Source organism: Pomacea canaliculata, linkage group LG5 (genome assembly GCF_003073045.1).
Source record: "Pomacea canaliculata isolate SZHN2017 linkage group LG5, ASM307304v1, whole genome shotgun sequence".
Taxonomy (NCBI): domain Eukaryota; kingdom Metazoa; phylum Mollusca; class Gastropoda; order Architaenioglossa; family Ampullariidae; genus Pomacea; species Pomacea canaliculata.
In genome coordinates, this window is record NC_037594.1 from 28051702 (window position 1) to 28170182 (window position 118481).

The 118481-nt window shown below is 40.6% G+C and overlaps 6 protein-coding genes across 13 annotated transcripts; 5 read left to right on the plus strand and 1 right to left on the minus strand.

Moving 5' to 3' along the window:
* Positions 1–6191: 6191 nt before the first annotated feature.
* On the plus strand, positions 6192–14675 carry LOC112563638 (heat shock 70 kDa protein 13-like). Its single transcript, XM_025237830.1, has 7 exons — positions 6192–6321; positions 7056–7145; positions 7857–7962; positions 8248–8392; positions 8762–8981; positions 9300–9470; positions 13128–14675. Exons 1-7 carry the CDS (start codon positions 6297–6299, stop codon positions 13664–13666), a joined length of 1296 nt encoding a protein of 431 aa, XP_025093615.1. The 5' UTR covers positions 6192–6296; the 3' UTR covers positions 13667–14675.
* A 1315-nt stretch (positions 14676–15990) lies between these two features.
* Positions 15991–33783, plus strand: LOC112563636 (60 kDa SS-A/Ro ribonucleoprotein-like). 3 transcript variants are annotated; one of them, XM_025237825.1, is made up of 12 exons: positions 15991–16307; positions 20250–20526; positions 23750–24078; positions 24343–24510; positions 24731–24878; positions 25418–25748; positions 26724–26855; positions 27425–27766; positions 28048–28250; positions 29281–29434; positions 29852–30034; positions 30637–33783. In XM_025237825.1, exons 3-12 carry the CDS (start codon positions 23889–23891, stop codon positions 31048–31050), a joined length of 2265 nt encoding a protein of 754 aa, XP_025093610.1. In that variant the 5' UTR covers positions 15991–16307; positions 20250–20526; positions 23750–23888; the 3' UTR covers positions 31051–33783. The 3 variants fall into 3 exon arrangements, with proteins under 3 accessions (XP_025093610.1, XP_025093609.1, XP_025093611.1); XM_025237824.1 differs by lacking the exon at positions 20250–20526; XM_025237826.1 differs by lacking the exons at positions 15991–16307; positions 20250–20526 and adding an exon at positions 22042–22163.
* A 433-nt stretch (positions 33784–34216) lies between these two features.
* LOC112563637 (60 kDa SS-A/Ro ribonucleoprotein-like) lies at positions 34217–44912 on the plus strand. Of its 2 annotated transcripts, none has more exons than XM_025237827.1 (10): positions 34217–37719; positions 38008–38166; positions 38835–38973; positions 39204–39540; positions 40190–40321; positions 41375–41710; positions 41849–42051; positions 43150–43303; positions 43590–43772; positions 43968–44912. In XM_025237827.1, the coding sequence occupies exons 2-10, from the start codon at positions 38097–38099 to the stop codon at positions 44379–44381; spliced, it is 1968 nt and encodes a 655-aa protein (XP_025093612.1). In that variant the 5' UTR covers positions 34217–37719; positions 38008–38096; the 3' UTR covers positions 44382–44912. The 2 variants fall into 2 exon arrangements, with proteins under 2 accessions (XP_025093612.1, XP_025093614.1); XM_025237829.1 differs by having other exon boundaries at positions 34217–36602.
* Positions 44913–45960: 1048 nt separating this feature from the next.
* LOC112563639 (60 kDa SS-A/Ro ribonucleoprotein-like) lies at positions 45961–52350 on the plus strand. Of its 2 annotated transcripts, none has more exons than XM_025237831.1 (8): positions 45961–46110; positions 48033–48298; positions 48968–49099; positions 49325–49666; positions 50086–50288; positions 50543–50696; positions 50890–51072; positions 51291–52350. In XM_025237831.1, the coding sequence occupies exons 2-8, from the start codon at positions 48059–48061 to the stop codon at positions 51702–51704; spliced, it is 1668 nt and encodes a 555-aa protein (XP_025093616.1). In that variant the 5' UTR covers positions 45961–46110; positions 48033–48058; the 3' UTR covers positions 51705–52350. The 2 variants fall into 2 exon arrangements, with proteins under 2 accessions (XP_025093616.1, XP_025093617.1); XM_025237832.1 differs by lacking the exon at positions 45961–46110 and adding an exon at positions 46142–46244 and having other exon boundaries at positions 48031–48298.
* Positions 52351–53107: 757 nt separating this feature from the next.
* Positions 53108–73763, plus strand: LOC112564464 (equilibrative nucleoside transporter 1-like). Of its 4 annotated transcripts, XM_025239306.1 has the most exons (15): positions 53108–53254; positions 54123–54326; positions 54983–55244; positions 60355–60578; positions 61357–61502; positions 61855–61949; positions 62270–62320; positions 62654–62739; positions 64414–64462; positions 65112–65209; positions 65978–66094; positions 66374–66476; positions 68136–68221; positions 68533–68729; positions 68949–73763. In XM_025239306.1, exons 3-15 carry the CDS (start codon positions 55121–55123, stop codon positions 69070–69072), a joined length of 1500 nt encoding a protein of 499 aa, XP_025095091.1. In that variant the 5' UTR covers positions 53108–53254; positions 54123–54326; positions 54983–55120; the 3' UTR covers positions 69073–73763. The 4 variants fall into 4 exon arrangements, with proteins under 4 accessions (XP_025095091.1, XP_025095093.1, XP_025095092.1 ...); XM_025239308.1 differs by lacking the exon at positions 54123–54326 and having other exon boundaries at positions 53144–53254; XM_025239307.1 differs by lacking the exon at positions 53108–53254 and having other exon boundaries at positions 53994–54326.
* Positions 73764–90853: 17090 nt separating this feature from the next.
* Positions 90854–105310, minus strand: LOC112565246 (hexokinase type 2-like). The gene is made up of 10 exons (XM_025240609.1): positions 105125–105310; positions 100395–100557; positions 100001–100140; positions 97732–97947; positions 97346–97525; positions 97043–97155; positions 96360–96518; positions 96026–96165; positions 95599–95735; positions 90854–95377 (listed from the first exon to the last, which is right to left on the minus strand). Exons 1-10 carry the CDS (start codon positions 105161–105163, stop codon positions 95231–95233), a joined length of 1434 nt encoding a protein of 477 aa, XP_025096394.1. The 5' UTR covers positions 105164–105310; the 3' UTR covers positions 90854–95230.
* Between the last annotated feature and the right edge of the window lie 13171 nt (positions 105311–118481).

The window sequence follows — 118481 nt, forward strand, 5'->3', positions numbered from 1 at the left end:
CTGCCAAGACCAACGCTTAGCCTCTTGAAAAGTTCTCCGCTGTTAGTCTCGGCGAGCCTAAACCATGAATGTGACTAAACCGGAAGCTGTGTAGTCTCATGCCTCGTCTTAGTAGTTAATCTGAAATGTGACTAAACCGGAAGCTTTGTAGTCTCATGCCTCGTTTTAGTAGTTAATCTGAAATGTGACTAAATCGGAAGCTTTGTACACACCAGCCTCGGTTTAGTAGTTAAGTGGTAAAAAAATCGCCTGCCAGCAGTCCAGTGATACAAGTCCGTGGCACAGCTTTGAGGGTGGCCTTGTCATCCTCTACACGTGCCGTAAGTGAAATAGATAACGGGAACCACTGAGGCTGACACAAGGCAGAAATCGATGGCAGTGTTGATGATGGCCTCGTCATGTCTGGCGCACTTCCAGCTGTCGACCGCATGAAGCTCCTTGTGAAAACAATAAAACCGCTCACACCGCTAAACAGAAAAGGGTTATACAGAGAGAGAATTTTCAGTTACTAGACTTGCTCAACTTTTTCGAAACAAAAAAAAAAAAAAAAAAAAAACAACAAACCTACGTACTGCAAAGTACATAATTAATTTAGTTACTAATTTTTTAAATTACTATTTTGTTTTCTATGACTTAAATTTGAAAAAGGTACATGAAAAATGTGATTAAAAAAAATTGCATTGATTACAGGTCAGTTTATGTTTTGTTTCACGGCACATCAATTAAAAACTATTCTCTTGAAACTAGTGTCGGCTTTGCTGTTGGCATATATTCAAACGCGCGTATGTGAGCGTGTGTGCATGTTCGTGTCTCCCTCAAGTTTTTTCGTATTCCTTTTCCTCCTCTTTATCTGCGCCTGTCACGTTCCGACTCCAAGATTTAAATTATCAATCGATGACTTAAGGAAGATAGTGACCTCCACGGTGTCTGTCGCCAGACAAAGAGATAGTTTTCAAAGACTCATCCTTCACCTGACCGACATGTGATGTTGATGTGGATTTGTTCGCCAGCTTTTGCTGCCACTTCATTATGCATGAACGAGACTTTAGACAAAAAAAATGGGGATCACGATTTCGGAAGAAAGCATGCTTAACGGTTGTAACAGGATTCAGCTTAATTGCGAATTCCCATGCACGGGGTGAAATCCTGCATTTGTTGCGAATGTGGCTAGAAAGAAAAAATCATATCTTGGGGAGCGTCTGACGGTGGAGTCGTAAACATGGCGGTGGACTTGGGAGGGTCTGGTTTATGTTATGTTTGTTCACATCGGGGCAAGCACACGATTGTGCACGGCTTGCGCTCGTTGAGACTAAACAGTGCTCCTTTGGTTAAATTCATAATCAAGAAATGGTCTGATGGATATGGGCAGCTTGATGAATGTTTAGAAAATACACACACACACCACGTACACGCACACAAACACACGTGTCACGCGCGCGCTAAACCATAGTTATACACGGATATGCCTCGAGGTGTACGCCTGGATCTGCGAGGGGAAAAGAAAATAGTTTTCATTGAAGGGAAGAGCAAAGAAGAAAAGAAAGAGGGTCGGATGCTGGAAGGAAGCACGCACAAACAAGCTCACAAATATCTGTCATCCATCGATGGGTACATAGGAAACTTTTTCTGTATTCGTTGTAACATTCTATCTCCTCTATATCTCTGTTTTTAAGTTTTTGTGATTGTTTTGCTGTTCTTGTTGTTGTTTACGCCACATAACGCCTTAAGCGCAAAATCAACTCAATAATGTCAACAAATGAAGAGAAAGATTCTAAGAGAAAATACTTCAAGAAACAAAACAGAAACAGAAAGTGATGATGAGGATGGAGATATGAGAGAGAAGGGGAGGGACATGAATAGCGATGCCAGGAAAGCAACATATAAGAGATATTTCGAGAGTTGTTATGCAACCAAAAATGTTCCTGTGACACTTGAAACCTTAGGTATTGATCAGGCTTCGTTTATTGTTAATATTATTTTTTAATTAAAGAATGTTGTCCTTTTAGTGTGAAGATCAATGCTTCCTCCATGCTCGCGATGACAACGGCTTCTGATGGTCGCCTGACTCTTCTTGAAACCGCCTGCGGGAGACAGCACCATGGTGTATCAATATTAATATTAATAAACACGTGTGAATGCACTCTCTCTGTCTCTTTCTTTCTTTCTTCGTCCTCCTTCCCCTCTCTCTCTCTCTGGTTACCTGAGAATTTGCATGAAAGAGGCGTTAATATCGCTTAGACCAGAAAAACAACAACCAAAAATCGCACAAGGGATCAACGCTCATGATTTGCAATTATCAACATTAAAAACCGAATAAATCACATCGTCTCCAGGACATGAGGCGCAACCAAAAAACAATTATTACTCACATTGCCTCTCATTTTCTGGTTCCTCTGGCTCAGCCATCGTCATTAATTTACATTAATTTGCATCCCACTCTTATGGCTCCCCATCCAGCCGATGCCGAGAATTCGAAGCCCTTTTGCCGCGGACTCAGGAGGCCAGTGTTTTTATTCTACATGCCGCTGAATGTTCGCACGGATTTCTGCTTTGCTGAGCAGTCGAGCAAAGGTCCGGAAACAGAAATTCCATTAAACGTGAACATGGGAAGAGCTTGCTGTTGTGTTTCTTTGGAACTTCCCAGTGTCCCTAGACCAGTGGCTCGAGAAGTAATCACAGGAACGAGAGCTATAATCACACCATGCAGGTCCCCAGCCGAGAACAAACTCTCGGCATTCATCGACCAACGGAAACTCTTTAGTGAAATGGATAGGAATAGGAATAGGAATACTCTCTCGCCATCTCCTGCCCACTCATCCCATCTACCAAACTCCCTCTGTTGTTTATGTTGGGACTTATTTCATTTTAGTAGCACATGTTCAATTTTGGGGGATACTTTTTTGAAGACTAAGGTGATAGGTAATTTTTATCACTTGGATACCTCTGTCAGGGGAGTAGAAAACAGGAGAGCTAGGAGAACGCACGGTTCCTCAAAAAGATACTGAGTAGGTAAGAATATGAATTTCGTTCACCGTCAACATGGAGTTTACCCTTCTCCCTCCCAAAGCCGAGAATCTTCCTAACCCACTGTTCTTTTTGTGACCACGTCTGCAATATCCTTGGGGAGGATGAGAAAATAATGGCTGTCAAACCTTCCTCGTCCATTTCCATTTTAGACTACACAGAGCGGTGCTGATGACCACCGACATGACTCCGCCACTCTTTTCAAACGTGACGGTTACAGTGTTGTTTTTTGTTTTGTTTGTTTGTTGTTTTGTTTTGTTTGTTTGTTTGTTTGTTGTTGGTTTTTGTTTTTGTTTTTGTTTTGTTTTGTTTTTGGTTTTTGTTTTTGGTTTTTTTTTTTGTTTTTTTTTTTTGCTTTTTGTTTTTGTTTTGTTTTGGGTTTTTTTTTGGTTTTTTGGGGGTTTTTTTTGCACCAGTTCTTGACTCTTACTTCACCACGCTCAGTCTTTCATTAAAAAACACTTTGTGATGTGACCTGACCTCACTGTTATAGCACCACAAAGAGTTCTACCACCAATACCTTGGACACTGTGGTCTGAGACTGGTCTGACATGGTGTGTGTGTACTGGTACCCGATATTAGGCCTATCCTAGGCTATCAAACAATCTGGGACCGTGACTTTGCAGCTTTGATCATGAAGATCGCAGATAGAACTACACCCAGGTGCACTTCTAGGTCTGGCTGCCTTAAAAAGTCTCTCTTTTCATGCAAGGTGCACTTCAAGGGCAGCAACAGCGGTCTGAACATCCTGAAAGCCCCGATGGTTATTCTAACCTCTACTTCAGCTGTAAGTGTCATTACTGATAACGAGTTTGCTTCAATAATTTTTGCCAACCACGTCTTTCTATGCGTTTATCTGCTTAGTTTTTAAAGTAAAGAAAAATTAAAGATAAAATAAATAGTGCAGTGAGATAAGAAAGTGCAAAAGAAGTCTTAAAATCTGACCTTTCTCACACACACAAAAATCATCAACAAGCTGTGCTGTAAAAGAACATCAAGACCCGACGAAGGAAGGAAGAGAACAGTCAGACTGGCGCTACCCGAACGATAGCAGACCGGAGCGGAGACCCAAACATTGGAACGGATTGATTGATACCATCACAGGCAGTGCAGCAACAATCGACAGTCAAAGAAGAAAAAAAAGAAGAGCTCAGACATTCATGATGATAAACGGTTGGCCATTGTCAGTGAGGCTGAGCTGGTCGTTCCACGGACATCTAAAGCCAGCGATACCCTCAAAGCCAGTGACACACCCGGTCCTGCCGTCTCCCTGTCTCATCACGAGAGTCGGAAAGTGCAGAGCAGACCCTGCTAAAAGCAGATATCGCCTATCAAACATCTCACAGGGAGGAAGTTTATGCGCATTTGTATCAATGGACACAGAGTTTCAGTAAAAGAAAAAGAAAAATCAAGAAACGGTAAAAGCCTATGCAGTAGTTTGGGTTTTTTGTTATCTCCTCTCTCTCTCCCCTCACTCCCATTCGGCGCCATGCTCCTCATTTCAGGAATAAGGCCTGAAAGAAGGAAGGGGAAAGTGTATACTCGATCCAATTCTGTCGAGTTTATTTGTCCAACAGCGGCGGAGATCGGAGGAGGGTCAGATCGATCTCAGTCCCGATGTCCAACTCTCTGGCCACCAGTCGAGTATGAATATTGTTAAAATCGTCTACAAAATAATGAAACCCGCGTCTTGTTTCTCGGGTGATCCATCTTGTGTTCATAAAGGCATTACATTATATGAATTCAAAGAATTAATGGAAGAAATGGCAGGGGTGGGGAAGATCGTAAGGGAGGGGAGAAAAATAGGGAAGAAGTAGACTTAAAAAAAATTATTTTATTCGATATGACAAGCCCCCTTTAAAAAGAAGAGGGTATAGACATATAATAAGGAGAACATATCATCAAGGGATATGTCTACTTTCTCTCTACTATACTGTACAGTTCAGAGTTTACGTCGATATAATTGTCTTCATAGTATCGTCGCTATAGAGTTCAGTGCGAAAGATAAAGATGGAAACGAGAAGAATGCAAAATTCTTAATTGGCGGAATTGGATAAGCAAATTTCAGTCAATCAATCAGTCGTATCTGTGCCGTCTGGCACTTGAGGGGACAAGAAGGGACCGCCATCTAGTTCTGTCGACTGCTGTTCTGGGGGCTGTTTCGAGCGATAGACATCATGTTTCTTTGGACCTCCCTCTGTTCCTCTTTCCTGTCGTCCAATGTGTCTGTCGCAGGGCTATTTGGGGATGGAGTCTGGAGGCATGCGGCACACGTGACCTAGCTATCGCCTGCGTCGCAGTTACATTCCTTCTGCCAAGGTGCACGTCCCTGAACTGTCCCCCAGCTCTGCTTTCCAGATGGTGTTGGGTCAGAAGATTTTTTTTTTTTTGCGCTGCAAACAGTCTGGAACACTTCTAGCTTTTTCTCGATAAGGCTGTGGTCTTCCAGCACTCTGACCCATACAGGAGAATACAATAAAGACGTTGCTTTTGAAAATCATGATCTTTGTGTGGATGCTGAGGCCAGTGGAGGCATTGCAAAATCATTGCAAATGATGGGCATTGCAAAATCTGGTTGTTTGTGCTGATCCTGGTGTTGATTTCTTGTACAGTCACTATTAGCTGTCACCTAGCTGCCCAAATACACAAATTCGTTTGCGTCCAATATTGAATAATAAATGTTCAGCTGTACGTACTCAATTGACTTAATTAAGTCTCTGTCTCGTTTCATATATGTATCTATGGTACAAGGAGAAAGCGTGGAGAACAAGGGCAGTGTGGGTCTCTCAGACACAGTTCGCCATCAGAAGGACGGAAAGTGTTCGCAAGTACATCATAATTCAAGGTCTTTGGTGTCAGATCGCTGGAATAGGTTTCCGGGCTGTTAGAAACAGAAATTATTAAAGGGACATAGCACTTGTAACAGGCAATGGTTTAGAAGAGTTTTTTCCCCTTGAAACGTCTCGTTCCTCTTAAACACATCAAAAATGATATATATATATTGCCCAGCTATTCTTTCTCGTTATTTATTCATATCAAAATAATCTGTATTTTATATTTTAAGTCAGAATTTCACGTTAGAAAAATATTAACCACAGGTATGCACAATAATATATTGTTTTTATGACAGTCACTGAGAGTTTTAAGTGTAAGTGCTCTCCCTTCTCTAGAAACCGGAACTCGCTAACAACACGTTGACTAAATAACTTAGGAGCATATGCTAGAGGGAATTCGCTCCGGCTGGATGAAAAAGAGAACTACCAGCCTCAGAAATGAGTTCAACATTTGTTTTTATAGGTTTGTATGTTATTTTTCCAGATCTTTTTTTAATTGTCTCAGAAGAAAAGCTTGAATGTATATCATTCTTAACAGCAACAGCAGACGACGAAACTGATAAGACAGACGTGAATTTTCTCAATTTGGTAGGAAACATAAAATTAAGCTGTTATGTATATCATCCATTATGTGAAACACCGAGATACTTACTGTTGTGATGCACCTTGTTTACCACCAGCTTTCAATGAAAGGATCATATGTTGAAAGATCACACCTTGTACGGACGGTTAGAAGATGCATGTAAACATTTGAACATGTGTGTTTGTGGAGGAAGTCGGCGGGGGAAAGTTATAGATCTAACATGTACGAATTTGGCTTATCGAATATTGATAACTGACAAATTGCCATACTACTTGAATGTGCCCTTTTGCAGTCTTTGAGGGTCATATACAGTCTCCGTGGGCAACCAAGCATCCCTCATATGTGTTTTGGCTGACTATGCAACGTATGGGTCATGTCTATGTCACTGTGGGCAATATCTGTGTCTGTGATAGAAAGGAAGTGTGGAAAAAGAAACAAGCGAGAAAAAGGGGCAGTGTTTATGTATGCGCATATGTATAGGATAGGCTTGATTATTCTTTGTGTTGTTCTGTCATTTCCATCATCAAATCATAATCCAAGTGCAATGTCACTTGGCCAGTAAACAAATTCGTCTTCTTCTTGTATAATAAATTATTTTCCATTGCCTCTTTCAGGTGGTGCCCTCTTAGTCCTTCTACTAGCAGGATATCTTGGGCAGATGTATATGCCTCCTCCTAAGCCAAAGATTGTTGGAATTGATTTAGGTATGATGTTTAAACATCAACAATAAGAAAAGTATTAAATAATTAGCAACTGCATAAAAAAAAACTTGTGACATTTTTAAATATATTTAACTGCATTTACTTTTTTTTAGTGAATTGCAATGCCTGTGGTATGTAATCCAGAATGACATTAGTACACTCAAGCCAACAAACCACTGATTCTGCAGAATGTTTCTATAGGCATAATAAACTAGTTTGAGTATTCTTTACTTCAAATCATCTCTCTATAACTCAGCCTTTTAAATTAATAGGCCCTGCAGCAGCTCTTTGATAAGTACAGATGTCCATGGCTTGGAGACTGCCAGCATACATAATAAGTACAGATGTCCATAACGTGGAGACTGTCAGCATGCTTCAGTACTTACCACCCCATCAATTCATATACTTATTCTCTTGCATGTGCATATATATATATGCAATGTATGCATAGATTGCTTGTACCTTTTAAATATACTTGTTGCTAGTAAGTGCTGAATTGAAGCTTTCTTTCTTCTGTATTTATTTGTTTGTGTGTTGCTGGCTTTCTTTTTTAATTTCTTATTACACATATACATTGATTTATGAGTTTCTTGTCTGAATTAATAAAGTTGAAAAAGATACTAAGTTTTTTGTTAATTGTATAGCTTATAAACTCAGAACATAGAGATACTTTGTTTTAAAATGTAATTTTCACTCTTTTCATGTATATTGCAGGTACCACCTACTCATGTATTGGGATGTTTCATGCTGTAACAGGTGTTATCGATATTCTTGAAGTACAGGATGGTCATCGATGTATACCTAGTGTAGTAGCATTCAGGTGAGATATTGGAAAGTTCTAACACTGATTTTACTGTGCAGGTAGTCAAAACAATTATAGATACTGTAAAACATCTTCAAAAATTGGTCATACATGCCCTTATATAAATTTACATTTTTAAGAGTTTTCTGGTTAGCGCATGATGCAGAGAGGCTTGATTGATACCTACTTACAAAAATGTATAGTCATGATATTTACTGAGAACATTATACAAATGAATAATTGTATTACCCTTTCATTTGAAATCTTGTGTAATATATAGCACCTTATTTTTACCTTTTGTAGTGATGATGGTGTCCTTGTGGGTTACAAAGCAGTGGCCCAGTCTGAGCATAATCCAAAAAACACATTGTATGATGCCAAGAGATTTATCGGCAAGCGGTTTGATAGAGAAGAACTTGAAACTTTACAGAAGCAGTATGCCTTTAAGGTGATCCTCACACTCTAATAAACAGCAATCAACAGTGCATGCATACACATACACAAATGTATATGGTGTGTTGTACATACTTTGTACATAATACTTTTTAAGTCCTTTTAGGGAGTGCTTTTTCTCAGAGAATAAGTTTGATGTGAATCTTTGTTCTCATGACATTTGACCTCTTGTTCATATGATTCTTGTTATGTACTCTGATCATTGTCTCAACATATAGCCTAGAAGAATTAGATCAAGAAGCTAGAGTTGGTTGAACTTACCAAAAAAAAAATACATATTTTGATTAAAAAACAAAGTCCCAACACCAAAATACAAAAATTAATAAAACTTGAATGATCTTTTTCACATTCATGGTTTTTGCAGCTAGAAGCTGACGAATATGGAATGATTCGATATGTGGTGAATGTGAACAAAACCGAAAAACGCATAACTCCTGAGCAAGTGGGGTCAGTGATCATCAGCACTCTGCGAAAAGCAGCGGAGGCTAACTTGTCTGTACCTGTCAATAAAGTTGTTATGTCAGTGCCTGCTGAATTTGATCCAATTCAACGCAACTTTACAATGAAGGCTGCATCTTTGGCTGGTAAGATTTGAGGTTCATTTAAAATGAAGCCAGTAGATCAGGCATTGTAAATTTGGTGAAGTTCAGTCTGAATTTTGCATTGGTCTTGAAAATTTCTAAACCACATTTTACTTATTAAAAGAAGAATTTGTAAGTTTTATTCAGAGTTGTTGCCATCTCTGTGTTGAAATCCTGACAGAATTTTTTTCTTCAGAACACAATAAGATATACCATCAATAACAAAATAACTGCAACTTGTGTACAATGGAAACTATTTTCACTCAGATTTGCTGAACAGGAAGCAGCCTTAACATTTTTCACATACTGTGTATGCTCCAGGCATGGAGGTATTAAGAGTTATCAATGAGCCAACAGCAGCTGCGCTGGCCTATGGTCTACACAAGAAAGCAGGACTACACAACGTGCTCGTCATAGACCTTGGTGGGGGCACTCTGGATGTCTCGCTGCTGAATATACAAGGTGGAATGTTCCTTACACAGGCTATGGCTGGTGAGTGCTAATATGCCTGATAATAAAACTTTAGTAGGATGATGGTACAACACAAGAGAAATCTGCAAACCTCTGAGCTGTACACTTATGCATTGTTGAAGGCATTCATATATTTCTAGATTTGTCATTGTCACTTGGGCTGGGATGGGGCGAAGTTTAAAAGGCCAATTTCTTTTTTTATGTTCTTTATTAATAAAGGTATTCTTTTAGATGTCCATTGACAACATCCAAACAGTTTTTACAGTGCTGTTCACAAACCATAAGCACAAGGCATGGGTATGTACATGGTTTAGATGACAGTGACCATCCACAATAAACTACATGACTTCAACTTTATTGAAATGAGTAAGGAGCAATTAGAATAAAAGATTATTCTCAATGGATGTCACTTTCACAGTTGTCAGCTGTTGCCAAAGTAACAGTTACATTGTGGGTAGTAGAAACAAAGCAAGTCCATGAAAGCGAAGCCTGAAGCCTGTTTAGCTGCTGAAAGAACTCAGCACAGAAAGCTTCTGTCTGGCTCTTCCACCTTTTTGCTTTGGCATAGAGAACATCTGTCATCTGCTTCCTTTATTCATGGGTGCAGGGTGTTGGACAGGAGTGGTGAAGGGGACTAAAACTGTTTCCACTGATTTAAACTGGCAGTGCATAAGAACAATCTACTAATCAGCTGATCCATGAGACTCATTTAAGTGTAAAGGCGTAATGTATGCCATTTATTTAGTTTCCTTTTTATTTTACCTCATTGACCCCTCCGTCCCAACATATATTTAAAAGCATTAGAAATTATGCTGAAGAAGTTATTGCTCGTTATTTATAGTTATATGCACGGAAAGTGTAAGCTTATATCAACAAAGTCTGTAGGGTTTATGCCAGTAATTCTCAACTGTAATATGTAATGCTTTAGCATCTTGTATTTCACAATTGTCATGAGTTCTAATATCTAATTTATCCTTCCATGGCCATCATGAATCCTAATATTTAATTTGATCTTCTGCTCTAACAAACGGAAAATATACAGTAAAAAAAAGATGTAGCTTCTCTCTATTTGCAAAATCATGGCTAACATCAATAGTTTTGTATGACTTAGTAGCTGCAGCAACATCCTAACTGCTTTGTGCTCACAATGTGTGACCAAGGATGGTCCAGTATTTTTCTGCTCTTGGATCTCAAAACAGAGTTGCCTGTCATCCCCATCAGGACACAAGTTTGAAACATAATTTTTTTAATAATATTAATAATACTGTGCTGTTATATTATTTCTTGCATATGGCTGTCAAAATCAACATGCACAACGGAAGGACAAACAACAGTACCAATGATGAATAAAGACAAATACAGAAAAAGCAAAAAGAATTCAATTAACAAGGACTCATAGTATCGTGATTTTGCAAAAGGAAGACGAGCAGGGAAGTAGCAATAAGGGGAAAAGGTTTGACAAAGGATTAGCATTTTATGGGAACTAGTGTTAGGAATAATGTTTGAGGAAAAGGTGCGTTTTCAGTGCATATTTAAAGGATTTAATAGTGGGTAAGTGGCAGATATGGAAAATGAAAAAGTTTCATTGTTTCGCTGCACAATGACTAAAAATCTTGTGACCATATGTTGTTGTTCTGGTGACAGTAATAGTTCGGAGACGGTCGTCAGACGAGGAGTGGAGTCGTCTAGACGGGACGTAAGGGAAGAAAAGTTCAGAGAAATAGAGCACGAGAAATTAAAACCAGCACAGTCTATACTGAATGCGAGAACGGATGGGTAGCCAGGGCAGAAAAGGAAGGAGAGTAGTGATGTTCTCCGTTTCCTATCTCTAAGCACCAGACGTGCAAGCAAAGTTAAATTCTGTACTTTCTGGAATTTGTTAGTCTTTCTTTTTATCTTCATAACTTCGGAGGACTTAAGGAAAACCGGGTGTCGCACTCAGAGAGAAATACCTATAGCCTGAGATCTGCACCCCTAACATCACATTTATATAGCAGTATGACAAGCAAACGTTTAGCCACTCTACTGCATCGCTCTACCCCTGGTGACAATATGCTTGCTGAATGACTGCATGACAATTTTTCTCACGCCCATCCGGTATTATCAATGTGTACAATCCTGGCGTCTGTGTTGTTGATCTCTTTCTGTGCATGATGTTTGTATGCGAATATCGCCATGATGAAAAAGGAGTGTTCACTCAGATATGGTGAAAAAGCAACATGCACTCAGCATTCCCAACCATTAGATAAACAAATGCGACTTCATTAGGTAACTTCAAAGGCCAAGCATAGAGCAATATCATTTATAATGGATTAGGTTGAGCTAATCGCGAAGTAAACCTTCCCCCAAACCGACTGAATAATAATAAAACTAATAATAACCCACTGTGATGTCGCCGCCATGCTGGATGAATACTCGTCATCAACATATATGCTCTCAACTGCAGTGGGGTGGGGGAGGGAGGATCGCAATTTTTCTTCCATTTGTGCTCGCCGAAGCTTGTACTGTGCTACTCAGTTCTTCGACCTGACTGCAGGAATAGCAATGCGAATGCAGCAGCAGCAGCTGATGTTTGCCAACACAAGCTTGTTCGGCTTGTTCACACGGATTTTGATTAGTATATATTTAACATTTTCCTTGCAAGGGGCTACATATGTTTGGTGTGCTACATTTTAAAAGCTTTATCATACCATGTTAATTCATGTTAGGTGTAATTTTTTTTAGGTCGATTTGTGTCATATAACAGGCACATGAGTTTTATATTGCTCATTTGAATCGTGCCCATAACAACTATGACTAAAGGCGGGAACAAAATAGGGCTTAAGCCCTCTGTGAAGCTTAAGCCATTTTGCCTCATAGTAATTCCGGGAATTTCCAGACACTCATTTGACTCACACGCACATATTTCTATAAAAAAAAATGGTGTTCTCTTAATACAAAGATTATAAAGGAAATAAAAAATCCAATAATGAGTTATTCAGATTTCACCTTGTATTCACACATTTAAAGGTTGTAAGAAGTGGTCTGCAATCATTTATATTGTGTAAGATAATTTTTGCTATATCTTGGTCTCTATAAACTATTATGTTACCTGTCAGCCTGGCATACTTAGATCTTGCCCACTGTTTTTACAGTTGGTGACTGTGATAATTTAGTTGTAATTTTGTGCTGCTCATTAAATAGTTTCAAAATGTATTACCAATATTAACTAAAAAGCTTAAATATATTTCAGCTGTTTCAGTTAAAGGAAACAATTGTCTTTTTTTTCTAAAGTACTAAAATAAATGTTTAATTTGTAAAATTCATTTTTTAACCATACACAGTGAACATGGGAGTCATTCTTTTATGTAAATAGAATACTTTTAGACATCAATTAATATATGTAAAACAATTTTGTAAATTCATGCATTCTTCCAGTATACAAAGTAATGTGTTTGTTTGTCCAGAGTGCAACAAAACAGTTGTAATTTGAAAAATGAAATAAATGGTGCTGATTTAAATAAGTTAATGTGTAACTGTGCATTACTAACAAATTTATTTGTTTTTAACACAGATGCTTGTGTTTATCTTATACGTTTATGATGTTTGTACTTCAGCCTAGTTACATTAAAGCCAGCATTTAAATGTGCAAGCAATTAGATGGGGTTTTTTTTTCACCCATTATCTCGTTTCTGACAGGCAATAACCGCCTTGGAGGCCAAGACTTCAATCAGCGGCTTCTGGATCATATGATGGGTGTTGTCCAAGAGCGTTTTGGTCAGGTTTTAGAAGACAAGGCGGATATTCAAGCACTGAGGTTACATGTAGAAGAAGCCAAGCTGAGCCTCACAAGCCATGAACAGACAACAATCAAGATGACACTTCATTCCCTGGGAAATAAGAAACTTCAGGAACCTGTCTCCAGGACATTATTTGAAGACCTAAATTATGATCTTTTTAAGAAAACCCTTCAACCCATTGACAAAGTTCTAGAAGCTGCCAACTTGCAAAGTTCAGAAGTAGATGAGATAGTACTAGTTGGCGGCTCCACTAGGATACCTAAAGTGAGAGAGCTTGTACAAGACTATTTTGGCAAGAAGCCTAACACAGCTGTAGACCCAGAGCTGGCTGTTGCCAGTGGTGTGGCTATTCAGGCAGGAATCATTGGCGGCATGTGGCCATTGACAGTCAGTGCTGTAGAGTTACCCACAAAAGTGCGCAAAATACATGTGCCATAGTCTTAGTGTGAAAACACTGTATAAAAGGGTATCTGATGTTTAGAATTCTCCATCTTTTGAACAGATTTGTTTTTCTACTGGTATAAATAACTACTTTTCAGAGTTGCTAAGCTATCAAAACTATCAAATTCTCCTTGTCCTTACACATTTCAATTGTAATTCAATTGCAAATTTGTTTTCAAATGCCTAGGTTAAGTTCATTATAAAATATTGATTTACAGGAAAAAAAAGTCAACAAATAACTATTCCCTGAAAAGATACATCATTTGGATCACCGAAATTCTCACTTGCAGCTTCTTGAAGTCAATACCACATTTCCTGAAATATTTGTTAAGTGGGTTTTCTATTATAGTAATACCACATTAGTTTTGGGTCGAAGATCTTGAATTAGTTGTACCCTTATGTCAGAATTCATGTGATTCTCTAAAAGAAAAATTATTCATAAATACACATCGGTTCTTTCAATGTTTCCTTGATGTGACAGTACCCTTGAGCTTCTTTTCAAACTGGATATTGTGAATGAGAGAGAATGTGTGTTTGTATGTGTGGTTGGATGCATGGGTGTTTGGGGGTGTATGGTGTATGTTTCACCACATCTCTTTTTAAGAATGTTCTCTTTACAGGAAAAGCACCTTCGCAGTAAGCCACATTCATTTATGACAGTGTAAGTTTTTCAAAGCACAAACAGACTCGAGTGGTGTATATTTAATTAGCATGACATGCTCCCTTTTATATAATGTGTACATTCCTGGTAAATTATTGTTGAAATCTTAACTGCCTTGATGTTACACTGTGATGGATTGGTCTCATGTTCTCACTTTACTGTGATGGAAACTATGGTAAAAGAAAATAAAAAGACACTTCAAATTTAGCATTGTTGGGATTTGGAAAAATAATACATTTATGATTTTCAAATGCAGATGATAGTATTTTTTCAAGAAAAGGCCCATAATGTATTGTACCCATATTTATCATACATAAAAATGAAGCAGTAAAGCATTATTCTGTGCTTTCGTTAATTACTGTCATAGCATATAGGGACTGTTGAAGCATGAATGCTTAAAAAAATATCACAGAAAAATTACTTTCTTGTATTTTGAGATTGTAATAAGAGTGAATTGTTTCCTAGTACCAATGTTCAAGACGCTATTTTTAGGAACAATGTTATTCATGTTACTCAATTCCAAACAGTTGTAGTAAAATTTATAAATGTAAGTCTGAAGCATGCATCATGGACATAAGCCAACCAACTTAATTTTCATCAATGCCACTTGCCTTTGTCTTTGTGCCATATTTATCATCACATGACCTAAATAACTGAATTAAGTGTTAAAAAAAAAGGATTTATGATGGTTTTATACAAAAGTGAAAACACAGGTGTGCTCCACACTTGTACTTACATTCATAAATGCTCACATAAATATAAAATCAAGCACGTTATTCCCACAGAAATAAGTGGTCAGTTTTTTTTGTTTTTTGTTTGGTTTTTTTTTTATCTGCTGATTGGTTATGGGAATTTTATAAATGGTAAAGCTAGTTCATGACAATTATTAAATATTTAACTTTAAAGGTATGAACGCAAAGTGAGTCTTCTTTCAGCATTGTTGTAAATGAATAAAGTGAGAACTTTAAACTTACGTTATAATTATATCTTACAAAAGGAGACACATGCTTCCAAGACTTTGACATCAATATAAAGCATAAAATTAAAGAGATGGAAATACTATTAAAATACTAGCAGTAATAGTAAGAACTGATTATTCTTTGCCGAGGGATCGCGGTCTACTTAACGCCCCCTCTTAATTAAATTCATTTGATAGTCTAGGTCTGAGTTTTAAGCACATAACAATATAAATACAATATTTACTGTCTGCAAGGTTGAGCGTTGAGCAAGACTCGATGTTGAAGCGAGGCATACTAACAGAATGTACTGAACCTTACAAGAAAAAAATTACAAAGTTAAATTTAACAGTTGAGAAACAAATGAAACTTTTAGGTTCAAATTATTATATCTTGCAACTTGCAAGTGATGTGGATAGTGGACTATTTTCGTTTGATATCCCTGCGCGAGTAGGGATGATCGTCTGCTAAAGAGTAAATACACGTCAAAATAACATGAAAAATCTAAACACATACAACTCGCGCTTTATTATTAGTTTTGATTTAGAAAAATACCACGAAAATGTCTGCTAATCCATTCAGCTACACTAGAAGATCCATAGTTTATACGCTTGAGCATACCTCGCTTCGACGTCGAATCTCGCTCAGCGCTTTATCGCGCTACACCGGAGCATAATCCCATGTGAGGTCACGTGACAGTCTACGCATTCGCCAGCACAGAATGTTTCGTTGTTGCGACTGATCAACCATCTTGTGTCGGTTCTCATCGCGGATTAGAAACAAACGTGACGTCTGTGAAAATCGTGGCAAATAATTCTTTGCATCGTGTGGTTTCACACGGAGACGAATCTTGATAGACCACGTCTGCCTGTAGAAAATAATGCTGTTTGGCTTGCTGTTGTAGAGGAGATCGACGTTTGGGGAAAACCCGATATGACGAACTGTGCGTAATGGTGACAAGCTCTGCACTGATCGTCAGTATGGTAAAGTTTTGAAGAACATAGTAATATTGACGACATAGGTAAGATTCTTTTGGCTTTCGATTTTTTTTTTAATGATTGTTACAACATCATTCCACGAGGAAGTAGAATTTAAGTGAATGTTAAAATGTCGCCATAGCCATCAGTGAGAAGAAATATAAGAAGAAACTCAAGAAAGTATAAATTTACTTACAGGAAAATAGACAAGAGGCTGAACTACGATGGTCACTAAGTTTTGGCTTTGAAATTTTGTTGGTTTTTTTTAATGACATTATGCCCCATGAAAGTTTGTGTATTATAGTGAAGCATGCCTTTTTGTGTTACGCGCTGTTCGAACAAAATGCTGATATTTAGGTCCGTTTATAGTGGGTGTCGTCTAGAAAATAATTATCTGCATTATATATGTGTGTATATATAATTATAATGGGGGCTGTAGATACTTTCTATAAACCAGATGTTAACTATTGTGAGAGCGAATCAATGACTCAGCAAAATAGCAGCAAGACATATAAGGGGGGGTTGTGGGATGAGCTCGCGTTAGAGAGCTATATAATCCTTTCTAGCATCTTTTTAGGTGGCTGGATTCGACGAAGCTGCTATCAGGACGGAAATCAGTTTGCTGTTGAGGAATTTACAAGCTGTTGATAACTGCTTGTTATGCGTCAATGACCTTTCTCTTTTGCCCAACTCACGGCGAAATTAATTTTCTCAAACGTGATAGACAAGTGATATGTGTTCTACAGAGACGATTTGTCCTGCTAGACACACCCGGTTATACTTTGTGACTCCTGGATTTCGTTATTTCTTAGCAGGACCTTCACCTGAGGATATAAGTTATATGTATATAAACGTCAGGGTATATGGATATAAATTAACTTTCTTTCATTTCCCGTGCCTTTCGTTCCTTTAAAAAAAAAAAATGGAGGAGGAACGCAGTCCTTGAGGCAGTGGAGGAAAGCTCTGAACGACGTCGATAACAACGTTAAATACGTAGTAACTATATGTCGTGTCGCTAAGAATGCAGGGCGGTGCTGCGCAAATATGACAGAAGAAATGTGCCCTACCCACAGCTACGTGTATCGTGAAATCTTTTCTGTCGGAGAACAGATTTGTTATGGATGTGACTTGCCAAAACTGACCGGCACGTTGTGGCTAGGCGCTTATCAAAATCCGCTCTGAATAAAAGTAATTTGAGCAGACAATCAAGAAAGAAAAATAATCGACGAAGAAAAGATTCGCGGTCGAAAGAAAAGGTCGTTTGGGGACACCAAACTTAGAGACGGGCTAGCTGCGTTTTCTCAGAAATGTAAGTTCGGCGCTGGTATATCATCTGCTTATGTGCTTACATATGTTGGAATGTTCTCGAACATCGTTATAATCTTTATAATTATTTTACCGGAATTATTATCTATTAAAACAGATTGTTTTATAATCTGAACAGCTCATATCCCTTTAATTCTACGAAAACAGGAAAACGTGGAGTGCGTGTTCTAGCGAGGTTATGCATGCATGCTTTAGACTGCGTTTTGTTAGTCCCGTATGTTTTTCAAGTCTACATTCAAATATAATTATATATCTTTTAGAGATAGTCATCACTGACGATACCGAAAGATTCGTTAGTAACTCTTTCCGTGCCTTTAATAATTTAATTTGTATTTCACGAACTTCTTCATTTTCTCACAACCCCGCCCCCTTCTTTACTCTCTCACTCACACTCTTGGCCGTGTGTGTGTGTGTTTGTTGGTTGGTTCGTATTTGTATAGGTTCTAACGAAAACACTCGGCCTAAGAGCTACCTAAAGTAAATGTTGCGGACGAAGAATTTTTTCACTTTAAGAGCATTCTCTTCGTGACGGTGTATTTCAAAAGAAAAATAACAGCTTTTCAGTTGTCTAATAGCAGCTTTATCAGCAATATTTCGTCCTGGTCGAATTTATGAATATTTTTAATAATAGTAATTAGAAGAAAAAAAGTCGATATTTATAAAGCGCAATATTTCAACTAAGGGCTCAAGATCACAAAATAGTAAAAAAGATGCAGAGCAAGATAAAAAATAGGAACAAATTGTAGAACAAGCAAAAAAAGTAACAAAGTTGCAGAACAAAATCACAGAATAGTAACAAAGATGTAGAAGAAAGAACAATGCGAGGATTTGCTTCATTCCGGCAATAAAAGATGATCACTGTAGATTTAACAGTAACGACTCTAAAGAATAAGGTTAGTGACATCAGCAGAATACTGGAAAGATAGTGAGTATTTTTAACAGCTTTCTTTTATAGGCGAAATGTCGATGTTAAATAGAAAACATAACATGTATTCGTTAAAATGGCTATTTGTTCATTCTTATTTCTGATTATTGCAAACAGTAAATAGGTTTCTGACTGTCAATTACAACTTGATCGATGTTATACTTTGTATCTGTTCTCGCCCCCACACCTTCCTCTACACACATACACACTTCATCACTACTTTGTAAGTTGGTTGAATTTATCTTGCCCCTACATCCACGAACTATATCCCCCGTCCATGCTCCATCTACATCTACCCCTAGTCGTGTGGGCTCGCACGCTTTTGCAAATACCAAGGCGATTGGTCGATTGTCCTGACGTGGAGACGTTGCTAGGCAAACATTGCCGGCCATTGTTTGTCGGTGGATGATTGGCTCGGCCATGTTTGCATTTTGTCAGATAGCGGGCAAGTCTCCCGTCTGCGTATAGTTGCCGCAAGCCGCTACCGCTGTTCAGTCTACACGAAGCTTGGTGTGGTGTGAACTGTAAGAGATGTGACTGGCTGAAAGTCTTTGTGGCATTTCATGAACCACTGAGCTGGAACGGAGTGTTGTGACCTAAAGACAGTACTAACCCTTACAGAGACATTATTAGATATCAGTCTTCGAGGTATATCTGTACGAAAACACAGAACTGGAACAAAGTCAATTACGTACTTTTTTCACGTATGTGAAATAGGATCTAAAGCATATAATTAATATGTGATGTGGGGAGAACTTTAAGTTTTTTTTTAAAGTTTTTCTGTTTTAAATCCGTACTTTAATGAATAATGATTATAATATAAACAGCACAATAGGGTAATAGCTGATTACCTCAATTATACGGTAATTAGCTGTATTTTATATGAAGTTTTTCCTTTCTCCAACCTTATTTCTAAAATATTTTACACCAGCTGTTCGGTATGTTCTAGCTTTTACATAGCCTCGCTTTGGTTTGACTTCACATCGGCCTTGTCACGTGTTCGTATTTTACGTCATCTTTGCTCTATTTGATCAAAAAGGTATCCTCTTTGGTTTGATGTTGTTCTCGTCTTCTTGTTTGTTCTCATTCTACTTCTTTCTTGCCGTTTATGGATTACTTTGGAGTTTCGTGAACTGTGGTATTGGTAGGTGCTGATGTAAGACTTCCTGCAGTCAGGTCATAGACAACTGCGTTGGCTGAAATTTGGTATCGTGCAATCTACGGATGAAAATACACGAAGCACACGTATGGAGAACGTACAAGTATGGATCATATTGCTACAGTTTTCTTAAGTTTTGTGAGGAACAGCATCGTGTTTGTTGGTGATGTTGTTTGGTATATCTGCACAATACGGAAAGAACTTTGTAGATGGAAGCATTCCTTTTGGATAAAAGGGGGAGAGGTTGCAGCGGAGGTGTGATAAGATTTATCCCAGATGGCAATGAGAGACATTTCTGTATGGAGGCATAACAACAATGCCACAACATATTCATATCCGCTGCTCCAAATCGACTTTCATGTCTTCGGTGATGCGTGCAAATAGACTTTTAAGTTGTTTTTCCCCTTGTCTCTTATACATGATTGACATTTGATTACCAAAATGTTTTTGTTTATCATGTACAACCTATTTCTGTCTTTCTTGACAGTTTTTGTAAAAGACAGTAATACTATTCGCCTGTTCAAGCTCTCGCAGCTTAATGCTAACTGAACATTTTGACGTTTTTCTTTCGTTCAGCTGATTAAGCAGACGTGTCCGAGAGAGAAGGAGAAAAAGGGAGAAGAGCTGGAAGCGAGCACAGGCGTGTTCCTGATAGTTGACTCGTCTGTTTTCTTGCTGGAAAAATGCGAGTGAGGGCTGTACGACCAGAAGGGACTCCTGTCTACTGTTGGATTAACAAAGAACTGATGAAGCTACTGTACACCGTCACCACGTAGAACGATAAAAGTGCTTGTTGTGCCGATGACATTGATCGCCCTCACCTGGAGATAGCGCGTGATTCTTCATGATCTCAGTAAGGAACGTGATCAAAGAAGTGATCATCACAGGATTATGCTTCCTGTAATGGCTGATGGTGTTAACAATTTTTGAAGCAGCCCGAAGAGAGTGATTGCTGCTTTTCCGGCTAGTGGATTTGTCCTCGGTTTCCAGTGGAGTCAATAATTGGTTTCCTATGGATGTTGTTTCTCATTTTTCTAACAGAGATCCTTCATTTCTTATGATTTTGTTTCAGTCCTGGTTAAAACAGACAAAAAGCCTTTCATGTTTTATTTCAGTTGCTGGGCATTTGAGGAAATTAATACACGCATTTGCTCTGCTATTTTTCGGAAAGTAACAATATTTTTTCTTAATGCATGGAGCTGTTACGAACAGATATATTGCTTTCTGTTGTCGATTCGTATCATGTTATTTTTAATCGTTCATCTGGAATGTCATCTTCAGACACCGCCAGTTTAGTGTCATGCCAGTCCCGCTGCCTGTACAAGAGGTCTCAGTGGAAGTTTGTATATTGACGTTTCCGTGGAAACGTGACTTGAAATGTTAAAAAAAAAAAAAAAAAAAAAAGAAAACAGTCTTAAAAACCAAACTGTATGGATAAGCGAATCGGCCTACTAGCCGGTCTGGAAATTTAGTCTAATTTCCTGTGTTTAAGCGATGACGCTCTTTCAGAACTTACCAGCGGGGCTGAAGAAATAAGACGGTTGAACTATCTGAACATGACGTAAATCATATCTTGTATGAAAAAGTGTTACAAAGTGCACGTTAAAGATGTGTATATAAATCTTGTCCCGTAAACGATTTCACACACTATTGTTCCAAAGGCATGTTGTGCGGTACTTCTTCCAGCTTCTTGGAAAATTTATTAAGGGAGGCGTCAATTTGTTTCGGCTACTGATAGCATTATAAATGTTTTAATATTCTAATTGTATTAACAAATTTCTTCTACTTGTCTTAACGTTTGGAAATGGAGGCGCATGTGTCTTCTAGTTAGTGCGAATGTCAGAATTGAAGAACTTCTTTTTAGTCGCCATCATATCATGTAAATAAATAGATGTAGATTTCTAATAGCATGACGACGCGATTCGTCAGTGCAAATCACAGAGCAGTTAGTTACATAATTTGCATGCAAAAAAAGGTATAAACTCTTGATGGCCTTTCATAGAAACCGGGTTTTTCCAGTTTTAATCAGAGTTGAGTAGTTTAAGTGTTTCCATTAGATTATCAGTGTTCCCATATTTGGAAGCTTGTTCTTTTTTTCCTTATGTCTTTCTTGTTTCCAATCTCTTTATAACTACAGACATTGTCAGTAACTTTGAAATCTCTTGGTTAGAGACAATCGCTAGGCAGATAATCGGTTCACTGTTCTTCGTGTTTTGGCATGACTTTACAGGCGCAACGTGACACAAATGCTCACTGTCATCGTCCAAACCCTCGCATTCTAGTTCTGTGAATTGTGCCTCGCAATTTCGGATCCAAGTGCAGTTGAGCGAATGTAAGAATATCGGCAATACTGAGGATAACGTTGTGAGCAGACACTTAAGTTGCCAATGTGGCAACTTATTGTTCAGTGTGGCAGTCTTTGCTGAAAAAACTTACTGTCTGTTTATATGTGAAAAATCCACCTCGCAGCTGTTTTATACGCCATTATAAGTAAACGATCATTTTATACAACGCGAATTTATGAGCTAATTTAATTCAGAACGTCAATATTTATGTTTTAAACCCATCTTGCTAGTTGTCTTGATTTCCGTGTTATATCTGTACAGTTATACAGTGATTTGTGGTGGCGTTTGTTTTTGTTTTGTTTTGTTTGTTTGGTTGGTTTTTTGGTTTTCATTTTTGTTTTGTTTTTTGTTTTTTTTTTTCCCTGTAATGAAAACCTCTGGAATTTTAGTATGGATCTTAAAACCTTCGGCGACCGTGCCTTAGGTCTGGAAATCTTGATTTTTATGGATGGGAGACACCGAATAAATGTTAAAGAAGCGTATGCTGATATACTCCGTTCAGCATGTCATTACATAACCACTTCCTGATGCTTCAATAACTGTTGCTTTCTTTTACAAGCACTATGCCAGTTATTCTGAAAGCAGTCATTTTTCAAATAAGGGGACCACTTTAGACCAGTCCTTGGAAGGAAACTAATAATTTCTTCAGTGAACTTCCTAGCTTTTTGTGTGTTTTTGTTCATTGTATTTTTTTTATACGTACGCCATGACTCAAAATAGAAGAACGAGCTCTGATAGTTATAAAATGACGAATATCCAGTTGTAAAATCTTTCGGTGCGAGAACGTTATAAAAATTTTACTTGAAGATATATTAACGATATTAACGCCCTTGGACTCAGAATTGGTAGTATTACCTCCCGCTCAGCTTCATAATATAAAGAACTTGGTCATTCCGCTTCCTTGGTCTGAACTTTCATTTTGACATGGTAGCATTAAAAGTAAGTTACCATATTGATGGACTGAAACTCATGTTTTCTTATAAAGTAATCAAAACCTTAATAAGATTTACTTATGACTTTCTCATTTTAAAAGCGTCCAACAATGAGAAAAGTGAAAATTGACGTTAAACCTCTGAGGGGTGGGAGGCTAACTTTCGGCTCATAGTAAGCCATCAGCAAGTTTATTTGCGTGTCCTCATTAAAATGCGTGTTTGTGGTTGCATTTTATCCATTAGTTAGACAATGGTGAAAAAAGGTGCATCTGTATATTTGCATGAGACCGTGAACGCTATCTTGAAATAACGTGTAGTGGTGTGTTCTCCTGTCGTGGTGTTTAGCCCTTCAAGTTTAGATATGCTTTAGGCATCTTGATAAAAATGGCCGTACTACACCCGAGTTTTGTCATTTCTATCTAAATATGACTTTCAAAGTCAAAGTGATTACTATTTTTTTAAGTTCTTTCAGATTTTATTTAATATTACCGATGTTTTTACTGCTGTTCCCGTTACATGGCAGACTTGGGATGAAACAGCATAGGGAGTATTATCTCACTGACATAGTTGAAGTACTGGCAGACAGAAAAGAGTTTGTTAGATGTGTATTTGCACGTGTTTGTTTGTGTGTGTGAAGAGAGAGAGAGCACTGTGCAGTCGTCGAGCAGTTGAGTGAAAGAGAGCATATGAACACCATAAAGTCGTCGAGTTGTTACTTCACTTAGCGCTACTGCTTTTTTTTTTTCGGCAATTCATGCATTCTTAGTGATATACTTAATTCTGACATACTGCCTTTCAGGGCTTGCGGGGATTGCAAAGTTGGCTTCCGGAAAGATGCACAGTGAACCGGTGTCAACTATTGAGACTTAAATTTTCAGAACTACTTTTGTGTGCGGCAACGCTTCCCACGGAAGTCTTTTTGAGAGAAGGTTGTAGAGATGCAGCCAGAAGAGGAAGAAGACGATGTGGCTGAGCTTGCCGCCATCAACGACAGGGAGCGAGATATGGTAGAGGGCGAAAAGGAAAGGACGGGGGAGGCCATGATTCGGACTATACAGAGGCATCTGTACCCCCACCTGGAAAGACCCCGGCCTTACCCACCCTATGGCATCGAACGAAGGCCTGGCGGTAAGGCTCAGTGGATTTCGTGGAGCTCTTCTTTGTGAGAGTATTATCATTTGGATTGCATACTTTATTGGTGTGACCTGGCCCCACACGTGTGTAGTGAGAGAATGGTAGAGATGTATGGTAGCCACACTCGCACCTATGATTTAGTTCGCGTGCACACAAGCAAAGGAGAGAGAGAGATGGAGTATAAATGTGTAAATGTATGTGTGTGCCCGAGGCTGCGTGCTGTAGCTACCACAAATGATTTATTCGTTTTCATACCAGAGAGGTACGATATGGAACCTGAAGATTGGGAGGAATTACATTACTACTACAATCGGCGTCCTCCCATGCCGCCTGCCCCGATCCCAAGAGCGGTTCCTGACCCCGTCGCCATGGAGGAACAGGTGCCTGCAGTCAGTCCCAAGCGGAAGGTCGACGACGACGCAGACAGTGAGTACACTTATTGTCTACCATCTCCACCAAGACCCCTGACGACAAAATCACTCCATCGCTTGGCTGTTTCTAATGATTATCCACAATAAATATGTTGCTGAAACAGTGGATGTTTGTGGAATGTGTAATTCAAACTTTGGGTTTTGTACAAGTTGTGTAGCTTTATGTGTAGCGACCAGAGCTGTTGTGTGACATTAAGTTTGTGCTCTCTATTTAGTTGCTATGGACACCGGAGAACAGCCGTCGAGTAAGGAGCCAAAGCGAGAGGATGACGGCATCCTTCAGGAAATCCTCCTGTTGTTGAAAAAGTACTTCTTCAAGGATCTCCCTGGCACTATGAGTGAAGACCTGGTCAAGATATCAAGGTTAATGGGATATTTCTTCACTGGGCAAAAGTTGCATGTGATAAGTGTTCACAATCAGAATTGGAGACATCTAGTGATGAAAAATCAAGAAATATTCATTGTAAAATTAGAGGTTAACACTGGAGAAGAAATGGTGTGATGAGACATAAGGGAAGTACGAGGAAGATGAAAACCTAGGAAGAGAAGAGACTTTCATATTCGATTGTGGTGATATTCTGGGAGTAGTTTGTGCTTCACTCTACATCGTTTCTGTGACAAGACTAACATCATGGGTGGCGCAGCCTTATCGAATGCACACCCATTTCTATACAAAAGTGTTTGCAGGAACAAGTCATGCTCGTGACGTATTTACGCGTTACGCATGTCGGCAGATGTATTCGTTTTGTAGATAAACTTGAAAAGCTAGATGTAAAGAAACACAAATCCCTAAAAACAAATTTGAATCTTGGATTGTGGATTTCTTTCTTAATACTGTAAGCAATTGTTGCGTCTTCTACGTTTCTGACAGCTGACGCTGAGATTGAACCTTTCTTTAACAGGGAAAAGAAGCAAGACATCCTGCAGGAAATGCTACAACGAGAGGACGAGCTGAAAAAGTTTAGCCGCAGCCGACGCCGCTTGTATTACAATAACACTTACAGACCGCGGGACATGAAGGACAGCGACGAGGACTCCGAGACAGACAGTGGTGTGCCCTTTGGCCGCCTGCATGAGCAGCAGGCCAAGTTTGCGGTGTCAGACGAAGTCAGGTTGCGGCGAGTGTTAATCCTGGGTAGTGCCACCTGCGCCAAGTTGGGAAATACGGAGGCGGTCGACGAGTCGGAATTGTCTGTGGTGCAGGAAATGGTCCAGGCGGACAGGGGACAACAGGTGGGCATCGAAGGGATGTGTTCGTGTTCTCGCGCTTTTTGATTTTTAGATTTATAGAGGGGCTTGCTAGACTATATGAGAATGATGTTGTAGCACATATTCATAGTTTTGATGTTTCAGTTTTAGTCGAAACCTTTTCCTCAGATTTTCCTCGGCACTTATTTCCGTCACATGATATTTATATTGGTTCTGAGGTCAAAGTATCACACTGTTATGCGTTGTCAAATAGTAAAATGAATTTTTGAAAATAATATTTCATGCTTACGCTCTTGTCCGTTCAAAGAAGGCGCAAAATTTTGTTGAAAGTTACAAAAAAGCAAAGACTTGCGAGATATTGTAAATATATATGATTGTATGATTCTCTGTGTGTGTGCTTGTGTGAGAGAAAGAGACTTTGACATTGTTTATTGGATCAGTTTTCGACATCAGGACAAGTTGGGTGGGGATTGATTACCAAACTATTTGTGATAAAGAGCGCTTGTATATTCATCACTTAACGGACTGGTACAAGTTGATAATAATGAATTAAAAACACATCTTAACACTTAGGATATGCTACTCCTTGATGTAGGCATACAACTCTAAACCATTTTTCATTAAAAAGATTATTACTAAATTTACATTAGACGCCCAGTTGTGTTGGCCGTTCTCAGTATGTAGACAGCATCTCGTATACCTGCCTGGTTAGTCTGTTCCCAGGTAATCGGACTAGTCTCAGCCAGTATAGGTATTTTATAGCTATTATAATATGTAAGGGTGAGGGTGGGGTGGTCTGCCCGTCTTGCCGTAGACTATCTTCTTCGAAGTATCCTGGGGGACGTTTACGTGTGAAAACGTGAACTTTACTATTTATTTTGCTTCTATCGCTAGATATATCACAAAGTAATGATTGACGAGTTGGTCAGTTCGTAATTATTATAATACTTAGGTCTACACGTCAGGGTGTTCAAAAACTCATTCGTTGCTTGCTGGCAGGTGATCAACATATTGAAGGATTTGTGTGACCGTGGCGCTACCAACAGGCAGAATGGCCTTTTACACGCGCTGGCGCAATGCATACGGTGTGATAAACCAGAAACAAAGAAACTGGCCTATGATGCTGTGCAAGTGAGTTAGAATACACCCTATGAATCTTCTTTTATATAAGGCTTATATGTTAATATCGACACTGAGTTTGAATCATATCGAGGCATCACTGTTCTAGTTTAGAAGAACTCAGTGGAGCATAATATTATCCCAAATCAGGATGAATACTCTCATTCTATTCTCGAGATGCATGCTTACAAACCTCACCATGCACAGATGGCCATAACAAACGCTAGAATTGTTTGTGGATACGTTTAGATTGTGAGGGCATTTGGAGAGCTAGAACAATCTGTTAATTAGGCGCATATATATATGTGTGTGTCTCTCTCTCTTTTCGCACGGTGATGCTTGTAGGCGAGTATCTCGAAAACGAAAGATTTGGAGAAGCAATACCTTGCATTAAAACTTTACAGTCGTTAGAAAAGAATCTGCGCCCCACTAGTTTTTTAACCCATCATGAAAGCTTCCACATCATTTCAACCAATACATTCACAAAGCTTGCTATTGTCTCGTCAGTGCCAGTGCCATTATCTGTGCAATTCTTTTTTCAATTATACCTATTGATGAGACCGTTTTTGGATTCCCAACAGAATATTTGCCGCATACCCACTCATCTTTTCAAGCTGGTTGACACCATCGAAGCCCTGGGAAAGAAAAGGGACCCCCCGAGCACGGGGTGGGGGCGAGGCTTGCGGCGAGTCGTGAGCGACTGGTATAACAAGCGCGCCGACAACCCCATGCAACTAGCCATGCAGGTGACCAAGTACGGCAGTCGTCATGAGTGGACTCACCGCGACCTCTTCCGTTTGTCGCACATCAAGCCAAGGAACGACGAGGTGGGATTCATCATCCGCTACCTGTTGAAGGGTCTGAAGGAGGCGGAGACCTCATACCTGGAGGACGGCTACTTGAGTCGCCATCAACTGGAGAAGGTACGTTGTTGTAGCTTTTGTGTGGCGCGTGGAACAAGTTTCGTTACCCTGGCATATAAACTGGCCTCCATTCTTTGCTGGCTGGATGTCTGGTTATGAATAGGCTGAACAGACGATCTGTGTGAATGTAAATCCGTAATTTATGAGTAGTGCTGTTATAAATTAAAATGGCATTCTTTCTTAAACGCTTTCTCTATATTTCTCTATCACATGTTCTCAAAGACAATGTCGAATCCAGTAGTGCTGAGAAGATTTCTAGTAAACACGCCTGTCCTCTTCAGGTGCACAAGTATCTTGTGGCGGTGGAGGAGGCCAAAAAGTGCGAAGACGAAAAGACGACAATAAAACTCATCCAAGAACACCGCCTGGTGCGTGAACACCTACGCACTGAAATGTTGAACAGTCCTGAGGTGTGGCGGGTCATGCTTCCCGACATGCCCCTCACGGCGATGCTGCGTAACCTGGCCAAGATGACCACCTTGGGGTAAGTGATTACAGGCCAGAATGACCACCTTGAAGTAAGTGCCTACCAGGTCAAAATGATCACTTCGCAGTTCGTATTTTTCCTAGTCAACATGACCACTGTGAAGAAATTTTTGTTACTAACCCTACAATTTCTTGACTTCTTCCCTTTATCTCCCTCTGTTCCTTAACACACGTCTACCCTTTCCCCGATTCCTCTGGCTTTTACTTCATCTTTTTCACTGTCTACACTTTTGTGAACCAGCAACCCTCCCCAACTCTCCTTCTCCCTCTACCCTCCCTATTCTCCCTTGCTTTCTTCGTTCACTGCCTTTCTAGCTTTACTAATTGACGTGTGTCGTGAGCGAATGTATGAGAATTCAAACAATCGCACATTGCTTCTACTCGTTCGTTCATTATATGAAAGAGTGTCTTCTACTATAAGAAGAATATAAATATTGTATAATAATTTTAAATTTATGTATTACAGTACTTAAAAATGATGAACTGAACAAAACTCACCGGGCTCCAGTCAGGCGGACAGTGCCACATCACTGTTTGGGTTTATTGATTGATTGATTTTAGCTGGATGGTTATCGGTGGAATCAATACCGGTGCAATGAGCCGTCCCTGTATATCTATATATGTTCCTTAGATAGCCATGTCCATTTGTCTCGTTGTCGTCGCTTATGAAAGCTGGCAGCGATGCCAATTGCTTTCTTGCGGACATACAGACATTTTGCATCTTCGTCGATCACATTTCGGTCATGTTTGCTTTTCTCCGTGTATTTTCTTTTCGTTTACGATTTATTTGTAGACAAACTGATATCACAAAAGGATCATTGTAGTTTAGGTAAATGCTGTCATTTAAGTATTTACTTGTGTTTCGTTTAGTTTTGCTATTGTGGCTTTGTGGTGAAACAGAATGAGTTCCGTTCAACGTGTATCATAAAATTCTCTTTGTTCTGTGCTTCGTACTCATTCCATCTTCTAAGGTTATAATGTGCTCCATTCTTGAAATAGGCTTTAACAACTTGTTTTGCTCGCATCAGGTTATTTGATGACAACAGCCTTGTGAATATAGTGAGGGAGAAACTTCTGAACGCCGAGGCCTTGAAAAAGGCGAAGGTCCACCCTCTCAGAATTCTCATTGCCCAGCGAACATACGCAAAAGGCGAAGGATTCAAGGGGCATCTCAGGTGGCAGGTTAGATTTCCTCTGGTCTTTTTCTTTATCTATCATCAACCTTCTCTGTCAGTTTCTATCCCCTTCTTCATCTGCTTTGTGATTGTCATGCGCAAATGTATGAACAACAATCAAGGCAAGAAGTTCTACGTAACAATAATATGTTGTATCAGCTTTGCATGTGTTTTCACAAATTTCAAAATAAAATATTAAAAAAAGCAAAGTTCGTAAACTTGTGTGCATGTGGAGTTTTTTACCAGTGAGACTGGTTTAGTGCACTTCAAACGCACAGCTCCACTTAGATCATTCAGATGGGTGGCGAGACTGAGGGATAATATATATGTTTTTTGACGACTTGGAGCTGGGAAGAAAAATAGATAAAAAGTTGCTGATGTCAGCACTAAATATACTAACCTGTACTCCCCTGTTTGCTTACAGCCCAATACCGAGATCGTGACGATACTCGACCAAGCCTTCTATAAAAGTTTTACAGCAGTGGAGCCTACTGGCAAGAGGTTCTTCATCGCGCTCGACATCTCCGGCTCCATGGGTTTTACTGTGATGGAGTCGCAAATCACCTGCAAGGAAGCTGCCACGTGCCTTGCGATGGTGATGGTCAAGGTCAGTGCCTCACTTTTATCGCTAATGAACCAAACATTTACGACTCCTTCCGTGAGATAACACTTTTGTTGTTGCCACAAGATTGTTTGGCTGAAATTAGTGTATTTTAACGCTTATATTCCTTGTCAATCTTCAATATGAGGTTCTTCGTAATCCCTTTGATAAATGCGCATCAGTATTCATTTAGCTCAACTCTATGCTTTTTACGAACCACCACTTAACTAAACTAGCAGATTGAATGAAGCATGTGGCCGTTATTGTATCGCTGCATAAGATAACTAGAAATAGGCTGCTATTGAAAATTTCTAAAAGTCTCTACAGCCGTAATGACTATTTCACCTTTGCTGTCAATTGGAGACATACATTTACACCAATGTAAACACATAAGCTGTGAGTATAAAATACACTATCTGTTGCTGTTGGGTTTATATATATATTTTTTTAAAGATTTGAAGTAAGGTTGTCCACATAAGTTACTTAAGTAGACAGGCGCTGTTTCTACAAGCGAATAGTCAGACACACGCATTCTAGGATCAAATACAAAACCACACTTGTAATCTTTACAGACATGTAACGTGCGTTTCTCCGTTTCTCTGCTGCAGACGGAAGAGCACTGCGAGCTGGTGGGGTTTCACAGCAAGCTCATCCCGCTGCCACAGTTCATGGAAGAAGGCAAGACGCTGAACAAGCTGATGGAAGAGACTTACAACCTGGGCTTCGGCAGCACGGACTGCTCCAAGCCCATGTCGCACGCACGCAAGAAGAAAAAGGACGTGGATGTGTTTGTGGTGCTGACGGACAGCGAGACCAACTACCATCGGATACCACCGTGGCGCGCGCTGCAAAAATACCGTGAGGCCATGAACAAGCCCACAGCCAAGCTCATCGTGGTGGGCATGACGGCCAACAACATCAGCATCGCGCGTCCCGACGACGTGCACATGCTGGACATTGTAGGCTTCGATCCCGACATGATGGAGGTCATCAGGGAGTTCGTGACAGGGGGTCTTGAGTAGAAGCGCGTTCCTTGCTATGTTTACAGTTGTCAGGAGAGCGAAAGTGCCAGTACTTTGCTTATATCCTGTCTTGCTGCTTATCCTATCCTACACTATCAAACTCCGAATTGTAAGAAATATTTAACTTTCGTTTGTCATTTACGTGTTTCTGACAATTGATTAGTTCTTCCTTTAGTAATAACACCCTTTTTCTATACTGTGCTCGAGGCGCGCTCTGTGTTCTGTGGCTTCTTTCTTCTTCACCACGCGCGCGCTGAAGGAGTTCTGGTCGATCTCTCCAGTTGACTTACTGTCATAGAGGAAATTCACCCCATACTTGGCTGAGCTGTCAACAGTAGCAATCAATGAAATGACACTGTTTACTACCTGTGTATGTGTGCACACGTATTTATGTGTGTGCGTATTGTTATGCATAATGAGACTTATGAGTTGCTTTCATTTTATTGCCATTCAGCCTGGTTGCTCTAACGTGCTTTGCAGGAATGCATACTAAATGGAAAAAAGTAGATATTTAGATGTGAAGTGATACCCTAGTACCTATTTGTCAATGTCTTAAATATTAATACACTTAAAATTAACTTTGTGTGAAGAGTGTGAAACGTCCACTTTCAGCGGATAGATGAGTGGGGTTGATTGAGAGTGGGATGAATGAATGAGCGAAGGAGGGAGAAGCAAGAGAGGAAGGAAGAGACACGCGACAAAATTCCAAACGCCTACTAGATTTCGTCTGTTTGAATATTGTTTGAAATAAAACTAAAATCTGTTGGGTTTTTTTTTTTTTTTTTTTGTGGATTTCTATTTTAAAGAGGCTATTCGAAAGAGAAAAAGCAGTTAAAACATGGAGCTAGTTTCGTTTCCATCAAAGAGTGCGGCTCTGTCTGGCCCCCTATACAAAGCTCGAGGTAAAGCCATGATGTAGCAATCACTCAATCAGTACGGACCTGCTTCAGGAGCATCTGTGGTCAACTGCTAGTTTCGTTTTTTAAACTAAAAAGAATGTCTGTCTGATCGTGAGCATGAATTAAGTACGATGGGGAAAAGGATCCGACAACATGCCATGAGGATAGTCGACTATGCTTATCATTAGATAGGAGATTCCTGCAGCTCATCGGCTGAACTGTTATGTCAAATGAAACATAAAAACAAGTCTCTTTCTGTATCGGACACAGTTAAAATAGCAAACGAGAGAGGAATAAATAATGACGATCTGGTGCTTTATTATTAGTCATTTGTGAATCAGATTGATTCTTTTGATTCTCACGTATTGACTACAAAATGAAATCAGCCATTTTCAATGTGTCTGTGATTAGTGTTTACCGTCGTTAGTGTGAGGCTCAAAGGTTTCACACCATTATTCATAGGAAGTGACCCACCTACAAGGATGACCCCCATCTTATCATCTTATCATTTGCCTGTCCCAACTGTATGACGTTGCTCGTGTTTTTAAATGTGTTTATATTGAGAGACTTCCCTTATTTTCGGTTTTTTAAATAGTACATGATTCAGACATCATTAAATTCCTAGTGCTGCTGTTCAAATGTTATCTTATTGAGCTTTATGCAAAGTATAGTAATTAGTCACAGTGCTGACAGCTGAAAAATTGAGCAAACAGGTCACGGGCAGTAAAATTAGCATCACATTCTTTCACTAAAACCAGCTTTGTATCTTTTAGCAGCAGTCCACAGGAAAGAACGAAGAATTTTCTAGAGGTCTACTCATCCATCACGTGTCATTTCCGATCCCACATTCTGGCAGACGAGGTTGTACAGAAATCACAAAAGGATTTTCTTTTTAAATAAATCCTTTTCAATCGATAAAAAGCTTAATTAAGTGCTGTTCAATGATTGGTATCTTCAGTCGCAGAGTACAGGGAAGTATTATTTAATCCTGTTTGATGGTGGTCATGTAGTTTCATAGCAATTTTAATCTGTCATTTCGATCTTAGAATTGAGGTAGAGTGGTTGTGGTACCCGTTTTGCCGCCGGACGTTTCGGAGTCGGACGTTTTGCCGACCGGACGTTTAGCCAACGTATGTTTCGTCGACGGAGGTTTCGTTAACCGGATGTTTCGCAGACAGACTTTTCGACGCATTATGTCAGAGAGAGAGAGATGCTTGCTTACTTCTCAGAATCTTGCACATGAATGAATGTTTGTTTGTTTTTTGGCGCGACTTCTTTCGACTGTGATTTTATTGTCAATTTTATTTCTGCCACTTAAATTACTTAGTCATATAACGAAATAGCATCCTTGTGCATTGCAAATAGCATTTTAAAAAGTTATTACCCAGAGTAATTCATTCAGATCAGAAAGGCAGATACACTGGGGACTATATGTTTAATATATATTCTTTTGTACACTAATTATGAAAGAATGTCTGATGTACGTGGACTTTGACAAAGCTTGTTAAACCTGCCATGGATGTATTGAACGTTTACAATTGTGAATCCAACTTTAAATATTGATTGTACTTTCTATTTGGATGCATCAACATTCATTTTTGTGTATTCTTCATGGTTCCGTGTGTGTTTATATATATATAGAGAGTGAAAGACAAGAAGATCCATTGTTATAAACCTGCTATGAACTGAAATTGTATCATTATATACATGTATATAGCTATGTATGTAGTGTGTGTGAAAGAAAAAACATGTAAGAGCCATGTAGTGTGAAAACAGACATTTTCCCTGCCACAATCTGGCGACGATGGAATTAAAAAAATCAGAGAAAGTGTAAGAACTCTCAATGTCACTGGAAGAATGTCAAGTAAACTATGATAAAACCTATGCTATACTGTTAGATAGCAAGAACTTCCTGCCAAGGTTCCTGAATATAAACTGTTTTCTGGGACTCAGGTTTCTTGAAATGCCTAGGTATCACTTACTCTCTAGATGTAGATCATACTTTAACTATAATGGTAAATTAATAAAAAAATGCAAAAGTTACTGTGTTTATGGAGTAAATGTGAGGTTACACTGTTTTCGGAAAAAAATAGGAGTTTTATAAACGTTAGTCATGTGAAAACTAATAAACTTATTTCTTAACTTAGCTGATCCAGAGTACATTTGTCTTTTTTCTTTTTTCTTTTTTTTTTTTTTTTTGAAGGAAATTGAAAGCCAATTTGTAAATTTTTATGGAGTGTAAAGCACGCTAAATTCAGTAAGACGGATATGTGTCAACTGTACGAAAATGGTGAATGGCTACTACTTTGTGTCTGCTAGGAAAATCAGTTGGTTCAAGAGATCCCATAGCCAAGCAGTATCAAAGAAATCGGCACTATAGTTGTACCCTGCCTTTTCGGTAGCGAATTTGTAAACTTACTAGTTAACCATTTTGACAAGGTGTTTTGAAGCACTATAGACTATTGAATGTGAAATATGTACCCAGGATTATTAACTTTAATGTAAAAATTCTACAATATGAATATTATTGAAGACACTACACAATTAGTGAATGATTAGCACAAAGTATTTATCATGTTAGACACTTAACAATAATGATAATTACTTCACGCAGGAGGAGTTTCCATTTTAAATTTCCTGATGTGACCACTAATTTTCTCTACAGTCTAGAGGAATTATAAAAGCAGTCAAATTTTTAAAAAATAAATAAATAGATTAAAATCACGAACGGAACTGAGGAAAGTGAATGTATGGGAGATAATTTGAAATGTTAGTACATCTGTACAGTTAACGCTCGGAGGCTCAGATTCTTTGATTGCAGGAATGTCTAAATGGATTGTAATTTTGAAAAACCAACATGGAAATTTGTATTTAATCGTTGCTGTAAAGCAACAGTCGACTAAAACGGTCTCAGGGAAGGAGTCTTCATATAATTTTACAAACAGGTTCCTTTTCATGAGAAAGTGTTAACCCCTCGTGTTTTTTGTGTCTAATTGCTTAAGGAAGAAAAGATTAGTCAACTTTTATGGCAGTGGCAATGCATTCTTGCTTGACCAGTCCGTAAGTTTAAGACATTTTTTCTGAAAAACTGGCGTGGTTGAAGACTGTAATAATAAGCGTTAATTTTAATCATCTTGCTAGCAAAAGAATATGTGTATACAGTCATACCCTCGGCGCATGCTTTTAAAAAAAAAAATAACTACTTATCAATAAACGTGAGAAAGCATAATAAATAATCACGATGACATGTAATTTACTACAGAAATCATGTACTAATGTGGGTATGAACAATTATAAAACTGCTATTCGTATCTTTTTTTTTTTCAAAAGGCAGGTTTTAAAGTTTTGTTTTGAGCGAATTTAAACAAGTTCACTTCACGCATTAATCTGGTAAGTTAACACAGTTAAGTACACTTTTCTGTCCTTGCCATGTTCAATTCGCCGCATAGTTTAGAATTTTTTAGACCAGCCCACGAAAAACCTTTGCCCACCCCGGGTTTGCACAGTACAGGTAGGGCGAACCATGTGTTCCCCATCCACACCCACATACCATTACCACCACCACCACCAGATACGGTTGACTAAATTCATAAGGCGAATGCTACTATTTATCAAAACTCAAATCCTTCAACTGACTTTACATTTTTATGATCATCATTCCTTGCCATGTGTATGCAGCAGTAAAACAGGGAGTGGAAAAGAAAAAGAATTCTCATTAAAACGTCTTATACTTTGTTCCGTGTACTCTTTGTGCGTGTAAGCTATCAAAGGATTTCGCAATATGTACACAAAGTAGCTCTACCCAAGCCCTTTATTGCCCCATGTTATCGCTTCAAAACTTGTTGACTCACTTCACACAGGCCTGGACTCGTTTTACCTGACAAGCATCGGGTATTCCCATGACTAAACTCTTGATAGTTAAATATTTGTCTTTGCCTGGCTCAAGCTTATTTTGTTATCAGCCTTACTAGTTTTCATATATAAAGTATATCAAAAGTACTTTTGAGTTTACCACATCAATTAGGCTATGTGTATTTTTGTCTGTTCGTTTTGCGTTTATAAACTTTAAACGGAATGAACCTTGCATACAAAATTTCTCAGCCCAGAAACAACTGGGGCTGTCGGTAGAATGTCTCTCTAAACGGCTTGTTTTCAATGATGGTGGTAAGAAAAGCATCAAAATGCATACATTAAAGCAACACCTGATCTATGGCATGTTTAAATTATATATGCAGTCAATTATTCCTTTGCCTACAGTTTGCTTCTGTCGTTACAATGAAATCGGAAATTACAAGGTGTATCACTCCTTACACTCCTTAATTTTCGAAAACAGGGTGTAGTTTTCTTTTTACTTCTCACTAACGTCCTTGTTGTTGAAGTCCGGGAATGCAAAAAAAAAAAAAAAAAGGAAAAAAAAACAACACAGATGACAGGTAAGTCATAACCTTTGGCTTCCTGTCTGACACTCCTTTACTGCTTCGGACGAGCCCGTTCCTTCTGTCAACACCTCTTGGGACACTGATACTAGTGTTCTTTTATGGAATTGAGGAAACTTCACTCAAATCGTGGTACATCTAAAGTTGACAATAAAATAAAAAGTTTCAAGAGCTTGCGTGAGAAATCTTTCTCTGGATTCGCCGGGTCTTCACGATAGTAAGTACATTCAATAATATACAACCACGTATATGTTCAATCATTGTTATTTTCTTTTGTTACTATTAGCATAACTCTCACGACTTTCTTAAAAACGGTTGAACTCAAAACGAGTGTAAAATTCCCAAATCCCTAACATTGGAGGATCAAGGAAAACAAGGACACAAATGCCCTCTGTGGTTCGTTTGAAAACGATAAATATATAAAAATACTACTAGACATGTAAACCGATTACTCAGTCAAACGTCCTGAAGTGTTTCCGGCAACTTTAACTGTGTTTTTTACCATTAAGCTTGACTCTTTTCGATTTCCTTTTATTTGATTAAAAAAATACAAGTGCTACCATTTCCATTTATTTTTAATTTTTCGACAGTCACGTCGAATAATTGTCTTTATTTATTTTTTTTTTTTTAACCATAGACGCGTTCATCTAGAATTGAAATGATGACTTGTCCTGTTCCTGGTTAGCTCCGGAGCAACTTGTCCGTACCCAATGAGATGTTTGTTTATCCAGGAAGCAGGTTAGCTTGTTCTTACACTCCCCGCTTGACTTCTAAGCGGAAGGGCGCACCAGTGACCGGAGACACTTCCTCTGTCCATAGAGTAACAAATTGTTACCTGTTATGATCTATGAAAGTGGGAAACGATTTATTTCTCATTATAAATGCATAAATACAATGACTTTTTTGGTGTTGGTTGGAGGGGGGGGGGGACTTGCAATTTAATTTCGGAAAACAAACGAGTTTTTCATACAGCTAGTTACTTATTTGGTCACTTCAGCCTCTGAGGTTACAGGTATTACCGTAACTACCTGTCGGCACTCACATCTATGTGTGCGCTTTATACTTTTTTGTCACAATTTGTAAGTCATAAAGATGACCTCGGGGCTGAAGCGCTGGGCCCCTTCGAGAGCGGGGCTTAGGTCGGCCGCCCCACTTGCCACCCCCAAAGGCCTCCGCTGAGTACACGCCCACCCATCTCATTCGGGGAAGTCCCATTATAAGCATATACTGACACATAATGACGAGAGCAACTATAAAACATGCAGTTGAGTTGCAAGATTGTTCACGCGCAGCACTGCCTAAAGAGGAGACAGGTGTCTGAGACCAAGCAAACAGTGAGTTTGTCATACCAAGAATCGTATAAAATTAAAAGTTTGTCGATGCTTACAACGAATAACATATTACAATACTTCGAATATATGTACGTTGAGTTTTCGTCTTCTTGTTGCTTAAATAAAACCGTCTGTTACAGGTTCGTGTGTGTGTGTGAAATTTTCGTTTTATTTCTGATTATCTTAACAAGAGAAATAAGTGAGATTACTGCAATTACTAAAGACAGTCGCACCTCAAATTTGCACAAAAGCCAAAGCCAGATGGCATCATGTCCATGACATTTGTTGCAGTCTCCAAGACATCACATAGCTAATGAGACAGAGAAGACCTCCGTGTACCTCCGACATCTCACTTCGACTTTCAACTGTAGCCATTCTTCATGGTCGTGTTCACTAGTGTTGGTAGCCCGAAGAGGCACATAGATGACGATGAGAGCGACAGTGATGATGGTAAGACTACTTCTTCACAAATTCTACCTTTGGTTTTCTAGAGTGTTTCTAATTACATCCTTTCAACAGCTTTACACGATGAAACTGCAAATTAAAATCGTGAGTAAGGGCCATATGGGCAGAGCACTGTAGGGTTTTCTTCCTCATGATCAATGATGAATAGAAGAACGATGGTTGTAGTGATAATGACTGTAGATGATGAAGATAACAATAATTGTATCTCCTTTCACACCAAGCAACCTTGTATAAAACAATCAGTTGTTTTGCACAGATAACAAGTACACATTTACATCTTACTGTTCAACATTTTATTTTTATTTTGGGGTTCATGGCCATTCATCGTACATCATAAAGGGTTTTCGGAGCATTTTACCTGCATTGGATGGAATACCTCATCATACTGTTTTCATTTTTATGTTATATTTTCTTTTAAAATAGGCAAAAGTGTTAATTGCTTTTAACTTTTCTATTTAAAAACATACAGTAAAATCAAAATTGTCACACTAAAGATTGCAACATTGATTGCGAAAAATTACACAAGTTACAACCTGTGGTTGTGTCGGTGGGTTCTCTGATTCCGGGAAGTTGCCTCGGTATGATCAACATCAACCCTAAACCTTAACCCTAAAATAAGAGAAGGGACAAACAGTTCTCCTTTCTCTGTGTAGCTGCCATGGAAACAGATGGGCCGCCGTCAAGGAAAGAAATCCGACTAGAACAAGACCTCCGACATGTAAGTTTGTGCCAGAAGTCGTGCGGACAGCTCATTCCAGTTTCTGATGACCAAGAGATGGAACCAATGGAAATGTAAGTTTTGCACTGGATTTTTTTCTGTCTTCTTTTGTTTACAGTTAGATAAAGGGAATTGTTGTTTAGATATTTTCTTCTGTACTGATTAATCAGCACCTGCAATCTCCCTTTAGTACGAAAACATGTTTTGCTGCACTGAGTTGTATTGTGACAGTAGTTTATTTAGCTTGCACATATGTACGTAAACAGGTCTACATCAAACGCATGCCACAAATTATGTTTTTCAGAGAGGACTTGTTATTCAGAAGTCAAGAGGGAAGACCGCCAGGCGAGAATTCGGCCAACAATGAGAACCCATTGGTTGGTGTATACCCTCGATACCATGGATCCTTTCGTGATGATGAGAGCGATGAGGACCCAGAAGGCGATGAGGTTATGCCTACCCAGAAGGTCGATTCCCAGGCAAAGTTCCAGGTGTCCGATCTCACGAAGCTGAAGCGGCAACTGATTCTGGGAGCCCCCAGCTGCTGCATCAGATTCAGGTCAAGTCGGAATGACCCCATGACCTCAGGATTTGACTGGTCCCTGGTGGACAGAGTTATTAAAGACGGCAAAGGAATGGAGGTATGTGAAAACTGTTTCCATGTTTATCCTTCCATAAAGGCATTTTCTCATTTCTCATGAACCTGCTTTGGAATTTTATAGGACTGGGGTAGGTAGACAGAACCGAGCTTATACTTCTCAAATCAATCGAAACGCCACCTTTATATTTTCTACACTTTTATCAATCGTGTTTGTACCGATAGTGTTCAATTCTTTTAAAATCCTTTTTAGTGAATTTGTTTTGTGGGTGAAAAGTCAACGTTTAATTGGATGACAATTCAGTTTAGTCCTGTGCGTGCTCAGTACAGGTGTCAAGCAAAAAAAAAAAAAAGTAGTTCAATCCACAAACATGTGTGAACTTGCAACACATCCACATGACAAATAAAAAACATAATGCACATGCAAGCCCCGTCCGTTAACAGAACACTGGGAAGGTTTATTGCTGATTTCTATGAACCTTTGACGATTAAGTGCTGTCGACCAGGGGAGGATTATTGCAATGCGGCAGAAGGGTATAGGTGTTCGAAAAATTATCCGCTGATTGTGAGATATGATATCTTCTATCTTTATCGCCATGTTCTGGAACTAACCTCGAGTTTGGTATTGTCGTCTGCTAAATCATTATAAAACTATAACAATAAACTGTCTACACCCATGTGGTATGTGGCAGGTGGTGGAAGTCCTGAAGGATGTTAGTCTCAAGGGCCGGACCAGCAGTCAGGATGGTGTGATCATCACACTGGCGCTGTGTATCCGCAGTCAGGACATCAAGACAAAGACAGCGGCTTTTGCTGCCATGCAGGTCAGTGGTGACACTAGACTAGAGTCACTAGACAAACGCTTCATAAAGCTTAAAGGGATTCTAAAGGCTTGTGATAAGGCTGTGGCGACGGTCAAACGTTTCAAAACTATATTTAGTTATAATTACAGAGCACGAGAGCAATACAGGAGAAATAAAGGATTCGTTTCTCACTTAATTACCACTTATTAGCGCTATTTCGGTTGCCGATGTTTATAAACATTGAAAAAATCCAGTGAAATCGACCTTTGTGTCCTTCCGCCGAGTAACCACGATAGCTTCCCGAGATGGTCAAGTAGACGAGTCTTCTTATGACGTCAGTCTCCTTATGACGTCACACGCACAGGAAATGTCTGAGGTCATTGCGAAGCTTTGACGTCATTTTATTGTATGACGCACTCTGTGTGTAAGGCTTGTAAGGCTCTGTCTGTCGGAAACTGATGAAAAGACAATTTTGAATCTTTTTCCATCTTTTCGTGGCAATCGGGTGCAGCAAATTCTCGAGGCATGGTTGTCACTATGGAAACCACACGTCATAGGGTCACGTGACGGAGAACGAGACTTCGTGGAAGCAAGAAAAAGAGTCCCGTGTAATTTCTCTTATTAAACACAACATTCTACTAAAAACCTTCAACGTTTTCCACATGAACACACATATAAATAGACGAGATTCACATTTATCCTACTCTGTAAGCGATTCTAAGCAGTTTTATTTTGTCTTTACAATCCCTTTAAACACTAACCTTAGTAAGAGCGTAACCTATAAATAGCCGGCTAGTGTCCCTATAGATCCTCCTTTTAACCTGACCCTTGCTATTTTGAGCACCAGAACGTTTATTCCCGGACTTCAACAAAATACAAAAACGCTGTTATAAATAAAATATTGATATAGAGTGCCGGCTTCCTGTTCTACAACTGTCCTTGATACACAATGTCTTTACTTGTAAGTGGCGTTGAAAACATTTTTTTTTTTTTTTGTAAATAAATGTGATTTATCAGACAACAATTACATACAATATAAATATTAAATGCTTTACTTTGTTTAAAATCATGCAGGACATTTGCACCACCCCTACCCTGTTGTTTCAACTCATCAACTATATCGAGATCATTTCCAAGAAAACAAAAAGCACGGGTTGGGGGCGGGGCTTGAGGCGTGCCGTGTGCCAATGGTACAACAGCCACGCCCACAACCCGGTGCACTTGGCCATGCACGTGACCAAGTACGGAAGTCGGTGCCACTGGAGTCACCGCGACCTGTTCCGCCTGTCGCACATCAAACCAGTCAACGACGCCATCGGCTTCATCGTCCGTTACCTCGTCAAGGGCTTCCAGGAGGCACAGAAGCTTTGTCCGGACACACGATATCGCGGTCAAGAGCAGCTACAGGAGGTCAGACATTAGAGACTTTTTAAAAAAAATATTTAATTAAACCTATTATTATTATAGTGCTTTAACCTTCCATCAAAGTCAAGCTCAAAGTGTTCTACAACAACAGTAGCAATAACGGGAGCCGGTCTTGCCTTACAGGTGCAAAGGTACCTGAAAGCTGTAGACGAGGCCAAAATGTGTGAGGATGTACAGAGAACAATAGAACTCATCCGAGAACACCGCCTGGTACGTGAACACCTGCGCACCGAGATGTTGAACAGTGCTGAGGTGTGGCGGGTCATGCTTCCCGACATGCCCCTCACGGCGATGCTGCGTAACCTGGCCAAGATGACCACCTTGGGGTAAGTGCTTAACTTGCCAAGATGACCGCCTGGAACAATTAGCCACCTTGCATTAGGGATTTTACTGGAAAAATTGCTACCATAAGTACATAATAATTTGGGGGAAATTACCACCCGTTAAGTAACTACTTGCCCCTGATGATTGTATTCGAGGATATTTAGTTCAGCTTAAAGGGATACTCAAGTCTTGTGATAAGGCTGTGGCGACGGTCAAGCGTTTCAAGAATATATTTAGTTACAATGACAGAGCACGAGAGCAATACAGGAGAAATAAAGGATTCGTTTCTCACTTAATTACCACTTATTAGCACTATTTCGGTTGCCGATGTTTATAAAAATTGAAAAAATCCAGTGAAATCGACCTTTGTGTCCTTCCGCCGAGTAACTTCCCGAGATGATCAAGCAGAGCAGTCTACTTGTGATGTCAGTCTTATTGTGACGTCAGTCTATGACAGGAAGTGTGAGGTCATTGCGAAGATTTGACGTCATTTTATCCTATGACGCACTCTGTGTGTAAGGCTTGTAAGGCTCTGTCTGTCGGAAACTGATGAAAAGACAATTTTGAATCTTTTCCATCTTTTCGTGGCAATCGGGTGCAGCACGTTCTCGAGGCATGGTTGTCACTATGGAAACCACACGTCATAGGGTCACGTGACGGAGAACGAGACTTCGTAGAAGCAAACAAAGAGTCCCGTGTAATTTCTCTTATTAAACACAACATTCTACTAAAAACCTTCAACGTTTTCCACATGAACACACATATAAATAGACGAGATTCAAATGTATCCTACTCTTTACGCCATTCTAAGCACTTTTATTTTGCCTTTAGAATCCTTTTAAGGCCCTTACTTATTAAAATTTCAGAGTCACGTCTTAGTACGTCTTCAGTGTGTTTATTATCATCTCATTAGACTAAAAACAGCTTTATACACACATGCTTTAAATTAACTTTGATGGTGGGGAGGGAAACTGAGGTACGTTTGTTAATAATGTGGCAATAATGAGTTGTGATATTCTACACACATTGCATTGTAGCAGTGTCACCTTACATTGTCCTTGCATAGAGATGCGATATTTTATGTTATCTGTTGTCGACAGACTGTTCAATGACCCGGCAAACATAAGCCTCGTGAGGGCAAAACTGACGAACGTGGAGGCCCTGAAAAAGGCGAGGGTTCATCCACTGAAGATCCTCACAGCTCTCCGTACATACCTCAGAGGAAAAGGAGAGCGGGGAAAACTCGTCTGGGAGGTGAGTCAAGAGAGAGGGAAAGAACACACGTCCATGTTTTATTGATAAATAAAGCTACAAAATACTTGTGAACAGGGGAAAAATTATCAATGATTCAAACATTTAAAAAGAAGGATACTTTTATACTTACTTCAATAGCTGCCAAAGTCCTGCTTCTTCTGGTTATTTGGGGAAAAATATTTGGCGTATTACCTATTGGGATTGATTAATTGTAGATTGATGGATGACTGATGATGATGGTGATGATGATGATTATTATTATCATGTTGATGATGTGTGCTTTCAGCCAAATGATGAGGTTGCAGAGGTCCTTAATATGGCGTTTTATCAAAGTTTTACCGCTGTGGAGCCGACAGGAAAGAAGTTTTTGATTGCTGTTGACATATCCAGTTCCATGGCAGCTGCATTTCACAACTCCAGCATGAGTTGCCGGGAAGCTGCAACTTGCATTGCCATGGTAACAGCGAGGGTGTGTTGATTTTTTCTTAAAAATTGATTGCAAAGTGTAGATATATATTTTTGTAAATATTATTTGATCACAAGTCATCACTATTTATGTGTATGTGTGTGGAGGGAGACACAGCGTTATAAGAAATGCATAATAAGATTTGTTTTTATTTGTTTTTATTTATTTTTAATTATTTTTTATGCTTCTGCTGTCTAGACGGAAACAAACTGTGACGTGGTTGGGTTCCACACTGATCTGATAGAGCTTCCCCAGTTCAAAGAAGAAAGCAAGACGCTTCAGCAGTTGGTGACAGCGACCCAGCACCTTGGCTTCGGAGCCACCGACTGCTCCCGACCCATGACCTACGCCTGCGAAAAGAACAAAGACTTTGATGTGTTCATGGTGTTGACGGACAACGAGACCAACTCCCACCGTCTGCCGCCATGGCAGGCGCTGCAGGAGTACCGCGAGGCCATGAACAAGCCCTCGGCAAAACTCATTGTGGTTGCCATGACAGCACATGACTTCAGCATCGCGCGACCCGATGATGTCCATATGTTGGACGTGGTCGGATTTGATCCTGAACTACCTGAGGTCATCAGGGAGTTTGTGATGGGGCACCTAGAATGAAAGTGCCTCATCCATCCTGCTGTTTCTCTGAAAAAACTACAAGATGAATTCATGCAAACATCTGAGTCACATGTGTATATCATACATGTTGATATAAACATGTACTGTGTGTTTTGCTTTCTACTGATCACTGGACATGGTGAGTGAGGGAAATTGCTCAGTTCGTGCAGAAGAAACCAAATGTGCCTCTCGGTTCTTTGTACACAGTGTTTACACATGCTTGAGCTCTATTTTGTAAACAAAAACAAAGTGTACTTGGTAGGCCTGCACCCAGCTCTGGTAGAATACATTTCTCTCTCCAAGATAAACGTATACCGATCCCCCTCTACTGTACTTTTCCAATGTTGTGAACAGTGTCACACAGGTTGTGCAAGTCTCCTGCTAAAGATACTCCTTGGCTTGTCACGTGACTATCCCTTTCACTGTGCACTGGACAAGCGTGACGTACTTTACGGCGAGGAGAAATCAACGGAAATGATTCTGGAAGTGATATTCGAGAACATCTTTGCGATTTTATTGTTGACAAGCATATTTTAATTGTATATTTTTCTGTTGAAAGAAAGAAGGAAAGAAAGAATGAATAACACTTTGCCTCTTACAGATATACAGTGTGTTTGTGTGGGTGGATAAAGTCTCTTTTCTCTGTTAACTGTTAACTCATTTGTGATAACAATAAAATATACAAAAAGAATTCCTAGTTTAAAATAACAGCAGAAAAATCAGACAACTACATTCCATACATACTGTTCTTAAAATACAGTAATTAAAGAGTCACACAACATTCACATCAGTCTACACTTCTGCCTTCCTGCATTCCAGTCACTCAATTTGTCTGTCTGTTGTTCTCTTTTCTCTCCTGTTGTTCTTTTACCTTTCTATATCTCTTTTTGTTGTTCTCATTTTTTCTTTCTCTCTCTCTATCTTTCTCTGTCTCTCTCTGTGTGTTGTATCGGGTGGAAGTGAAAAAATTGCGAAGACTTTACTTGTCTAACAACGAGAGCTCGACGGGTATTTTTTTCACCTTAGGTCTCCCACTGTTCACCCTAGCAACAAGTCACCTCAACATCTTTGCCGCCTTTTCTTACAAAGCATCTGCGGGGCTTACTCAACTTTACCTGGAAGGAGAATTTCCACAGATGTGTAAGCTCTTTGTCAGAGGCTGACTTTGTATGAATAAGCAGTCACATGGAGGACTATTTTGGGATGGTCAGCACGAGGTCCTTTGAATCACTCGTCAGCTGACTGTCTGTCAAAAAACGCTTAGGTCTGTTTAGTGTCCAATGTTTAATACGAGATCTTTTACAACTTTACGACCTACATTTTAACTCTAAGTTGTCAGAATTTGACTTGCAAGTTGAAGCCAATGTCTAATACTAAAATTAAATTCTAAATTTTTGTGCAGCATCATTATTGAAATCGCCTGTCAATTTTATTTTCAATTATGTATTTTCTAAATATCCTGCAATAGGTTATTCCACGTTTTCAAAGCGCGCCTGAAGCAATGATTTGCAGTTTAGAGTTCGTCCTCCATTTTATTTATCTATTTTTCCGGGAAGATCCGTTTGACAAAGATCCGTTTGACTAAGTAAGGTACGTAGCGCCATGGTGATCAATGATCATAAGGATAATGGCCGTACATCAAGTCTCGTCAGCGATTAGTTAATTAATATTTATGCTACATACTTTAACGAAGACATCTGAACAATCTACACTGGAACATCGTTCTAAGGTAAGAACAGCTGAGAATATGTACGTGAATCACAGTCTCCACGAAGCCAGTTGTCAATGCTGGTCGCTGTGGGAGAAGGTGGGCGCCATTTACATCTGTTCCTGGACATTGCATTGTGTCAGCTGACCGGTTACCCGTAGTGTTATGTCAAAATTTACGGATCAGAAGTTTTGTTACTTTAAAACCTATTCAAATAACAAATATTAAACAAATACATATTTCAAGACATATTTTTTATTTGGATCTTCAAAGTCACCTCGATCGTCTTAGTTGTATTTGGAAGTTATATATAGACTATTAGAGAGATCATGATAATGACAAATTATTTGTTCTGTTCATTGACTCTTGGATATATATGATTAGAAAATATGTAGAAAGGAGATTTGTCGTTCAGAAGGTAGAACTTGTCTAGATAAGAGATATGTCGGAAAGCGGGAGTGGGTAAGCTTCCTGTTGGGCTTGAGCCTCTGTGTTCATTTGCTTATCTTTTAGTCACCTTCCTTGGTGTAAGTAGTGCACTTGATAGTATCTATAGTACTGCTGTACTCACAAGGATTTGTGTGTCTCTCGCGGACATTAGTGTCATTGTTGAACAGAAGTGCTTGGACAAGGAGAGGAAATGAGCAGTTAATTAAACCACTCCTGCAAGTCTGGACCTACACACATCCTCTCTCTCTCTTGAACCCACAGAAAATAGAAAGTTTGTTGACTCGTACTATGACAAGGATTTCAATAGGGAGCTTACAATACTAACAAATACTAACGGCGATCAGCAAGGAAATGTTTCGGTGCATGTAGCACGACACAGGGTTGAACGAGAGAAGGACAAGAAAACAAAACAAAAAAAAAACAAAACAAAAACAAAAACAAAAACAACTCGTACAATGAGATGAGAGAACAAATATTTCCATCGATGATTTCTAAACACTGTGTACCCAGTGTGCTAGTGAACCATAACAAGGTGTCCGGGAGACATAAATCCAATCATGACAACGGCAAATACAAGCACCAGCATGAGGACTGTGTGAGATATGGGACAGAGGGCCGAAGGAAGATAACAAGCAATAGTGATTTGGGGGGGGGGGGGATACCATTCTAGGACAGCTGAACTGTAAAATGAAACACGTGACAGGACAATGACAGGAAACGGAGATTTGGAAGCTATCCAGGGACACGGTAATGATACAATATTTTTTAAGACCCTGGAAAGCTTTTGTTTATTCGGGAATTCACAAATGACAAATGTAGGTGAATGAGCTGATTGTTGTAGGCCTGTGTGTTCATATGCAAAACGCGGATTGGTTGTGGATAGGACAGGCAGATTAACTTAGCTGTTAGTATAATTACTTTTTAAATAGGCCTTAAATATGAATATTTTAAAAAGAACTTTATTATTATTTTTCTTTTTAGGCTGTTCAAATTACGGCGACAGGCTTTGTTAAATCTTCTCCTAAATCCCTTCCAGTCGGCTTATAGAAAAGGCCATAGTACTAAATCTTCATTGCTATTAGTTGTACTAGCAGCAGCAGCAGCAGCAGTATATTTTTAATGCAGTTATCCAAGGGAATGAACTATTGCACTATTGCATGTGAAAGCAGAATCAAGTCGAATTCAGTGACAGGTATATTGTCCGTTGTGCTGTCAGAATGTCCAGGTGCCGTTATCTCCCCCAAAGAGATCTGTTGATCAATGTTGGCTCAAAATTCTGTGTTATCTCGGTTTCCAAAATAAAAAAGTTTATGAATTTTTCTAGTAGAACTTTCTTTCCTTTCAAATATAATAGACAAAAGGGGATATTTTATGGTTAAGGTTAGTGGAGTTCTACTCATCAAGATCCCTGTAATATTTACAAGGAACAAACACCCAATTATGACAAACAATATTAGGGTAAAGTGACCTGTTTCGATTTGCATCGATCTTAGACTGGAGGAAAGGGCCACCTCACAGAATGCCGTTCAGACGACACAGGAGCCTGGACAGCGACGAGGATTCAGACCCTGACATAAGTGACCCGGGGGAAGGAGAGCAGGCCAAGTTCCCGGTGTCCGACAGCACCAAGCTAACACGACTGCTCATCCTGGGGGGCACCCATGTCATTCACCTGCAACCACGATCTTCAGGCCCTCCCCAAGCTGACTCTGGTTGGTCGGTGGTTGACAAGATGATCCAAGATGGCAGGGGGGAAGAGGTGGGTGGTGCACGATTGCTTATTTGTCTGTTTGTAACTGGCTGAGCATGACTAGTAAGAGATGGGCTAGTGTGTGTGTGCTTTTTTTGTTTTTGTTTTTTTTTTGTTGTTTTTTTGTTGTTTTTTTTCCATATACATATATTTTGGATGCAGGGCACAGCTCCCATGTTTAAATTGCCCATTGGGATTAATAAAGTCTGTTGTTATTGTTATTGTTATTCTTATTGTTAAGACATCCGCGCACCCGTGCACAGATGATGGAACGCTTTGATCAAACTTTCTCTGAAGGATTATTACTAGTATTATTGTTATTATTATTTCAAGGTAATAAACATATATGTCTTTAGTCATTTTTACTGTAATATGTCTCATTTGCAAAGCATTTAGCCACTTGCTCTGTTTCCTCTTTGCAAACATATCACAACCATTTTTTCTTCAAAATCTACCCGAGACGTGGTCGCACAGGTGAAACTACTTCTTATCATCATTTCTCATCCACGTATTTTTTTTCCTTTCAAGTAAGTCATTTTTTAAAAATACAAACTTCTCAAGCTTGAGCGAAAAACAGAAGGATGGCCTCCAAGAACTTTCTGACCTTTATTAATCCGTCGTTTTATGTCATGTATGTTCGTATTATTTGTTTATTTCTTGTCATGTGATATGCGGCAGGTGGTCGAGGTCCTGAAGGACATGAGTGTCAGAGGCAGGACCAGCAGGCAGGAGGGCCTTATTTTTGCACTGGCTATGTGCATTCGCAGTCAAGACTCCAAGACGAAAAGGGCAGGCTATGATGCCATCTCGGTGAGACAATGATGCCAAGGCGACAATTAGTGCATGACAGAATAGCTACCTTCTCAAGTTGGGGTTGACTACCTACGAATTGTAACTTAGGGATGCCTGGAGGGTCAAAGTTCGAGCGTTTGGTTTTCTAGTGAAGTAAAAAGATCAGTTCGAAGTAGATGGACCGTTTATTCATTGATTGCTTTTTTTTTGCCCAACTTGCTTCAATGCAGTTTTGTTTCGCAGGGAATATGCAGCATACCGACCACATTGTTCCTGCTCGTCAGCTACGTGGAGGCCATCGGTAAGATGCGCCAGCCACCCTCCACGGGCTGGGGGCGTGGCCTGCGGAGGGCGGTGTCCATATGGTACAACAGACATGACCATGACCCCGTGCCCCTGGCCATGCACGTGACCAAATACGCAAGTCGACACAAGTGGAGTCACCGTGACCTCTTCCGCCTCTCTCACATCAAACCTGTCAACGCTGCCGTTGGTTTTATTGTTCGTTATGTCCTCAAGGGTTTAGACGAAGCCGAAAGGTTTTACCTCGAGGATGGTTATCTGGATCGAGAGAATCTTGAGAAGGTTAGAAAAACAGCATTTTGTATGTAAAATCTATAAACTCTTTGGCTTATAAGTTTATTTCCCTCCTCGCTTTTTTAAAATCATCCATTGTTACATTTTATCATTTAATTGTAAAGAATCTTGCAATAATGTTTTTGCAACAAGTCAGTAGTTGTGGCTAGCGATGACATCTCAGTGGCTTATGACAGATGACTTTCAGGTTAATGGGACTGGTAAACAATTGTATAAATGTAATATGTTTAAAAGCACAAACTTCGTTGATAATAATTTTGGCCTAATTACTATTCAAAAGTAGGAGGGGGAAAGTTCATCTACGCCTAGATGAGATATGCTCTTCAAATTATCACTTTTCCCGCTGACTCGCTCTTTGAAATCCTGAGTACAGCTCGTGTGACAAGACACGCACCATTTAATTGCAGGTGCACAGGTACCTGAAGGGCGTGGAGGAGGCCAAAATGTGCGAGGACGAAAAGATGACAATAAAACTCATCCAAGAACACCGCCTGGTGCGTGAACACCTGCGCACCGAAATGTTGAACAGTGCTGAGGTGTGGCGGGTCATGCTTCCCGACATGCCCCTCACTGCGATGCTGCGTAACCTGGCCAAGATGACCACCTTGGGGTAAGTGATTCCATGGCCAATAGAACCATCTCGCAAAGATTAGTTTTAACTATGTAAATACTCACCTCAACCTCTTGAGCAAGATTGAATGTCATTTTACAGCGCGCGAATCTTGCCTTTTTTTAAGAAACATTAATTCGCATATACAGTCTGAATTTGATTAGTTTTAAAGCCGGAGTATGTCGACACTTAATCACACCAAACAAACCTGCTGCACTTTTTATTTATTTGTCTGTGCCGCCTGTTGCCTGTAGTCTGCTTAACGACGTCACCAGCCTGAACATGGTGAAGACAAAGCTTCTGAATGTCGAGGCCATGAAGATGGCAAGAGTTCATCCGCTGAAAATTCTCATTGCTCATCGAACATACGCCAGAGGAAAAGGAGAGAAAGGAAAACTAGTATGGAACGTAAGTCCGAGACATCTTCGTTCTTCTTTAAACTTATACCTGCTCATTCTTCTCTCCTGATTAGGTTGAAGCTTCTTTTAAACAACAAGGAAACGTTTAACCAAGGTAGAGATTCAGCCTAAAATGTCCATATTTGTCTGTACTTTTTATGCTTAGATACACTCATAAATGTGTTGTTTTTGTTGGTTTTCAGCCACACCCAGTCATACTAGACACACTCGACAAAGCCTTTTACCAAAGTTTCAGCATGGTGCAACCAACGGGGAAAAAATTTCTGATCGGTCTAGATATTTCCAGTTCTATGGGTAGCGCCATTCCCAATTCAAGTATAAGTTGTCGAGAGGCTGCGGCCTGTATGTGCATGGTCACAATGAAGGTGAGTCTGAAGTTCTTGCCTCAAGATCCACACATTTGTTGTGTCACTATAATTTCGGTTGTTCTTTTTTATTATTACTGAAGCGGAGAAAATCCTGAACAATTTGTTTTGCACTAAACTCTTCATTTAATAACTATAAATATTTAAATATAACAGACATGCCCTATGTTCAAGTGAATTTCTAATATTCTTCTAAACAATTTTATTTTATTGTTCAGACTGAAGAGTGTTGCGAGGTCGTGGGATTTCACGACAAACTGATTCCATTGCCGGAGTTCATGGACAAAGACAAGACGCTGGACGACTTGGTCGTGTACACGCAGAACCTGGGCTTCGGCGCCACGGACTGCTCCAAGCCCATGACGCACGCGCGCAAGAAGGGCAAGGACGTGGACGTGTTTGTCATCCTGACGGACTGCGAGACCAACTTCCACATGGTGAGCCCCTGGCGGGCGCTGCAGCGGTACCGGGACAAGATGAACAAGCCCACGGCCAAGCTAGTCGTGGTGGCCATGACCGCCGACAGTTTCAGCATCGCCAGACCCGACGACGTCCACATGTTGGACGTGGCGGGGTTCGATCCTGACCTGCCGGAAGTTATACGTGATTTTCTGATAGGCGACTTCGAATAAAGCTGTAGGATTCTGCCAGAGGTCTGCAAAAGATTTACTATCAGCAAGCTATTGTGGCTCCTAGCTAGGCATATTTAAGCTCGGCGCTTGTTGTTGATAGCATTTGGGTTTCCCTCCTTCAGACGTTTTATGACTCGAATGCACTGAATGACCCCATTGGAGAAGGGAGTCTTAATAGATATAATAATTTAAAAAACTTCGGTGTTTCTAAATTGTGTTGAGTAAAAAGTTTGGTGGAAAACAGTTTTGTCTAGCTGCTCACGTTTTATATTTAGCTGACCCTAACCCTAGCCTGCTTTTAACACACTTTGTTGACATTTTGAGGCATGTAAATAATGAGATATTCATCCGTCATATTCAGTGTTTTGACAATGTGTAAAAGATGCAATAGTCGTGTTTATATTAATATAAATATCTTGGGACTGTATAATAGTTGTCTTATTCTTGCTGAGACACAGATGTTTAACAAATATTAAAATGATTTTTATCTGAAGTTGTCTAAGAGTGAAAGTGTTTGTATCTGAGGAAGAAAATAAGCTGATATTTATCGTGGTTTGGCATTTGAGCAGAGCATTATGCAGCAATATATGCCACTTCCATCGCTTTGGTCCCAGTTGTTTTAAAAATAAAACAATAATTGATACTATCTGAACATTCAGTGAATGAGAATTTTTCTATTCCATTATTCATGTTCGCTCTCTCTGGGAGCCTGACTTTGGATGTACGTGCGTCCCATGCACCCAAAGACATTGAGAAAACACCGTTGGTATAAAATGTCCCTTTCTGCCTAGCTGCCTCTCGCTGATCAGGAAAGACAACACATATTTGAATACTTGAAGGAACACTGTTCCCTCATTTCGCCATTTCCAGCTCGCCACCTTCTTCACCAAGAATGCCATAATGTCAACACGACGAAATCTGACCTGTTTGGTGCAGTTTCAGATCATCATAATGGTCTAACGGGTTGTTTCGGTCCCTAACGATTCTATTTCTTAGAATACTTCGCATACTTTGCACAAAAAAAAAAAGGAAAAAAAAAAAAAGAAAAGAAAACCACAGCCACTGCAGCTGTCATGTTTATCTGTGATGACAGGCGCTTATCGGCGTCTAAAAACCTGCTGGTTATTTGTCGGGCTATTGGGTCGATTTAAAGGTTGATAACTCCGACCTGAAACCCCCAATATCGGTAAGTGGGTTAAAGGGACGACAAGAAATCCATCTCAGGACTAAACCCGAGTATCCTTTGCAGCAGATGACGAATATCTAGAACAGAGACTAGACCTTCCTGCTTTGAAGACGACTGTGGAGCGAAGCAGGGCGGCCGGGTGTACATACTGAGGCACACCCCGCTCGCCCACAAGTAATCTTTGGCGGTATTTACGCAATTACGGATAGTGGATGAAGGCCTTAATTCGGTAGACTTCATGCTGGAAAGGAAGGGTTCCTCGCAAGGTTGACAGGATCATTATTTCCTGCCGGATGTTAATGGTGCACTCTGGGGCAAATCAACGCAGGGATAAACATATTAACCCGCTTTCCAAGGCACGCAGGTATGCACCACTCGTAATCATGCACTTGAGTCCAAGCAGGGTTGTTTTTTTTTTTAAGTAAAGCGCTTTGAGCCCACCTTTGACTGACAATAAAGTTTGTGATAAAAGCTCATAAACATATTAGCATTACAATTAAAGTCCTTTATATAGTCAGCAAGTAAAATGGCAATACTGGTACTGCATAACGTTGTTTATATATTACATCTCAGCCAAAATATGCTATACATATATATATATATATTTATGTCATTGTCACAAAGCCTTCTCCTTTTGATCTACTTAAATATTAAAGTTAATAAGATCGAAATCTGCTGGTTAATGAGTCTTTAAAACATTTTCTGTGTCTTCGAAAACTGAGCATTGGATATATGGTGACTGATGGGAGTCTTGGCTCGCAAAAATAATCCATTCCGACTACATTATCGAACTTTTTGCGAGTCGTAAAGCCCACAATTAAAGCACCACTGCTGTAATTTTAAGGCAATGGATGCACCAGGTATATTGTATGGACATTAGGACATATATAGTGTTGTATTTGTGTAACGCCCGACACTAAGCTGTTCCTTGTACTGTATATACTGCTAATACCCACTTTTATAAGGGCTAGGCTGTTGGAAATGAACATTATACTGTCTTTAGCCATTTCTCTAATCCACCGAGGTTTTGAAATCGCTGTTGACATAAAACGTTCACTCAAGGGGGACTACCCACTCGATCAGATGTACACAACTCTATGTTCAAGTAGTGAGGGGGTAGATCCTAGTGCACTTGTCCTTAAGCTTACAGTATATATTACGTTACTGAATGAAATGTAGATATTGATAATCGAATTGTAAACATTATATGCTGGGAAAATTTCTGTTACAAGGGGCAGTCGTCTAACTCTAACACAGGGTCCACGTCAGTCTCGGCGCCCCTGACCTGAAGTAGGGGAAGTCACTCGCAGGTGATACGGCAACAGGCTGCCACCATGTTCAGCTAAGGAAACATATATCTGTGTGTTATTTCGAGGTTTACACCTTTTTTCCCAGTTCACATTACACCGAGACGTGCCTTGAAATATTCAGTGACGGTACGTGAAATCGCTTCTATCCCAGATTTGTAGGAGCGTGCAGTCAAGTCGTCAGTTAGAATGGGTACTCTGTGGGTCCTCACCTTGTTTGAAACTTGTTGGCGTCAGGCGTCGATGCAGTATGATATTTATGCCATGCGGTTGGAAAATGGCTTCCTTTTATAATTTACATGACAGCTGTGTTTATCACATAACTTTGGGAATGCATTGACGTCTTGATCCGATGACGTATATTGATAACAGCTGCAAGGAGGACACGAGACGCTTCACCCATCAACTGAAGGATGCGGAGACAAGCTGTGCAGGAAAACAGGAAACGATTATACGGAATAATTTAAATTCTGTCTGGCAGGATCTTTTACCCAAGCAAGTTAACAGCTGTTCTTGACTGCACTTTAAATAATAAAGTTAATTTGTATAGCACATTTTCCCACAGATGGCTCAGTTCTCTTTACAAGATGAAAGCTAATACAAAATGCACATAACTCATACACAGACTCAGTCCAATCAGTATATATCAGAAGATAAACAGAGGGGCACATCAAAAGACATAAACAAGATATAAAAAATCCTGCACATAAAGCATGTCCCAATAATCCTTTTGTAGGATGCATAGAAGCATGTCAATACTAACAGTAATGTATTTTATGTTTCAGGAAAATGACTCCACTCACCTAAGTCTTGAAGACCTACCTGCTGACAGTCGCAGTGACACAGAGATCTGAACTTTTATACTTGCACACTTCCCTAAAACATCAGGAGTTTGGTGAAAGTTATCACAGAACTTGCTCACTATGAGCAGACAGCCTAGCAGCTCTGATGAAGTGTATCCGTTGTCATCAGTACTGGGACCAAGACCAAATGATGCTGCAAACAAGCCTTGGTGGGGACCTCCACCCAGTCGTAATGGGCGAACATGTAAGACTAAGAATGCACATAATACTTTTAGTATTAAAATTGAATGGTAAATAGGAACACTGCATTACCATTGGGTTAATAGAGTGTGCTCATCTTCAGAGCAGGACTCAAGTTCAAAGTACTCAGGTTCAAAGTATGCCCAGGATTGTGGCCAGAACATTCCAAACTCCCTCTGTCCACCCAACGGCAAGTGGGTGCCTTACTTATCAAGGGAGGCAAGTCAGTGGCAATTAAAGCTAAAAGTCTATGGAAGGAGAGGGTTGGGCGCCACTTTCCATATGCCACGCCAAAGAGTCTGTAAAAGACGAGGGGTGTGGTGCATGAGCAAACTTAAATTTCTTACCTAAGTTGACAAACTTAACTGTAAGTCTAATTCATCTAAGTTTGTTCTTTGCACGAATTGATGCAGGTGTACATGAGTAAACTTTACTATTTTCTTACTTGAGAAATGGATCACAGCAGTTGCCTGTCATTTATTTTCAGAATTGGCAGAGATTCCCTTATGGCACTGGCTAGTTACAGACAAACCGCTGATCAAATATTGCTTTCTTTGCAAATTTATGATGTTTGTGTTTATGCCCACTTACTTCCACCTTCATTAAAGAGAAAATCTTGCAATCTCTAGGGAGATGCACTTGACTGTGTGCAAGGATGTTCGAAAAGAGCCTGATGTATAGAATTTTAACCTTTCTTTTCTTTCTATTCATTACAGGGATCATACCTGTCAGACTTAAAGTTTGTCTGTGGTTATGATAATGGCTTTTGTTTCCATGTTTTCTTTGGTGCCCCAGAGTTTCTCTTTCGGTGTGGCTTCCTGAGACCATCTCTCAGTCTGCAGGGCAGGTTCAACAGTCCGTGGGACTGTCTCGCATGGTCTGCTGCTGATGTTTCAGAATGAGCATCTGGTCATTTGATGGCAGGTTTTGTTGACTTGCCCACCAGCTCTTGAAGTGGTGATTAACTAGATCCTTGGTTCCACTGCAGGGAATCTCAGTTTAAACATCAATCTAAAATACCATTGTCTTGTTACCATCTTCTTTCACTTTTTAATCAGAGAGGTCTAAAACTTTCCATTGTCTGACTCTGTTAAGTAAGAGGCTATGACAAAGGGATGGTAGTCTTATATTGCAATTTTTAGCAAAAATGGATACAATTAATGTACAACTTATGTACACTAATTTTCTGCGCTTTACATTATGTCGCCAAATAAAGCTTAAAAACTCAAGGTCACTTGTGCACACCACCTCAGGTGAACAACTATTATTAAATATCTTTATAGCTACTGAGTTGTGGACTCGTTATTTTTTTAATATGGTGATTATTATTTTTATATTTATATGGTGATAATTGTGTTTCTTTTTAAGTGCAAGACACTTAAAGCGTCTAGAGGGTGTGTGTGTGTTTGTAAATTTAGCAGCAGCCTATTCTGTTTCTAATTACGCTCTTGAGTGCATATTTCTTCCTGCTGCTGTTTCTTGTCTCATGGGGCTATTTGCTGTGACCTCATCTTTGGGGTGGTTGGTAGCACACTGGCTAAAGCACCTGTCATTACAACAGTTGGAATGGGATATCATTAGTTCATATTCCGGCTTCAAAATACACATCTCTTTGGATGCGACACCTGTTTACTAGGCTGATTGTGGGTGGTTTTCTCTGGGTAGTACTCCAGTTTTCTCAACCCTCTGTGTGTTGTTTTGGCTTTATTCAGATTATGAAAGGCCATCTAGCCCATATCAAGATCAAATGCTGTTGATGGTTACATGTGTGCATATGTGTGTGTGTGTTCACATGCAAGTTCATAAATGTGAATTTAATACCTATCCTAAAACTTAAATAGAGTAATATGGAGAAGAGAAAATAATCATCACAAATGACATTAATTGAGAAAAAAAAGCTTGTGCCATAAAAGAACACATTATCAATTGAAGTAGGCACTTATTGGCAGTGGCTCTCTCCATTGACTTGTTGGCTGGGTATGTGGCATCAACCGATGTACCGGGCATGACCTTTGACAGAAGGCTGACATGTAAACAACTTATTAGCAAGCGCTGAAGGCAAGACCAGAAGAAAACTTACTGAAAACTGGATGTCAAGGAACTGTAAGACCGCACCTTGAATATGGGTCAAGCACTTGGATGATAGCCAAGGCAATTCAACAGACCCTGGACAAAGTTCAGAATTAACCTCTAAGAACAATTAATGGAGCCATGAAAACAATACCAATAGAAAACAATGAAGCAGATAACAACAATTCCTCCCCTTAGCAAGAGAAGAGTGTGTAAGCCATTGACATGCCATCTAATGAGTGCCAGACAAACAGCTATCTTCACGCAGGTTAAATGGTCAAGCTTCATGAAAGAGACACAGGAACTATAGAGACAACACCAGAAACAACTGCCTGCAGAAGTAGAAAATCAGGTCCCCTCTATTGATCCTCTTTCATGGGAAGAGACCGAGAATTGCCTTACCAACTGCACCACAGTTGCACATTTCACTAATGTCCCTCGACACCAACCTGCATGAACCTGTGGATGTTTTGTACAGTGCAATACAACTTTACTAATTCACAAGGGCAATTACAGAAATAAAATTAGAGGCAGCTCTATGTGGAAGCATAACAAAAATGGTAAAATGGGTGAAGAGAAATTATGTGGAGTTCAAGATCCCGAATAGACCTTCTTTTCTCAAAGAATCATTGTATTACTGTACTTTAGTTGCAATAGAAATAGATAACCTCCGCCACATGCCTTACAGATAATTGTGGAAGATCTGTCTTATCTAAATGGGCTGTAGAAGCCAGTAATGTCTAGATCAGAGTTACTTTCATGTAACATGAACACCAGGTTCCAAGGTCCAATGTGTAAAACAATTTTTTTGTGTATAACATCAGACTGAATGTAGAATCTTCAAGCCTTGTAAATTTTTTTTGCTGTTGAAAGGGGGACTACCGTATGTTATTATAGCTAAATATTATTTTTTTTAATTTAGGTTTTTGCCTCCCACTGTAGTGGATGTGACATCCTTCCTCATAGGTGTTAACCTCTACTTTCTAGTGAGCATAAACACTACTGCTGTGTTCCGGTCAGGATGTAAAGGTCCTGAGGTCCACATTGTTGATCATTGTCTTGTGAGCAGATTGTTGCTCTTATTTCAAACAATGAGCACAGTGTGCAGAGTGTGTGACTTACCATTTGAAGTGACGACTACAGAATCTATTCAGTGTAAGTTGTTTTGGTGTCTAGAACCAATACTGTCAAGGTTCGATTTTTCTTTTTGATTTTCACTCTGTCCTGACTTTTTTCCCAATGTTTACAGTATTTATCAGTAATTTTCTCAGGTGTAATGCCAGATGTTATATTTATATGTGCTTGATGGAGATTGCACATTTTGTTTATTGGCATTAGCAATCTATATTGACAACAGGTTTAAAGCAAATGCATGCTACCAATAAGCAGTTTAAGCAGACGGTAACTAAAGCTTGGCTTACTATGAAATAGTAAAACTACCACAACTAGACTATTACAGCTTTTTGTCCTTATTTATGTACTTGGTTTCAAGCTGTACTAAATGATTTTAACTGCTAGTCGCGACTAGCAGTAGGAGAGTGGTACAAATCTGTCGGTGTTTAGCCATGTAAACAATCAGAACACAAGATGTTAATGTTTTCTGAAGAAGTTTCACTGATCCAGAAGATTACTTTTTTCTCCTTACTATGCTGCTAACAGTTGTAAATGATATCTCATCAGTTTTCCCTGCTCCAAGGAGCAGGATTGTGAAGCGTGTTGCTACTTATTAAAATAAAACAGATGATGCATGATGACAACCCTGCTCATTATCATTTCTGTTTCTCTGACTACAGTTAAAAAGAGAAAGCTACTTGTAAAATGCAAACTATATTGCTTACTTTAAATGTAGTCCTACTTCTAAGCAATTGTCCCATAGGCCAGTGGCTACATGGGAAATTAATTTCAGTCGCTGACCATTTGCAGGATACAGAATGGGAAAAGTAGAGCTCATTCCAATCTTTGCATTACCATTATGTTATAAAAAAACATCAGGCACCCAGGAATATGAAGTCCAGTGATTGTCCAGACACCTGTTACAGACAACAGAACTTCCTCATGTGGTCAAGCATTAACCATGTCACATTTTCGCATCATTTAGCCTACAGGACCCATTTCATTTTCCTGTATATGCATATAATTCTGCATGAAAGCTGGAAACAAAACAGAAAGTGAAACAAATCACCATAGAAATGATTTACAGGAAGTTTCTACTGACCACATGATAGGGCATGCACACATAATTATTGCAAGTGAAGAATGGAAAAACTGCTGGACACTGCACGTTTGTGTATGTGTGTGAGTGAGAGAAAGAGACAGGAATATCTATTTCCACTTAGTTTTACGAAAATGCATCGAAGCTTGGAAAGTTGTAAGAATGAGAATACTTTACATGGGATACTTTACTGTACCATATTTTCTTTTGCATTTTTGGTCTTGCATCACAATAGATCTTTTCCAGAAATACTGTTCCATCAGGCAGGATGGTTTAGGAATGGCTTGGGTACACAGAATGCTGTATGTTCTGTTATATTTTAGAAACAACATAACCAGATAGTGCCAAATATACAAGCTTTTTTATTTTCATCTTAAATGTATACAGTTAAGGAATACATTTACAGGAATTCTTTAGTAAGAATATTATTCCCTGTGGTTCCATGTAACAAAGCAAGTGGGGAAACTAGGTTGGAGACCATCTTCACAAAGGGGTGTTATTCACCAAACCACTAGTAATGAAAAGGTTAACTGATAATTAGAAGTGTAAAGTGGAAGCACTTTCCTGCCAAGCTAACCAACCAAGAGGCAGATGATTTTTCTTTGAACTGTATTTTAAATACCTAGGAATCCCTGTTTTTAACTTGCAACTAGATATATTCAGGCATATCTAAATCAGGTGTGCATGCGCACACACACACCTGTCTCACCTTTAGCCTTAGCCCTTGACCATTCTGTCATCTACTTCTGAGACCAGATTGTAATGCATGAAGTTATGAAAGGAAATAGAAGCTTGGATTTGATGCAACCTTTTTTTTTTAACTGAATGGCAGTTGACAGTGAAGAAAGAGAGCGATTTCTGTCACCTGTCAAGTTGGATCCTGGTTGGGAAGGAATGGATAGACCTGTGGATGAACTTAACTTCCGTAGACATGATCCCTTGGATGAACTGGAAAGAACTACACCAAGGGACAGATGGAACCTGGTCTACGTCATCTTATTAATCCATGGTATAGGTGTTCTCATGCCTTGGAACATGTTCATCACGGCAAAGTCTGTAAGTTGTCATGCCCTTTGCATGTTTTTCTCAGCAAAGTGTGTGTTTTTAAACTAGTTACCACACACTAATAAATTGTTAATTACACATTAAGTGTTTAGAAAGTATTTTTTGAAGTCAGAATGACTTATGAGAGTGCTTGGATCAATGACAGTAGTAGGGAGCATAACATAAATATATGTCTCTCTACTTGTTTCACAATGCCAGCAACAGTGATTTATTTCTAAGGGGCTGTGATTTTTTTTTACAGATTCACACAACTTTCTTACTTAAAAGGGAGCAGTATAAACATTTATTGTTGTGTGTAACCAAATGTGGTTTAAAGGTAGAATTATGTTAAATAAATATTAATTATTAGCTTTTATTTTCTTCCATGTTGTGCATGTTGAAATGCTAGAAAATAAGTTTTTTCCATCTTTGCTGTACGATTTGACCAGATAATAGTAAATCAGTTCTGATATTATTAACATCAACTGCTATATCTAAAATGCTTCTAGTGTGAACAAGTGTAATCCAGAAGGGAGTTTACTGCAAAAGAATGGAGATTACATGCCATTGGCAGTCCAATGAAAGCTTCATCTCCCTTCCAGATTTTTAGTGTGGTTGTGGGAATAGTCTGCCATAGGGTCTGTCCTCACTCATAACATGGTAAAAATCAAAACATGTTTTCACAACAGAGTCTTGGCAGTACTCAATTTAAAAATAATTTTCAGTAGCTTTTATATTTAATGAATGTTGTTTTTTTTTTAAATTGGCATTCTTCATTTCTGATTTTCAGTATTTTGAAGACTACAAGTTGACTAATGGGACACAAACAAGCCCAGAAGTCGGGGAATACAGAAAGAACTTTATGAGTTACCTGGGCATGGCATCACAGTTTCCCAATGCACTTATGAGTGTATTAAATGTTTTTGTTCAATGCGGGTAAGTGTCACATCTCTTAGAATGTTATAAAGCATCACAACATTAGTTTTCAGCTTGCTTAAGCTACAGGTGTTAGAGTGGAATAGTAGGTTGATAATAATGCTTAAATATGGCAGAGGCAAAGCCCTAAAGGAGTAGAGTGTCATAGCAACTGTTACTTTGCCCATCACAAGCTGTTAAATGTAAGACTCAACATCCAAATCCTGAAACTAACCCAGAGACTGCACACCGTTGACATGAAAGAGAGAAGACAAAGCAGGGAAGGAGGGAGAACAAAATCTTCATTGATTGCACTAAAAACATGCTGTTGAAAGAACATGGAGAAATTAACAAATCTTGATATGTTTGGCAGTGGCAAGCCAGGGACTCGAATTATTGGCAGCATTCTGGTCATGGTCTTGGTTTTTGTCTTAACAGTAGTACTGGCAATGCTTGACTCCAGCTCTTGTGAGTACAGCTTTTTATTTATGCACAGAAAATATTACATTTTAGAGATTTTTTATGGTGTTAAAAGATTCTACTTTCAAACAGGAAATAGTTGTTTATTTTCATTAATGTTCTTCCTTGATACTTTTTTCCTTATCTTTTCGTTTATTCTGTTGTCCAGAATTTCTTTACCATTTTTAATATTATTTCAATTTTTCATTTTTCTTCATTTTTAGATGGACACATTTTTGTTTTATTTATTTATTTGTTTTCTCTTTTGTTCTTCTATACTTAACCTTTTCTTTGATCTACCTATTTTATCTTGATTATTGTTCTTCCAGGGCAAGAAATTTTTTTTTGGATAACAATGGGATCAGCAGTTGTACTGAACAGTAAGTCACTGTAAATTTAACAAGCTGCTTTGACTGTCATAGCCTTAAATTGTCTCTTACATGTGAAATAGCTGTTCAACTTTATTAAAGTTTACAGACATTAGTAGTTTTCTGTAATTTCTGAAGCACTGAATTATGCATAATTTAAACAAGTTGCAATATGACTGGATGAAATTTAGCACACTGTTATACTATAGTTAGCTTTTGACAGCTGTGGCAAAATTTGTAAAGCATTTATTGATATATATATATTGAATATAGGTGCAGTATTTAAGAGGACAGGTGACATGTGACTAATTTCCAGAAAATAACTTGAGTGCCTTGGGTTTTTAGGTGCTGGTGGTGTGTACCAGAACACCATTTATGGTGTTTCTGCAATTCTGCCTATGAAGTATACCAATGCTGTGATCTTTGGAACTGTGAGTGTTCTTGGTTTCTTATTCAAGCCACATTCCAGGCTTTGAAAGAATTCATACAAGTGTTAATTGTTCCTTCTGTTTGTGCATTTCCTGAATGAGAGCTTTAGTATTGTAGGGCCATTGTATCAAACCAGATCAAAACACCCAAAGATTTTAGAAGTTGTGTGTCTGTTAATCAAATATCATCACCATCGACAAGTGTACTGAATCCAGAAATTATCTGCAAATGCAGGTTATTAGTAATTATTAATCATCAGATCCAAGGCAAAAACCAGGATTGGGACCTGGAACATCAGAACCCTATACGAGAGAAGAAAATCAGCTCAGGCAGCCCAGGAAATGAAGAACTATGGCATCAAGCTCCTCGACCTGTGCAAGACCAGGTGGAATGGCAATGGTCAGACCAGACTTTTGTCAGGGAAGACTGTCATCTACTCTGGACATGAAGACCCTGATCATGACCACACACAAGGAGTAGCAGTACTGATGACACCAGAGGCTGCAAGAGCACTAATAGCATCGGAAACAGTTTCCCCACGACTCATGTCAGCAAGGTTCAACTCCAAAGGAAGAAAGATCACCATCATCCAGTGCTATGCACCTACCAATGTAGCTAAAGAAGAGGAAAAAGAAGATATTTACAACAGAGCAAAATACTGGGAGATAAACCAAGAAGCGAAGAAGAGTGCAAGAGACGACAAGAGACATTTCGTTTACAGGATGGCAGAACAGGCAGAACAGGCAGCTGGGCAAAATAACACAAAGAGACTTTACGAAAGTACAAGAATTCTGCCAGGAAGAAAAAACACCAATGCATGCAGGCCAGTAAAGAATAAGAATGGCAGTGTCATTACCGTGGCTGCAGAACAAAGATCTCACTGGGTGGAACATTTTGATGAAATACTGAACCAGCCACCACCAACAACCACTTTGGACATTGCCCCAGCCGCTGAACATCTCCAAGTAAACACCAACCCACCAATCAAGGCAGAATTCATCAGTCATCAAGTCCTTAAATTCTGGCAAGGCTGCAGGCCCAGATGGCATTTCTGCAGAGGCACTCAAGGCCGTCACTCTTTCTCCTTCTCCAGCTGCAGTATTTAGAATAGCCTGCCTCCATCTCTCCGCACAGCGGAGTCAGTATATGCCTTCTGATCTGAACTTAAAACATAAATCTTTTCGAAATACCTACTATAACATATCCATCCTGTTTTCCTATCTCCCTGACACTCCTATCTCTGCGTGTCTTCATGTTCTTATATTGTTAACCGGTGAATGTTCATATTTGTTGGTTTGTACTCAATTGTGATATCTATATCACTTGGCCTCTTTCCCACTGCCCCTGGTCTCTTGTCAAGCGCATCGCCTCCGTATGGGGAAAGGAGCTATACAAATCCTATTGTTATTAGATTAAGGAGTTGGAGAATCATGCATGTGTAAATGTTTATTCCTACATAGCATAAATAATAAAGCTAGTTTTCATTTTGTTAAATTGAGTACCATTTTTTACTAACAATCTTGAATTTAATTTTTTGTTCGATAATGTTTTGATATCAAAACAGATTGTTGCATTTTATATTTTACAGTTTTTCCTAAACAATTATTTATTTAACTTTGACTGTTTGGTTTTATTTCAAATTTCGACTACTTTGTTACTTTGTTGATTCCTTTCAGAATTTCTCAGGAACTTTGGTGGCTTGCATCAGTATTCTTGCAATTGCATGTAAGGCATTGTTTTACTTTAACCAGTTTCGCTGATGGTGACTGTTGTTGCTGCAAACAACCATAAATTATTGCTTGGCTAAGTCATTTTTGTTATATAATTTTATTCAGCTGTGCATGTACCTATTTATATTCGTATCTGTTAAAAAAAAATGCCAGCATGTTGAAGTTAATTCCAGCCATTAAAATTTGGAAGGTTAAACAGTTATCTAAGAAAGAGATTAATTTTTGGTTACTTCAAGAGCATAGTTCTAAGAAGGGAGGGAGCATCTTGTTCTCTATTGCAACCATGCAACATACATCCCTTAACAACAACATTTTAGTAGATAATTTCAAATTTTCAAAAGTAAATGTTTCCTTATAGCTGAATTTATGGTGCTTACTGTTTGGATTCAGTCAAAGGTATAGGCCTCTTCGTTTATCCGATATGCTTGCTTCCACAGGGTTAAATGTAAATACATCAGTCTCCACATATCTCTACCCAACTCTAAGTGTTTGTACATATTTCACCTGTGTTTGCGAAAGTAAGGACTAATAAATGCTGACAAATATCTTCTTTTTCTGAAGCTTTACCAATGTATAAGGTGGTTGCTTGTATTACACCAGAATGACATGTAATATGTTGCTAACAGTTTGAAATTCACTTTCAGTGGCACCAGACATCAAGACATCTGCCATTTACTACTTTGTCACTGCCATTGTAATCCTGCTTATTGCATTTGACACCTACTTCATCTTGCCACTAACAGTGAGAAGCATTTATTTTTGGAATTGACTTGTTGAAGCAAGGGGGGTTTTTCACTGAAAGTAATCAATTTTTATTCTAGTTTATTTATTACTGTTTTAAAGTTACAATTAACAACATTGATTACATGAGAGTTTAAATTGTTGCTGTTTCCATGTTGCCACTTTGCTTGCACTTGTAAGTGCATGTGCATTCACCCACACATGCATGCTTACCAGCACTTTCATATATACATACAAATTTCAGCTACTATACCTGACCAATTCAGTCTGCACTCTTTTTTTTTTTTTAAATCATGGCTGGTGAACTAAGCATAAGTATTGATAAGTGACATTGGGATGGCAAAAAAATTAGAACATTAATGGTGAATTTAAAATAAGACCTAAAGCAGGTGTCTATATGGCAAAGTTCTAATGGAAAATGATTTATGAACAGCTTAAAGAAAGGCTTATTGTATGTTCATACTTAAATTTTTGTAGTTTTTGAGTGTGGCATTTTTTTTTTGAGTTGGGGGGTCGCGGTTTAGTATTGTCAGAATATGTAAGAAGCCTGACTGATTTATTTTACAGCTATTTATTATGAGCTTTGAAAGTAAAAATTAATATTATCAACAGGTGTTATTTGCAATTAGTTGTGCTGGTTTCTTCTCTGCAAATTTTGTTTTCATTAATTTAGACAAAGAAAATTTTCTTACATCTATATTTGTTAGTTCTAGTATGGTGTAACTCATTCCATGAGAAAAAAATCATGAATGACTTTTTTGTGCTGCAGAAATTTTACCGACATTACAAAAAAATAGAGCTGCTGAAGAGGCAGCGATCACACAAGCATGCTTCAAAACAGACTTGTGCAGCACAGTTACGTAACTATTGGAAAATCTTCAAGAATGTGAGTGTGGAAATTCATTTCAGATTATGCAATATTTATATTTCACTTGGACAGTTTGACAGTTTGTATTGGACGAGTGTGTTTTAAGTGTTCAGTTTCTCTTGTACACTTGCACACACAATGGTGTGTTTTAGTTGATTAATTTGTAAAATTTGAAGTTAATGTTAAAAAAAAAAAAAGCTATATGAATATGCATGTAGAAAGAATTGTACAAACTGCATAATTATGATATGGCACTGGAGCTGTCTCAGAGTTTCAACTTAATGCTGACGTTTGCAGATCTGGGTGATGGCTCTGAGCATCTGGTTTACGTTCTTCGTGACCCTTGCCCTGTTTCCACAGATCCAAAGCGACATTGAGCAGATAAGCTTTCCAATTGACGGTGTGTAATAATGTATTTGAGAGGCTTATTTAGAGAAGACACATTTTGATGGAGACATTTTTCTATATTAAAATGTCATCTCTACTACGACTACCAGCCCAACTCAACTGACAACGGAACAATGACTTCTTACAATTAAATAGATAATGTAATCCATCTCCTATAGCCTTAGTGTTAAATTCATTTCAGAGTCTTTCATTTCTAGGGATATCTGTTTGCCTACATTTATTCCACGGACTTATAGGTGGACTGCTGTCTGTCAACCAAGACCCAACGCTTAGCCTCTTGCAAAGTTCTCCGCTGTTATTCTCGGCGAGCTTAAGCAATGAATGTAAATGAGACAAAACCGGAATCTTTGTACACACCTGCCTCGTTTTAGTAGTTAACTGGAAAAAAATCGTCTGCCATTAGTTCAATAATACAAGTTCACGATTAATTCACTGGAAAATGTTATTCAAGGACCTAAATTTGTTAAAGGGAGATCATTTTGGAGACACGTATTTTTATGTAGGGTTCTAGTAAAAATACTTTTAAACATTCTATAATTTGACTGTCCATGTATTTGGAATCTAGTTCTCCTAGCCAACTCTGAATATACTGGTCCTGAAGGGACCTATCTACTTTTTTCTTGAACCATTCATCTGATACGTTTATGCTTTTCTGGTTTATCCACATTCCACTTAGACCAAGATCTTGCAGTGTTGCCTGGACAGTACTAATGTAACTAGACTTGACTTTCTTACTTTAAGGATCATTTTGTAGAATCTTAGCTGTAGTTTAACACAAATGTCACTTATTCTAGATGCCCATATTTCACAACTGTAAGTATTGGAAGGAAAATTCTGTCAAATATATCGTGTTGTATATTTAGGGGTAGTTGTGACTGTTAACATTATTTTAGTAAAGCAAACATGGCTTGAAACAATATGATAATCTTCAGCACAAAGTGATATAACGGAAGATAGATGTCTACTGCATGTGTTTAAGAGCACCAGATCGACTGAATAATAGACACAAATGTCAAATGCAGTAGTGTAGCATCTAAAGTTTGTAGTTCAGATCTACAAAGTCATTCTTAATCTGTGACAAAAGCAGAGCAAGATATAACTGGAAATAGTTCATGTCCAGAGATAAAATATCAAAGCAATTAGTATATGCTAATATATAAGCTAGGATCTGCATACTCACAAATGGAGGATAAAGCCCCCTGCATTGAATGTTTGACCTTCTCCCCGGTGAACTGCATGAAGAAATCATTATGGCAAGATAAAGGATACAGGCAGTTGATAGTGGAAAGACGCTGTGAGGTGGTGTGTAGATGAAATATTTGAGATGCATACAAAGAAGGAAAAATCCAGTTGAATGGTAGATGCATACAATAAAGCACAGATCAAGAGGAAACTTAGATCCTTGAGCAAGGCAAAAGCGAGAGAGAGAGCGAGCAATCCCCTCAAGCCAGTTAGGCAAAGGGAAATCACTCTTTTCCTGTGGTAATGTATATTTGCAGTTTATAAATAAGAGTATAGGTCTGCAACCCTTCTCATTGTTACTACAAGAAAGAAAACTTTGGAATTCTAGACTGTTTCTTGTATGGCCTCTAAATTAATACGTTTCAAAAATGCTAGTAGATAACTTTGATGAAATGATTTTTGTCTTCAGAAACATACTGGACCCCTGTTTTTTGCTACCTGAGCTTCAGTTTTTTTGCTATGTCTGGCAACCTATTAACAGAATGGATCCGTGTGGTGAGTTTAAGGCAATCATAAAACATTTTTGGGATGAAAAGGAAAAAAACTAATGTTGGAATTGTTTTTCTTTCATCAAACAGATTAGGCATTTTTGTTTTCCTATGGCATTACTGTGTGCTTAGGCATGCTGATAATCTTTAATCTGATGTGCTTACTACTTGATAACGAGTGAAAGGCATGTTTGGCATGCATTTTCTGTCTTTTTAATGTGCAGATTTATAAACAAATAAGAAATGTGGTTGCTTTTAGGTGACTTTTTGTGACGAACACCACTTTTATAGGTAATTGAAATAGTTTTCTCTTTGCAGCCTGGTCCACGGTTTGTTTGGCTTCCAGTCTTGTTAAGAGCAGCATTCATCCCTATTTTCCTTTTGTGTAACTTCCGCCCTGAGGAACGAGGATGGCCAGTGCTCATCAGCAATGACATTGCATACATTGTAGCTAGCATACTGATGGCATTCACCAGTGGCTACTTCAGTAGCCTTTGTATGATGTATGGCCCTAAGTAAGTATTGGATACACGGAAGTACAGGCATCATTGGTTTGCTATTCTTACGTTTACGTTAATAGTTTTCTTTAAATGTTGTTATGACTAAATATTTTTCATCTACAACCCTAACATTCTTACAGGGTAATTGGGAAGTCTAATGAAGTGTTCAGCTAATCATATAAAAGAACTGCAGTGCCATGTTATAGATATAAATAACTTCTTATCTGTTGACAGGAATGTGGAGGGACAGGATGCAGGTGCAGCAGGGATGATGATGGCTCTGTTCCTGGCGCTAGGCATTGTGTGTGGTATTAACATGTCCCGCTTGCTTGTTTGGCTTGTTGATATCAAGTTCTGAGGCTGTCATTCTTGCTGACTGGACTTGAAGACTGAGCATTTTATCTTGACAGAAAGTGTCTTCACACAGCTGATCAGTTTTTACCCCCCACCCCTACCCCACCCCAGGAGGTGGGACTTAAAATTTAAAGTGCAATGGTGGTGGACATGTTTAAAACCATCCAACATTGCACATTTGAAGTCTTGTCAGCCTTGGCACTGTATAGGTTCTAGTTTGGAAAACTCAGTTCTTGAAAATGGCCTTCTTGAGTATCCCTGATATTTTATGTATGTGTAGCTTTGGTTAGAACATTTGTTGACAGAAATATCATGTCTCAAATTTATCACTTGGCTTTCAGCATTCAGTATTATCAAAACAGGAAATTTGTTATAAAACAAGATTTCTGCAGCATTCATAAGCTTGGCTTTTTGCTTCAAATATTTCTTATGCCTGTATTTGTAAGTGTTTAGCAAAGAGATAACTCCAGTACTTAACTGAAGTTTGCTAAAATAAAAAAGTTGCAGCATTAAATATAATTTTGACCAGTGTAAAATGGTGTCGTTATGAGGTGGAGAACACGTTAAAGTCATTGTTCTAAATAGTGCTGATGCTACACAAGACATCCAGTGAGGTTGGGGTTAAGGCTATAGCCGCTATTCATTCCTGACCACAACATAATAATAAATGCACAAGAACCTCAGAAAAATCTAGCTTTGTGTTACAAGATGGTGTGGTGTTTATTTTTATAAGTTACACTGCAGATAAGTGCATTTTTCTCTCTTATGCAGAGTTTTTGTATCCACTTCAAATGTCATCTTGTCATAGTGCACCACACATTGGCTGTTTTACTTATGTGTTATATTTACCATCAAACACATTTCTGCTGCTTTTTTAGCATCGGATCATCACACCGTGTAGTTCTGCAGACTCATTTTTACGAGGTGATCAGTCTTCAAAGTCTCAAAGTCTGGCAGGAAACTGTTTATGACTGGTAACTCTGTAGAAGCAAATCTGCAGTCATCTCTCATTGTTGACTATTTTTTATGATATTTACTTGCTTTAGCTGAATGTCATCAACTGAAACAATTGTCAACTGCAATTAGTTTATACATGAACATGCCATAGTGCATTAGTTTGTAAGACAGACATTTATAAAAGTTGAGAAAATCCAAACATGCAAATAGGCATCTGCAAAATATTTTATTATAAAATAAGCAGGGTTTTTTTGTCAAAAGGTCAGAACTGAAAAATGTCTTTTTAAATGGCAAACTTGGAAATTTTCCTCCAATACTTTCACTTTTATTCTGTTTTATTTTAAATTAAGATTTTTCTTTGATGAGGTTTTTGGTGTATAGATGGCTAGAAGCTTGTGTCCGTGGTTTTAAGGAAAAAAGCTCAGATATGCTTCTGTTTGACTTGAAAATAGACATGACAAAAATTTTCTGTGGTGATGTGTATGATAATGTGTATTTGATGCATACAATTGTATATGATGATGTGTATAGGCTACATGTGGACATGCCTACACGAGAGTGTTGTCATGGGGCTGAAATGCAAGGAGTGGGGAAAATGTATAAGATTGCTGTTTTCTTGTTGGCAGCACAAAACAGTTTTTACTATCATAGAAGCTCAATATCTTTGCATGTGGATAAGGGTGCAGATGTATGTGGTTTATGAATTTCATTGCAGAGAATTTATATTTCTGAAATGGCATCCCCTTTTCACCAGTTAACACATTCCATAAAATAATCTGCCTAACATAACCAGAGAGTTTTTCAGTTCACCATAGTGGCATTCAAATTTCTTGATATTGCAAACATGAGCTACATTTATATAAACTGTGTATCTTTTCCTTTGTCTCACTCGCTTCTTGAGTTGAATCGAATGCATTTATCAAATGTTTGACAGGGAATGGAACCGATAGGGATTATTGACTGAAGCCCAGAAAAGTCTGGTATCACTGTTTATGCTATTTTCTAAATGTACTTTCTAAATAATACAGTTTTTATAACAGTGATCTATAAACTGTATTATATATAAAAAGTTTTGGACATGAAGTCTCTGTTGATTGTTTTGATTTTTTTTTTTCAAAATCATAGAATTCTTCAAGAATTTTGATGATTTTGTTTGGCACTTTCCTAGGATAGTAAAGTGGATTAGAGAGACAAACGCTCATCATGTCAGGATGCCAAGCTACCAAACACTTGTTTGTGGACTTGACATAACAAACCTCCCTGGTTTCTATTAAAACAGACAAAAAAAAAAACTACATTGTGTGGCCAATCGTGGTGTAACAAGAGGTCCACATTTTGGAATCTTGTAACTTACTGTTTGTATACAGTGCAATAAGTGAAACTCACCACTACATCAATTTGATGAACAAGTTTTCTTTAGACAATGCAGGATACTTTCAAAGTCTGAAATTAGAATGGCACATTATCCTTTTACAGGGAAATACAGGGAGACACCCATAAGTAATTTCTAAAATCCCTCAAAAGACCATTAAATAAAACCACTATTATATTTATCGAAAAGGTGCTATTTTTTGTGAGAGATTTTACTGCTGCCACAATTTAATGATAATACTAGTTCATCTTCAACATTCAAAAATGTAGAACCTCTGTTTGATATTGTCCTTGTTCTAGAGAAATTTCGTGCACAATAGCCAAAATATATTTATTGTTGCATTTTATGTTCTTTTTATTGTAAATTATGTTTTGTGAGAAGTGTACTATAACATGTTCATTTTAAAATATGTTTATAATTATAACTATTTTAAGAAAGTTTCCTGTTTGCTTTTTTGCTTGTGGCTTTCTGTTAATAGCGTGTTTGTTTCTTAACCTCTTGAATATACAGATTTTGAAAAAGTGTGCAAGCCTCACTGTTCCCAGACCCTACAGCCAGACACAGTTACTTCCATTTGCTCTTTTGCTGATTGATTGAGTTTATTGTAAAGTAGTGATCAGTTGTGATGCTCTGGAGGATTTCCTTTAGAACCCAATCTTTTGCATAGAATGTAATTTTTTTTTTTATTGGAACACTTGTTGAATTTTTATTTTACTCACAGTGAAAATAATGTACTGTAGTTTAGAAACTATTGGTTCATCTGTTGTAACATGGTACATCTGCTTTGTTATATACTAACTAGAGCATTACAAAGAGCCATTATTATGTCCCATCTTTCTTATCAGGTAAAAACTCTGTAAACAATGTGTAGCCACAAACAAAAATATAATAATTAAAAATGTTTATCATAACCTTAACTTAGTTATATCTATATCTAGAGATTTTTTTTTAAAGGTACAGGTAGTTGAAAATTTTGTTTAAAGCTTGTGTACAGTTATGACCGCTAGTGTGTGAGGTTGGATTGCTGTCTTTAGCATGCATCATCCTTGATATTTAAAAAAAAAGAAACTCAGGAAAGGAGCAGCACTTTTCTCCAGGGTACAGGTGTCGTGGCTTCATGGATTGTAGATGTTCCAATGCCATGTTGCATTCCAGTGGATTTTCCCACCATCACCTTTTTATTCCAGTGATTCCACTAAACCATTCAGGATCATTTAACCACAGTAGAGAATATTTTAAGCAATGATGAGATTTTAAAACATGAAATAATGTGACTGAAAGTTACTAGTTTACGATGTTGATTACATTAGCGTACTGTTTACAAGTGGAAACATATTTGGATTAGAACCCATACTAAAATTGTGTTGCAGCCTTGTGCTCCTTGAGTAACAAGGAATAAACTAAACTATACTACAATTGCTGAGTGTTTGTTTGGTGTCTTAGAGCTGCTTAATGGCCCATTTTTGTTGAAGGCACTTGTTGAGAAGGCCACAAAAGCAGAAGCCGGATTTGCACTCATGGCTGTGTTGTTGTTTTTTTAATCACTTACACGGATTTTCTTGTTTCATTTTAACTCCTATTATGGATGTGCTTGCTTTTAAGATTTAGTGTGATTGGTCATAATTATGTCACACTTGTAATTGTGGGTGTGATATGAAGACTGTTCCTACAATATAACATGCTTGGTCTCTGCAATAAATAAATGCATGAGGCAGAAAGAAAGTACTGATAAGTATATTTCTGTGCTAATGTGATTAAATTTGAACACTTTGTAGAATATGAATGATCCAAAGGGTTTATGTATTGAATAAACTGTGCATGCAGGATACGAATAACTAAATTGTTTGTTGAGGTATTATATAAAAAAGCATGTGACATACAAATTGCTAAATTGTTTCTTGAGAAAATGTGAAGAAATCAATGTTATAAATTCAAGAAAAGAGTGGAAATTGAAACCACTGTCATTTTTTTGTTGCTGTTGTTGTTCCAGTGGCAATATATCGGCACTGTAAGTTGAATTTAGCAGCTGTATTATTGACATCACAGTTTTGTGCAGGCATCCGCAGCACGTAAAGAAAGTGTTCTGCTTTTGATTAGTAAGTTCAAAGCTGCATGTTTTGTTTCGTTTAGAGGTATTTGCAACAGATTCATGAATGGTTGTAAAGTCTTACCTGGGCTGATATTGATGGTGATAATAACACTGGTGATGGTAGTGGTTGTGCCAACACTTTTCTTCGCCATCGTTGTCATGTGCTCATTGTTACTTATTCGATGATACTTGAATTATGTCCTGTTATTTCTTTTACTCTTAAACTTCTTGGCTAGAATGGTGTACAATGTTAATAAATATATTTTTAACTGTTCCATAGCTCTTTTCATCTTGTTTGTGTAGATATATGTGTGTGGGAAAGTGTACAGCTCCAGCAACAAATATTTAGGCGCAAGTGTGAACAGTGTGAGTTTCAAACTTTAGTCTGCTGAAAGCAATATCACATCATCACCAGTGACATAACAGCCTAACTTTATGGCACAACTTTTTTTTTAATGGTTCCAAAGGACCTGAGTTAGATTTACAATTTAGGTTCATTTCTTTACCATCCGAAAGTTCAATTTTCTAACAAGAACACAGACATTATTCATTACACATAACTCGAGAAAACTGGTTATCTCCCTTCACCTGTTGACCTGCTGGTCGGCGGCCTGTCTTTCATCATCAACTTCCCTAAAAATAACGATAAACTCGTGGATGTTTTAAGTTTCCATGGCATCGAGGAATATGCATTTCGTGTATAAGAAACCCTTGTGTCGACCCCGAGTGCAGGAAGGTCGATCTGGAAATGAATTTTGTATTGAGCACCTGCGTGCGAGGTGAGGTAGGTCTGGCTGTCACCTGTTGCTGGTGTTGGTATGTATGGTTGTCGTATTTAGGCCAACAGCTTTTTAATCGCTACTTAGTCGAGAAAAAGCATTCATGGACTACGTGACTAATACACAAAATATGAAAGTGTATAATACTCTGGGGATCAGATGACTCAAACTTTCTGTTCATCATCCTCTCGTGTTCCACTTTGTTGCGGTTTGTAATTTCAGATGGTGTGTCTGTATTTTGATATGAGCTCTATTGTAACAACCGCCATAAATGTGGTTATATGGCTGTGGGGATTTTTTTATTCAAGTATGTGGGGTCACTGTTGCGCTCTTTCACTTGCACTATTTTTCTAGGGCACAAGAAGATAGTTTGAAAATCACCCTGAACAAGGGGATCGAGAAGCCTATCCCGTCCATAAAATGTAAATATAATATTTGTTAACAACTAAAATGTCAAGAGAACATCCCCCGTCCCTCTTCTCCCACATGTTTGAAAGTATCACATTTCCAAATGTAAGTTTAGTTTATACTCTTTGTTTATTGTGATTAATACAAGATTTTGCTTTAGAATATAGGTAAAATCGCGTAGGTGATCGGCGAATGTTTTACCTGTGTGTTCACAGCTAATATTAATACTGAAACCAGAAGATAACGAATATATAGTGCTTTCTCTGATCATGCAGGCTTTATGATGCTAACAAATCAAAAGTGCGAGTGAACTTTCCAGTGTCGCATCCTCTTGCATTAGGTTACCGCCCCTGCTGGGGGGGAGGGGGATGCGCTCAACGTTTCAATTGACTCTAATCGCTCGGTCGTTGTAGGTGACATCACTGTGGAACACGATATACCGTTATCTACATGTCATCCCCTTCGATCTCGTCGAAGGCTTGCGATCCAACTCTTATTATTTGCGTGGAAAAACTATTAGAAAAACAAGCAAACAAACTCTCCAAGAAGCGAAATACCAATGTCGGGAAAACTTTCCCAGCGCACTGACATCCTTGGAAACCCGATGTCTGTCAAATTTACGATAGAAGAGAACTTTCTCAAACACAAGCGACCAAGCAAACAAACTGGCCATAAAAATCTAGTCTTAAGAGTTGTTTCAGCTTCATTGCGAAAATCAATTGATGGCGGCCTAATCAACGTCCTCGCAGTGAAGGTTGCACGTCCCACTGGCCTAGATACTCTGCGCCTGCGCAGTAGCGGTGTAACGGAGGAACATGATGATGTGGGTCTGGGGCGCGAGCTGGCAGGTCAGGAAGTGGGAGCAATGGAGCGCAGGACGTTCACCTCCAGCCCCGCTCGCCCCGCTAGTCACGTTTAACCACTCGCGGCGCTCAGCCACTTGCAGAGCACAACGCGACATCACGCAGTCATCACTCGGCACATCGGCTCTGTTGTTCTAGCAGCTTTCATGCCGGTACTGTCGCTCCCCAACCCACTTTCTCACACACACACACAAAGACAGACCGTCTGTCTTATGTCCTTCGTCTCCAGGTCTACCTTCTTGAACTTGACCATTCTTTGCCGGGGTTAACACCTGTGTGTCGAGGGTAGAAGTCATTTCCAGCTTTTCTTGTCACTTTATGGAGTACAATGTATGTTTTTATGGCTCGAGGTCGTCCTGTGGACTCTTGATCCCTCGTCCCCCACCCACATACACCCCACATTTTTTTTCCTGTAGCTGGTTCTTTCAGCCGTGTCCCAGCAGGAGTCGCTTAACTGTTCAGTCAACTGTATCCTTACATACATGACTCGCCATCCGACACCACAAACTGTGTTCTCTCTTCTTTCTTTACTTTTTTAACGACATCAACCCTACCTGTCCTTCGTTCCTGTGTGTCGGTCCTGACACTTTCTGACTCAGCGTTTACTGACGAGTTTGAAGATTCACACAGGGGTCAGGGGGAGGTTGTTCTGCAAGATGAGGGACAACAGTGATGACAACACGAGGAAGCAGACGATAGAAAGCAGATAATTTTTATTATTATTCTTACTGCTGGACAAACAATGGTACCACCAGTAACTGAACTGCTACATTTTTTCAAACCAGAAAAATCCACTAAACTGAGAAACATCTATTTTAATTACTGATTTATTTGGAAGGACATCTATCAAGAAGTATATCAGTATACAATCATTAAAGAAGTGTTCGAAATCAAACTTAATGTACTAAGTTATATTTCTTTGCTATAAGAGAAACAAAAAAAAAAAACCCTAGCAAATCCAAAACAATGCATTTATTGACTTCTTTTATCTGAAGTCAACGAACGAATGCCTCCCCAGGCGATCTTAACCGTCCTTGCCACGCTCGAGTTACAGGACACGCTCCGTTATTTGTTTACTTTTTTACGCGTAGTATCGCGTTTCCATTTTGATTCACATACTTTTGTCTTGACTGCCACGATTCGGTCGATTCAGAAAGTTGGTCTGTGTCAGTCGAGTGTCATAAACAAACATTTGTCTACTAAACGGGAATAATTCAGGTGTGAAATTAATCTTGCTACAGGATGGCGACTGGAATTGATTGAGGTTGAGGTGAGAGAAGATGTCTTGCTCTTAGTCGCGGGAGAAATGTTACATTCACGATTATTCGGCCGTATCCCCATATGGAAGAGCAGTTAATGATGAAGGGGATCCTCACAGGTTGACAAATAACATCTGCGTTACTTGCCAAGAAGAGAGTATTCCACCCCCAACCGCCATTACTTTCTTTGTTTACGATTGATAGCCTGTGAGGACAAAGCCTCATACACTTTGATAAATGACCGCCATGTCTGGACTTTTATGAAAAATACAAAACAGACTCGAGGTCTTTGCCTTCGTGGGAGCTTTGCGGTGATAGGGCAGCTGAGAAAAGAATTAGCAACTGTCAGCTTATGAAATCACAAACCAAAGGAGGAGGGATAAACATTCTAGATGATGATGATGATGATTGATGATTGATGATGATGATGATGATGATGATGATGATGATGATGATGATGATGATGATGATGATGATGATGATGATGATGATGATGATGATGATGATGATCTTTCCTGGTCAAACAATCAATAATCTCAGAAAAAAGACCTCTGGTATTTTCATATCGACCCACCTTATCTATCCGCGTGGTCTCGTATTTTTCCACCCCACCCCTGTCACCATCCTACCCCTGTTGTAGACCTATTTTGATCAGCCCTTTGTTGAGACTCGCCGCCATTTAAGTGCTATCGACCTTTGATGAAAATCCAAATATTTACCTCCATATCTGGCCTGCTACAGGAGATGGGACTGGTCGATGCTGGCAAGATCGTGATGCAAGAGTTTTGAAGGTTGGAAGGAGGCTGAAGGTGGGTCCCTCCTGGCCCAGTACCTCCGTAACTTGTCCATGCACCGAGGGACCAGATCATCTTTATTGGGTAAAGTGCGGCTGGACACGGGATGATGATCCTATTGGAGGAGTCCTGTCGAAGACATGCCACAACCTGTCACCTGCAAGTCTCTTATCCTCCGAAGTTGTTGTCATCGAGCTCTTCGAGCTGCACCCGATCGAGAAAGCTCGGCACGCGGTAAGCTGCAGGTAACGCCGTTACCACCTGGGTTAGAGGATTTGTCAGTACATTACATCAAACATTACATTGTCAGCATTACCTCAAGCATATATTGTCAACACATTACACAAATCTGTCGATCATCAGTGCATTCCATCAAACATTGTTTGTTTGTTTGCTTGCTTGCTTGCTTTCTTGTTTGTTTGTTTGTTTGTTTGTTTGTTTGTTTGTTTGTTTGTTTGTTTGTTTGTTCGTTTGTTTGTTCGTTCGTTCGTTCTTTTGTCATGGAATAGTGGAGGCCGAGTAGAAATTTTCAAACTTGCCAGTGACATAGCCATGACTGTCACAGCAATGTCAGGCGATGACCTGCTCCATGTTTAATAACTCCTGGATAAAGGAAGGAGACAAGGGTCATGTGATATCAGCTCAGATCTTACGCCGTCTAATCGCTCTACACCACGTGCTACCCAACCCCACCTCGACACACACCCACCCCTGCTTGTCCCCCTGTCTGTTTGTCAGTCTATCGAATCTTCGTGCTCGAATGTCTGTTGATATGCCAACATATGTCTCAGGGTCTCAGCATATTTTGTCTTTGCTTCGCTGTCGTTCTGTAACTCTCGATAATCTGTGCGTGCGTGCGTGCGTGTGTGTGTGAACTGCACAAGATGTTCCTCGATGATAAGGGGAATCAATGACGAGCTCAAGTAAGGTTGCTAGAATCCATAAAGCGACCATAAACAAGTTTCAGACTGTGAGTAAAAATGTCAGCGACAGTAATCACACGGGTGGGACAATCGTTTTCAAGTTGTTAGGGGCTCTGCACACAAACACGCTGCCTCGCGACGACACTGGGTGGGCATGTCCATGATGTCCCACACCCCAGCACGTGTGTGTCGTGCACGTGAGAGAAAACTGAGTTTACCTATTACTCTTAACACTTGCTGTCATATTCCCCATGAAAATATAGTTCTCATCCGCAACGCGGCGATTTTTGACTCTTAAATCTTCACTCAATGTTTGCCAGACAGGAAAGTTGCTGGAACAATCGTTTGTTGTTCCTGACATGTTCCACTGTCCAGAGTGATTACATTACATAAGCTGAAACCGTTTTTTCAGAAAAAAAAGAAACTAAAAACGGAAAGAGTGGAGGGGAAAAAAAGAAAAAGAAAAGATCCAGAAAAAAATGTTGGTATGAAAGTAAGAAAGATGAAAGTGATTGTTGCAGGAAAACACAGGCTGTGGCGGAAGTGAGGCAGTGGGCGTGGAGAGCAGAAGACTGACAAGAGCAGAGTTTTATTGTGTGTGCTCTGACTGGGGACAACGATCGCAAGGAGCAGGTCAGTGGGGCATCATGTGCCCCGACAGTGGCTGGCAGACCCGGGCGGCATGCTGCCCTCCTTTCTGCATGTGTTTCATGGCTGGGCCACTCGAGCGAGACATTACGAGGGAATGTCACCTCCCCCGGGAGGGAGGGAGTAGGTGGACTGGGAGGGAGGGTGTATGAGGGATGATAGCAGGGTGGCATGGGATTTGGATCTTGCAGAAAACTGCAACAACACACAAGGCTTGTATATATATGGGGTAGATTGTGTGTGTGTGGTTTGTTTGGTTTGTTTTTGTTTTTGTTTTGTTTGGTTTTTTTTTTTAGTTTGTTTTTTGTTTTTTGTTTTGTTTTGTTTTTTTTTGGTGTGTGTGTACAAACTGAGTCTGTACTGAAAAGTTTTTATTCTGTGACTGTGTTAATCTGTTCTTTGTTGTCCGTTTGCTTGTGTACATGCAACATGTGTGCGATGTTTTCCAGTCGGGAACATTTTAACTAACCTCAGGTGCAAAAGTTACTATGTGATCTCCACAGGTTCAACCAAGCATATCATATCTTTTATCTGGTCAACAAGGAAGGTAGGGAAGAAATTTAAGGGAGTGTTTGTTTTGAGTAACTTGATCTTAAGGAATTTATGTTCCTTGTCCTTTTGTAAGTCAGGAACAGAATGAGTGAAAGAAATAAAGTCCTGAAAACGGTTTACAGATTAACGAGTGTTGAAGGCTCGTTATTGTCGGTTTTCCCATCGATAGAAAATGTGGGTTTGCACAGTTTATCGAGCACAGACATAGGTTTATCGTGCACAAAACTTCACAAACATGGGGAGAATAAGTACTGTCATCCTCTTCCCGTTTCTGTCACGTGATGACCTTCCATGATTAGAACATTTATCGATGTTCGGTTGGATGACGGACGCGGGTGGCCGCAGGGAAACGGAAGTTCTGACTCCAGCTTGTTCTGGCTTACTCCTCGTAAAAGTTGACCATCTTTGAATAAAACAGCTGCAAAACAAACCAAAAAACTCACACGTTCTTTGTGTATTTTTACTGGGGAAAAACATGCATGTACGAAATTATTCGACCTAGCTAAGCATCAATCCTTATTGAACAACCCTCGTCTACTCACTATATCTCTTCCCACCCACCCCTCTAAAAAAAATACTAATTACTATTTAGCCTCATGGTCATGCGAGAATACTCAGGTATTCTCTCAGTCTGTGAATAAATTTATATTCTTCCTCTATCACTGTTTATATAATTTGTAGCCTCTCAGCCTCTGTGAGCATTAGTGGATGTAATTTTTGTGACTGTAAACAGACAGAAATAACTGGGTTAGGGTCTCTGTAGCTTATACCTCTGCAGATCGCTATTTTCCGTGAACTTTTGCAGAAAAAAATACTGCATAGGAGAAGAATTCATACTGACTGCTCCTTCTTTCACCTGAACAAACAGCCAAGAGTTTAGTGACAGGATTAAAGGTGCCCGAGGGTGATGCATCGACACGAAAGCTTCTTCGCAAACTGCTTGTGCTCGTCACTGAGCTGCTCAAACCCTGGACGATGAGGCATCTGCCACCCAAGACCGCCAGGTGCTAGTAGTGGGAGATGGTCCGAGCTGATTCTCAGTCCAACAATAGTGTGGACTACGAGGCTACGAACAGTCCGACAGAGTGCAAACATTTCCAACAGCAGGATGGTATCTCCAAGAGGATGCCAACAGCTCCACAGGTTCTCTGATGAGCTTTTTCTTTGATTACTTTTAGGAAATCAACAATGTACGTGTCTGGCAGCACGAGCAGGATTTGATATAGCTGATAAGAAATAGTGAGAAATTGTTGGAAATAGTTCAGTAAATGTCAGATTCAATTTAGCAATCGCTGGCAAATGTCGGCTGTCTGCTGTCGCTTGTCTGGACCAGTCTACATTCCAGTAATTGGAATATCGTCCAGGGATCCACATAGAGAGATGGTCTGCTGACTCTCATTCCATCCCCTTCTTCTCCGAACTTTATATAGAAAATTCCCAAGTATATGGACCTTTTATGTCGAAAGAAAAATGGGGATGTTTCCCCTACGGTTAGGCTTCGGGAAAATCAGTTTTTGCACAGGTGTGCACAAACACGAGCAAACACGTATCCTCACACCAAGAATGGATTGTGTTGACTCATGAGTCGGCAATCCAGTCTGCATAAGTATATCCACATCGGATCAGTCTACATCGCAACAGCAAGTGAAAAATGTTGCATCAGGGTTGGTCGGAGGAACTTGGGGAAGGCTGGGAAAAGCTGCTTCTGTATTAAGAGTGCTACTGAATGCCTTTGGCAGAGAATGGCTGAAATGAAGAATGTTAACAATTGTGGCAAAGATGTAATTGTGTAATTGTAATGCACAAAAATGGTGAGGTAAGCAAGTAGGTGACAGTCTGCCATCTGGAGGTAATGTCAATGGAGGGCAGTCTCGCACCCTTGTAACCTTAAGTCGCCGGTTGTTGACATTGTGTATTGCAATGACATTTTCATAGTTTTGAAAGATTGTTGATCGTATACCTCTATTGACTTTAAATCCTTTGTACTTATTTGACTGTCCGTTCATGCCTGCAATTATGCTGACCAATCAACTCATCTGGTTGAGCATTCTCCAAACCTTGTCCTTCATTGCTGACCAACCCGAAAATAAGACCATCAGATGAACTTTTCTTATTGTTTACTTTAGTTTTATACATTTTGCAAATATAAATCTTTGTCCTGTCAATCAAAGATGTCCTTGTGTTTTCATTCCACCTGGACTTTTTGCCCTTGGATGTTCTGTTAAAAATAGTATCCCTGCTCTATGACATTGTTTTCTACAATCTCCTGTCATCGGCCTGTCAGTGGGTGATCCATGTGGCGATGTTTTCTACATGTGGCGAGTCCCGCCCCTGACATTTGACAGTACAGCAAAGGACCTTTGTGCACTGGCACGGATTCAAGTAACAATGCCAGTATGAAGAGCTTGAGGAACATCCTGGTGGTGTCAATCTGCCGCCTGGCAAAAATATTGTTGGCGAACCACCGTTGTACCAGAACAGATTCGTTGCCGCCCCTTGACTGTGACCGATGGAGAAAGGCTCGAACCCATCGAGTTCATCGACCTCGGAATAGACAGACAGACCTTTGATCAGTACCCTCCGCCCATGATTGTCACATTATGTAGTCAGACTGTTCTGCAACAAGACAAGATTCTGCAAAAAAAAAAAAAAAAAAAAGAAAAAAAAAAGAAAGAAACATTTATTAATACCACTAAAAGTATTTTAGTTTTCTTTGTACTTGCTTTATAAAGCGCCTCGGTCACGAAAGCTTGCATGTGACTCAAACCAGATGTATCTGATTCTCAAAACACTCGTCCCTCACAAACACAAGGCCCTCACAAACAATGGTGGGGTTAGTAGCAGTGGCAGAGATGGTTGTAGTTGTGGGGACGGTGTTAGTGGTGGTGATGGCGGTGTTGGTGGTCCTGACCTTGTCTTTTTAACAACAACAAAATCAAATTCTAAATAGTCTTAGTGGAAGTGGATTATTTAAAACTCTCTCTCTCTTGTCCCCCCCCCCCCCCTCGATTTCTTTTGTGGTATTTTATAGTTCCTCATCTTATTTCATTTGATGTATTGTAGAGCTAGATGTCAGGAAAAGCACAAATTTAGTAATACATTTTATATTTTCATGTGTGTGTCTAGCTGTCTGGACTCGGTTCAACCCGGTAAACTATTTGTCCTCGCTCAGTTCTTGTTAGTAAACACTGCTCGTTCTCTCTCTCCCACACACACCCCTCAAAACCCTTCTGCGCAGTTTGATGGAGGGCGCTTCATTCATCAACACCGCTTGACCTGGCGCGTGCTCATCCCCGCTTGCGTCATCACCTTCGTGTACTAACAATCATCCAAGCTCCTTCTACTCACTTCTGTTGATTTACGACATCCGAAACCTGAATTTGTCCATCCTTCACAACAATAACAGAATTCTTTAATTCATACAAGTTTTCTTCATTTTTGTAATACAGGAACGACTGTGGGTGTGGATGTAACGGCGGTTTGTAGCAGGTGAAGTGAACAGTATCGAGCGGTTAGCAAGCTGGGTTTCAAATTATCGGACGAGAATCGACACATACGTGTTTGTCGGTCTGTTTGTTTACGCCAGCAGGCTGTTGGTGTGCGCCAAGTTCAGCTCGTGTGATAAGTATAGCGCGGTTTTGGCGTTATTCCTTGTATAACCGCGCTGTACGATGTCCTGGCACGAGGCCATGCCCTTGTCCGCCATCTACAATCCGTCCCAGCATTCCTCGCGGCGTGACGCAACCACCTGCGACCTTCAGGGTATCACGTCCCAAATCTCGAAGTACCAACGCGTGTGGTGAGAGGTGGGTGAGTGGGAGGTGGTGAGAACACATCAACTGTTCGTCTAGCAGTACATAACAGCTCTGATGTTGCTGTCAGTGAACGAAGGTGAAGCTCACTGGTGGATGCTTAGTCCATCTCTCACTCTCAAGAAGGAATGTTTTAGCGGCTGTAGCTGCATGGTTGAATGGTTACGGATTTCAGGTTAAAATTATGTTATTCGCATGAAAAAAATTGATAACACTTAAGTGGTAGGTTTTTTGTTTGTTTGTTTGTTTGTTTTTTTGGCATTGCAACAATTTTTTACAAACTATTCACATTGGACGGATTTAGTTTCTCACTTCTGCAGTATCGAAGTCGCATAGGTACGTCTGTCGTCAACGCTCCATAATATCACAAGCTAAAGGGATACTCAAGGCTTGTGATAAGGCTGTACTGGCGACGGTCAAACGTTTCAAAAATATATTTAGTTACAACGACAGAGCACGAGAGCGATACAGGAGAAATAAAGGATTCGTTTCTCACTTAATTACCACTTATTAGCACTATTTCAGTTGCCGATGTTTATAAACAGTGAAAAAATCCAGTGAAATCGACCTTTGTGTCCTTCCGCCGAGTAACCACGATAGCTTCCCGAGATAGTCAAGCAGACGAGTCTTATTGTGATGTCAGAGTCTTCTTGTGACGTCAGTCTCCTTATGACGTCACACGCACAGGAAGTGTCTGAGGTCATTGCTAAGATTTGACGTCATTTTATCGTATGACGCACTCTGTGTGTCAGGCTTGTAAGGCTCTGTCTGTCGGAAACTAATGAAAAGACAATTTTGAATCTTTTCCATCTTTTCGTGGCAATCGGGTGCAGCACATTCTCGAGGCATGGTTGTCACTATGGAAACCACACGTCATAGGGTCACGTGACGGAGAATGAGACTTCGTGGAAGCAAAAAAAAGAGTCCCGTGTAATTTCTCTTATTAAACACAACATTCTACTAAAAACCTTCAACGTTTTCCACATGAACACACATATAAATAGACGAGATTCAAATGTATCCTACTCTGTACGTGAGCAGTTTTATTTTGCCTTTAGAATCCCTTTAATGTGCGAGAGTGTTCCTCTGTCTTTCTCTCCAATCACAGTCCAGAAGCGTCCTCGACCATGTGTGTGCACATGCACAAGGTGCATCACGCGCTGAACCTCCCCATTGTCATGGAGATGGTGGGTGGCGGTAAGTAGAGAAAGGTCCAGAGAAACTAAAGCCTACGATGATGCAAATGAAACAAATCTCGGCCGCGTGCCTCTTCTCGATCTGGGCTGCCCGACCAGCTATTGCGAAACGCCTTACCCATCATCCCCCACCCTCACCGCACCACCCCACCACCCCGTCCACAAAGAGTTATGCCGCGCTGGGACTATAGTGCGCAGTCTCACCTCCCGTAGGTAGAGGTCGCCCAACGTGCCTGAAGGTGAACAGCGAGCCGCCCAATGACAGCAGCGCTGTCGCCGAGCCAAGCCCTGGTGTAGGTTAGTAGGTTTTTTGTCGTGAAACACGAAGCCGTCGTCCCCGCTACTTGGCTCAACTCCTCCCTCCCTACATCTATCCCCACCCTCCCCTGTACGTCACTTGTTAAGGTCACGTGACACGTCCTGCCGAGACACTGGCTTCAAGTTGCGAGGCGCAGACACAGAGTTCGGTTCCTCTGTTTGTGTTTTGGTTTTTTTTTTTTTTATGAATGTTGAGAGTTTTGAGCGCGACACAACAACCGAAGGGAGGACTTGAAAAAGGGGTGAGGTAGTGTGAGGCAGTGAGGTAGTGTGAGGGCAAGAGACCTCTGACCCTGCTGTCCTTATCCTGCAATACTCATGATGCAATATAGTGGTCTTTGATCTAATTATAGTTCAGAGATCGGGGTAGCTGGTGGGGTGCAGGCTTCAAAGCTAGCGACAAGGCGAGATAAAAGTAAGGGTAGGGGGAATGGATGGATGGTGGGGGAGGGGCAAAGAGGTAGAAGCAAGCAGTGACCGTTATATATTCTAGACATCCCCACGTCCAGATATGGAAGGTTCTGAACGCTTATCCCCACCAGACTGTGACGGCTGGGTAGGAGGTACACCTACACATACCGACACCCGATACACTACACTGTTGTGTACCTATATAACATTGTGTGTGTGTGGTAAGGGCTGGCTGGATGGATGGCTGGATAAACAAGCATAATTTCTCTCTCTTGACATGTAAATATCTGTTCAAGCCCCTGGTTTTTCGATCTGGTGGGCCACACTCGCCGAGCGGTAAAGTCGGTCGGGGGGGAGTGGGTGTGGGGTGGTGGTGGCGGTGGTGGTGGTGGTCTATCAACGTGGCAACGCTTGCAGCTGTCGCTCTGAACAGGCGGGAGGAGAGGGGGAGGTGCAGAGGGCGGAGGATGTGCCTTGCAGTGAATTGTTGTATTGTACCTCGCGCCCCACTTGTTGCATCGCGAACCTCGGCAAGAAACCTAACCGCACTCAGGAGAGTGCTAGAAAGATGAAAAATAATCTTGGGATGAGGATGGGGCCCGGGTGAGGGTGCAAGGAGGGATGAAATGAAAGACAGACCACAGCTTGGTGCAGGAATTTCAACAAGTTGCAGAACCGAGAGTAGGAAAGGTAGAGACACCGCGCCTGGTTTTAGCAGCAATGAGTTGTGGTTACTTGGACAGACAGGTTAATTATTATCTTATTTATCATGGATACTTTTGTTCTAAATATGGCACAAAATACATTATCAATGAATTAAGACAGGCAACATAATACCACTGGATATTGGTAATATGAGATTAGTCATCAAGACAAGGATGAGATCGTGTATCAAAACATGTAACCCTATAGTTAACCTTTTTGTAAAAATAAAGTTTAATTGTATAGCCGTTAATGAGTTTAAAAGTATCCTGCGTGTAACGGTCTCATATTAATAAGTCTCGCTGGAAGAAATTTCAGCAATTTTTTTCATCCAGAAAGATTTAGCACGTATGGACGAATGAGTTCCTTGTATCATTAGATAATTAGATATTAAAACTGTGGTAAGTATGCAGTGATAGGTAGTAAGTGAGCAAATCATTCGAAAAACTATGATCCAGTCTGTAAATGTTCCTGGCCACACTTCAAATCCAGTCATAGAACGTAGGTGTGATAGGTGTGTAATAGGTGCAAGATGTGATGTACACATGCGATTATTTACTTCGACAAAATTTAGACGAGGGTATCATGTCCTGTTTTGTTTAGTTGCATTTTTTAAAAAGAAACGGATCTTTTGACGTCATCGATAACGTCACAGACACACTACCCTGGAATCGTGTGGAAGTGTTTCAAGTGTCTTCAAATGTCAAGGACTAGAAGGACAGCACCGTCACCTTAGAGAACCTGGACAACAGATTCCCGTTGCTTAGCTATTGTCTCCGTAACAATCTATTATTTAATGTTGATTTTTTTGTTCAAAATTTCTGAGTTTTCGACCTTCAGACTTTGAGTTTTACAATCTTGAAATTCTACAGAACCAAACTAAATTAGCAGGACATACGTGTGAGTCATATGTACCAGACTTGGTCTACATCACCTTCCACACCTTATCTGCCACCTCCATTTCTAGTTTAGCCTTTCATGTGTTCATACCCGAAATTTGCTAATGTATCTGGGTCACAAACTTCTCTCTCTTTCACTCACACAGTCACACACTCACACACACACGCAGTGTCTTGTCGAGAACTAGTTCCGGCCAATCGGCTTCGCTCCACCGGAAGTACGCAAACTGAATCAGCTATTGCCAGACGTTCTGACCCAAAATGGCCGTCTGGCAAGTATCTTATCCTTCTTCTGACCGAAAAAACTCAAAGATAGGAGAAGCAGGCTGATGTCGGGCAGGGAAGCTGTGGGGAATGGGGCGGTACATCAAATAAAAAAAGAAGTTTCTGTAGCCGTGACCGGTTGAGATAACACGGAGTCAACGACCACCTCTGTCTACCGCCATCTTTGTATCCCTGTTTCATGCCTTCATTTCTCGAAAATTTCATCTTTTAAAAACTGTATTATTCCATAACTTCACAGTTCCATTCCTTCACTATTCCAGAACTTCACAATTTTGTCCTTGTAATGTTTCTTTAGTATACGATTGTTCCATTATTTATAGTTTACATTCTCTCCCGATGGGTCTTTGTATGTTGAACTCGCCACACTTCATCTTTGTGTAGTTTTCTAAAGTCCTTTATTTCTTTTTTCCCTTCCCCTGCTTCCCCTGCTCCCCCTGCCCCACACACACCCCTCCAATCCTTTTTTCTGAGGTATATATAAGGAGTCTGGAGTCGTCTCGTCCATGAACAAATGCATCCTTATTTTTATACAAATAACCAGAAATCAGAAATAGAATTTTAGAAACAAATCAATGAATAAAGTTATTTGTTTGCTTTTGAATAAGCTGTGCATGAATCTAAGGGGCGGAAGTAGAAATGGGTAAAGCTGGCTGGTGGGTCGGTGTGGAACTAGCTCACGGCGCACTACTTTCCTACTTCGGAAACCGAGTTTTGCGAGGGTTATCACCCCCGCACATTTGGAAGATAGAAATTTTGTAGAATATATTTCCAGGCTGATGCGGCCATGAACCTGATAGCAGGTTGCATTGCGATACGAGATTCGCCCATGGAATACTCTCGAAAATTCTTTAATCTGTTTGCAGGATGAGACCCTGACCTATCTTCCCAAGACTTCTCTGTCCATTGCTATTTATACCACAGCACTATCTAAACTTCTTCATGTTTTATTTTATGACATCCACTTTGAAAATTAACTCTGAGAGTAATAGTTTTTTTTTTATAAAAAGTACTTGATATTTCTCTTGATAAAAAGTAATACTTGGATTCTTTTAACCATTCATGTAGAAATTTATTTATTATAAAGAAAAGGTATTTAACTATTACTGAAAATCTATTTCTTTATTTCTGTTTTGCAAATCCTGAAGCCTGTTAGAGGTTGAGATATTAGCGGTTTGTTTTTGCCACCAGAGGCGGAAGTTACTGGACAAAAAAAAGTCCCTGTACAAAACTTTCTATCTTTAAAAACAAAAAGTTGTTGTAGCTTTAGTGCGCGTGCGATGTGAGAAGCCGCGTCCTGCTGAAAGTTTTAATTATTTGCTCCTCATGAAACTTGCTCCACGATATTTAAATAAGTAGATCACCTGCTGATGGCATAAAAAACAAGTAATTCCACCCGACATGTTTCTATTTCTGGCGACCAGGAAGCCCTACGGAAATTCTCCAAACCCTCCTGCGAGAGAGGACCGCTGGGGGTAGGAGAGAGAAAAACAAGGGAAGATGAGAGGAATAAAAAAAATTACTATTTTTACAAAAAAAATTCAGGTTTTTTCTCAACTTTCTGGCCTTACACAGCAAATCAGAGACTTGTTGAGAAGCAAATATTAAACTTAATTAGAGAGAAAATAAGAAACTGCATGTCTGAGTCACTTTACCATTGGAGCGGGTGTGCAGAAGCGAACCTAAATATGAACTTGAGTTTGTTGGCTTAACATTACAGAAAAAATCAGTGTGCACACGGAAACTCAAGTTCACTAAGTGCAAAATTTCTTGCTTTATGATTGCCATCCCCAAGGTTTAACCTCTTTCTCTATAACTGGATGAGCCGGACAACTGTGAATAGCAGTTACCCGACTTTTCCTCTGACGAGCAAAAAGATGGCGGTTAGACGAGAATGTTTGATGTTTAGAAAACATTTGAGGAGTGACCGTATATTTCGAGAGAGAATCCACTTGGCAGGTTTCGATTCCGACGACCTGATTGATATCTTGTATCTGTATGATGTGATAGGACATTGATTACCCACGTGGTGGGACTGACATTCTCTGCCTCAGGTAATTTCAGATCGTCGTCGGTGACATTTCCAAGATTGACAGTGTCATGGATTATCACTGGTGGGTCACGTGCACTTTCCTCACACATAAATGAATTGGCGTCTGAGGACGAGGCTCGCAGACTGATGGATGATAAGCAAGCCAATTTTCCAAATGTTGCGAGGTGTCTGGACAAATATGGGGATAGCCGACAACAAAGCAGAATTCGTTATCAGAAGGGATCATCACTCCATCAATTGCCAGTTGCTCTGTGATGGCAACTAAACATGGTGAGCGCCATCTGGGTAGTAAACTGGATTCGATCACGACTCCAAAAATACTCATAGAAACTAGTACAGTCTCCTTTTGACGTCAGTCTCCTAATGACGTCACACGCACAGGAAGTGTGTGAGGTCATTGCGAAGATTTGACGTCATTTTATCGTATGACGCACTCTGTGTGTAAGACTTGTAAGGCTCTGTCTTGCGGAAACTGATGAAAAGAAAATTCAATGGCGTTAGATAAGAGAGAGAAGAGGCAACGAAAATAAAGAGGCTGTGTTTTGTGGGGAAGGGGTGGATTGTTGAACTATACTTCTAGGTGAGAGTTCACTAAGAATGTAGACAGTTCATGGAAAAACCAAAAACGAGTACAGTCGCTGCAATGTCTGCAAAAAGCCTAAAGGAAAGCAGCGACACCCGGGCTTCGACCTCGAGTATTTATCCAGTGATGAAGGTCCATGCCTGCTGTACAGTGATGTAGGTCCATGCCTGCTGTACAGTGATGTAGGTCCATGCCTGCTGTTCAGTATAAAGCAAGAAAAGAGAAGGATACGGATGACTGGCGAATAGTCTGCTTTGTCATCGCTGACACCAAATAAACACGGCCAATCAGGTGAAGCGAATCAAGGTCCAATCAGACTCGTTGTTACAAATGATCTGTGGCTATATGTTGCCAGAGCTTTTGCTCTGTGCATCGAGTTTTCATCCACAAAAATCTCCAGCGCCTTCTGTCAAACATGCAGGGAGTCATAATAAGTTATACAAATGGCAACTAGGCATGCTGGGAAAACATGATTATTCGTTTTCTTCCTCGTTTACCGCACATTTCATCCCAGACCAGACTCAGGTGTGAGGCATGCAGGTGACTGCAGATGCGTTGGGAAGCCGTGTGCAAGTGAGCATACTTCCAAAAAAAAAAAAAAAGCGAGAGAGAGAGAGAACCCAGTCTAACGAGATAAGCAACAGCTTCATTGGAGTTCTTCTTCTTCCTCCCCCTTGACCTCCATTCCTCCTACATTGCCTTACGCTTATGAACTTTAACCTCTACGTGCGTTCTGTGTGCTTCATTTTCATCCCAGCCCCCATTTTCATTAATCATTTTTTTTTTTTAATTTTGTGGTTTATTTTACCACTGTCAGTCATACATCCAAATTCGAACATCAGAGAGAGCGAAGAAAAAAGTGAACAAACCATCTCAACACTTCAATTTTCTGCAATGCTTTATTACTGAATGCGCCATAAGAAACAATAACTGAAGGCCACTGGAAAAAACCGCCCACACTAAGGTCCGAACACAGCATGTTGAAACATAGGCGCTATCTCCGAAATATTGTACCGTCCTGGGGCTACATAGTCATTCCCGGTAAAAAGAAAATAATATACCGTTTGGGGGGTATGTGGATATTCCCCCGTTTAAAAACAACCGACCTCTGCAGTTATGTACATCACATGAGGTTCATCACACATATTAGCTACCATCCGAGTGCTAAAATTCCATACAGTGCAAAATCAAAACCAAGCAGATACTTTGACAGATTTTGTTTTGCATACAAAATAGTGCTATGCATTTTTGGTAACACATCTACATAATATTCGTGTTAAATATGTTGTCCTCTGGCGTATACTTCCTTCAAATCAATTGAATGCTGCAAATAAGCCGATGTAATGGTTAAAGTACATGTACAGCCTGTACACAGGAGTAAGAATAATCAGGTCAACTCGCAAAAAAGATGCATTTAAACAAAACCTTGGTGCTCCACAAGATTTAGCAACAGGTTAATTCTTTTCTAATAAACCATGCTGTGCATAATATTATGCACAATGTTTACAAATTCATAGCTTCCAAAAAGCGATACATACCGAGGAGCATCAACAACCAGCGAAATAAATCCCAGTGCGAGATGAAAAAACAAGAAAACCGCAAAGTGTTAAAATAATACAAACATAGCTTTGACATAGCGGCAAGTAGTTCTCGTCAACAGGTGCTGTGTTTGTTCAGGTTTAAAAAAAATTAAAATTAAAATTAAAAAAATGGACCAAATGCTTATTAGTGTGATGCTTGATGAGGCTATGATAGCTGGGTACAGAGCGGGTATTGGGTAGGTGTTTCAAGTTTCATCATCCGCTTTGGCGAGGCAACAACACATGCATCCTTGCCAGTCATCTGCAGCGATGACAGGAAATGTGTCCTCTTGGTGACCGCCTCTCAACCTCTTTTCTTTTTAAAAAAAAGTGCAAGAAGGAATCTGAGACACTAGTCTGTCATTAATCCTCGTTTCCTTCTCATTATCTGACAAGATGACTCGCTGAATGGAGCTATTAATAAATGCAGGGAATAAAAACATGCTTCCGGTGTAATAACGAATTTCTAAGAATATATGGGCTTTGAACTCCGCTCAACCTGGCCTTATACACGCTTGAAACACAATACCATTGGCAGACCATGAGCTGCCAATAGTTAATACTGCTTTTCTTTCTCTCTCATTCTATCTCACAATCTCTCTTTCTCTCGCTAGTGTCATTCATTTATGGCGCCCATTGCTTTAGCAAACACCAACAACACTCATCACAGCTCTGAAGAAACAATATTCTCGGTATGAGCAACATGTAACAAATGCAGGAAAGACATGACAGCGCACTGGAACTGGAGGAGGGACGGCATCCACAACTCTGCTTTGGACACAGCTCCCCTCAGAACAACGGGATCAAAGGTCAACTACACTCCCTCCCTCTTTTCCCCTCCCCCCGTTCTACCCAGTTGATCCTTTGGTGTGTAGTCTTAACTACTGTCATCACAGTGAAGGGAAAACAAGTGAAGGTGAGGGACAAACTCCTAAAAGATGTCTTCTGAACAAGTAAAAATTTCAGGAACCTGCATTCAGGTTAACATATGCAAACATTGAAAAAACAAAAACAAAAGTTTGAAAGCTTTCCGATGTTGTCCAACACTGCAGGCGCCATTGCAACTTGCCGGCCACCGTTTTCTGACATTTCTCTTGTCGACAAGGGCTCATATCTGAGGTTTGTCATTATCTCTAACCTTTCTTATATTAAATTATTTAGCAAGAAACAAAACATTAACAATAACTGGTACAGATTTCGGACAGCTTATGTTAAAAGTCAGTTTTCAAGGAAATAAATATTTTAATTTCTGATTTCTTCCTGCATTTCTATTAAAAGATTGTTCGAAGTGTCGAGTATTTATTGTTTACTCCGATTGAAGGATGACACAGACAAAATCAAATCTTATTTAATGTTAAACTTATTCAATTTACAGTTCATATATATATGAATACAATACATACTCTACATATATATTAGAATATTATGTATTTTACATGTATATATATATTTATTCGCGTAATTTCATTTTGAAAATAACTAATCCTTAATAAATCTCTATCTTTGCTAAAATGTTTTTCTCTAGCTCAGACAAACACACACACATGTGTACAAAAAGCAGGCACGCACGATCTGATTAAAATAAGAGTATATATATAAAACTCACGGCAGCGCCCTGTACTCAGTAACGGGGATGAGAATTTTCAGCGAAGAAGCAAATCCAGAGCAAAATTGAGCAACATCGGAATGCATAGCTAATGCCCTCTTACATCCAACATGATCTTGCTTCTACACTTTCTCACATTCCACCCCTTCCTGCCACCCTGTCCGGACGTTGGCGGGGGGTAACTGGGAGGGGGAGGGGGAAAACCCACAAGCAAGGAATGATCACAACCACTACGGTCTTCCACCAGTTCAGCTAATAATGAACACTACTCATGCAGCTCATAGGTCAGTGTGCAGATGTGTAATCTTTTGTCGACTGGTGGACAGAAGTCGGACAGACAATCGGGGAGGTTGGGGAGAAGTACAGGGCCTAGTCATTTACAAGTTAGAACTATATTTCAATGACCCACAAAAGACCAAAAAAGAAAAGGATGAAAATTATAAACCAAAACAATACTTGATGCATCTTATCCCCACTACCAACAGTTTATCCCACAGATTTTTAAACATCCCATCCCCCCTTGCTGCAGGGAGCTGGGTACTACCCCATCTTGATGACAGCAAATATCCTGCTCAGTGAAACCACGTGATGCATTTCCGTCATCGAAGACGAGCCCCACAGTCCACCCTCACATCCTCCAGTCCTGGGAGGAGCAGAAACTCTCCTCCGCAGCAGCAGTCCTCGTACGTGTCAGGCCTCCAGCAAGTGTTTATCACAAGTAACTGTCCTCATCACAAAGTAACGATTCCCGGCTGGGCTCCACGTATGCACTTTTTTTTCTTTTTTCTTCTTTTTTTTTTCAAAACAGTATGCCAGACATTAAAACGAAGATGACAAAAGGGTAACAATGGCAGCAGATGATGACATATAAACAGGATCAGGATCATAAAGATGAGAACGACGACGAGTGCCAAGAATGATAGATAATAGAAGCAATCTGGCGACGGGAACTGAAGAGGGGGGTGGGAGAGAGAGAGATAATCTCAAAAAAGTATATATCAGGAAGAAAAGAAAGAATTAAGGAGGGAAGAAATTTTTTGGTATCTTCTGTTCGGCTTCAATTAGTTTTAAGTGTAACTCTGCTTTTATAAAGAATTTTCTCTAGAAATTTACCCTCGGCAGCTGTTTATTGCGATGTAACGATCCTCAAGTTTTCTGTTGCTTTCTTGGAGGGGACTGACTCATCTAGGTGAAGTGTTCATGTAACACAACCATCTCTACCACATCCGGTCTTTAATGTCTTCCCTTCCCGACATTCCAGGTCGGACATGGCTGGAACAATCGGTGAAGGTCTCTCACCTCCATCCACACACAGTCCCCTCCCACCACCTACAAGAAACGACTCACCCCAGTTAATATCACAAGCCCCCGTCCACTTACCATTGCGGACAGTGTTAGAGGTAGTTCGTTTAAAGAAGGGAAGGTAGAGTCCAAAATGTGTGAATACCCAGGTGTCGCCAGTGACAAGTCTACATGCTAAATAGTTGCCCTAATGCTTCAGTCTCATAGAGGATTTGGGGGGGAGCAGAAATCAACCACTTGGTGACAGCTACTGCTTTATTCCCAAGAAAAAAAGCAGAAATCAACCATCTGCATGGCTGCTATTGCTTTACTCCCAGGAAAAAAAAACAGAAATCAACCACCTGCATGGCTGCTACTGCTCCAGTCCCCAAAAAAGTATATATATAAAAAAGAAGCAAAAATCAGCAAGTTGTTCGGCTACTTTAGTCTCAGAAGAAATAAAATCAAGCGGTCTTCATGATGCCCAAGCTGCTGCCAAAGAAAAGACCATCTTCCTTCTCAGCAGATGAAAAGTCCAAGAACTCGCTTGAAGAATTACACGAGGGCTGAAACCTGTCGTCAGAAAGAGCAGAAGGCGCGCGCTGGCTGATACACTTGAAGAACTCGCAAGCGAATGAAGGTCTAGCTGCTCACTTCCGGCGCCTTTCGCTCCCACCTGGACCCCCTCCCCGTTTGGCAATGTCCTGATGTGTGATGAGAAATCGTAGGTCAGCGATAGAAGCTTCTCGCACAGCTTTTAGTGTTTGCGTGGAATCGAGAGGGCCTGGTCTTTGCTCAAGCTTCCTGCTTAATACCGATCTGCAGGGGAACTTCGATTCCTTCCGGCTGATGCGCGAACTTCATGTTGCGCAGGCGCAGTGAGACGGCTGCCGTCAGCGCAGCTCCCTTGCCACTTCCGTCGTGGGAAAGCACGAGCTTGAACTGTAACACACCAAGGCCAGAAAGGATTATGCCTCCGCCCAAACAACATTTCACAGAAAACAATTTCCAAACAACATTTCAAAGAAAACAATTTGATTGGTTAAAACCTCTCAACTAAGGACATCACCCCATGAAACAAATTTCATGTTTGTTTTTAAATTCTGAGAAGGACAGTGACTAAAGGCATTCCTATCACAATGATTTTTGGTTCTGCAACTGACCTTTAGCCCAGGTTTGACGAGCTCCTGGATCTTGAGGCACATGAGGTTGTGGAAGCGAGGGTGGAAACGGTAGAGCGAACCGTCCACAGCGATGGTGATCTCCGGCTTGTTCATCCGGTTGATCAGGGATGCCAGGCCTGAAAATAACACAAAACATGGGCTTCAGATAAATGCTACCACATCCCCGCACATAAATACCCTGGTCATAGTCCAAACATAAAACATAGTCCACACTCTCACACACATAGGTCATACCCCGGTAATGGTACCCCGGTCATACTACCCTCGCTCACACACATACACTCTCTCACACATGCACAATATTTTCATGTCTGTGTAATCAGAAAGAATGGATGCGAATGGGAGAATCAGGAGGAAGAAGGAGGACATAAAAGAAAAGGAAGGAAGGAAGGCGAAGTGTACCAACCTGCTGCGGCCAGGAATGCGGCTCGTGCAGAGATGAGCGTGCACACATACTTGACGATCTTGCAGTCTTCAGTCGTGTAGTTCTCCACTCCCAGCTCATCCAGCACTTGCTTGGTGTTGCGGAAAAATTCGTCTGTGTCGCTGTGTCAATGAAAAAAAGAATCTGTGAGCTATTCAACAATTTTCTGACAAAATATCACTATCAACACCTTAGCAACAAGCCTTCAAGACCATCCAAGGATCCAGAACAAACAAATATATATAATTTCGTATGTAAGAAACAATGTTCAATTGTAGAATAGGTATAATGACTATGAAGGAAAAGAACTGCTCACCTTTCGATTTCAGAAACATATTTGGTGAAGAAGCGGCCACGTTCAAACAGCTCACACTCGTGGTCAACGGAGCGGAACAACAGGTTCTCCATCGTCAGTCTTTCCAGCACCAGCCTCACGATCTCGCCCATGTACATGCCGGATATCATCTTCTCCATGCTGCCAGCAGAGAGAGAGAAAGGGGGGAGGTATATTTAACCTGTGTTCATTCTTTCTTTCTTCCACCATCTAATAGACGAAAAATGCGTCGAGCTATTTGGGATGAAAGTTATTGTCACATCGCATCCGGAAAGCTCGCGACTGATTACACTCAGCTGAGGGGTGGATGGGAGAGGGGTGGATGGGAGAGGGTGACTTGATGTTTGGCATTCTATTTCTAGCTGTCAGACATGATGTTTGCCACCCAAACCAATCTCGCCCATCACTGTGGGGCTGCTGACCGTTGTAGGGTTTCTCGAAACCAAACTCCGGTGGCAGAAATCGGTTGACATCTTCGACCTTACGACTGTACTAAGGTTTCCTACTCGACTAAGACGAATGCACATGGGTTTCTTACATATATTATTATTCAAACACTTGGACTAGACGAACCCACATTTATTAAGTTTCAAAATAATAAGAAAACCATGTTAACCTATTTTTTTAACTTCTTTAAGAATTAAAAACTGAGTTAAGACACTCACATCTGTTTTCCCGGGTTAATGGAGAAAGTGTCTAGCTCTCTGTCGTACTCGGTTCTGAGGAAGTCCAGGCACCCGTTGTCACCAAATGCACCCCATTCTGTATTGATGATCACCTGAAATCACCCAAACAGGTAGCTGATGACAGGCAAAATTCTTTCTAAAACGATGAACTGGGTTCTAGTTACCAAAGGCTGATTCTGTTCTTCACACACACACATTACTCAAAATAAATAAATGCAAACGCGCGCGACGAAGAAGGTCAGACTGGTGCATGCTGACCCGTGACCCTGCGACCTGCCTCACCTGTTCAGGGTGGTTCTGCTCCTCGTCCCAGGTCTGGACGTTGTCCAGGGTCTCCATGTAGCAGGCGTTGCAGCCGGTGCCGAGGATCAGGCCGATCTCGCAGTTCCGGTCCACATGCGCCGCCGACATCAGTGTGCCCACGGCGTCGTTGACGATGGCCACGATCTCCACGTTGCAGTTCTGCAAGAATCACACCAAGCCCTCGACAGTTGAGCCTTCAGTTGGTAGTATCACAACATGGAATTTTGGGATTATGTGGACAAAGTCACATTCCCTGAGTCACATCTTTTTTCTAGCATTTTTCAATCTGATTCTTTCATATATGATTTTTTTCTCCATGACATCATTAATTCCCTGCCCGTCTCCTGATTCTGCCCTCTCCTTACCGTTCTCCTCTTGAGCGCCTCCTGGAGCAGGGCGCAGATGTCTTCGCCCACCACACCCTCGCACCGGAACCCCTTGGTCCACTTGGACAGGCGCGCCTTCGCCAGACCCTCCTGCTTGCAGGGGAAGGAGAAGGTGAAGCCCAGGGGCAGCGTGTGGCCCGTCAGGTTGTGGTCGCGCACAAACTTGCCGATGCAGTCGGCGATGTGGTCGAACAGCTGAAAGACAAACAAACATGGGCCGTGATGAGCTTGGCCGTGGACCTGCCGAGGATGTGGACAACACAAGACACTGAAACTTTCTTTCTCTTTCCTTGCTGTCTTTCTCCAGACAGGAATGACAGTTATGAACGAGATAAACCCCTTCGTTAAATCAGCAAACTGTTTTTTGTTTGTTTGTTTTTTTCTCTCTCTCTAATGCCTATTCTTGGTAGGTGGTCCGGTGGCGCAACGGTGAGCGCCTGTCACCAATACAGTAAAGATTGACTACCCTGGGTTCAGTTCTCGTCTCATCACGCAGTTTTTTTCTCGGCATGTGATATCTGTTTACATGGCTGGCTGCTTGCCGTGATATATTCTTATATGCTGGCTCGGTGTAAAACACCAATTCCCCCCAACTCCCCGTATTCTCGGTTATTTGGAACAGACTCAAGATGTTCTACTTTTTTCATGGACGTGCACAGCATGAGCCGCAAATAAAGAGCAAAACGGTTGTGTGCAGAAGACGTGCAGGATTAGAGAAAAAACATAAAGAATAAATAAAATCCGAATGCAGCACAACAGTGCGAGCAAATCCAGTTTTTATTTAAAGCATGGTCGACATGTCACGTGTGGCCATGTTGGGCGAGTCGGTGCTCCAGCAACTGCCAACAGCTCACGCTTGGTGCACATACAATGGTGGCCATGCCTCAGTTTAATCACGCAGTCGTCATTCAGTGACACAGAGCTGTTGTCGTGAAACTGGTGTTGCTTCGTGTGGAGGTTGTCCTGTATCCTGGCCATGTTTTTTACCCACCACGTCTGCTACTGACTTTCAACTTTCACCTTTTAACTTTGCCACAGAGTGTTCTGTCTCTGGGACAAAAATTACACGGTTAACGCGTGGAGAGTGATAAGGCTTGCTGTAAAATACATGTTTATACATTTTTGGAGGAGATGGTGCGGCAGCACACACTCTCTCTCCTGTTTTCATAATTTTTTTCTGCAAACTTGCTCGTCTTTTGACCATTCAGCAACCTGCTTTATTTGTTGCCTGTTCTGTTGCTCGTTTGTCTCACTCTCGTACCAGGCAATGCCCTGGCGATGGTCATTTAACAGGTGCAAAGGGCATACCCGCTCTCTCCAAACATTGAAGAACTTAATCCCCGCTATCATCAACTCTTTAAAATATACCGACTCCCCAAACCCTTATCTGCCGGAGTGATGCTAAACCTCTTTTTGTCGCTGCTGAGGCCGGCACGATCCCCCTCCTCCCTCCCTGCCCCCCAGACAGTTCATCAAACCACAAATCCGCTCAGCTGAAAACCACCCACCCACCCTACCCCTCCAAACTCCTTCAAGGCCAGCCTTGCTCTGAGTCCGAATGTTCTCGCCAATAAGACATGTTGCTGCTGCTGCTGGTGGTGGTGCTGCTGCTAGGGACGTGACTCGCAAAGCCTCGCCACTCCTTAAAAAAAAATCTTGCTGCGCAAATCTGGCCTATTTTCAGCTGAATATCAGCTGTTTCTGCCATTTTCGCAGGAGAGCCCGCTTGGGGCAGACAAGGAGCCAACTGTGATCCCCCGGTCAATCTCGGCTATCATATTTAGGTCCCAAAACAGGGCCGGTTTTCTCACCCGGTGCTGGATGCTTATTACTCGTGGAGGGAACACTGCCAAAGATGCTGCCAAACCGTTTTACGATTTCCGGGTTATTAAAGATGCTGGCTGGCTGTCCTTTTAAAAAAAATAACAACAACAAAGTTGGTACGGGGAGGGGGTAAGGTCAGAACTCGATTTTAAACGTGTTTCTTTGGACTGTTTACAAAAACAGTTTTCCCTCAAGAACAAACCCTAACTATCGCCAGTTGTGATAAACAAGAAACACGATGAGTTTATATCCCGTGTGTTCGGTACAAAAAGGGCTTCTAAATGTGGACAGGACCTTCAAAGTATTGAACCAAACTTACTGATATATATATACATCATATTCTGTAAGATGAAGTCCGGAGAGATTTAACGAGGGCTGAAGATTCGCGTGGAATAATTAATAACTGTTTATTGAAGAAAGGTACCTGGGTGCCCGTTCCCAACATGATGCGCTGAGGAATTAGGTAGGTCTTGGACTGGATGTCGATGTCGTGGCCCTGAAGCCTCACCAGCAGCACACGAAAGTTGGTTCCACCAAGGTCAAGCGCCAGGAAGTCCCCCTTTTCTGCAGATGGAAGTTTTAATGGCGATGAACCATGGACATATCACCAACAGCTCTAATACATGTCTTATTGCGAATCCTTTACTTGCTAATTTAATAGGGAGTATGGAAACCCTTTTTATGTTCACAGAGAGAGACAGAAGAAAGAAGCATCTGCCTCACAAGTCATCACAGTCGTAACAGCCACGCACACCACCCAGACACACAAAGCCGTCCTTAGGAAAGAACTTTAGGTTGAGAGTATCGCCAACACCTACCACTGCCGTCGGGCAGGGATCTGACGAAGGTGGGGAACATCTTGATGTCGGCGATAGAATGCGTGTGACGCTGCAAACCGTTGTCCATCTCCTGGTGAAGCAGGTGCATCACCCGCTTGTACGACGACGTCGACAGTTTGAAGCCTTTCACGAAGGCTTCGATCTGGAAAGACAACCGTGAAAGGACACGTGACTTAGGGACGGGAGCAGAGATCACTGTGTACTAGCAAATCGGCTAAAGGAGGGGGGAGCGGAGATCGGGGTGGGAGTCAACGAATTAATTTAAATTTAAATAAATAAAGTCACAGACACTCTCGTCAACCAAAAAATTATTCATCCTAATTTTTTTAAAAACAAAACAACAACAAAACGCCACAGTCAAGAACAAGACAGAAACCAACATTATTCGGGTATTCGGACTAGTACCCGAATCACCGGAAGGAATCTCTGCACACATTGAAATCCTATCTCCATTTCTTTCTCCCTTGTCTCAGCAAACCCCATACATCAACCTCTACAACTGTTCAGTCGGGAGACCCAAGACTTCAATATCCTTCTGCCACATGCATCCTCCTAACCTTGTGACCTCTCCCCGACAATCATTGATGCCATTCAAAGTATCTTGTACCCGAGAAAGCGGTCAGCAACCGGCAGCTGGATGGTCTGGCAGCTGCTGACCGATATAATGGTGAGGTGACAGCCACTGGATGGTCTGACATCTTAAAAAAGATCTCTTGATGTCTACCCACAGTCGCCTGGATGGACAGGGATTGCCGGCAAGATTATTGTACCCCAAGGGGGACGACTACAGGCATCAGGTAGTGGAGTGGTGATCGAGGGGAGATAAAACATCACTATGGTGACGTCAGAGACCCCTGCTGGCTTCTACCCACACCAAGATTCCACAGACTAGTCGCACACCTTTACCGACTGATAAGATACTCAGTTTAGTATATGAAAGCCTGCTTCTTTTTGTGTTTATTAAACACAGATAAGCTTACTATCCGGTTTCGTAAGCTCCAGTACTCTCTCTAACCTCTGAACTGTGTTCTGCATATGTTCTTCAAACACTAAACAGAAAATAATGTCAGTTTAATTTTTTTTTTCAAAAGTCAGTTTCCGAATTATTAATTAAAACGAACTATTACGACCGAGATAAATGAAAATGCTGATATTTATGGTTATTCTGCCGACATGATTTGTGGGTCTGAAGCCGGGTGAGAGAAAATCTCATCAGTGGACGGAAGACAGGACGGAGCCTAGTTATTGATTGAGTGCTGGAAAGGAAATAACTTGTCCACCTAAGACTGCGCAAAAGGCTGGACAAAGATGTCGGTCAGTTTTCTCCAGGGGTCCAAACTCAAACCGCCAACCGTAATCTCTTCTTTGCAAGCTTCTTGAAATGAATGCCAAGAAAACACGATAAACCCGGATACATGCGCAAAACACTTTTCTTGAAGTCCGGTTCCCTAGCTGCCTCCCTCCCACTGGTGTGCAGCACATCTCCTCCCCTCATTAGTCCAGTTAAGGAGGGGAAAAAAACTTGAAATCTCTCCCACCTCCTCCAGATGGCGAGGTGATGTTTTCTTGACACCAGAGTTGCATAACTGAATTTTTTTATTTAATACTCCTCCTTTCAAAAAAAATCTTTAAACAGCAAAACAAGAGCTGATGGTCAATACTTGCGATTGTTACATATTCCAACATAGTCAAGATTCCATGGAATGAAGTGACGGGGGTTAGGGGGTCAAAGTTCGCTCTCTGACACTTTCAATGTATAATGGCGACCAAACATTTTCTGGAAAAGTGTCCAGCAAGCGTGGCTGGGGTGGGAGGTGGGGATAGGGGAGACAGAAATGGTCGCTAAAAATGGTAAAGTGGGGGGATTGTGTTTGGGGTGGGGGTGGGTCGGAGGGATTGTGTAACGACGATGACGAGGAGGGAAAGAGAACCAACATCTTAGCAGCAGCTGTGACTGCCGAGTCTGGCAATGTTTCCCGTGACCTCTCCTGTGACTGCTGAGTCTGACAATGTTTCCCGTGACCTCCCCCCTGGCTTGCATTGCGATTGTTCTCACTTATCTGCTCCACCATCGCATCCAACATGTGGTGTCAGGACCGTGCACAGCCCCGACCTTCCTTCTTCGCTGGCGATGAGACGATAATTACGAAGAAGAAACGACGATGAGGAAGATGAGATTGAGAAGAATGTTCATCATGATGATGAAAATGATCTTGATAATTTGTCAGCAGCTGTGAGTTTTCGAGCTCTGCCCTCCTTCCCCAACACCATCAGACAGTGGTGCGACTGTTTCCCTCATGAATTTCTTTTCATTTACTTACTGATTTCATGTCTTATCGGACTCGTGTCAAAACAAGTTGCCAGGGCGAACAAACCATTTTCTATCATCCTGGAAACTTCTCATGCACCCCCTGTACCCTCTTTACTCACACCCCTCCCCTACAAAAAAGTGATAATTAAAACTGGGAGTGAGGGAAGGAAGGAAGAGGAAGGTGTGTGAATTCTGAAAAATCTGAAAAACCTCCAAACAAACTGAACCTTATTCCTCCGTCCGCTGTCTTTGCCTTGCATTGAGCCGACTGATTACATATTTTCATTAATTGGATTAATTACTAAATCACTCGGAAGATCAAATGTTTAACTCCGTCTTTTTATTATTATTGTTCTCTCGTTTCCTGTACTTTATCAGTTTAAAAAAAAAATGAAGGTCCGTTTATTGACTCATTTCACAAGTTGTGTGTTGCTTACAAAAATCAGTTTTCTTTTCTTAGAGGTGTCGGCCTTCAATTCTTCCGTTTTTGTCTTCGCCTTTCGGCTTACGCATAGTATGAAATAAATGTTAAAAAAATTAAATGAAAAAAAATGACAGCTCCGTGAAGGAAAAGATAACATTTAGATGAAATACACTCAAGAGACAAAAATATACCATAAACATTAAGATAAGGGGTTTCCACTTCCAAAAACATTTATCTCGCGAAAAAAAAAAACCAGTTTTGTTACAAATTTAAAAATACAACTTGTTCGCAGAAAGGAGAAAATAAAAACAGATAAAGAAAGAGCGAGAATTGTAGGTAAGGAAGACATGAGCGCTGGACAGAAATGTGAGACAGGCCAAGCAGCTCTTGGAGTCTGTGAGCGCCGCTGCATGCGCAGTGTGCAGGTGCTGATGCAGGTGCTGGTGCAGGTGACTGCACACTGCAGGCTGCTGGCCTGTGACGTAACAACACCAGCAGGTTCCGCAGCCCGGCTGTATCGATCTCTAAAGACAAGCTTCGAGACATCACTCCATCCCACCCACCTCCTGACACTCCACCCACTGTTATATTGGACAGAACCGAAATTTATAAACGACAGTCGCATCTTGTCAATCTTTCTCTTCCCCTCCCCCCCCCTCATCCCACATTTCTGCTCTCTAATGACCGAAGGTTTATTTCCCTCTGAGACGGCCGAGGGTTTATTAAACAGTCGTGGCGGGGTGTAATGGGATGGTACCCTTACTGTTGACCAAATCCTCCTAAAACTCAGCTTCCGAATCTCCTGTCAGCACTCTCCCTTTACTCGTCTACCTCCATCTTTGATAAAAAGGGGAAGGGGAAAGATGGGGGTCACTGGAGCTGACTTGCTGAATTTAACTGCCTTTGATTGACTTGTAGTTTGGTTGTTGCTTGTTTTGTTTCGTTTTGGGTTTTTTTTTGTTTTTTGTTGTTGTTTTTTTTGTTTTTGTTTTTTTTTTTTTTGTTTGTTCTTGTTTTTAGGAAAATCAGTTACTTTACTACTTCTTCACCACAATTTTTAATTTCTGCTGTTTAAAGCTACCTCATATGGTTAAAAAAAACTGCACGGGTTTAAAAAGGAGGCCGCCAATAGTTAGTTTGAAAAAAAGCTGACATGAACAGACTACTTATAATTACATGTCCGCACTTATATCTTTGACTTGATCCAAATATGCTTTCCAACAGCCGAAAATATTGTTTTGATTTCTGCCAACTAATGTGATTTGGGATTGATTGTCCTCACCCAGACTGTTTCTTCACCGACATAAAAGCCCGGATGTCGCGCGTCAGTCGGACTTATTTAGAACAGTCTGGGATTCGCTCCAACAGCATTTGTGTTGGTGGCCACAGACATCCAGTGCAGCCGAGTCCTAACGGGCACGATGTCTATGTACGGACGTCCTTGGGTTGAAGGTTAATGTATGCAAGATAGAGGTGTGGGCAGACACACACCCCGTTTCAACCAATCAAAACTCGGCAGTGAGGTCAGAGCTGTAACAGAACATAACACACCACAGTGTCGGCCTCACCGACTTGGCCGTCTGCCAAAACGACAACAGCCTCTAGTTCATCATGGTCCTAGCAAATACTCGAGTATCTCACTGTTACAACCTCCATGTACACCGTGGACATCATTACTGCTGACAAAACAGTTTCAAACCTCCAACGGACTGGTTAAAAATAAACAAACACACAAACAGGACTTGTACAGATTCTGGAACAGCAGACGACACCGACGTTGAATTATGAAACGATCGTGTTTCAAAACCTTACTCGTTAATTTTAAATCGCAAAAAATAGACAGAAGAATGAACTTCACGAAGAATATTTTCAATAACAGATACTTTTAAAAAAATTTTTAAAAAAGTCTGTGCGAGAGTGTGTGAGTGTGTTTGTGGTTTTCTCGAAGTCGAGGTTCAAAAATATTTTTCTTACCTTGTTGTATTTGTTAAGCTGGTCGTGTGTGGCCGGCATGGTGTCTGGCTGGAGTCAACAGTTACAATCCGAGGCTGAGAGAGAGAGCCAAGCACAGAGCGCGATATCTTGCTACAAACAAACAGCGACAACCTTCCTGCGCCCACTGCCACAAGCCAACTGTCTGCCTCACCCGCTCGCGCCAGCTAAGTACACAGCAGTTTGTTCCCCTTCCATGTGTAATCACCTCATGTTTATTCATGAGCAGCCCCCCAAGCTGCTAGCGGGTCGTGTGCAAAGCTTCTCCTATACGCAGCATCTGACGACGAGTCGAGCGCTGGAGACGATGTGTTGTTAGTGTTGTCGAGCAATACTGAGTCGGGTGGGTTGGCTGGAAGAAGACAAGAAAAGAACACTGAGAGGGGGTTGGTAATGTAGGGTAGACGAGAGACGGGTAGAGGTGAGGCAGGCTGGCTGTTATGCAAATCCAAATAGAGGCGGGTCTAATCCCATGGATCCATGGAGGTATAGAAAAGTTTATGCTTCCTGATTTGAAGTGCGATACTTTATCCAGATTATCGTGACGATATCGCATGCTGTATCACTGACACCGCGATTTGTCTTTTTTTTTCTTTTTTCTTCCATCCTTCCAGCACTGTAGCCTGTCGTTGGTCGCTGATGATGCAAGCATATGGTTAGTGATCCGCGGTAGCGCAGGGGGAGGCCGTGTGCAGTGTTGTTATTAGAGTATGGGGTTGTCTGTTGTTGTTTTTTTCCTCACAGTTATTATGTTGTTGTATACCTGATTCATATTTCTACCCCTTCCTGACTAGAAGCTTGTATACGGTAACAGTGAAGTACAGCATGATATAATCATACAATAGTATAATATATTACATTAAAATACACTACAATACAGTAATGTACAAACATACTATTTCTATACACTTATATAGCATGAGAATTGTTTTTAATGGCAAGATGAGTTATTCAGTCCACTACACTCTCAAGAAGCTCGATACGTCACGTGATATCCTTTCCAGCCCTTATCAGCCACGGGGCGAACACTCGTCGGCCTCACCTTGGGAGTGATCCAGATTTCTGAAGACTTTTTGTCCCCGGAGCATACAGCAGAAACCTCCTCATACTACATTTTTAGCCCTCTACAGACACTGAGCCGAACCCACAATTGTCAAAGTGTTTGGACCTGTGTGTGTGTTTTGCCGGCATGTAAGACAATTTTAAATTATTTATATTGTTTTGTTTATATATTATAGTTTTTATCAGCTGTTGGTATTAGGAGTAGGTATAGCCGTATTGAAATGACCGCTGTCTAACAAATGAACCCTACCCTTTAGAAAACTGCCATATTTTTGTACAAATACAGAGAATAATGAAGTTATTTATGCGCGCATCCGGGACAAATGTTTTTACCACCAGAAAAGTTTATACCGGCGCTGAGCATATGAATGGAAAATTACGGGGACACCCAGCCCACCCCACACCCAGTACCCGCGTACCCGACATGAAGCACCGCTCACTATCATCGTGTCAAGGTCCTACTGGCCTGTGAACACAACGTGGACCGCACGCGCGAGTCACAATGTTTATGTGATCGTGTAACCCGTGTAACCCGGTCACAGAAAGGTCAGAGGGCGTTAGGACCAATGAGACTATCGTTGTTATCGTCATCATCCTCGTTTTCAATTGTTACATTCTTCCCTGAGTCTCCTCCTCAGGCCGAATCCTGAGGTTTTTATATGTATGTTCACACAAGAAAGTGAGAAATTGTTGAAGTCTTACGATTCGACTTAGTTTTAAGCCAGACTTAGCGAGGCGACTGAGTTAGAACAAGGTTTGCAGTATACTTGCTTATAAGCCTGCCAAGGAGTGTTAAACAGTATTGGAGATAAGTGATGGGCTGCTCCAATCACCCACGCGAGCGAGAGTGCGACAGTAAACATCAGCAGAGGTCAAAGGACAATGTCTTACTGCTCGAATCTTGAACTCACGAGTGCTTGCGAAAACATGCCCACACCCTCTCTCTCTCTCACTCACCACATACATAAACAATCCCTCTTACACACACACTCTAAACATACACTCTCTTTCTCAAACACACACACTCTCTTTCTCACAAACATTTTTATAAAACATTTTCTCACACTTTCTAAACATACACAGACACACTATCTCTTTTACACACACACTCTCTCTCTCAGACACAAAAGTACAAGCACACGCACAAATATACAACTCAAAATGATTAAAGATTTGGAATATTCACCTTTGGACCCGGGTACCCGACGTGGGATGTGCGATAAGAGCAGCTATATCTGTCCTTTGTGACTATTTCCGGCTCCTTTCGATCTGCTTGTCTCTTGGCTTTTCTTCTCTCCTTCTTGGTCTCTCTTGACCTTTGTGAGTCTCTGGTCGGGTCTCTCAGCAAGCAATAATGATATACTGTGTGGATTCGGGAACTTGGACTACAATTCCAGGGGGAAAGGAACCAGGGGGGGAAGAGGGCAGTCGCCCACCACATGCACCCACCACAAAAAAAAACAAAACAAAAAACAAAAACAAAAAAATGTTGAGGAGACAAAAATGTGAACGTCGTTCACTGTCAACATGGAGTTTGTCCCTCCCTACCCCATTCCCCACCTATGCCGAACATCTTCCTACGTCACTGAATTCAATACAGTTGTGTCTTGTGTGCGTGTGTGCGTGTGTGCGTGCGTGCGTGCACTCTTTGATGTTTGTGTCCCCAGCCTCTACTCAGCCAGCGCAGACACCATTCCCGGGTTTAGAAAATCGCTTTATTGAGAATCAGAAATAACTTGTCACTTTTTCTATGCACTCTGGACAGGAAGTATAATTTTTTTTATTGGCAATGAATTATTTCTAGACACTTCAATGCGCATGCGCACGTCACGTGCTGAAAAGGCTGCAGCCAATGGCTCGTAGGAGAAAAATATGAACGAGAACGTCCTAACCTCTCTCGTACGTCAGGGCACAGAAATGGCAGATGACTATACCGAGTATGACAAAGCCTGCAAAACCACAGGTCGTCATGGTTACCGCGCTTGTCTGGGATGGAGCAATCAAGCGGAAATTAATGGTAAGTGTGACAAAGAGAAGCTGCTACAATACCTCCCAAAGTGCAGGTGTGTGCAGCTTAACTATTCACGTGTCCAGGACATGCAAAGGGTCATTCAGACATGCGCACAGGTGTCAAAGATATTGATGGCAGGTGGAGAAGTGGAAAAAAGAAAAAAATGCCGATTATAGCTAGTTCTGTGCGTAAACACGGGTCCATGATTAAATCTTGATGAAAACTTTTTCAATTGATTTTGAAAATATTATACAGGTATTATCCAAGTTGTTTGTAAATGTAAACAACTATGTGTGAATGTCCAGGTGATATCTTTAAGGCAACTACAGCATTTCTTCAGCTGCTGCAGCGATATTCAGTGTTCAACATCCATCCAAACACAAAAGACAGCTTCAGATGCTCCGAAATTTAAAAAAAATGCAGTTTTTTATGTGACAAAATAAGCATTTCTTCTCATTGATTTAGAACCACATTAACTTCGAAGGAAGCTGTCGTGGTTCGGTTCCGTTTCTCACTTTTATTTCTTTTATTTATTTTTATTTATTTATTTTTTTTTTTACTGCATTCGATTTGGTCCAGATGCTTCCTTCGTTCTAGAAGTTTAGTCCAATATTGCTTTAAGGAAAAAAAATTTTCTACCCCGTGCCCTTGGACATGCCTAGAGAATATTGTCAGCCTAGTCAAGAAAAAAAAACAACAACACAAAAATAACTTTTTTAGAAACTGCTGAACAGTGTCGTCCTACTTATTACTAAACAATGCCTGCAGAAAATCTGTTGAGGAAAGAATGGGAGGGGGGACACCATTGAGATGCAGGTTACAAGTTGAATCCATTCAACAGAAGGGTGACAGCGTCCTCGTCACTGCGCCATCAGGCGGCGCTCCAGATCCTGGATGTCCATGACTGCGCATATTGCTGCGCACGTCACGTGGGGTAAAGGCTGCAGCCCATGGCTCTCGTCCAAGTGACAGTTGGTACACACAGCATCTATTTGGCCCACCGCGAGCAAAGCTATTTTTGTGGCGCAAACAGCTTATTTTACTTGCAAACAAGGACAGAGAGGAGGAAGGAGAGAAGAACGACTACGCCGTACTTTCAGTGATGATCGCGAGAATGAGACGGATGGATTCAGAATTTCCTTTTCTCCGATCCTTTATTTTCTTTCAACATCTCCTCTGTGTGTGTTGTTGTTGTTTAAGTGCGTGTTTAGTGTGTGCTTGATGTGTAAAGTGTGCGCAGTCTGTTTAGTGTGCTTGCTTGCTTGCTATGCATTGTTTGTGTCTAGTCATTGTTTGTGTCTAGTCATGTGACTACCTCAAAGCAAACAAGATGTTCAGCGACTGCGCTAATCAACAGGATGTTGATGATAACTACCTAGCGGCTGTCCAGCAAACAACTCCAATCCTCCCAGGCCTGTGCTCTCGGCATACAGACATAGACTTCGATTTCTCTGAGACCACGTGACTGCTTCAGGGGGACATAACACCGTCCGGGCACGCGGTTTGAAAGTGGGAGCATGTTTGACAGCATGCAGGGCACACGAATGTAGGTCTCGCGAACATGTTACACCATCATTGTCAAGGGCAATGCCCACCATGGAGCTTACTGAAGGATGGTGTAGCTTAGTCTACGGGGTTGGGTTTCATAAAGCTCAATGGGAGAGGGTGAAAACTAAGCTTTTTGTTGACAGTGTTCATCTTCAATCTGGGGTGAGTTGCATGAGCGCTCGCTCTCTCATAACTATAGCGTGCTTTGGACTTTGGACTTGCTCACGCTATATATAGTAACACTTATCCGAACCTTACGACCCCTTCATGCAGCCCAACCCTGCGGACATCGATCTCACGAGGCCAGCAAAGCGAGTTGCTGCTCGCCCGTCAGTCCCACAACAACTGAATCCTCGTGCAAAGATTTCCCATCGACGGGTACGGAAAGTTTATGACACGAACTCGCTTGCTCGATGTTTGCAAAGGTGACGACGACAGGTGTCTCTGCAAACTGCTGCTGACAGTCGGCTGCTAACGAGTTCAGCCACGAGTCTGTAGCATGATTCAGACTTCACTGTTCGCTGACCTGTCTACGAAGATTATTCAAGTACTTTCTGTCACTCTTAAGACACTTTTCTGTCTCATTATTCGTTTTTTTTCCCCGTTGCACTTCCGTCATGCGCAGTGTCATGAAGGTGTAACTGCAACCAGCATGTCTGTGATGTTACCTGTGTGCACCTCGGAGAAGTCATATTATATATACCCTAACCCTGATATCTCCATTAAGAGCATTATCTCTGTCATGCCATCTTTGAGTCCATGTACATGTGTGAGTGAGCAGCACTCAGCTCACCAGGTCTAACGGTTATTACATGTCTGAGTCAGAAGACTGCGTATCCTCACCAAAACCTCGCTTGAAACTTCACAACATGGACCTGGAGAGGATAAGGTTGATGCTTTTTTTGGCTTCGTGCATGTGTGTAGCATATTGCAAACATTTTTTTTTTCTAAATCGATCAAAATACCCGAGTTGTTTGCGCTGGCCAGTGCCAGCTTCCTTCCCACAATCTGATGCAAGAAACGGCGGCGCTGCGTCACGAAGAACATCTGCCAACATGGGATGTGGAGCAGACTGGCTTGAGTGAACTCGTGACATGATTTACAGTGCCAGAGGTCAAATACGACATGTCTATAACCTTTTACCAAGTGTATACCTATAAGAATGCAAACGTTTAAAATTTATGTAGAATTTTATCCATTAATCTTGGAAAGAAATTTTTTTTAAAAAGACAAATTAATTAAAGAACATTATAGTAAATGAAGTGATCGTGGTTACGAATTTGTCAAAGGCTTAATTAGGCAGAGTGATCGAAGCCCTGGCAAGCTGCTGCAGGTGTGCTATCCTTGCCATCAATCCCAGCAGCTGACACAGATCGAGCTTCTTTCCACCACCGACCCTCGTCAAGTTTCTGTTTCGGTCACGACCTGTCAGGGTCAGAGACTGCTGACCAGGGTCACGTCAGCGGCTACTTCACCTTGTGGTATCACAGTAAATTGTGTTACCTTCCACCGCCACCCTCAATTTGCATACTCACACGCATGCGCAAGCACCCAGACATTAAAGCACACACTTGCTCCTTTATCTCAACTTCTATGAAGACCACGTGACGAGGTCGGAGCTGACGGCATCGACTAAAGATCGAGAGTCGATCCGTTTCGCCATGGCTGAAAATGTTCAAGACATAAGTGCAGGCTGCATGACAAACTGTCAGACAATATTTGATGTTGGTGAGCATCAGCTAAAAGATGAGAGATACAGCTCTGTCTCAAGATGCGAGATTAAAATTCTGACTCAGTGTTTACATGGCTTCGTGAACAGCGAGGGTTCGATTACATTGACATTATATGTGTATGTGTACGTGTATGTGTGTGTATGTGTATGTGTACGTGCATGTGTATATGTTTATGTATATGTTTATGTGGGTGCGGATCCTACTCTTCACGAGATTCTAGACAGTTTCATTTTGCCTTTACAAACCATTTAAGAGAAAAAGTCTTTTGAAACAGGTTCAAAGTTAATCAAGTAATAAATCATTCATCAATAAACTAATTTGACGGTCGATATATCAACAGATCTTGGCATCAGGCCATCCAGGCATGTTCCCGATATTTTTGTAAATTTCTAAGACTATAATATATGCTTGAAGTGTTTACTGCCTGTCAAGGAGTTGGAAAAGAACCGTTCTGACAGTTGGATTGATTGCGGATTCGAAAGGTTTGCCAGGCAAGTACAACGGAACTCATATATATATATAAACAAAATGACAGCAGAGCTTATAAAAAAATGTTCACTGTAGTAGGATAATTTTTTAATGTCTGTAATGATGACGACTGGACCATATTTTGACGATATAGTAAGACTCGTCCACACCCAGTCGCACCAACATGCACTCACATCCACCCAGTACAACGCTTGCGTCACAAACACACACAAACGAACACAAAAAATATTTTTGCGCAGTGAACACTCTCTGTTGCCTTGTAACCACAGGGAAGTCACATTGTGAAACTGCCTCAACTGTCGTAATGTGAGTAGAAGTGGGTCCACAAGGTGCTCACCGTCTGTAGGGCGCAGCAGCAAGTGGGACGCGGGTGGCCGACGGGGAGAGAACGCGCGCCGTTCTCTGAGTTACCTGCCCTGCGGGGCGCAAGCAAGACAAATATTTCAAAAAATACATCCACACAAAAATCCACTCGGGAGATGTTTACTGACGTCAGCAGACGAGACGAAACATTATATATATCTTTGGGATGCTTTCATCCTAATATTTACCTTAAAATAAATAAACAATCACAGAGAGATATAGATCACTACTTTTTTACAATAGTTTCAACACTGAGCGTGTTTCATCAACGTGGTTTCAGTGTTTGCTCTGGATAATTTTAACCTACATCGGTGAGGTGTGAGGATAGATGTCCTCCTGCAGTACCTAGTAGAAATAATTCTTCTCGAGAGTTCTCTCGTCAGTAGCTGTATTCCTGACACCTTGATGTTCACCACGAACACTTACAGGTTCTCTCGTCTCCTTACAACATGTGTCAGTGGAATATAAGCCCGTGTGACTACTGACAAACAGTTTGTGTCTGATATTCCTCAAGCACACGAAGAGGGTTTTGTGTAAAGTAGGACTTGTGGGGTGACAGTTGTAGTCACTGTCGTTTGTCTCCTTCAGGAAAAGTATGGCCTCGTGAAAGGACACCGTCTCTGAGTCCTCTATGGCTGCTTGCTCTGCTCGGTTATTATCTGTAGTAAAAAGTGGGACTCGATTCTGTCCTTCAGAAACAGTGCTGGGCCATTGCCAGCGAGACTGGAGGGAGTAGGGGCTGGAGGAAGGGGCATGGCACCCAAGCTTTATGTCTGTGGGTTGACTTTAATGTACAGTTGTAGCTTGCTTTTTAAGGTCATGTGTAGACAATGATTATTGCTTCATATCGTGTGCTCTTCTTTATGTGAACTTGTTTAGTGTTGTAAGCGTAGACCTTAGATGAAAGTACAGTGTAGTAAAGTACCTGGTGTTTGTAGTAGATGTAGGCATGTGTGTGTAGAGGTATTATAGTTTCAATTTCAGTAGCAGAAATTTCTCAGGAAAGATTAACACTCCTGTCAGCTCGCACGATCGTTTAAGCATTTTATTTATTTCTTTTCTCTACTTTTTCCGACATTGTGTACGATACTCTAAACGAAAACGATACGAAAACATTACATACACACGGATATAGGCATGATACTCTATCTATTCAATGACGTATCATACACATGGATACAGACAGGTATGAGGCTGACAACCTCATGATGGGAGGACATCGGTGTTAAGGTACCGTTAGGCCCGACACTCTCCTTTCACTGATGCTACCTGACATATCAGGGACCCATTTCTTCTGGGTGGAAAACTTTGTTGTTGTTGTTGTTGTTACTGCTGCTGCTGCTGCTGCTCCTCCTCCTCCTCCTCCTGCTGCTGGTGGTGGTTCTATTTCTCCTCCATTCCCTGGACAACCTGGTGTGGCGGGAACTTCTTTCAGAGCAGAACTGTGCACAAAGCTTATCTCCTAATCGAACATCGAGCGCCATCCCACAAACAGAGCAAAGAAGGAAAAACCCGAGGCCATCTCGAGGATGTCTCCAGTTTTATTTTAGCTCTGGACCTAGTCACAAGTGTGTTTGTCTGTTTGTGTGTTCGTGTGTTTTGAGGTGTTTACTCACCATCGGCAGAAGCCTGTAGAGTATTCGCTTGTTTATTCCACTCTTGATATCCCTTTTAGGTCTCATGCAAACAAACCAGCTTGAGACTAGACGAGCTTTTGAGACACACACACATATAACTTTTATAACATGCAAGTAGAAACAGTAAACATTGAAATCAAACTTTCTTGTTTGTCCTCTCTCTCTTTTGAGTGTGTGAGAGAGAGAGAATGTGTGCGCTTTCAACCATTTGCGACTTGTAATTTATTTTAAACAAAGGTCGCCATCAGGACATTAATTTTTTTAACTCGTAAGGGAAGAACATACACACACGCAAACCAAACTGTTTGTGTCAGCAAACTGGGCTGAGAGTTGACCGTTGCCATACCCGGAGACATTTCTCAGACCTTGACCCGACGACAAGCTCCGTGTTGCTCAATCTTGGCACGCAAGGGAAGACAATAGTCGTGGTAAACGTGTGCGAAATCTGTTGCCTAGCTACGGGCTAAGCCGACACTTGTGTGGCTGGAAGACCAGCTTGGAGCCCTTGGCCGTGTCGCTGGTGGAGGTGGAGATAAGAGCCGGAATAATTTATCTCTCGTCACGCCGCCGGCAGGTCCTCGGCCAGATTTTGTTTCCAACGAGCCATGGAAACTCAGCATTTGATATAAACTAAATTATGGTACATTTTTGTGCTTATAGAGCAGCACATAAAAATTATTTGATTCATGAAGAAAAATTGTAAGGACTGGATTGTTTCTTTATTTATTTCTTGTTATATTTTTAAAGGGCAAATAAAGTCAAATAACCGTCAATAGTTGGATACTGAAATTGTGAATTATTTCAGTTTTATATTTCGTGAATCGGAAAAAAATAATTTACTAACAATCGTGTTATTTCCTTTGCCAGTATGTTATTTACACATATCAGATAAAAGAATGTTAACTCGTGACACTGCATAACCACCCAGGTTGGTTTATTCATTGTAGCAACACCGCCACCATTGACTGATTGATTGATTGGTCAGTCAATCAAGTGATTGAATGCTCCTTCGAAATGCTGAAATGAATGATGGGGGAGGAGGGGGGGTTCCATCACTCCACGGACAGATCGGATCTTCTCGCTCATTATTTCCCTTTTATCTCTATTCATATCACCCTGTCCTCTTCTCCCTCTCTCTCTCTCGCGATCCACTTTATTCTTCAATGACAGTCAGGCCAGTAGCAAAGATCACTGACTGACACAAGAGGTCAGGCCACTTGGGAACATCTGTACCAATCCGATGACTATTATCGTTGTATTCACGGCCATTGCCAAGCAGTGGGACGAGCACTTGTAAAACGTTTACGATAATCGTTCTCATGAGTACGGACTCAAGTTTGTATAATGGTTGGTAGGAAATATTTTATAATACTAGGAAATAATTCAAACAGCTATGTGAAACTAAGACCAGTGGGAAAATCTGTCGCTGGTGAATTAGTTTACAGATTATTAGATTATAATCCGAAAATGGCCTCGAGACAAGATGATCAGGAAGCTCTCTATCGCATACATGATCCTGAACATGGTAACCCTTCACCTTCATGGCCTCAAAAGGTCCTCGTAAATCTTTCTTAAGTTCTCTCAATCCGTTCTAAGATTGGTTCACTAAATACAAATGTTTATATCTTTCTTTTAAAAAAAAATTCACAAAAATTCACCCTCGGACCTCAGACGCACCTGCAATCTGTTCACCAAGACACCTCTAACAGGGAAGTTAGGAAAAGAACAGACGCAAATATGGGAGGCATCCCTGGACACGTGGGCTTGAAAAATTTGTTTATGGAATGTCTGACAACAAAACAGATACCACACTCAGTGTCAGCAACCAGTTTCATAACCACCTCCGAAACACGACAAAATTTGTTTTTGTAGGATCCGCCCGTCCTACCTGTCCTCAAGTCGTCCCAGGCAGAATGTTCGTCGAGTGTCTCAGCAACATGACGATCTCCACCCTGGGGATGAGAACAACTTTCCATGAAAGAACATCCAGCTTAAAGAGACTCTCGACCTGACAATCGTGCGAATATTTGCTAGGTTGTGGACAAAAGCACTAGCCTGTCTGTAGAAATATATTTGCATGAGAGGATCACGGGGGACGGAAGGTCGGAAGGACATGTATTGTTTTCAACTAAAGGGAGAAAAATGCTTCCTGCAACATTCCAAATATGAGAATTAAGGAGAAGGAAGAGGCAGAGTAAGAGAAAGTGGTATGTGTACAGTTTGTACACGGTAGAGAAAGATAAAGACGGAAATAGACCCATGTACATATTTTCTCGAGTTGAATATTTTACTGAAGGGCTTTGCAAATCTCAGGGTAGCATTGTTACACCAATATTTACTTTCCTTTTTCTCTTTTCTTAGTGATAATAGATGAGACAGTCCCTGTGTGATGATTAGAAGGTTCTCTTGGTCTACAGAAGGAGAAAAATGATTCTGATGATGCTTTACTTTTTGTTGCTGGTGTATTTATCTGCCAACATCGCTCAGTTCAGTCATCTGGCGACGACCGTTACAACTACATTTATTAACACCACACTCAAATCCGCAGCAACAAGGAGGGGGGAGGTGGAGGGGGACAATGACAAGCAACTTTCGACAATGAGCTCTTGTCTGGAGTACGATGTTCTTAGAAATAAGTTCCCATGTGGTTAAAGTGTGTCTGCTCCAGTTTAAGTCCTCGATACTGCACAGTCATTGGCTCCTGCGTGTTTACCAATGTCTGTGTTATTTACCCTCTCACTGTGTCTCTCTCTCTATCCGTGGCACCTCTAGCAAGTGTTCACCACCTGAAACTCAGTTTTCAGTGGAGGGTTTTTTTATTTTTTTTTATTTACCACGTCAGCATTAATGTCAGAAAACAGACTTTTTGGGGTCAAAAATGACTTCCTTGTTAGCGGTTGTATATGTAATATATACACTGTAGATGCAAAAATACGTACATGCATCTCTCTGTAGGCTCTTGTGTCCTATTGGTAGGTTTTGAATGGGACTTGTAGATAAAATATCCTTCACGTTGCAATCCTTTCTCTTTGTAAAATTGTTCTCGAATCAAAAATTACTATAACATTATATCTAGTCAGGTATGCACCTGACAAAAGGTGTTATCCGTTATCCGCTTGGAGGTATATGTTTCTTTAACCCTCCCCAATACGGTTAAAACTCGCTGGACCGATTGAACTCATCGACACCAACAGCAAATGTAGATGCTGCACTAAGTTAACCGTGTAGGGGAGTGCATTTCGCTGGAGTGCTGCTTGATGGGTGGGTGGGGACTGCAACTCTTTGAGGATGGAGGGTGTCAGATGAACAGAATGAGGTAAACAGAAAGTCTAAAAATACCAAACGGCTAATCGACGATTACATGGCTCGACGTGCAACAGTCGAGACGGCATCAGATGGGGTCAAGCACATGTCACCGTAAACTAACAATAAGAAGCGGAGCTGAGCTTTCACAAAACGTTTCCAGACGAGGGGGTGGAGTGGAAGTAAACTTGAAATGCGCAGTATCCAAACTTTGCAATGTGCAGTTGCATTGCACAACTTCGCGGTTTCCAGTCTGTATTGGTCTCAGTCTCCGGTGCACTCATCTGTTGACTGGATTCACGGATGGCGGGTCAAACTTTTCCCAAGAAGCGGCAAACACAAGGGGCATCGTTCGGCGCCTGCAGCGACCCCTTGTGGGAAGCTGAGACTTTCAGTGGGGGGGCCACTCGGCCCTTGACCGTTAATTTTTGCACGAGGAGAGGGCGCACAAGGCGGACAGTCAGCGCGTGGCACCATGCCAAACCCTTGTCAGTGGCCCTTGATTTACTGCAACAAGTGTGTGTCCTATCGCACAGACCTCGACCCACTGGCGGCGAAGTCTCGGTAACACGAGGACGCGCACACACGAAAAAAAAAAAGTCCCAGTGTAACCTTGCAAGCTGCAAAAAGTGCCCCCGCCTACCACCACTACCACCAGCCCCATCCATCACAGCTGCGCTCCGTCCATCGTGTTAATGGTGTAGGTATTTTCGCTCCTCCCATCCCCTTTCATCACCAGCCATCCACCACCTATCTCTCTCTCATCGCGCGGAGTATGTGGTCTGTGTGTGTGTGCAGCATCTCCAGCGACCGTTAACATCAAAACAGTCATAAGCAACTATTCCACGAATGTTGTTATAGAAAATTCGTTTTCTCTTGTCCACCGTGCAGTCTCCCCCATCCCCAACTCCCCACCCCGGGTGCATGCATTACCAGCCTAGGGGTGAGATGCTTTCCTCGAAATTTCAAGATCCAGGTAAACAAGTCGTGAATGAAAATGCCATTTGAGCAGAGAAGTGTTGAGTGTTTTACAGATGGTCTCTCGCCAATAAATATATAGGTATGCTGATGCCAGAACCAGTCAAGTAGAAGGTGTCTGTCGCTACAGCTCGCGATTTTCTGTAGGTGATTGAGGGACGAGAGATGAATTCTATTATCGAGTCTCCTCTTCAGATGTAATATAATGTGGAGCC

Excerpts from the sequence above, each read along its gene's own strand:
- LOC112563638 (XM_025237830.1), top strand. The coding sequence starts at position 6,297 with ATGAGTTCAACATTTGTTTTTATAG. Across the intron at positions 7,963-8,247 it reads CCTAGTGTAGTAGCATTCAG|TGATGATGGTGTCCTTGTGG; the intron begins GTGAGATATTGG and ends TACCTTTTGTAG. Across the intron at positions 8,393-8,761 it reads AGAAGCAGTATGCCTTTAAG|CTAGAAGCTGACGAATATGG; the intron begins GTGATCCTCACA and ends TGGTTTTTGCAG.
- LOC112563636 (XM_025237825.1), top strand. The coding sequence starts at position 23,889 with ATGCAGCCAGAAGAGGAAGAAGACGATGTGGCTGAGCTTGCCGCCATC. Across the intron at positions 26,856-27,424 it reads TGGCCTATGATGCTGTGCAA|AATATTTGCCGCATACCCAC; the intron begins GTGAGTTAGAAT and ends GATTCCCAACAG. Across the intron at positions 29,435-29,851 it reads AGGGGCATCTCAGGTGGCAG|CCCAATACCGAGATCGTGAC; the intron begins GTTAGATTTCCT and ends GTTTGCTTACAG.
- LOC112563637 (XM_025237827.1), top strand. The coding sequence starts at position 38,097 with ATGGTCGTGTTCACTAGTGTTGGTAGCCCGAAGAGGCACATAGATGAC. Across the intron at positions 39,541-40,189 it reads AAGACGGCAAAGGAATGGAG|GTGGTGGAAGTCCTGAAGGA; the intron begins GTATGTGAAAAC and ends GGTATGTGGCAG. Across the intron at positions 40,322-41,374 it reads CGGCTTTTGCTGCCATGCAG|GACATTTGCACCACCCCTAC; the intron begins GTCAGTGGTGAC and ends AAAATCATGCAG.
- LOC112563639 (XM_025237831.1), top strand. The coding sequence starts at position 48,059 with ATGCCGTTCAGACGACACAGGAGCCTGGACAGCGACGAGGATTCAGAC. Across the intron at positions 49,100-49,324 it reads CAGGCTATGATGCCATCTCG|GGAATATGCAGCATACCGAC; the intron begins GTGAGACAATGA and ends TTTGTTTCGCAG. Across the intron at positions 51,073-51,290 it reads TGTGCATGGTCACAATGAAG|ACTGAAGAGTGTTGCGAGGT; the intron begins GTGAGTCTGAAG and ends TTTATTGTTCAG.
- LOC112564464 (XM_025239306.1), top strand. The coding sequence starts at position 55,121 with ATGAGCAGACAGCCTAGCAGCTCTGATGAAGTGTATCCGTTGTCATCA. Across the intron at positions 55,245-60,354 it reads CAGTCGTAATGGGCGAACAT|TTGACAGTGAAGAAAGAGAG; the intron begins GTAAGACTAAGA and ends ACTGAATGGCAG. Across the intron at positions 62,321-62,653 it reads ATCAGCAGTTGTACTGAACA|GTGCTGGTGGTGTGTACCAG; the intron begins GTAAGTCACTGT and ends TTGGGTTTTTAG.
- LOC112565246 (XM_025240609.1), bottom strand. The coding sequence starts at position 105,163 with ATGCCGGCCACACACGACCAGCTTAACAAATACAACAAG. Across the intron at positions 100,141-100,394 it reads ATCCCTGCCCGACGGCAGTG|AAAAGGGGGACTTCCTGGCG; the intron begins GTAGGTGTTGGC and ends TTCCATCTGCAG. Across the intron at positions 95,378-95,598 it reads TCGTCAAACCTGGGCTAAAG|TTCAAGCTCGTGCTTTCCCA; the intron begins GTCAGTTGCAGA and ends GGTGTGTTACAG.